Here is a 120,846-nt window from a genome sequence, read left to right on the forward strand (position 1 = left end):
TTACTTTTCTATGAGCCTTTACATTGTTTTTAAGGAAAATCCTGCAAAATATTGCATGTTAATATGCAATCCATACACATGGTGCTTTGAGTGTCACTAAAATAAATATCTACAACTTGATGAGTAAAATTTCTAAAAGCTCAGAGTTTAGTGCTCAAGCAAGTAAACTTTTTTGTTTTTTGAAACAGATTTTTGTTAAAAAAAAAAAAAAACTGCTGCGTGATGAACAAGGTGATGTAATTTTTTAATAAATTTTTTTCAGTTGGTTTGCAAAATGTTTTCATGACGCATGCTAAACTAAGGACTGACATACCACGTCGTAGATAATATCTTGAGTTCCATATGAAGTAGGGCTGTAATGGTTTGTGCATTCATATCAATCCATCATGATACAGGGGGACGGGGTTTGGTGCACGCAGCTTCGCACAAAATACATCGTATGTAGACTGATCCGAATGAACATATTAGCATTTTAGACAGCTAATAAGTTAAAGATTTAAATGTCATGCTAGTATTCAAGAGTTAACATGCATGTATTGAAACTCAAAGTACACTTCAAATAATTTTTTACCACAGATTGTTTCTGTCCTTATTAGTGGTGTAAATCACCAGTTTCATCACGATACGATATTATATCAGTTCTTTGGGCAACAATACGATATCTGCTGATATCACAAAGATTTGATGCGATTTAGGGGTCTGGGATCGATATGAAACGATAGTTGGGTTGGAATGATGTTTGAACATGTTTGACTCAGCACTGCAGAAGTCGTTTTGGTCATTTTGCTAACAAGGGGGATGGCATCCCCTCTCACCCCCCTTAGACTGTCTACTGTTAACATCGGAACTGTAAGTATGTTTACATGCAAATATTAATAAGTATCAGCTCAAAGCATAGCTGAGCCTGAAAGAGTTTTTCTCCGCCACCAGTGGTCATGATCTAAAGAAAACAAAGTTGTCTGTCTTTCTTTCATCCATCCAGCAAATGTGTTTTCTGAAGTTTGCAAGTTTGCAAGCGTGGCCGCAGACTTTCAGTGTTTTCTGTCCTTTGGCATCTCAAACATGTGACCATTGGACTGTTGAAGGACATTATAATGTCACATATTTCCTGTGCAGGTATGGCGAGCAGAGGGCATTTGTAAAAATGTTAAACGACACTGCCATCTGAGTCAGAGGAGGGACTGGTGATGGATGGCTCAGAGCACAGCAGGAGTGCTGGAGATCCTGGACGTGACGCTTTGATCAATGTGTCTCTCCACAAAGCCTGTCAGGAGATGTAGTGCCTGCCATGTTCAGACCCCATTGTTTAATCCAACACATCATTTGCACGCAGGCGAAGGTTAACGAGACAGAGATAACCCATTAAATGATCAATTTATCATCCTCAATTTTATCTCCAATTTTGTCCTTTTCTCACATCCACTCCAACACAGACAAACACGGAGGTGCAGTCACCTACAAGCACATCCACAAACACAAAACTTCTGATAAAACCCTTTAGGAGCTGTTCTTTTTTTTTTATTCCTTGTACTTTCCTCCTTGTGTAATTTGTCTGCTTTATCTCAGATGAGGGATTGAGCTGGCTTTTGGGTGCATGTTTAGATAGCCCCGACATCCATTACCAGTCCGAGGCAAACCCGATTTAGAACCTCGGTAAAAGAATTACTCAGGGGGAGAGGAGAGCGCCGTGATTCTGTCACCTTCTCTTCCAGCCTCGGCCCCCGTCGCTGCTCTTTAATTGGGCTGCTAATCAATTAAGGCCTGTGTGCGAAAAGATCATCTCAGCCAAGTGCATAAATGAGGCTGACAGTCGGAGCTGTGAGACACACAGAGGTGACTAAACAGGACACGCTTTGCCTCACTGTTTCCTGCTCGTCAGAAGTTACGCTAAACAAACAAATGCACAGACTTGAGTCTTTTCTAAATGACTGCAGAAGTTTATCTTGAACTTGTGTCACTGAGACCTTGGAGGTTTATACATGGAGGCCCAGGTTAATGATCTTGGATCACCACTGGGTCTACATACTGACACTAATGTGTTGTGGAAAATGAAGCGTGAAAAGATGTTTGGTCTGTCTGTAGTGCACAATTTAGGTTAGTGACCTTGCCAGACTACATCTTGTAAGCTCAGTGATCTCGTTAGAAGCTACTCATGACCTTCTCAAACTTCTTAACTTTGTTAAAATAAGCTGTAATGAAGCATTACAAATATAAAATGTAGCATGAAGGTAGGATGTTCTCACAAGTAGTTTTGCAGCGTGACATCCAGGCATGTTGGAAAGCACAAATGTTTACAGCTGATCAGGATGGCCACACCAGAGATTCAGACCGAAAAATGAAAAGCAATGCATGGGGTGTTTTCTAAGGTACTGATGAGATGATGACGCACAATCCAGGAAGTTCAGTCTGAGTAACATAATGTGTTTAATCCAGGCCCCCAGGAAGTGCACTAGGCTTTGAAGCCAGTTTCTTGTAGTGGCCAAAGAGTGAAATTACAACCTCTGAGTCTGTCACCTTGGGGACCCAAAAAAAGCCTTTTCCCCCTAGACTTACACGGCAAAAGTGACATCAGATCAGTGGATACACTTCTTTGAGTGTCACACCCCCATAAAATGACTCCTGTCACTATCGGGACTTGATCAATTGACATTGACATTGGAAAGTCTACAAGAGCCACACAACTGAATACTTTTATCCCTATTCAAGCTAGCAGAGGCTAAGCCAGAAGTAGTTCAGCCTGCGGAAGTATCTAGTGCACCTGCTCTATGGGCCCAATGTTGCAGCTGGGTAATTCTATACGGGGTAGTTTTTTGGCATTTTTGGCTTCATGCACCACTGAGCAACTTTCATAGGAATGAATGGGATCCCACCTCCAACGCTGTATCCAGGTCTCTTTGTACAACTATAGTTTCAACCTGCAGTAATAGATATTTTATTGTCTATTGGCTCAACTAGAGCTTTTCTCTGAATCAACGCTTTGAGAGTAAACCAAAACAGTGAAGTTGTGGCCAGAAAGCTAAACAGTGTGCTGCAGCTCAAGTCAGTCTGAACACAATCTTGAGGTAAGTGAAAAGGGGGTTGTCATAGCCATTCAAATGGGGATAGCAGCGGACAGTCTCTCCTCATAGACTTAGCAAATGTAGCAAAGTGAAACCCTGCATACTTTCTTCCCTCTGATACAGCTGTAAACACTGGGCCAGGGATGTAAATTCTAACCCATCACTCACATCATAGCACAAAAATATAAAATCTACTTACATTAAGTGGATCACATCACATGCGCAGGGATGTTAACAGGCTTTCAATGCGGTCAGTCCACAGGACCCACAGGTGGTTATTTAAATGTGTGTTTTTTGACAAATGGTAGTGTTTAACTTGTGTTTGATGTTGTATGGTAAGAAGTAGGGTTATATTGATAATGTATCATTAAATTAAACATAGAAAATCCCAAATCTGAAAACTTTATCTACAATACATTATACAAATGTCACATCTTGAGTATAGAGAGCAGTATCAAGCAAATCAAATATAAGTGATAACAGAATTTATTCAAATTATAGGAAACATATAAGACTTGATTAAGACAGTAGTAATAAGCTGTCCTCTAAAAGTCTGTTGATGAAATACAATAAAACAAATTATTTCTGTGATGCATTATGAGCGAGTCAGTGCTAACATTTAGCAGGAAGTCACTGTCCTATAGAGAATTATAAAACTATGAAGAGAAAAGTCTGAGTCATCCACCACAAAAATTATTCTTGTGTTTGAAGTTCTATGTTTATTTCAGTAGTTTTTAGGGGGTCACTTTCCCCTCTAGTCTCTCACATGTTTTTACCAGATCAGAATATTAATAATTTTTTCAAACAATAACTTTTTCTTATGTTCAAATCAACAATTTGTATTGTAGATTGTTTTTTTTCTCTTCAGAATCTAAATAGAACATTTTACACAATCCATAAAAATGTAAATAAGCTCCTGTACACATTTAATAGTTCAACACTTGAAATATGCTGATTGTCTTTCTTTATAGAAAAGGTTTTTACGTTTTCCTTTAACTCAGTGAGAGTGTGACCATAATGGGATCTTGTCTTTGGTGAGATATATGCACCAACAATAAGAAAATATTTTTCACCTCTAAATAGTAAAGCATTATCGGGTCATGGATATGGGTCCATGGGTCTCTACAGCATCAATCAACATGGATGCATCCCATGGACACACTGATAGTGAGTTTACTGCATCTTTTCAGATTACAAGTCTGGAAATACGTGTTTTTTAACCTCATCTTAACAGAGAACAAGCTACATCATGAACACATTTGTCCACATTCTTGCCTATGTATAACGTGTTACTGGAGGATTCCACTAGAGGGCACACCAGAGATTTCAGACTGTAATGAACTTCCAGATTTGCATGTAGCCTGTAGCCTAATCAGTAAACATGGCGACATTCAATAAGGTATTGTTAATTGTGAGATCATGGCAGCAGCAACAGTGACAGCACCATCGCCATCACAGATGGTACACACAGGCATATTTGTCACTGTGCAGCAGCAATGACACCTTGTACATAATTGCAGCCTTGGTCTATTAGCTTGTCTTCAAAACTTTCTACTACTGTTGTCACTCGGACATGCCTTCTGACCCCTGATCCCATCATATCACCATAATGCCCCTACACTGCCCCTACTGTTCATGTGAGTATTGCAGCTTTTAGACACACAGCGTTAATTTCTGAAGACATGCACACTCCAAATGGACACAGGATAAGTGAGGCAGCTTTATGTACTAGAGAAGCAGGACACATACCTCACAACATCACTGTGTACATTTTTTAAAAAGGTTCATTGTAATTCTTGGTGCTCCTGCCTACCTGGACTGCTGTTAATATGACTGCACAGCATGTGAGCTCACACACAGTGACCATAATTTTACAGAAGCAGCAGATGGACCTTTGAGGATTCTTCTGTCAGCAAACTGCCTCTCTCCTCACAGCAGCAAACATCCCACAGCTGTTTTGTTGCTGCTCGTTTGATCATTAAGATCTAGACTCTGTGTTTGACTTTCACACTTCAGCCGCAGCAGGACATTTAAGCAGGTCTATGACGTGGAGGGACTGACAATGCCATGAAGAATGAGCGGCCATTTCCACAGTTATTAAGACCGTTTAATAACTTAATTCTTGCAAATCAAAGGGAGAGAGGCTGAGCTCCAGTGGCTGTGCCTGGCAGTGTGCCAGCATCGGGCTAAAGCCGTACAGCGGTCCACCTCCTGCTTTATTCTATGAAAAGATTAGAGGGCTGCAGAACTTATTGACTCAGATTTCTCCTCCAGGTATAGAGTAATTAATGTAATTAGGCCCTCTATCTCTGCTCAGGCCTCTTATCAAAGCTGTTTCCTTATCGCTTCTGGAAATTTAATTAGAAAAATCTTTCCAATTAATGATTTTGCAAAATTAAAGTTAACTTCAACCAGTTGATTCCCTTGTTAATCATTGGCTAGAGGCATATGAAGAGAAGAGTTGGACAGCTGGACAGAGCTAGAAAGGAACAACAGTATGTACATTACATAAGCTCCACTAATCAATATATTCTGCCCTGGTGGCCAGAAATGTATTAATGCAGCTTCACGTACAGCATTAAAGTTATAGTACTATTACTTGAGACCTTCCACCTTTGAAACAGAAATTGTTTACGTTTTACTAGAGGCCCAGAGTTTTGACCCAGGTCCAAAGGGGACACAGGAAAAAGCAACCTGAAACTGAGACCCTGAGTCCACTTAGTTACAGCTACAAAGAACTGTGTAAACAGTTAAAGACCTCCACTGTTAACTCCTCTACATGTATTTGATGCCTGACGTTTTGAGTGACTTTCAGATTTTACATTCAGCATGAGATGGGCTCATGAATTATGGCTGTTGCCCAGTAAAAATCTATATTTTTAGCCATACTCTGCAGCATGGCCCTGTGGATGGCAATGTCGATTTGTCTGTCAGTGCACCGCTCTAGTCTTTTGAAATATATCAGCTACTGGATGGACTGCCATGCACTGGGACAAAATATCAACATTCAGTGACCGGCGCTATGGTGGATGTCACAGTACATGGCATTTCGCAGGATGGAATTTATGATTTTTGGAGATATAGCGATCAAATTTTGGTGCATCAAAGTGCCACTGAAGTTAAAGGGAAATTTCGGTTTATTTCAACCTGTCTCCTATCGTCCTAAATTTGTTTCAAGTGACTAGTGACATAAAAATAATAGTTAGCATGTTAGCCGTTAGCCTAGATTCAGCTGGGGCGCATAGTAGCGTCAGACCGTTAAAACGTAAGTGAACGGGCATACTTCAAGTGCAAAGTTAGTCCACTAAACAAGCTTTTTTCCACAAAGACCGCCTCATATTGTTAGGATAAATGTCAGAGAACATATAGAAAATGACATGTAAACGTGTTGTCTTACCTTACTGGTGTGCTGCCATGTTGGTTTACATTTAACTCTGCTTTCCAAAGCATGGCCAAAATATGGCGAGCTCTAGATAAAGCCAGAGATATTGGATGAAGGGAGATACCCAACTGTAGGCTTATCCAATGTTATTCTTCCTGTCTCCTAAGTGGGCATGGTTAGCTCTCCCTCCAATCAGAGCCTGTTCTCCCTCACCCCCCCTCCCCACCACCGTGTTGAACAGAGGATCTGTGGATGTCTGTTTATGCGGATCGAGAAGCAGGTGTAATGAAAATACATTCTTCCTATTATTGCAGCCTATTGCTGCACAAAGCTTGGGCATTTTTTATGTATTACTAGCGGTAAATAACTGTTTGTAAGCTAACTGTGATTTTACCGCCTGTTTATCAAGATCACGAGATCTTGCGAGAACTTGTTTTCTGAGAGGGACAGGGCTCAAACAAAGTTAATTTTCTCTTGATCTGTGCGGATGAAATATGCAGCTTTAGTGTCAGAATATTGGGAAGATGTGTGGCTTGTGGAAAATGAACCCAATATTTACTTTAGTGACTACAGGGCGAAAGAATTGACCATAAATTGTGATCACGTTCATTTTCCTCATTGACGACAATACATTCAGAGCTGCCGCAAGTCTCCTACGGGGGCGTGGCGCTGACGTCACTGAATCAGGAAGTGAGCTGAGTTGGGTATCTCGCTTCATCCAGTATCTCTGATAAAGCCCAGCTGGATACTACTCCAGGTGGAGGTGTCTCGTCCTCGGTCACATCCAGACCTTGAAAATAAGGCTGCAACCGCTCCCATTCCTTGCAACAGAGGCATTCCTCTTTTGTGGGCACTGGGGCACAGCATTCACAGGTACACCACCAATCTCCAGAGCTACGCAGCCTTGCAGCAGCCATTCCTCCTCTCTCGTCCTCTACCTGTTGCGCCTCTCTCTCTCTCCTCCTCCGTTCTTCAATTTCACGAAGCTCTTCGTCATTGCCATTTAGCTCTGCTTTCCAAAGCGTGGCCGAAATCTCGTGAGAACAAGCAGTAACAGCTGGAAGGCAGAACCGGACAGTAGCCTGAAAAGTTCATTCATTTATTTTATGAAAGATTTGTAGAATAATGGCTGACTTTTTGCCAGACTTCGACTTTGTGGAGGAGGAATTTGATTTTGCAGAGTTTGATGGCCGCCCTTATTTATTTGAGCCAGAATACACTGTACAATGATGTACGATCACCAAAGTACAAAACTAGAATAAAATAGGCTAAGGAACTCCCAGCAAACAAGGTGACATGATGAACAACGCAGCTAGGAGCTAACGTTTGGCTAACTTTAGCTAACGTCAGCTAGAGATGTTGCCTCAAACACAATGTTGACTTACCTTAGAACAGATGTAGACATCCTTGTTAATCTTATTCACATTGAGTTGATGTTGTGGTTACCACACAACTTTATCCAGAGGAGAGACTTTTCTCGGTTGAGATGTGGTTTAAGAAAGGGTAAAAAAACACACCTCGTCACCCAGCCTCTCAGGATACCTTGTGTCAGAGTTGCATGTACCCCATGCACACCGTTTGACCATTTTTAAACTTCAAATCTCAGAAAAGCTCATAAAACCAAACAAAACTGACTTTCTGTAATGCATTTCAATGAACGCCCAGGCAGAGAATGTCCAAGTGTATGGGAATGGCTATACGCACTGTGATTGGCTCATCGCGTTTGAGGGCAGGGCTTAGCCATAGGTCAATTGGCAAATGTAAGCATGCTAACATGCTAAACTAAGATAATGAGCATGGTAAACATTTTATCTGCAAAACATCAACATGCTAGCATTGTCATTGTTAGCAGGTAAGCAGAATGTAACTAAGTACATTATTCAAGTACTGTACTTACGTAGGCCTACAATTCTGACATATTTGTACTTTACTTGAGTATTTACATGACATGCTACTTCTTACTTCTACTCCATTATATCCCAGAGGCTACTTTTTATATCCACTATTTGGCACTTTCAGTTACTAGTGACTTTTTAAATAGAAACACATGATCTTCTTATGTGAAATGATGCAGTATTATACTGCTAATCTACCCTGTAGTATACAAAAAATAAAAAATAAAACTGGCTGCACATCATGAACTAAGTACTCTTATAGCCTATAATAACAGAATCATATAAATTTCTATAATAACCTAAGGAGCTCATGTTACGATACCTTGAAAGGAGCCATTCTACATAATGAGTACTTTTGGAGCTTATGGCAAATTTTGCAGATAATACTTTGTTCTTTTACTTAAAGGTCCAGTGTAGGATTTAGGGGGATATTTTGTTAGAAATTGAATATAAGATGATAAGCATGTTTCTTTGGTGTATAATGACCTGGAAACCCTGTGTGTTTTGTTGCCTTATAATCAGCTGTTTATATCTACACAGGGAGCAGATTCTCATCTGTGGAGGTCCCCATGTTGCACAGCCATGTTTCTACAGTAGCCCAGAATGGACAATCCAAACACAGGCTCCAGATAGGAACTTCTACATTTTGCATCGGCCACTGTAGTAAGAAGCACCTGTAGTGATGAATGTGTCAAAAAGATTTTTAATGCAAAACTGTTTTATTAAGCGTTTTACAGATTTTAATCACCAGGTTCCTTTGTTTTGGAGAGAACAAGACCAATATGGATAATTCGGTTCCTGGTAAAAACCTCCTGAATATCTGGATTTTGAGTTATCAGAGAAAAAAGGTGAGCACACATTAGCATGTGCTGAGCTAGCATCTCATCTCCATGCCAAACAGCATCAGAAAACACTGATTTGTAACATAAAACTGCTTTCATTCATGTTTTTATGTTTATGTAAAGAGCCAAGTGTGACTGTAATCTGCGTGTTGATGTGAGACGCCGGTACTTTTTTTCGTATGCCTAAGATGAATTTCTCTTGAGAGACAATAAAGGTCAATCTTATCTTATCCATTTTTATCACCTGAGCCATTAAAGGCCCAGTGTGTAAAATGGGTTGAAAACAGTGACATCAGTGGTCAAATTCTAGATTGCAGGGCTCACTCGCTCACCCCTCCCGTCGGGTAAATGACGGTGGCCTCATAGGGACAAAAAGCCTTGCGCACGACTTTTTCAGGAGTAGGTCTATCTAGCGAAGAGGTGAATGTTTATTTAGAAATCTAAGCCATGTTACGATATTGTAATGAATCCCTCACGAGCAGGAGACCAGAGGAGCGTTCGGGAAAAAGGCCCATTTATTTGAGCACTCCAGAAACTCCGGTAACACTCCACTCCGTCCCAAACTCTGACTCTTCTAGTGTAACAGACACACTTCATAACTTTACACACATACTCGTTTACCATTCTAAGTGGGGACCCCCTTCCCCTCTCTGCTCCACCAATCTCCAGCCCACACACTGACTGACAGCGTGGCCGGTAACAGAGCTCAGCAGTTTATTTAGCCTAGCAATATCTCCGGACTATAGTAGCTGCAATGGATGACTTTGAACGCGATTTTGAAGAGTTTCTTGTAGCGGACACAGACCCAGAGTCCATACCTGTTTGAGCCGGAGCATACAGATGAGGAACTCTATGTGTTTGATACTGAGCGGGCGAGAAGAGAGGCTGAATGCACAGAATGGGATTCGGTGCTACTGCTACCATCGCTGGGGAGATATATCACCAGGAGGAAAAGCACCGCAGAGAGTGCATCACAAGGAGTGAAGTTGCGTCTTCTTTTCCTCGCAGATGACGGTTCGGGTTCATTCTCTCCTGTTGCGTGGTAAGTGTGGTCCATTCGCAAACTTTATAACTAAAAAAACTTTTCACTATTCTCTGTTGACGAACTACTAACACTCTGCTGTTTCTTCCTCCTTCTTCCTTCCTTCCGCTGTCTATTTGTTTATACACGCGGAATGCATTCTCTGGCTGGCTGGATTGTCCGCTTGGTCTGCCGTATATATATGGTGGCGCAAGATGGCGACCTCTCTAAAGCAAGGCCCTTGCTATATATATATATAAAAGCATAATTATAAGGCTACGAAAACCAAACGAATTTTATTTTATAGCGATCATACACTTGTATAAACATATTAATGGGTAGAATATTCAGATTCAGATTCAGATTGACAATAAACCATGCCAAATATTACACACTGGCCCTTTAATTTTTTGAGAGGAGGGCCCTCTGCAGATAATTCTGCCCTCGGTAAAAACCTCCTGAACATCTGGTTCACAAATAAGAAACTTTAATTTGTAATGTGATACTGCTTTGTTCAGTGCTTTATAACCAGTTTTAATCTGGGTCCATTTGTTTTGGAGAGGAAGAGACCTCTGCAGATAATTGGGCTCTGGGTAAAAACTTCCTGGACAATGAACACTGAAGGGATTCTTACCAGGAGAAGTTACAGCTGGTTGCAATCTGCAATCCTTACTGCCACTAAATCCTCCTAAATCTTACACACGGTTCCTTTAATGTAACATTTTGAGTTTAGGACTTCTACTTGTAATAGAGTATTTTTAAACTCTGGCATTTCTACTTTTAGTCAAGTAAACTAGTACTAGTACTTCTTTCACCTCTGCATATTAGCATGCTGACGTTAGCATTTTAGCATTTAGATTAAAGCACTGCTGTACCACAAGTGCAGCCTCAAATAGCTGTTAGCACGGCTGTAGTCTCGTTAAAATGTCAGCTGTTTAAAGTTTCTGTAAATCAGCCTTGTAATTTTTAACAGACATTTATGTGAGGAGGTTTAGGAGTCTCTGCTCTGCTGGGGAGCATAAAGTCCTTCTGAATCCATTAAATCTAGGGTAGGAAACCCATTTACTCCTGTGTCAGGGATTTTCATTCTTGATGCTTTAAGGTGATAATTTAGCACTGAAAGGGACCACTCTTCAAAATGAGTAGCTGCTACTTGGGTAGACTTACATTTTACTTTTGATATACTTAATAAATTAATACATTTTAATGCAGGATTCCCTTTTTCTGTTATGATAAAACTATGAGTACCATTACTTTAGATCAGTGGTTCCCAAATGGTCCAGCCACGGGTTCCAGATTTCTCCTTCGTCATTAGTTCAAGGTCCATGCAGTTAAATACATTTAGCGTCATACTTGTATTGGGCCATGTCACTGAGCTAGTTCGCCGTCTCCGTCAAGTGTCTGTTAGCCACTCAATCTACAGTAGAAATCGGCACTTCAAAATAAAAGCTCTGTGCTGGAAATTCACTCTATTTTAAAATAATAATAATAATAATAGTGTTTTTTGAAAAACTTTAATTGTTTGCGAGTCACCTGTGGTCCATTCAGAATGGACCTGTGATCCACTTTTGGACCGCGACCCACCAGTTGGGAACCACTGCTTTAGATGATGGATTTTAAGTACCTCTCCTATCACTGCAGCCTGATAAATTCACACCAGACATAAACACATATGTACAACAGAGATAAAAAAGAAAAAGAGATAGCAATTGGTCATAAACTGAATGTCATATTTCTCCATCTGGCATTTTGTTTCACCTTTACCTGCTGGCCACTTCTCTGCATTTACAACATTTTTTATAATGCCAGCTGACTCCAATGCAAAACACACACTCATAAATCACAAGTGTGTGTGCAAAAGTGACTCCCAGTCCTCTGCAGAGCTGTAAGGTGTTGGGCATGGCATCTCAAGTGGGAACAGAGTGGTAGCCATGGTGCAGAAAAAAGCAAACAGGAAGCCTGACACCTCAGGAAACTGGTTGTCAGACGAAAGAAACAAGATCCACTCGGCCATGGAGAAGTAAACTGGAAATGAGTAGAAACTGCAAAACGAAAATTGAATAATTTTACATGTAAGTAAAGGATCTTTGTCGCAAATTAAAGAGAATCTTTTTTTCATGCTATGCCTCTCTGTAATGGCTTCATGTGAAAAATAAAGGCCATCACTTTGGTAAACGTTCAAGCCCTCCATCAGCTGTGTGATTGATGCCTCTCCTCTGTGGTGTTCTCCAGGGAATCCCGATCACATCACCTGCATCATGTCTCAGAAAAAGCTGTCTGGAGCAAATTCAGCCCCCAGGCTTGTTGTCAAGATTATAGGCAGCAAACAAGTCAAGCAGTTTATTGAGGAGCCCAAAGAGTGAGTATAATTACAAGACTGGCTGTTTATTTAGCGTCTTTCAAAATGCTTAAGCTGCTGAACAAACATTGCCCAAATTATGATGCTTGCTTACAGTAGTTTTATTTTTGACCTTTTCTTCCTATTTTACCTTGTGTTTTCTATCATCTCCTATATGTCCATATTCTGCTCTGCTTGTTTGCTCTGTAAGGCTTTAGAACTGTTGTTTTAAAGTTTCTTCTTCCTCCTCCTATTTTTCTGCTCTCTATTATTGTTATGACCTGTAGGCATTTAAATTCAAGATACTCAGTCTGATTGTTGACTGATGACTGCAGGGGGAGTTGACAGTCTTTTAAAGTGCAAAAAGGATGCAAAAAGGTACTTGAGTATTTCTATTTCATGCTACTCTCTGCTTTCTTCACTTCACCTCAGAGACAACAACTGTACTTTGTACTACACTAAATTTATCTGATAGCTATAGTTACTTTCAGATCGTTTACATACAAAATATATGCTTAGTTTATAAAATATTATATCATTATAAATTAATTATAGATCCAATGTTACAGATTAAACTACCCAACTGTATTTAAAAGTAGTTTAAATTTGCTTACTTTTGACCAGCTACAACATGCTGCTTACACAATAATGCAGACATAGCATGAAGCAATAATATAATGTCAGACTGAAAAGGGTCTGCTGCCTAGTGAGTAATTTTACATTTTGCTGCTAGTACTTCTTAACTAGTACTTAAGTAAGATTTTGAGTGCATTACTTTCACTTAAACTGGAGTTAATTTACTTTGAGGTACTGCTACTTTTACGATACATAAACGATATGAATATTTCTACCAGCACTATATAATCTCGTGAATTGTTAACCTTTAAGTATATACTGTTAACTGCCATCACTAATTAAAACTTTATTTTTTAAATATTGTATTTTGGAACAATCCCACTTTTTTTAACAGATTGCATTCCGCTGAGTTCTATATGATTTTTTCCCTCTTTATCACATAATTATTATTATTTACTGTGTAGTTTTGTTGATTGTGTTATTGTGAAGCCCTTTGATGCTTTATCTGTGATTGCTGGATGCGCAGATGGAGTTGACTTGATTTAATATGACTTGCACTTCAGGATCATTTGTGTTTTTGTGAGTGCTTTACATGTTTTGTCCCAAACAGAAGTTCTGGGGAGATGGCACAGAAAGAAGCAAATCCTCCAGCTGAAGCTGCACTTGGTGATTTCAAGAAAACTCCAGAAAACCAAGATGTGACGGTGTCCAGGTCTCACAGGCAGGTGCAGCACCGAGTGGACTCCGCACTATGGGCTGTGATCAACCAGGTAGATGTGTGATAGTTCACTGATATCCACAGGAAGTAGAAATAACTTAATTATATAGCACCATTCAAAACCCACAAAATAACAGTCATGAATTAATCATCTTGGGTTGAGCCCTGAGTGTTCATACATCCAAGTAATCTAGAGATGTGCATGCATATACCTGACCTGCGCGGAGCTACTGTGACTGGCTGCACAGGGCTACTGCAACTAGCCTCTAGCGTCATGTCAGTAGATTTGAGTTATTAAACATGATAACACAAAAAAGTAGAAGTAGTCATGTTTACTTATACTTTTAGACTGTCGTAGACCATGGGAATGGCAGAATTTTGTAGATGGGTGTAGTTCCCATTTGATGGCAAATCCAGCTGTTGAGATTTTTTACTCACAACTACAACTATGAACCTCATCGTGGAATGAGAGGAAAAGTCATACGATCAACAAAGTCAGTAGGATTCATCTACAGGAGAACATGAATATCTGTACCAAATTTCATGACAATCCATCTTGGAATTGTTGAGATACAGTAAGTCATTTTGTACCACAGTGGTAGATATTGCCATCCTACAACTCATGCTACTAACATGGCTTTATAGAATGTAAATGGGTGAGTAATGTAAAAATTCACCCCTTGTGCAGTTGTCAATAATGTTGAAAGTAGCTGTGTGTGCTTTGTACCAGGGTGTAAACATGTTTATTTCTGCTTTCAAGTTGGGCATTTTAACATGGGGGTCTATGGAGATTGATTCGCTTCTAGAGCCAGCCTCAAGTGGACATTAGAGGAACTTCAGTTTTCGGCACTTCCGTGTTGGCCTTATTTTTCAGCTTTTAGGTTGCTGCTTGATAAAAATGTAGCAACCAGGTTACACCTGTCCGACGTGCCACTTCGTCAGTCACCTTTTACAGTACGTGCGTCTGCTGTTAACATTCCAGGATGCCGCCACCAATGCCAGATTGTCAGTAACAGCACATGGTTACGTTCAGGCAACAAAAGTCCGTGGTTCATTTTAGGCAATAAAAGCATGTGGTTAGGTTGAGAAAAAAACATCATGGTTTGGCTCTTCATCATAACACTGGGAAGCAAACACTGGGCTCCTGGGTGAAAGGCCTATCCACCACCCCTCCGGCTTGCCCTACTGCAACTTTCCAGCTCCTTATATTACATTTTAACCTGACAAACCACCATGACAGGTGCCGTCCGGCTGTCTCATAAACTGACGCTGCCTGTCTGCATATCATACTGTCGCAACAGGTGCCATCTGGCTGACCAGGGCCGTATCATAACCTTGCAAAAGGTTACTGCTGACCACCTTACAAACTGATTCTGTGCGGCCGCGTATCATACAAAGATGGCTTTTGGCATCAGGAGTCTGAAACTAAAATCACCAACAAACTGGCAGTTTTTGATGATTCAGGAATGAGAACAGGCTGCTCTGTCTCACCTCTGCTCTTTAGATGCAAGCTGCAGGTCTGTGTGTCTGTTCGATCAAGGGTGAGGTTGAGCCACACACACACAGAACAGAGAAGCCAAGTGGACAGGATGAAGCATGCACTTCAGCTGAATTCACACAAAATCTGGCGATGCAGTACCTTCCTGCAGGGTTGTGCGGAGATGTGGGTGTGCTCAGTTGTGCTATACAACATAACGGCCATGAAACAATCAGACAATAACTTTGTATTTCTCTGACATACTGTTTTGTTCTTGTAAAGGGCGCTCCCTCACTCTTAAGCTCACTTGACTACCGCTGCATGCAATATTTCTGAGCTGAGGAGGAGGCACCGAGTTTGAATGTCGTGTTTACAAACAGTAAACAACAAATTCTATGTTGTAGGCCTTTAAATGGAGAACCCAGATGAAGCATCATATCGGACTGCCACCGCAAAAAGTATGAAAGCAGTGTGTTTGCCTAGAGCACCTATTTACTTTCTACCATTATTTTTGAGTGTCTTGTGCTTTATACAGTGCCTTCAAAAACCAGAGCCACCCCAAGAAATCTTTCATAGTGGTGGCCAGATGAGGTCACTGAAAATCTTGGGGTTGCACACCAAAACCAAAAGACATAACTTTTTTTTGATTTCCACAACAATCGTTTATTAATGTGTTAATGTATCTGTTTATACATGTGTTAGGTTATTCATTGTGATTCAGGCTAGTTTTCCTTTTTCTGAAGAAGACAAATGTACACTTTTAATTTGAAGGAATACATTGATTGTAAGAGACAAAACATTTACTGGTGAAAGCCTTCTTAACTTTAGGGGAGACACGTGGGTACCCATCGAACCCATTTTCACTCAGATATCTTGAGGTGAGAGTTCAAGGGATCCCTCGTGGCTTTCAACAAGAAATCGAAATTTGGGTTACAAAAAAGAAAAGCAAGTAGGAAAGAAAGGAAAAGAAAGCAAACTGACTTTGAAACAATACAATTTAAACAGTGTGTGAGAGAGACATGGATCAAGAGAGGACTGACAGGGGGCCCAAAGAAAGCCTTAGCTTATGCATAATAATGGCCAGAAGTTGGTGCTACACCCCTGCCTCAAGTAAATCCCTAGAATGCAGTGAAGAAAAAGTAGACAGTGTCACAAACTGAAATCCTTCACTAAAGCAGCAGAACTTCAAACACTCAATTAAAACACATTTTATCTGTTAATGGTGTAAATGTGGAACCTGGAGAGTAAGCAGTAGGCTAACTCTAGCTGCCAGATGTAGTCTAGATCAAAGAAGTAATAGTAAGGAAGAGCTTCTGAACTGTATGTACAGAGTAACGGCACTTAATCTTGCCTGTGATGTTTTTAGGTCACTTCCAGGAGAGTAAACACAGCAGACATGTTCATGGAGGCTTTACTTCACTGGTGGTATCGTTTTTTTCTCCTCAGGTTCCTGACAGGCTGTGTGTAACAGCGCCCTCTGGTGATCGCTCCAGGTCCTACATTCACCCAAAGACTCCTCACAGCTCTGATCCCAGTGCAGCTGAAGGGCCGCAGACAACAGAACAGGTTCTCCTGTAAAATATAACCTTAAATACAGCTTTTAATAACACTTTCTTACAGTAAAATTGTCATGTATGACTCATGACTCATAACATGTAGAAATAAGCAGCCAGAAAGGCTCCTGTGTATATTTAAAACAAAGCACTGTTTTGCTGTTTTAATTAAAAAAGGGAGAATGTAAAAATATTTAAAAGGGATGGATGTGGAGTCTCTGCCAAAATGATAAAACAGAAAAAATGCAATCACATTGTCAGAAAAAATATTGGTTTCGTACGTTTCTGCAAATCACAGATATGCATGTTATTATGTAGCGGGTAAGTTTCGCTGTGATAAAAGAGCAGTGTGTGAGGATTGCACACAAACTAAAACTTCTCATATTTAGAATTTCTTCAGTGTTAATTGTTCAAGAGGATTTTACCAGGAGCCAAATCATCCACAGAGGTCTCCTCTTCTTCAAATCAAATCAACCTGGTGGATTAAAACCAATGGAAAAAACTTAATAAAGCTGTTTCACATTACAAATCAGTGTTTCTCCTATAATAGCCCAGCACTTGCTAATGTGTGCTCACCTTTTTTTCTGATTGAGACAAAAGGAGGATTTTACCATGAACCGATTTCACATTAAAAGAATCTGCATTTATATAACACTCTTGTCATGGAGGATCTGCGAACTATGGTGGCCAACATGAAAAATGGAATGGCCCTATCTAGATCCAGTGTTTGGTTTGTCCGTTCCATGGTGGAGCAAAATTGCTCCAAAATGCCTATGTAGATGTAAATGGATCATTCTGTGGTAAGGAAAACAGAACAATCCTTATTTTCAGATGACTATACACTAAAGAAAACATACTTATTATATTTTGTTACTTTTCTCCCAGTTTATTCCCCCAAATCCTACATTTGGACACTGGACCTTTAATGTGTAGTTGCATTTATGCACAAAAACCACTTGGTTAGGAAAAGATCATGTTTTGGTATAAAAGACAGTTTTAGGGGACAATCCCCACCACAAACACAGCAATGTCTCAGTAAAAAACAATTGCTTTTCTTGACACTAAAACAGCCATGGGTCAAAGCTGCAGGAAACACAGCAATGGGTACTAAAATACACCCATCATAAAAAAAGACAATCAGTTTTGTTGTTGGTTGTTCTTTAACAATGGTCTGCAGCTTGGCAGGCGTATTATTGTCCAGGTGTCACGCCATCCACTATCCCCTCCATCTCCAGATGACAAAGTCAGCCCATGCACTGTCACTTTAGAAACGTTGATGATACATATGATACATATGAAACATGCAAATGTAATGTATTTGTGGTCTGCAGAAATGCACAACGTCACCATTTTCTGGGCTGAAAAAATGGCGTACAGTGATAAAAAAGGATCTATGGGGGTATTAAATACATGCCAGAAACAATCACTTGCAGAGAGGTTTTCATATAAAATACTCAAAAATAGATTCCCTCCCTTAATATAAACCCATGCTTCCCTGAATCTTTTAATTTAATCCTTCATGTTGGCTTTGATTGACAAGATTAGGGGCAGGCTGCTTAAATAAACTATAAATTAAGTTCTTAAAACTCTTTATGTAGAAGCTGATTGAGGAACACAGCCTCACTTTGGTGTGTTAGGGATTCATTGCAATTAAAGTTTATAATTCCAAGCACATCCCATCTTAATGAAAACTTTAAGAGGCTTTTAAGATATGAAATTAAGTGGTTGTTTCCTGATGAATGCTTCATCGGGTCTTCTGTGCTGCAGCGTTCAGCTCTGTGATCCACATCACAGATTCATAGTGTAGCGCTGCTGTTTAACTGGACCGTTGGCACCATGACTGAAGATAAACTCTCATATTTTTCTCCCAGACAGCCGCGTCTGAGGACAGAGATAAGGCTGAGCTCTCCTCGGCTGTCAGAGAGGAGCTGTCTGATTGGCGGCTCTTCTGTCTGAGATCAACAGAGGACGAAGTGGCAGCTCTTGATCTCACCTGCAGTGGGACGCTGAATCGATCTGAGATCACTCACCTGTTTCTGAGAAATGACGTTCCACTGAAATTACCAACGTTTTCTCTGCTTCTGCAAATGTTCTCTGATAAAAATGATCCAGTCCAGGTAAGGCAGCACTAGCAGTTAGACATGCATACAAAACTGTTCTTACAGTTGCTTTTTTGTTTTTAATTACTGACCCTATAAATGTTATATATTACGGGGTGGCTGTTGCAAATATGAACTCAGTGGATGGGAGAAAATCTTCTTTGCAACTGTTAAGATAGAAAAACAAAAAAAAATGCTGACTAACAAAAATGTCAACAGAAGGAGGAGTCCTCTGTGAATGTCATACAAACCATGGATGTATAAAAAGCTCAGGACAAAGCGTTGGTGGTGGTACCCCATTCATTCCTATGAAAGTTGCTCAGTGATGGGTGAGGCCAACAAAGTTTGACTTTCTGTGTATAATATTGCATAGACATAGTTGTAGTTACACAGTTTGGCCACCATGTCACATCGGCTTCAAAGTCTAGCAACGTTCTGGGGGGCTGACACAAACACATGTAAGATCAAAGATGGCATAGTTTTTCTTCCTTGCCGACTGACTGCAGCACTCCTCAGCAGCAGTGAGATCTGTGCTGCCACCAGTGTAAATTCATTATGGAAACGCATTGCATTCGAAAAAGAGAAAACAATTTTTAGACATCTTCCTGCTTAATATTAAGTTACTATATCGCATAGGCGTTTCTAGCCCATTTTTGGGGGTGCTGAAGCACCCCTAAATTGAATCCCAGCACCCCCAAAATTTGAGAGATTTCACAAAAATACAGCAGCAGTTAATATTAACCCTATGGGCCCGAACAACGCATAGTGCGTCCAAATTCACACCTGTTCTTCTCTATAGTTTTTCTCCGCGACTGTGCGTCATAGCGAGAAGCCACGCATATCACGCGAAACAGCAGAACTGTAGCTTTCTGACAAGACCAAGCACTTGTCGGTAGTCTAGTGTTTTCATAGCGAAAAAAAAAGATAAATTTACACTAAAATGATGTATAACAGAGCTTTCATACAGCTTTGCACACACATTACTCTTGGATGGATTGCTCGCGAATGCAGGCTCGCACAGAAATGCCACGCATATCACATGAAAGCGCAGGAGCAGAGCTTTCCAGTGATACCACACACATTATTGTACTGTCATCCCATCATGCTATAAATACAGATTGATTGTCTACAAAATAAAAACCTGACGAATTTCTTTACAATCCATTATACAGATCTTGTTATCAGTCACTTCATATAGTGAGGAATATCATATCTTACCATGTCTTAGGCTTGCGTGTGTTTCTCCCTGTCTGTCCACATTTGTAGTCCAGCTTTCAAGATGCAAATATCTCCATATTGTCCAGTTGACACTCCATCAAACTTTGTATGACAAGACCAGCCACTTCACCTTTGCGCACACAGACAACTGAGGCCTAATTATGCATGCATGACAGGGCAGTAGTCACCATATACATTGAGGGGGACACATATGAGCTCAAAAGTAAAGGTAGGAAAAATACCCCCCAAAAAGGCCTAGGGCCCATAGTGTGTGTGTGTGTGTGTGTGTACAGACAGACGGACAGCCTCATCATGGATATAAGATTGTTTTTTTGAAAAAAAGAGCCAGGTTCAGGTAAGAGTGTAAGATCAAATGGTCTATCTATCTAGAATGATGTTGTAAGTTGGATCAATGTATCAGTTTATTAGATATAAAACGCATTGTTTGGTTATTTGCCTTTTTTGCCCCAAAAAGTGTTGTGCTTTTCTTTCACAAATGTGGGAATGAAATTGCTTAAAATGTACAAAACAGTGAAATTTATCTTGCCTGGCCGGGCAGCTCTCTGGGTGCTCAGCACCCCTAAACCTCTGATCCTAGAATCGCCCCTGCTATATCGTAATTACAATAAAAGATGTAATTACGAGATCAGCGTCCTGTAATTATGAGAGAAAGTTCAGGTCAATCGTTGCTAACCCAGGAAAGCCCAGTCTGACCTGCTGGAAGCTGCTCGCTTCCTGAAGGAGTAGTTATACCAATACGGGATGCTTTAGAGATATAAATTGAAGCATTTTCTTTTTTTGTCATGATTATGAGATCAGGATCTTGTGATTATATGGTGTTTTCTCATCATTAGAGGATCCTGATCTCGTAGTTACTGTGACTTTTCTTGTCTTTTCTTTTTTTTTTTTTTTTTTGAATACAATGCTCTTTTGTAACACATTGCATTACAGATTAAAATGGTTAACTGTATTCATGCTAATATGCTAACATGCTAATCAAGTGCTAATGGTAAAAAACTGGGCCTTTAACTGTCAACAAACTAATGTTAGCATTTTAAATTCTAAAGAGTACATTATTGTTAAAGTCATGTGAGCTTGTGAACATACCAACCTTCAGCTTTAAAGGGATAGTGCACCCAAAAATGACAATTCAGCCATTATCTACTCACCCATATGCCGATGGAGGCTCAGATGAAGTTTTAGCATCCTCACATCACTTGTGGAGATCCCAGGGGAGAGTGGGTAGCAGCACAACTCCACCTAATGCAGGCTGACTCCGCCCCAGATTCAAACGTCCAAAAACACATAATTGAAACCACAAAATATCTCCATACTGCTCGTCCGTAGTGATCCAAGTGTGCTGCAGCCCCGACATAAAAAGTTGTTTGAAAAAACGTCATTTGAACTCTTGTTTTTAGCCTCACTGTAGCCTGCAGCTCTATCTGCTTCTGTGTATACAGAGCTCACGTGTGTGTGCTTGTGCGAGACCGTGAGACAGGGGCACTGCATTCATGTGTGTTCACATGCTTTTGCTGGTGTCACGCACAAGCGCGCACATGTGAACGCGGTGTGAAAACAGTTCAAATGATGTTTTTCCAAACAACATTTTATGTCAGGGCTTCTGGACACTTGGATCACTACGGACGAGCAGTATGGAGATATTTTGTGGTTTCAATTATGTGTTTTTGGACGTTTGAATCTGGGGCGCCGTCAGCCTCCATTAGGTGGAGTTGTGTTGCTAACCCCTCTCCCCTGGGATCTCCGCAAGTGTTGTTAGGACTCTAAAACTTCACCTGAGCCTCGGCATCGGCATATGGGTGAGTAGATAATGGCTCAATTTTCATTTTTGGGTGCACTATCCCTTTAAGCATAAAAAATTCATTCTGCACAACTCCGCTCCACCTACTAGCTTTTCCCGGAGCTTTCAACCAAGTCTCAACATCTTTCTCAGCAGATAGAATTTGCCTTTGACCTTTGTAACTTGGGGCATGTGATTACAGATGGTTGTAAAGTGCCAGCATGTTAACGTCTTGTATTTAAGTTGGATTTTAACAGCCTTGAGCAGCTGGTGGATTGTAGGACTCCAAAGGCTTTATGTGATTGATTTTCAGAGTAACTGAACCTCAACCCTTGTATGGGATGTGTCAGAAACCTACTCCCATAAACTGAAATAGTAACATCAAGCAATATCTCATTACATTTTGTTTTTAACTGTTGTATATGGCATTAATCTCAGTGTTTCTCTTTGTGTGTCGTTAAAGATTCATTACAGAGATCTCCTGCAGTTCATAATAAGTTCTGCTTTCCCTGAGGAACTCCACAATGACAGTGAGGTAGTAGGCCGTTTCCGGGTGCAAAATAAACATATCAGATTCTGTATCTGCTCTTTGCAAACAAACTGAAGATGCAACATGTTCTCCTTTCACCTCTCTGCAGCTTCAGTGAAGCTGAACCAGAGGGGCAAAGCTTCCTCACAACGCTGACATCACGAATCTGAGGCAACACACAGCGAGAAACCATCTGACCACGGCTCTGCAACACCTCAAAGGACTACAATTCAGTATATGTTGTGACAGAATTTATCATGTATGATTGAGATTGTGCTACTAATTTAATATACATGATAGTTACAGTAAACTTATTGGCACACATTTTGTATAGAGTAACCTGCTATTGTTTTTCCTTGCACTGGCCTGCTTATCAGGGCACTCAAGGACACTTCAGCATCTGGACAAACTGGTCATCAGCTGTTTAATGACCCAAGAGCCTTAGTTCACCTAATTTACAATGTTATATTCAATTACCTACTCATTGTGTTTTAGCGCCATGTCAAACATACATAAAGTAGTTATGTTAGTTGAGGGTGAAATGTTAACTGCAATTGACACCCAGCATGTTGCAAAGCATTGCGCTATTTCATGTGCAATAACTGACAACCATAGGGCACACTAGATGTATCATACAGACTGAAGCACTTAGTTCTGATCTGGGGAGCCAATGTAGTAAATGGGATTGGGATTGGGATTGTAAGAAGGACAACCGTGGCCTGATTCAAGACCATCCACATCTCCGATTTGTTCGGCCACTCAAATAATGTTGTTAAACTAATTGCTGATCACACAATCAAAGCTTCACTTCATCGTCTTCCTATGAAGCTAGCTAGCTACCTCCCTACTTACATACATGCAAAATGGTGACAGGAAAATGCCATGCCGAGCATGAATGAGTTTGTTTAAGATGCACAGGTTGTGTAAAGCGGACATAACTCTCAAATCGGCACATATCTTCAGTCATCATGAAACATAAAAAGTTCTATCTGTGGATGTATAATCAGACCTCAAGTAAGTGTCTATTTTAGCAGAATGAAAATTGCTAGACACACACACACACACACACACACACACACACACACACAAAACTGAAGAGATGAACCCACACGACACATGAAGTTGTTTGCTTTTTTCTTTATTTTTTTGTAGCTTTTTTTTTATGTTTAAGATTTTTTCCCTTTTTTCTTGCTATCCCTGCTTTTGGCACTACTTACTTAGGGTGACATGTTAGATTGTTTTTAAAACAAACGCCTATTCAAAGCCTTCATCTTGTGGCAAGCAAAGTATGAATACAGCTAATAAAAATAAAGGTTTATATTTTTCCTCCTTACTTTACACATAAAATAAAAACACTTTTTTGGACCCCCTCAAAAATGGGGGTATTAAAATATTTGACATTTGTATCACAAATCAATGTAATGAGACAGAAAATAAAACATAAAAACTGTACAAAAATGAGAAAAAATTCTTTTTAAAAATTCTCGTGATCAAATGATGCAAAGAGTACATAAATTTGCTTTGTTATGTTACTGACCATAAATCTAATTAAAAGGAGATGCAAGTTCACTTCTTCTGTTGGATGAAATTCAGATTGACTTGATGTCGGACATGAGGGACCAGTGGGAAGTTCGGATTTGGATGCACCACAGACCCTGATGAAAGAAGAATGAATTTAAAAGAAATAGAAATAAAGTCAGTACAAATGGAGATCTTGTGATCATATATTTTTATCAGAAGCATATAAGAAATGTTAATAATGTCTGACCTTGGGCCACGAAGGGTTTGCCAGGCTGGTAGCCTCCGTTGCCCTGCTGGATGAAGTTCTGGGGCATCCGGTAGGGCCAGGATGGAGACAGTGTGTACTGCGGAGTTTTATTGTGCTCCCATAACCGAGAGCCTTGGCTCACGTTTACAAACTGGGCTGGGTGGCCTGACTCTGTAGAGACAAGATCAGAACACACATCAATAAAATCTAATAATAAAAGGTCAGTAATATCCCAGTCTGTGTACACCCAACAGTGACACTTCACCAGTGATGTAATCAACCATTATCCACATCCTAACCAACTACATTTAACCCCATTTAACCCTTTACTGTGCAAAATGATCGAGAAAATGAGCAACTTGACACCTGTTTTAGCTCGATAATGCACCTTTCACATATTCCAAATACGCATCAGAGCTGTCATTTTTTAGGAGACAGTCAAACTACTGTTTGAATGTGTACTATGTAAAAGTGAAACAGACTGGGGGCCTAGAGCTTCGGCACTGTATTTTCATTAAATGACTTAAAGTTCAAGTGTGCCTTGTAACGTTTAAGTCACTGCAAATGAACTGAGTCCAAAATCTTATCCAACATTGTTAGCTAAAATTGAGTCACAAAAAGCAAGTCAAGACAAAAGAGCTGAACAAGCTGAAAAAAATACCACATCTTAAAGAAATGAATAGGGATTTTTAGAATAAGAGAAAACCCAACTCAGCATTCAAGCCTGAGACGCAAGCCCCTTCCCAGCTCTATATTCGTTACCCCACAACCTCTGACAATCCTGAACCCCTCACAGCTCTGACAGAGAGTTATCCCTCTTTCTTATCACTTGCTACACTTGATGCATTTCAGCCTCGTATTTGTCAGTTTCAGTTTTCAGCTATCTACACTGATGCAAATGGCTCAGGTTTCACTCACGTGTTACTGTGACCTACCCTCTGTCTGTCTAACGCTCAATCTCTTTCTCCAAATCTAACATGTGTAACTACAACTGATAAAACACCTATCACTACAAGATCCATTTAGTAGCTGCTCTGAAGCTTTTGGTTGTATGTAGTTCACACAGTTGTCACGGAATTGTAAATGTTCAAATATCCATTTTTGGAGCACTTTAAAACTTGAGATTGAGCGTAGATTCATCTTGAAAGCAGCAGCTGCCAAATACAATTCTATAACTTCTGGATGACTGCGGGAGATGTATGTAATACTTTATATGTTAAGAAAAAAGAACCCTAACTCTCTCTCTCTCTCTCTCTCTCTCTCTCTCTCTCTGAACCGCTGAAATGTAATTTCTGTGTGTCTTGATAGGGGGCGTAGCCCTGACCAGAGGAAAGGTGGTGTTACCTTGTGTTTCAGGGGACCTTGTAGAGTTTGAGCCAACTTCACAGACATACTTTCTGAATTGTTACAGTTTTTTTTTTCTCTTAAGAAAACGGCAAATAAGTACTGTTACAACTAATACCATACACTGGGACCAAAATCATTCGACAGTTAAAAGAGTAAGTAAAAGAGAAAGTAAAAGAGACTGTACATGTAACTTATAGGGATGCATCCGTTTATCTGCTGAACATCGGAATCAGCCAATATTGGCCTTATAGACTGCTCTCGGCCTGTCAGCAAAAAAAAAAAAAAAAAAAAAAAAAAAAAAAAAAAAAAAAGACATTCACTGACGGCAATGGTCGATGTTTTTCTGCTGTGTTGTATCAATTCGGCACAGGCTAAAAAAAGGGGCTCGAGACTAACAGCGACCCGTTGCCCCTGGACAAAACATGTTTGGGATAGACACAGATCTTCCCTGGGATTCCTTCCAGACGAAGGGAGGAAGTAAAACTCACTATCAGCACATCAGGGGACGTATCCTATCATTTCTCTGATAATGTTGTAAACAACAAGTCTGTGTTGAAATCTGCTGGAGAGCTAGTTGACGTTAGCGGTTAACAGCCGGTAGCTGTTGCAGTGAGTTACATTATGATGCATTCAAACTCTTCAGTTAATTCAGTTAAAGAGTATTGGGCAAATTAAAATGTTATCGTGGTGTGTTCAAATGTAATCTTGTAAAATGTAATTTTTGACAAGAAACTTTAATAAATGCAGTTGTCTGAAGTCTGTCTTTTTTTTTAACAGCATTATAAGATATAGATTAGTGAGGGAACTGTGATATTTTTAGTACAGTTAAAAGGCTTTTTAAAAAACAAACATGTTTTGCAAGTGAAAGATGGCAATAAAAGGTTGTTTCATAAATTTCTGTGATTGAATATGTATCCATTCGGAGATGTGTGTAGGGACTGAATAGTTTAGTTGTTTTTTTAATGATGAGAATTTCTTTGTTTCTCTAACACAAAAGAGAGAATAAATACAACAATAACCAAAAAAAAAAAAAAAAATTAAAAATGACAACATTGGCATTAACTATCGGCCAAATTGTTATTTCAAACATCAGTACTTGCCTTAAAATTCACACTAAATTTGTATTCAAAGATACAGGAGGAGGAAGACACAAAGACAGAATCACACACAGTCAGTGCCACCAAAGTTCACCCAGTGAATACCTGACTTGACCACAGTGCCATTTCCCATGAGTGACCCAGGTTGTGCCAAGTGGTTGTGCCAGTGTCCTTCCCGTCCTGGCCCGCCCATGCCCAGCTGTCTCCCCGCCGGCTGGGCGAAGATGATGCTGGGGTCGTTCAGGTTCATGGGGTTGGGGTTGCCCCCTGACCCTGTGGGACTCCCGTTCCCTGACGCTGAACGCAGGGCAAATTTCAGGCCGGGCGGGGAGGGGGCACTGGGGGAGGACGTAGTGAGGACTGGTCCGTGTATGGGCCAGGAGGTGGAAGGGATGTGGACTGGGTGATGAGGCTGCCCCTGGGACTGGTGTGACTGGTGCTGGTGAGAAGGAAGAAGCCCCAATGCGGTGAGCGCCCCTGGGTGGTACTGGCCTGGATGGGCGGTAGGGAAGCTGAACAGAGACAAGGGGACCTGGGGGTGAACAGGCTGCTTCTGGGGACCTGTAGAACTGGTCTTAATATGGGAGGGCTGAGGGGAACTGGAGGACTGGGAGGAACTCTGAGGGACAGCTGTAGGCTGCGGGGAGTAGGGCGGAGTCTGCCGACTATCTGACTGTTGAGAAGAGGAAAGAAACAACGTATCAGATATCAGATAAAAGTCACACTTTCATCTACATAATCACAAATGTATTCTTTCAGCTGGGAATTATGAGCACTTTTGCAGCATACAAAGAGATTTAAAGGTTGAGTTCACCTCAATTAGCTTTGATTTAAACAGCGCAAAGTTCAAGACTACTAAGGGACTATTAATTATGAAAAAGTAGGGTAAGTAAAATTTTAAAAAAGGAAGAAAACAAAAAAACTCAGTGCCAAGCACTTGTACTCACAATATCAGTAACAAATAATTGTCTGTGGACTGAAAGATAATAAATGAGGTGAGTAGAATGTGAATGACAGACTCTTCATAGACTGCATAATATGCAAAAAAATAAATAAATAAATAAATCACATTGCGATAATTTTGAAAGATACTGCAATCGCAAATTATGGTTAAACAAGTGTGTTCCCGTACATCTGTACATCTGATCTGAAGGCTGTGGCATTTCTGTAGCACCACAATGCTTCATTTCTAACAGCCTGTTGTGGCATATTTTACCTTCATCAAAACACTGCGACTCCTGCAATTTGGATATTGCACTTGGCCGTATTGCGATTTCAATAATAATTTGATTAAGTGTGCAGCCCTAAAAAAAAAAAAAAACTTCGAGTAACTCTCTTACTTTTTTAATGTTTTTTTCTATTTTAATGGGCCTAACAAATTAAATGCCATTTACTTCCTCTGTATTTGGGCGGAGGCAGAAATTTCACAGGTGAAAAAATATTTTCATTCATTTTTTGTAATGTGGGTGAACTGACCTCAGAGTCTTCACTGTTGTACTTACACATTCAGAGGCCTGTCTGGTCCTTCCTGGACCGTCTGCAGCTGTCTGAGGAATGGGGATGGACTGGGAGCTCACTACAGTTCGTACCATGTGAGCAGCTGTGGAAGAATAAGATGCCATATAAGCAGCTGTATTTTTATCCCCTACTGGTTTGATTATTAGCTGTGTCATACTTTATCTGACAGTTAATCTTAGTTTAACAAGCCCCTCTAAAATAGGGCCCTTACAGATCTACCTCATTTTGTCCCGACTTTTAGACTTTTCAGTTTGATCTGAACCAAAATTACAGGTGTGAAATCTTCCCTGGACAATGGTCCTGACCAAACAGCCAAACCTTGGTCTCCATCCGGATCCAACTGAACCATGCTTCAGTTAGTTTCTGGTGTGAAAACACTTTTTGGATGGTTCTGACTTTCAGACCAATTACAGGAAGTTTTGGCTGGCCATCACTGAGTTATAAAAGCAATGCAGTGCCTCAGTGTGTAGTTTGTGTGTGTGGTTTAGCGACAAGAGAGTGATGGTGGCTGTGCTCAGAGCAGACAAGTGTTAGCGATCGTGCAGAGGAGACATTAGCAGTTAAGTTGTCAGGTGGTAGTAAATGTACAGTGTATGTTTCAGTTTGTCCGTGAACAACGCAGCATAACAAAATGAGCACTGGTAGCAAATGGGGAGAGGAGATGACTTTATAAAGAGACTGTTGGAAAAACTCACAAATGCTGCAACACTTTTAATTATTTTCTGAGAGGATGAGAGAGGGAATGAGAGCATGGGAGAGCTTGTCTGCAAACCAATTAATGTCAAGTACAGGGAGACAGCTTATGTAGGTGATGAGGTATGTCATGTATAGTTCTTTAGTGCGCTCGCATAATTACAATATGAATATCGTAAAGAAATATATTTTGTGTGGTTGTTGTCACTCTTGAGGTTAAGACTTTGTGGATACCTGGTGCTCCGGTGGTCCTCTGTTTGAGGTGGCGGTACTCAGGACAGTCTCTCCGTACGTGACCCATGTCTCCGCACTGGAAACAACGTCTGTCCTTGGGCTCTCGCTCCTCCTCTTTTATGTCCTCGTCTTTGTCGTTTTCCTTCTTCTTCATCCTGGCAGAGAAAGAAGTTCACACACAAGACGGGATGAATAAATCTCACACATTCATTACAAACACACATACATACATGTGCAGACATACACACACACACAAACAAAATACAATTGTACAGCCTCTCCTAAAAACCAGTTAGACTTCCAATTCTACAATAATTACAAAATTCTTCCAACAAAAAAGATAATACGATTTTAACTAAAATGGAAATGGTTCCAACAAAATGTTTATACAACCAAGGATTTTCTTTAAGCACCCAACAGTTATATATTCACGGTCTTGGCAAACCTTGGGCTAGACTCAGTCAGTATTATCCTCTCCAGAAAGTTTAAAACAACACTTGAAGAAGAAAGTGTACTTTAACAAACACCACCTACTAAACAGCTTCACCTTACTGTATTAGCCTAACTTAACCTACCATTGTGTCACTCAGCTGGAGCATCTGGAAAAAGTCATTCCCTTGCTGTTGCTGCTCTGAAGTCTTTTCTCCTCCATTGCTTCTTTGTCTCTCCGATTAACTCTCCGCTGCCACCTGCTCTTCATTCTCACTGATTGCTATGAGATTATTTAAGTAGCTATACATATTGCTTTTTCCATATCTCATGTATCTTTCTCAAGGTGTTGCTGATACTGAACAGCCTCTTTTATGCGAATCTCTATTTTTGGGTTGTTGTGTGGGTGTCTATCAGTAAGTAATAATGTTGTAAAATAAAAATCACCTGCTGATGTTCGAGGATGCTACTCTGGAAGATTGTATGTGCTTATTCAAAATAACACATTCTCTATTATGCCTAAGAGTGAAAGCCTAATTATGATTTTAAGGAAGAAGGGGAAATTAACTAAAGAGTAGTTTTCACCATCACTAACTGTGTTTCACTTGACAGCTACTGCATGATGGATATCAAAACACTTCATTGTCTCTTAGACCTGAAAAAATGACTGGAAATCTACCATGGTGCAGTATACTTTAAATAGAGATTATTAAATGGAAACTGTCTATTTCTTAAGTACCGCAGTGGTGATTGGTGATGACACTTAATCTCCTCTTCACTCATAAAGCATCTATCTTAACATGACTTATATTTCTAGACATCAAAATGTCACTGTTGCCATAGCAGCCACACTTTTACCCTCTCATTTCTATGGCAAGATCGAAACTCTATTGCTGTGTATATGTTTGATGAATAAAACAGCAGTACTTTGGACAGTGATGCTTAAAACATGTTTCATTTTAACTATACTTTTTTTAAAATTGTGAGAAAACATGAACTAGAAGTTAAATGACTTCATAACATGTTTATTACTTCTTGTAGTTTCTTTTAGTTTATCTTGGAAATATACTGCGAGGGAAACATTGCCATGAACAATGGCAGGGGGACAACCTGCGTCTCTTTGGACAGTCCTTCATGTAATGTCCGATCTTCCCGCAGATCCTGCAGCACCTGTCATTAGGCGCCAACTCGCCGTCTGTCAGGACCTTTGAGTCAAAGAAGTAATCCTGCAGCAGAACACAACGGTAACAACAGATATTTTAGACAGATTCCTTAGGTTCACAGCAGACTGCACTCAAATTCTTATTTCCAATTTAGCAGTCATGAGTGACGTACCACTTCAGAGCCAGGGACGGGGTAGAATGGAGTCCCGAACAACTTTCTCCCGTTTATGAAGGCCTTCATGATGAAGTTTGTCACTAGAGGAAGCAAGTTTCAAACAGTCATGAACTGGCAGAAAGGCTGAACTAACAGAGATCTGATGTCCGTGACAAGAGAACATATCAACAGTCCTAAACCTTTTTATGTTCTTTTGCAAAACATAACAAATTCGAATTTAATACCAGAAATATCTGAATCATCACTTACTTTTGCGAGAAACTCCAGCACCAAGATTATGATTCAAATCAAAGGGATCTGAGGAGAAGAATAGTAGAGTGAGTAGAAAAGAAGATCCTGGCTGTGATGTTAAGAAGAAGGTGAATACAGAGGGATATGCAGATCTGTGTGAGCACCTTCAATAGCGATGCATTTACTGGTCCACTGTTTTTCAAAGGTGGTGAGGCGTTTCCTTTGACGGATGCTGATAACGTGCTCTTTGAAGTCAAATTCTTCAGTGTAGAAGCGCAGGAGTCCCAACCACAGCTCTCCCACTGACTCTGTGTTCGGCTGCAGCTCGGACAGAAGCCGACGCTGTGCAGAAAGAAGAAACACATGAGATGAGATATGTGATGGGCAAAAGCAGATTTGGACTACATTTAGATAATGTCAAATAATGAAATACCATCCCAAGTTTAAGAAGTTGAACTCACCAGATCCTCAAGGTCATCACAAAAGAAAGCATTCCAGCCATCTACCATCCGCTGGGGAACAGTCTTCCCATCAAAGATCTAAAAAGACATCAAAGAGATATTTATCTTTTATTCAAAGCTAAGCCCTTTATGTTTTAGGTATAGCTCATTTCTTCTGAGCTTTCAGAGTATGGTCATTAATTAGTGACTAGTACCTCCTGCAGGACGGGAATGACTGGCGGCTGCCTTTGCTGCAGGAAGTAAAGCACCATCAAGATGTAAGCATAAGATGAGAGGCTTCCTCTGGACGCATCCCCAATGTCACAGCGCTGTGAAAAAAAAGGGACGTTAGTTACACAGCAAGAGCTGACATAGTAACACTTTAAGTGCTCCTCAGAAATATCCTTTCTGGCGGTTAGTAAATGAGATATCTGCACATCATCAATTTTTATTAGAAAAAAGACTGCTGTTTGCATAAGTTGTTCTGAAAGGGAAAATGCAGATTTTCAACCAGCTCCGTGTCACTGCAGTGTGGGCGGTGTTTGGCTCCCCCCCTGTGCTGTGAGACTTTGATGATGCATTTTGTGTCAACCAGTGGACTTTTGTCGGCAGAGAAACAGGGAGCCTGGTGCACACGTCACAGGAGAAATCCAAACACTGTTCATCTGCACACATTGCCCCGACTGCAATGACACAAAGCTGGTTGGAAATCTGCAAGTTTCCCTTTAAAGAGCAACTTAACACTTTGTTGCAGCTGTTACCAAACCCAACAGTGATGTGATGGTGTTCTGGAGTATGCCTGTACACCACTGCAGCAAGGTGATAAGTTAAACCACTGGGGGTCAGCAAAGACCAGATTTTGGGGGTGTTAAGTTACTCTTCAAAGCTCAAACTCAGTCAAATTAGTGTTGATACCAGTCAGTGTTTGCAAACTGAAGATCAAACATCAAAATGCTTTATACCACACAAATACGTTCCTACATATCAAACATTATGTGCTACTAGACAACTATTCATATACTATTCACTATAACTACTCATGAGGGAGACAGATAGTGCAAACTGAACTGTCTAAAAGCAATCAGTTCACAGCTACTGTATCAGTTTAACTTTGACATACCTTTGCAAAAACCTTCATTGTATATCCCAGGTATTGGACACGTGGATCCAGGGCTGCATACGTCGCTAGCATCCTGGTGTTGTGTTGAGCCTACAGGGATGACCCGTCCAAATTGATTCATACAGCACTTTCAATACATAAAGCCATGAATAAGCAGTTTATATACCAGTGAAAGATAGTTCTGGTTCACTCACCAGGGTGTTATAAAGGCTAATATCTCCCTCCAAACCACTCTGTCTGTGTTCGAACTTCACAATAGGCACTTTAGCTGTTGTGATAGGCAAAATGTTCCTCAAACCTGTGATGTCAGAAAAATGAGTAAGATTCAGTGCTTGACAAATACAAATATCACAGACTTATAAAGAGATAATTAGGAAAATTCACCTGTATGCTTCTTTAGCACCTTTGCAAGGCCTTCAATGATCTCCTTGCAATTCAGCCTCTGTTGGGACAGATCAGAATTCAAATGTAACAGTGAGAGAATATAAGGGTCACAACTGTAATCCCACTGAGGAAGCGTGAGCTGCATCAAATGGCTGTGTGTGTGTGTGTGTGTGTGTGTGTGTGTGTGTGTGTGGTGTGTGTGGGTGTGTGTGGGTGTGTGTGGGTGTGTGTGTGTGTCCGCCTACCTCTGCAGTCTCATGGCCCTCTAGAGTCATGCAGATGTCAAGGTCACTGTCGCGGAAGCCAAAGCCGTTCTTAGAGGAGCCGAACAAGCAGAGCTGAGCTTTATCTGTGGATTCACACACAGGAAGAGATGCTAGTTTCTATCCAAATGTAAAAGACATACTATGTATCATTATCAGAAATTCTCATATAAAAACAGGTTTCTCAAATTATAGCCAGTCTGATTAAAATCTCTTTTCACAGATATACGATTCTCACCATCTGATGTATTAATTCAGATTGATTCTATTCTATTGATTTACTAAACTCTTACAGTGTTAAGCTGTTGTTACTGAACCTCTCACCTAATTTACATTTTTTCCAATTTCCTACCTCAAGACCTAGTAACACTTAAGGGAAAATGCCCTAATGGCTGTGTTGTGACTGACAGCAGTACAAGAACACCAGCACAGGACAAAAATCAGCTCCTTGCTGCCATGTTACCTAAAGTATTAGAGGACATCTTCCCCCACATACAAGTACACCCAACTATGCCCCATCTTCTCCCTCTGTTGAGTTTTATGGCTGTTGGCATCCATAAGTGTTGCGTTACCGCCATCTGCTGGACTGTGCCTTGCCCCATCTATTCTGACATTGCCATGGCATGTGTGAAAAGGTGCAAGATGGAAATGTTCCTCAATTTTGTGCATGTGTGAGTAGTGAAAATCACTAGGCGTGCCTAAAAGTTATCTCAGTAATTTAACAGGAACTATGAGTGAAATAGGCTTTAGTCTCATCAACAGCTGAAAGGCCTTTTAACTTGAAATGTACAGAGGAAGCATCAAGTTTGCAGTTACAAGCAACAAAAGCAAACTAAAATGGCAAGAAGAGAGGAAACAGTAAAGCTTACCAATAAAATATGTAAAAAAAAAACCCCAAACAAACAAACAAAAAACAAATACATAAACTGTGGACATTAGAGAAAAGGCCTGCTGTTCTCTTCACTGGAAAAATATACATAAAGACTTGAGAATTTGTTACTTGTGGTGGTTTACACTCACCATTGTACTCCTTCCTTATAAACCTCTCCAAGCTGCCGAGGATTTGCTCCCTCTTCTGCTGTTCAGCATGTGTGGGTGAAAGTTCATCTACAAAGCAGCAGAAATTTAATCACACCAAGCTGCAACAACAAATTGATATAGCTGCTCAAAATAAAATGAATCTGCAACTTTTTAAGATGGATTCATTGTTTAAATCATTTTTCAAGCAAAAATGCCAAAAATGGTTCCAGGTTCAAAAATGTTTGAGTTTGCTGCTTTTGTTGGTCTTTCCTCTTCTCAACTATAGCAAATTGAATATTCAGGGGTTTTGGAAAGTTGGTCACACAAAAACATTTTTAATGTCAGTAAGAAAAACAATAACTAGTAAGCCATACACTCATATAATAGTGATTATGCAATACTGATCCACTGATGTAGAACAGGTTTACTAGTGGTGGGTAAGATTACACCTATTAAATCCTATTTCCCATCATATTATGGTTGGGGGTAAATGTAATGGAGTTTCTTTCTTTAAAGGGTTCAACTCTTCACTATCTGTGATACCTTCATGTAACTACCCTAAACAAAAGACTTAAGTGAAAGAAAAGTTGGCAGTACACCATTGCCTACATACAGTAGCACAATTTGCAGAGCCCATCGAGGATATCTCTGAAGCGGTCGTTCATGGGAGGCAGAGGCTTCAGCTCAATCTTCTTAAAGTCTTCAGGACACTCGTCCTTCAGGTGACCATCTCGCTTGCAGATGCTGCACACAACTGTTGGAGGCTGGAACAAAAAAAGTTTAAAGACCATAAATGAAATGGCTTGTTACACACGATGGCCTTTAACGACACAAAGTGAATGCAAGATAATGGCATGAATTCCAAAATGTGTAACCATCCTGCACTTGTTACATATAATCATTGTAACTGTGAGGGGCGATGTCCCATGTTGCAGAGCTTGAAATTAAAATGTCTTAAGCGTTGCATAATGCTCTAAAACAACCTCTGGAACTAGCGTACGGACTGTGTCACACATACAATCAGTATTTATGGGAACGCCAAAAAAAACATCAAATCCTTTCATGCCAAGACGGAACAAAGCATTCACTACCATGCTGAAGAGTTGCTGTGTTGCTTTCTGCACTTCAAATAAACTTAAGAGTTAAAGGGTATTTTTCAACCAGGACCCTATTTTTCTATTTTCAAGGCCAAGTGTCCAAGTGAGTAATGAAGACAACACTTTTTGAAAGTGGTCCAGTATTGATCGAGAGCAGCAGCCAGGCTGCAATATAAACACACTCAAGGCATGTTCACACTGTCAATTTAAGTCCACCTGTTTGTGTTTGCCACTGACAGGATCAGCTTGTTATTATGTGTCAGACAAAATTATTAAAAAGGATCCCAACAGAGATAGACCGTTTTGTTAAAGAGTAAGATCCCATTTGTTTAACCAGAAACAGCCCCAAAATCGCTATCGTCAAACCCACAAGACTCAACAGTAATTTTGTCACTGTCAAACTCACTTCATTCAAAGTCGACAGAAACAAAGTAAAATGCACAGAAAATATCTTGGTTTGTCTTTCCACTGTTTTAACAATCTCTAACTCTGGTCTGATTGAAATAAATCCTTAATTTACCCAGTTAGATGTGAAAATATGGCGGCCTTATTCACGCTAAAATGAAGTCTAGTGGGTTGGTGATGGTGATTACAGGGCTGTTTCTAGCTGAACACTTTATCCAAAAAGTGTTTGAAAGTGATTGTTTGGCCACTGGAAGAAAGTTGTGAGCCTCCAAGGACCTGAGGTTCTTGAGGCTGCTAATCCCTGCGTGATAACGTTAAAGCACATCATCAAAACGAAAGCTAATGGTGTCTCTTTTTTCAAATTAGCTCTATCACAAAGAGTTCAGGAGCAATATAGAATAGGATCACATGTAGTATTTAGTGTTTTGTCAGCACAAAGTTAAGATATTTTACCATTGTAAAAGTAAAAATACAATATATATCCATATATATCTCATTCACATTGACTCTTGATTGTATGCTATGAGCTTTATAAGAAAACGTGTACAAAGTGAGTGGTGTTCATCATAAATACCTTCCCACCAGTGAAAATCATCTTATCAAACACATAGTGAAGGTCCTCTGGTGTAACAGGTCCATCTTTATCTGAAGCACTGCTTTCTTCCTCCTCTTCCTCCTCCTCCTCCTCCCCGTCCTTGTCACTGTCCAGCAGGCCATTAGGGGAGAAGGGGGTTTTGTTCCCCTCATTAAGAACCATGTCCATGAGGCTGGCATCTATAGTCTTCTCATCTTTCTTTTGGGACGGATCTGATCCATCTTCATCATCGCTGTCAGGCTCTTCGTCGTCCTTAAACCCCTGGTGCCCCCTCTGAGCACTCAGACTTTTTTCGCCTTTCCCGTCGTCTTCTTCCTTCTTCTCAACCTTCTCACCTTGCTTGCCTGCCTTCTTACTTCTCTGGCGCCCCCCTGTGCCCCTTCTCTGAGGGCAAGCAAAGTATTTGTACGCCGTACGGAAGCGCTCCTGGATGTACTCAAACACCATTTGACTGTTCAAGCTTCGTGCAACATTCCTCTTCAAGGCAAAAGGATCTATAAAATAAAAAGAATAAAAAAAACACACAGTGAACTTCTGTTGTTTCTCCAGACCTGTAAGATGAGTTTTTCAACAGAGTGGTCTCTCACCTTCAATAGCAAGCCTGCGTCGAGGCCAGTTCTTTACTTCCCTGGAGAGGAGCTCCTTTAGGCGAATGCTTATGATGTACTCTTCAAGAGCAAACTCCAGTGTGTAGAAATGTAAGAGCTCCAACCACAACTGGCCCAGCGACACGCTTTTACCCTGGTCCAAGGTTAGGCGGACCTTTAAGGGACATCAATAGAGGGATAAGCAAGGTGACAAAGCAACAACATCAACACTGCCCTCCATAAAAGCACGGTTTGAAGTCTGAATCAAATTCAGTCTCTCTTATAATATGAATGTGTGCTGTAGTGAGACTCACTATGCCTTCTGAGTAATGAGCATCATCAGGTTTTTTCTGCTCTGGTTTGGGTCTGCTTTCTCCTCTGGTCTCGTTTCGGTTGTCCGTGGAGCTCGGAGGTCTGCGCTCCCACCGGACAAACATGTCCAACGTGATTCCAGTTAGATGATACTCGTCCACACGTTTCACATCAAAGCCTTCAATCTGAAAGAGGACAATAAGGTCAAACACAGAAGAAAACTAGCATTAAGAAAAAATGTGACTTTTTAAAAAGCTCCTCTGTGGCAGAGAAGTTTTTATGCTGTATCATCATTTTATTGGTGATGACTTGGGGGACGTGCGACACCACCCTCCTTGTAGTCATCTCACAGCATGTATCAGCATTTTACTTGATAAGTATATGATTTCATAGCCAACTTTATTACAGTTAGTTCCAGGTACACTGAACAAAAATATGAATGTTGTGAAGTAAGATAAATCATTTATAACGCCCTTACATGAAGAATATTTGCCTCAGTATATACTTAAACTACTTCTGATAGTGTATAACGGCTGCAGAAAATGAAGCCATCAATGTGAAAAAAATCTGAATTCCACACGAATTTCCAAACTTATTACATTTACAAATGTGCAGTCCAAGGACAACATCAATCACAGCAGAATCTAGACTACAAATTCCCGTGTTTGTTCTCATCTTAACACAGTGGTGGACAGTAATGAAGTACATTTACTTAAGTACTGTACTTATGTACAGTTTTTGAGTATCTGTACTTTACTTGAGTAGTATTGTTCTTTTTGGAAACGTATTTGACTCCACTACATTTGAAAGACAAATATTGTACTTTTGACTGGACTACATTTTTATGAAGGCTCTATTACTTGTTACATTTGCTTTAAAGTCAGCAGATGAGCTTTCTGTCTTTTCTAAAATGTGAAAGTCCATAAACTGTGTTCATGCCATTCTGCATGTGGTTTGTGTATCAAAAACCCCTTTTCCGCCAATGCAGTTCCAGTGCTGGTGCTGAGCTGGTGCTGGTTCTCAGTTGGTTCAACTTGCGAACCAGCTGAGAACCAATCTACTTTGCCACGGCTCGAGGTGGTTAGGGTGCCACGTCATTGCGTCACTGTATACGTCAGTTACGTTGTTGCTTTCCCACTGGCGCCAAGCTCGAAGGAACAACAACAACAACGATGGCAGACCACGTATTTGTGCAGCTGACACATGCCGACGACCATAAGGCAACAAGACAGCTTGTTTCCTCAATGGACCACTGTTGCTTCGATGTGTCCATGGCTTCACTCTTCGCTGTTTTTTTAAAAATGGCGTTTCCCACGGTCTCATTTATTGTTGTTGGTCTCAATAACCCCACCCCCTTCCCCGTGATGTATGTGGTTCGTTCTTCTAGTCCAGCAAAGAACTGGTGCCACTCTGGAACTGTTTTTTTTTTTTTTTGTCTGTCGAAAGAGGAAAACCGGTTCCAAATTAAGCACTGGCCCCGATCCAGCACTGGAACTGCTTAGGTGGAAAAGGGGTAAAAGTGGTGTTCCTGTACCTCTACCTCGCACATTTTGGTTGGTTGTATTTGGTTATGCGGTATTACTATGGCTACTGAAACTTTAAAAGTTTAAGAGATGAAGAATGAATGTATCGGTTCAAACGTTTACTTTGTTAACTGCACACAAACGTCATTACGGCCTACAAGAATTCAGAAAGCATGTCGAGGTATCTTAACATTTGTTTAAAATATTCATCTGGAATTAAGCAAAGTTGTCTTTGCTGTAGTAGTTGTAGTAGTTGCAGTTGTTGTGCAGTGTTTGGTGAACTGACTATTTATGGATTTGCTGGCGAAGTTGCTGTACACTGAAATATTTTCACTCAGTGCTTTCACTTTAGCCGTGGATTAAGAAAGGACTCAGTCTTGTGTGTGTGTATTTGCATTGATATTAAAAAAAGCACCAGTACTTTAACTCAAGTAATTTGGGAAAGCAGTGCAGCTCTGTGCCTTTAGCTGTGACTTCTGGGGCTCTGGTTTATACTTTGTCAATTGTTTTAAAGCTTATGATTCAAACTAACTATCACAGTATAGGTGTGGGAATTTTTTTTTATCTGAACTTGTGGATGTCACAGTTGGGTGTGGTTACAGGTGCAAGAGCACATACCACACACAGGGTGTGGAATGTACTGAATGAAGGCTTGAAACTTTCAAATAGGTGGAGCAGCAAAACACCTTTTTCAGCCTGGTGTTAAAGTTACTCTTAAACTTGCAGCTTCAGAAAACCTTTGTTAATTCTAATGACATTTTTAAGCATCACACAATCATGATCATCCCTCTGTGAGCACCTCATGGCACAAATAGATTGATGATCTGCAGACAAAGCATGCTCACCCCAAGGAGAACTAAAAGAAGAAAAGGTTTCCACCTACACTTATTTTAATATTACAGAGGAGTTCTTCCTGGAGATAAATGGTGAAAATAAAACTTGTACTTCATCTGACAACAACAGAGATGCAAGAAATGATAAATGCAACCATAGTTCAATGGGTCGTTTTATATTTTTAACATAATAATAATTTTACATGTTGAAGAAATTAATGATTTTTAACAGCATCAAATTGGTTTTCCTCAATTTTAATGTGTTATGACAGCTGTCTTCAATCAAAGAATATGTTTAAAACTGATCTCGGTTGTTTGTGTATTTAGAAAAGCACTAACAAGGAGGCACTCTTGGTGGTGTTGTGGTTAAGGCCCCTTAAATTGATTTGCATCCAGCGGGGACCTTTGCTACATGTTATTCCCCATCTCTCTCTGTCTCCCCTCATTTCCTGCAACATCTCTACTGTCAGCTACCCAACAAAAGGCACAGAATGCCCCCAAAAATAATTTTAAAAAAAAAGGAATAAAAAAACAATTTTGTTCAAGGGAGAGCGGACATTGAGCAACACTTTTCCAGTGACAGTGGAAACACTTCACCTACCCAGCGGCCCAGGTATACGGGAAGGATGGGCTCTTTCCTCTGCTGCAGGAAGAAGATGACCATGAGGGCGAAGGAGTACGAGGGGATGCCACCTTCAGCCTGGCAGTCAATGTGACACAGCTGCCGAGATAAACACACAGGGAAAGGATTGCTTTCAGTTAGTCTGCAGGCAAAAAAAATATCAGTATGTGAAGGAATATGCATGGAAATAAAAACAACTTAACACACTGAAACTCAGTAGAGGCTATGTATCCTTTCTTCTTTGAGCTGAGGAGTCAGTGTCATTTGCAGCCTTACCCTTGCCCAGTAGCGGAAGGCCAGCACCAGGGGAATCAATCTGGGTTCCAGTTTAGACAGAGCTGCCAGGTGATTGGTGGTGAGACAAGCAACGTCATTCCCTGCACTCACTTTACACATCAGGCCGCTGCAAAGGAACAGAAGTGAGGGAAGACAACAATAATCAAGTTCTTGAATTGACTCAATCAGTCTTAGTCTAACTGTTGTGTTGCTGCAATGAAGGATACCATGTTAAATATGTTGTTGAAAAACAGAACTGTGAAACACTGAAGGCTATACGTGTGATGTACTGCACTTTCTTTTTAGAAGAGATTTTTTTGGAGGCACCAAAGTTGGTGCCAGACTGTAAATTAGTGTTGGAACTGCGGACCTCAAAGGTCAGGCAAGTGGGAGTTGATATCTACTGTAACAATGTGCAGTTACATAAGTACACTGAAATTAGACCATCGAACACAGTAGGCTGCAGTCACATAAAGATTTCCTTCTTCTAGTCATCAATATAACATCCTGTAAACTATTACTAAAGTCACCTTAAACTCCCTTTCTAGACATTTATGACAAATAACTTAAACATCAATAGGAGTTAACTGACATAAATACACACACAAAGATATTACAAAAGGCCAAAAAACCTGTCATCAACCGGTTAAAGCAACACTCACCTGCTAACATCCCGACAAAACACGGCAGGAACTTTGGCATGAAAATCTGACTCAACCTCAGAAAATTCAGCTACAGAAGAGAGACAGAGAAAAAAAACACTGAAAGATCTTGTAGAGATTTGCACAATTACAAATTCATTGCAGGACTTTTACATAAAAGCGGGACTACACAAAGTAGCATTAACCATCCAAACCACTTGGACGAGGTCCTTAGGAAGGAACATTTCATCCAAATTCAAGAGCAAAGCAGATAAGAACTTTCCAAACAATGTACTCCTTGATAATGTTCTGCTAAGTCTAATTTGCAAAAGCTATGAGACATACGAGCCAACAAGACAAAGCAAATAATTTCAGAAAACCAGAACAGTAGGTTAATACAGTTTAGTAACAATCCATTAAGCATGTACTGAGCGAAACTTACAGCTGTTCTTAAGGATTTCCAGCACTTGAATCAAGACCTCAGGTTGTGTCATCTGAACAGACAAAAGCAAAGAGAGAAAGTGAGACCATCAACTATGACACCACATGTCACTGCTGATCTATAACGTCCTCTTTTTGTTATTACAGAAAATGCGTCACTATTTTGGGAGACAGCAGAAACACACTTACTGAGGAGGGGTGGGTGACATCAATGTTGATATCACTCGTCTTGAAGGCAAATCGGGTAAGACATGAACCATAGAGACGGAGAGCACAAGCTGGAAAACCAAAGAAAGGAAATTGGAAAATATATACGGTGTAATAAACACAGGAAAAAAGTACACAGTGAGGACCAGCAAGGTTGAATTTCACTAAGAACTGAAATCTAAATGTTTCTCAAAGCATTTCCTCCTTTTACACAACTTGCTGCAGGAAATACAGAGCATTGCAAAGTGACATCCCAGCATACAACCTGTGAGGTGCTTCTTTATGATCTCTTCCATCCTGATGACCACTGCCTTCCGAACCTCAAAGTCCTCTTCTGAGATCCCATGCCGCCTGGCTGTTTCTTGGACCGCTGCGTCCACAGCCCTCAGTTGGGCAGCGGTGGCTGGTGGCAGGGCACGCAGCTCATTCTCCTCCTGTTTTTCCTGATACACCAGAACCAGAGCATGTAAAACAAAACCTTTATTCTAATCCCGTACATTATGTCCATTCAGATGAGCACTAATAAAGTCCTGGGATGAGTGACAATACAAACTTGAGTTTCCATACCATTATGTTCTTCTTGTGTCTCTTTTCCTTGATGTGTTTGTGTGCTCCTTGAATGTTCTCGATGTGCACAGAACAGAGCTTGCATAAGTATTGATAGTTTGGGTACTCAGGGGACTGCTGTGAAAACAAACAGAGGCAAAGGCAATCACTTTATCCATGGTCTCTCACTGTTTTTCAGTTAGAAACTTGGGGATTTGTCACTTTGTCATAATCATAATCATTAATTCCATCTGATCATGCTAGGTGGAGATAAAAACAAATCCCTAGTACAGGAAAAAAATACAGTCTGGTCATGACTATATAAGACAAAGCGAAAGAGAAAGAGTGGACAGACTGGTTTCCACTGATATACTTTCTTATCAAACAGGCTTTTCGCACAGCATTTTCTTAGCCCAGGGCTTTCTTTAGCCCCATGTCACACACACACACACACACACACACGGTTAACCCCGGGTTAACCTTGGCTCAGGGCTTTAGAATTTACACTGCATTTCTATTAGCCCTGGGTTTAACGTCAGTTGAAACATTATGTTAACATTCTAAAATTCTATTGTTTACTTATCCCCGTTTCTCAATGGCAACTTTTGGCACTGGTTTCGGCCCATTTTCAGGGGCTAACCTGGCAAACTTGGGGCTAACATTGCTCTGAGGCAGGGATAGCATGCCCTAGGCTAAAGTTGGAGGTAGCTCACTTAGAATGTGTCAGGATTGTGCTAGTGTGAACACTTTCTTAGCCCCAGGCTAACAGCTCCCATAGGCCCTGATCACACAGAAAGCGTTTCAGCTGCTAGAGGGGGCTTTTTGTATTGTTTTTACTGAGAATGAAGCATTTGCTCTGTGTTTTTGCATTGCCACATGTCACGCATTTCTGCCCTCTAGGTTACAGAGTGTTTTGGCTGGAACACTCTGAAATCCTCGAGTTCGAAAAACTTAACTTAAGAGTGGAATAGTCATGTGTGCTTTTTTTTCCATTGTCCAATTGGATGATTTGAGAGGTGGGACTTCTGTGGTGGTCACAACAACAAGTTTAGAATTGGTAAACAATGAGAAATTGGTGGTGCACAGTTGCTCAGCAGGACCACTGGACTCCCTGTAGTTAGTATTCATTTTTGTTATGCTAGGCCCAATGACAGTCATTATATGCTTATAATGTCTATAATGCCTACAATGGCCATCTTGGAGGTGAAGCTCCTGGACCAACTGGTGGTACGCCCTGTGATCTTCCCTCTTTTTTAGAGCCTCATTTACCAACACAGATCTCCGATTCCCTGTGCCCAACACAGTATTTGCTGACAGCCTCTAACCCTAAACCAGAGCTACAGCAGGCACCCTCCTCCTGAACATTTTAGTAACCTGCTACTGATTATTGTGAAATAAATAAAACAAAATAAAAAACAAGTAAACGATAGATTGATTACACAGGAAGGTTAAGGTAAGGAGGCAACCTGCAAAATGCTGGAGCACTATGCAGTGTGAAAGCCAAAAATAAGCTAAACTTTTCCAGTGCATAAGCCTTTTATTTTGTCATACCATAAACCATTTCTGCTCTTCACTCAGCACCCAGTCCTACATAGTGGAGTGCTGTCAGTATTTTAAACGTAATTTGTTAGTCTCAACTAAATACCAAAAACATAAGTAGCTGTTAGCTATTGTGTGCAGCAATTTTTTTCCTTAATCATGTTAGAGCTCAGGTCTGGGCTAAGCTTTTTAGCAAATTCCATTTTTCCCACTGGAAAACAAGAATGTACTGTTAATCAGTAACTGATATAATTAACTAACTAAATAAGATGCCCTCCAGACATGTTTTTAGGCCATATAAAAATAGTCCGCTGGAAATAACAATTCATGTCTGATGTGGTTTTTCCACAAGTTCAATCATCTCTTAAAATATTCTGAAAATTACATGTACTCCTTCTCCCTCATAAAAAAACCCAGAACATGTCTATGATCAAGAAAACTGATGATGTTTGATCAGAGAGTTTGAAATTTTCATTTAATTCCATCAATCTATTTATCAATCTGTCAAAAATATCGAGCTATTGTACATGTACACTGGCTGGACCCAAAATGTACTATCTGAAAAGAGCTGAGTGATACATTCACTGTATATCAGGCCTGACTTGATTGTTTCCTTACTTTCAACAGTCGGTGAATGTAGTCTCTATAGAGGCGCTCCTCTGCCTGTCGGAGGCCCAGCTGTTGCTCTGTCAGGGGCCCTTCCTCCACAGTGGGCCTCACCTCTTCAATAGACTGATGCATCAATGCAGCAGTTTTCACCCCTGCAAACAACAAAGACAAAACAGTTTACCAGAGATACATTTGGTGAAGGAGACATAATCATCTCAGGAAAAACACTGTGCAAACCCACCATGGGACTTCTCCTTTGCTGGAGCTACAGTGGAGCTCTTGGCCTGCACTTTGAGGCCTTTCTCAGGTGTACCAGGCACTACAGGAGAGCTGGTCTCTCTGTTTGCTGACGGGCTGCTGTCTGCAGAAAAAGACACCCTAGAGTCAGGAGCCTGTGCCACCAGCTGCTGTTGTGAGCCTGCCACTTTTCCTTTCCCCCTCTCCCCAGAACTCGTTCTTCCAGTCAGTCTAGTCAGCCTGGGGGTCCTTCCTCTTCTCTTGTCCTGGGGTATGTCTGTGAAAGTCTTGCCTGGCCCACGGCTTCCCTGACCGCCTATATTATGTTCATCCTTAGCAGCAGTGAGGTGTTCTTTGCTGCGGGTTGCAGACTTGGTACCCTCTTTCAGCACAGGAGCCTCTTTATTTGACTTCTCACTGGACAAAGCTTTGGGTCCTCTGGGTTGAGACTGTTTGACTGGTTTTACTGGACTTATGGACTCATCCATCCCTCCTGCCCTGCTGCTCTTGTCCCTGGTGGAGTCAACACCACGCTGAGGATGACCAGGGAGGCAGGCCGCCTAAACTCTAGGGGGAAAAAAGAGAAGAAATCACAGCTTTAAGTATAACTAGCAAGACCACACCACATTGTGATGGCCTGTTGAGTCTTGTTTTACCAATTCAGATGAAGCAAACAGACCTTATACATGTGTAAACTTACTTTGCATGTGACTTAATGGGGCTTATATACATTTATTTACCACAGAATTGTGCAGAAATTAATCTACAAAGCGGTCACTCAAGAAGAAAATTGAGACATGGGCCTCGCAATGCAAATACTATGGTCAACTGACATGTCATCAGTTCTGATTGCCACTGTACTAGCAAATTTACAAAGGTTACAGTATTGCTGCAACTTCTAAATTATTATTCAAATGAGGAAAATAGCTTGGAATTCAACTATTTTGCATTGAGAACATCATCATGTCAAATAAACTCAAGAATTACAGGTAATTTTTTTTTTATCACACGGTGCGCTAAAAAATAAAACATAGCAGAGATGACAAGAGGTGTTGGTGTTGTCTTTACCTATGAAGCCACTGTAGTAAAGGCTTTAACTTTTGTTTTACAACAAAGTGAAGCACCTAACAAGTGTATCTGCCAAAAAAGTTAATCGCTCAAAAGTATCTTGCTTTGGACACACTGAAAGAAGCGAGGATGGTTTCCTTGATCATTCCTTAAAAAAAAAAAGGTAAAATCACAAATGTAATCTTTATCTATTTAAAATCTTTTAAGTGCACCTCTTACAGAATAAATTCTATGCAGTATAAGGCTGGGAATAGGGATTCATTTCATTCAATTTGGTTATTTTCTCCATTATAACTCAATAGAATTTAACAGTGCTTATCACAAATTTCACAGAGCTTAAATGCCACTGAATGTCATTGAAAAGAGGGTCTTTTATCGGACCCTCCCTAAACACAAACACATCTTTCATGCAGTGGTGGAATGTAACCAAGTACATTTACTCAAGTACTGCACATAAGTGATAGTTTCCATTTTATGTTACTTTCTACTTTGTGGCAAATATTGTACTTTTTACTCCAATACATTTATTTGATAATCACACTTGCTCATTATTTTGCAGAACAAGATTATTAGTGCAAAATACAAATCAACTGATATATGGTGCTGTAATGTTATAGATGACGCCACCCAGCAGTTTACAGAGTAGTGAAACTTTGCTGCAAATTTACTGGCTGCAACGTTTAAGTATTATACAATAATGAGTATTTTAATATTGCTAATACTTTTGTACTTTTTGGACTTTTACTTGTAAGAGTATTTTTACACTGTGGTATTGCTACTTTTAAAACAAGTAAAAGATGTGAGTGCCTCTTCCACCACTGCTCATATGAAGAGAGCCAGAGCAGACCGAGCAGTGATGCGGCCGATGCTGTGTCAAAGTCTGTTTCCCTTTCTGTATATTCCATACCGCCACTTCACACAGTCAGTGTTAACAATTAATTTGTGCTGATGTTGGGTTATGGTTTGGCACCGCATGCATTACTGTTTAGAATGTGGGCTGACGTTTGTTTCAGGTAGGAGAGAAACGAAACTGATGGGTTAACAGACTTCCACACAACACTGGGACTTAACGTTAGCTCAACTTCCACAACAGAAACGAAAGAAAGAGGTCATCACACACGCAGATATTACCGACTGAACGAAATGCTCACCATTAAAACCAAAATGTGTTTCCTGTGCTGTAGGAACGATTCACGTTGTCTTCCTCAGGACTCTTTGCTCAGCCGACTCCTAGCTGTCTTCGTAAGCTAACTAACGTTAGCTGCTGTGCCCCCGGTCGTCCGGCTGAGCTAGCTAACGGGAAATAAATAATACTGGCACCCAGTTGCCACACAGCATCAAGTCATTAAAAACAGCTAAACAGGACCTCGACCTGGACAACACAGAAGAGCGCGTAATAACTTACTTTTGAGCTCTAAAGTTGATTTCGGATTATTGTTTAGCTGTCTCCATGGTTGTGTTCTACATAATGTTTTTCAAATCCCACGGCCCTGGTCAAAACAGCAGCCATTGACGCCATGTTAATATATTAGCTACCCCGCTGCATTGTGGGAGTGCCAGTGATGACGAAGAGGGGCGTGAAATGTGTTGCGTTCAAAGGCCGCTCGGAAACTATTGATGGTAACTACAGTTTCTTTTCTTTTCTTTTCTTTGAAAAACAAAAATTACAACAGCAAATTAACACAAAACACAGACTAGAACAGAACAGAATTCAAACCCTTTCTTGTCATTGTACAACGAAATGAGGAGTGCTACTCACAATAAACTGCACCATGGACACTTTAGGGACACTATGGACACTTTATAAACACCACTATAAGCATTGCTATCCCCCTTGATGTTGTTTATTTGCGCTTACAATATTCTCTTTTCACTAAATATGCTCACTTTAATCCACTGCTCATTATTATTATTATTATTAGTAGTAGTAGTAGTAGTAGTAGTAGGCTATTTATTGCTGTTTCTTGAATTTTTTGTACTTTTTGCATGCCTAGTTTTTTTTTAAGTTTTTAAATATTGAAATCTTTAATCTAGGGCGGCACGGTGGTGTGGTGGTTAGCACTGTCGCCTCACAGCAAGAGGAGTGTGGGAGCCTTTCTGGGGGGGGGGGGGGGGGTTCTCTCCGGGCTCTCCGGCTTCCTCCCACAGTCCAAAGACATGCAGATTGGGGACTAGGTTAACTGATAACTCTAAATTGTCCGTAGGTGTGAATGTGAGCGTGAATGGTTGTCTGTCTCTATGTGTCAGCCCTGTGATAGTCTGGCGACCTGTCCAGGGTGTACCCTGCTTCTCGCCTAATGTCAGCTGGGATAGGCTCCTTCAATAAAGGTCAATAAAGGTGTATCTTATCTCTTATCTTACTCCTGGTCGGTGCAATTAATGCAAGTAATAAGACAAATTGCAGACATACAACGAGCACTAATTCAATAAGATTCAAAAGGATGGATATGCATTAAAAAGGATGGATTTTGCACATACAACATGGGAATTGCTCTTAAAATATAGTAGCCTATATTGCATTTAAGTATTGAAAGTTAAAGTCTCTATGACTCTATGTGTGTTTTGTTGGAGTTCTGGTGGCCCAAGGAAAGAAACTGTTCTTGAGCTCAAGGAATTAAAAAAAATGTTATTTACGAGGGGGGAGGTGTTGGTGAGACAGAAAAAAGGAGGGGGGGGGGTTGGCGTAGAAGAGGGATGTCCTACTTAAAATGGTTGTCTTTCCATTCATTTTACTGCCTTTTTTTTTTTTTTTTTTAAATGCGATTGGAAGGCTTGTTTTCTTCAAAAATCACCAGCATTACACCATTTATCATCGTCAGAAATTGCAGAAATTATGGTTGGACTTTAAATTTCCGACGGTCCTTGGACACATCATGTGCGACGAACCTTTCATCAGAAAAAAAACAAATCTGATCTTAAAATAGTTATATTTCATCAAAATGACTTTATTCTACATCTCATTTAAAAATAAACCATTTGTATAAATCAACCAGCATGCACGACAAGAGCAAAAAACCGAGGTTTTTTTCATCTCCAGGATTTTGTCTTCAACCTTTAACTTTTAACTGTAAAAAATTAAAGGGTACGTTTTAAATGGTGGAAAGAGATTCATGCTTTTTCCGCCAGTCACACAGAGAGGCTTGAGGAAAAATATTTGTTGCTTCGTGGAGGGTCACACACACACACACACACAAAAAAAAACTGAAGTCACACACCAGCCACCCCCCTTTATCTATCCCCTCAGATAAAGAATGGTATCATGAATTAATGAATAGAGGTACATAATGTAAAATTAAGAATGCTATCAAATAAAAACAGTACAAGAGCAAAATTACAAAAAATACCAAAATAACAATGCAAGCAGTACAAACAATATAAGATACACATACATAGAAAAATGGATACAAAATAAAATAGTATGATGTCGTTACAGTTGTGTAACAAACAAGCTGGCCTGTACACATTTTAAGAAATAAAACATTTTTTGTGCATATAATATTAGCCAAAACTAGAAAATTTCCAAAAGCAGAACAAAAGGATTTTCCAGACTCGCTGGGAATTTTCTTTGTCCCATGATAACTTTATTCCTTAATATATTGTGAAATTCACTCCCAAAGGTTGTGAAAAACAAGGCAGTTACAAATGCCTGTACAGAGGCTGATAGGGAGCTGTCGTCTAGACACATCACATTTTATATCTTTCATTCCTTGATGATGTTGATCTTGATGTTTCTGTCAAAAAAGCGTCCCTCCCCTTCACTCACCTGTAGGTAATGATTAACACAGCTGGTTGATAAAAAGATTCCCCTGTTTAGATATTGCATTTTGATGTAGTGTTTTTTTTTGTTTTGTTTTTTTTGAAAAAATAATCTGGATGCTGTAGTGCAATGCAATTGAATGCAAAAAAGACAATCTTTGAGCCACTTCCTAATGTTATTGATTTATTTATTTTGGCACAGTATTTAGGCCATTCTCTCAAACTAAGCTCAAACTTCAGACCACAGGATATAACCAAAATATCCCTCAGTCCCACATTATGTGTAATTATCCCCTGGTTAGGAATGTGACATAGCCTGAATTCCCCCACAAATGAGACCTAGTTTGTAAAAACTTCTCTGACACATGAACAAGCTTGTAATTAATATGCAGAGAGGTAAGGTTTTGTTCTGTGTGTGTGTTTTTTTAAGTAGGCCATGGTGTGCATGCTTTCATTTGCCTAATGAGCTGAGAGTGAGAGGCGGAAAGTTTTTGTTCCAGAGCTTCATTACGCCTTCAAAATAAAAGCTTTGAGGCTCCACCATGATAGAATACATGGTAAGTCCAGCAAAATTAATGTCCCTCTCTGGTTGTGATGAAAATGGCTTTCACAGACTTGTACAGGCTTTTGAATTATAGCTTTCTGTTAGCTTTCAAGTTAGATATAAAGTCAGTTTTGACTGACATTCAAAGTTAAACAGCAGTCACCGTCCCACAAATGAAAAGCCATGGCCTTTTAAAACAACTGGATTATCATTATCCTTGACAAACAAACCACAAAAATAAACTATTTTTTACTAAAAAACAAAAAGAATTCATCTTGATGGAAAGTCTGAATCATAAAAATACTCATAGTCGGTCAAAATTTTGAAACAATTGGTTGAAAATGTAATTTTCAGAGACACAACATGGTAGCCTAATTCATAATTTTGATAAAAAGAAACTGTTAACATCTAGACAAAACCTAAATGTGTGGAAACACTTCAAAAATCTAAATAACTATGACAATTTACAAAAATAAATAAATAAATATAAAAAATAGGTAAGTAAATATAAAATATGTATAGTATTTGGATTCTAACAATAAAAATAATAAAAATAATAATAATTTGTAATGTTTAACCTACTTTATTTACAAATCTTGAGGTGGCCGAAATTAAAATTTTGCCTTCCTAGTTCATGATTTTCGTCTGTAGGTCTATAGGTCAAATTTTGGAATTGTTAAGTTGTAGATTTTACTTTGAAAGTCACTTTATCATTTACTATCACTATTTCAGAGTAAAATACTATATATTAATTATCTCATAATTTTGACATAAGTTACCGAAGTTACCTTTTTATATTTATTTTGGCGTTCTGACTGCAACTCGTGGCTGCAACACAGCTTTATCAACACGGCTTTTATTTTGTAAATGACGGCCGGTGCCGGAAGTGCTGTCCTCCGGGCCGGAGGAGATCCGCAGGAGTTTGAACAAGTTTCTTCTCTGTTGCGTTGGCAGTTTGACTGTGAAGATGCTTCCCGGAGCGCTGGCCGTGTTGCTGACTTTATTCAGCCTCACTGAGAGCAAAGAGAAAGACTTTTATACTTTCAAAGTAGTGAACAGCAGGGGGAAGTTAGTGTCCCTGGAAAAGTACCGGGGCTCGGTAAGTCTGGGTCTGAACAGATGAATATTACAGTAGGCTATAGTGGTGATGCTGGAGTCTTCACAGTAACCGGTCTCTCTGCATGTCGGCCGGCTGCATGACTGAATGTTGCATGGGAATGTTTATTTATTTCTTCTCTCACTTAGCATGTTGTTAGTAGATGTGACTAACACAGCTCTGCAGAGGATCAGTGTGACTGTAGCCTGCTCGGGATGTCCCATCATGTACCCCCGCTAGCCTACGTGGCAACAGGCCTGCAGAGCCGCTGTAGCTGCAGCAGAGATTTCATTCAAATCAGGTACCGATAAGTAGACAGGATTAGCCTCAGTCTGCATTTAATGGACTGATTTAGTACCCTACATGATACTTCTGCAGATTCTATTTAAGTTTACCAGAGTCATTAAATGAGTTTTAACATACGGGATTTTGTTTGCAGGTAAATTTCCAGTTATGGTGTTTGGTTTTTTTTGTTTGTTTTTTGCTATTAGCTAGTCAGGTTTTGTTTAACACTGTTCATATCAAAAGATAACAAATGTAAGCAAAGTGGAGCTGAATGAAGGAAGTTTGAGATGCATTCATGTGTTGGCAGCACAGTATTAATGTTGTAGGAAAATGTACTTTATATGATAAAGCCTACATATTTACACCTGACCTCTTTTTTCAGTTAATGTGAAGATCTTTTTCAAAAAGAAGTAAATATGCATGAATAAAAATAAACATGAGACCATGTGTAATTTATAGGGCTGACTCAAAAGCTTCAAAGCTGCAATCATTGCCATGGTAATCTATATCCAAATCCATTTTCTATAGCAGTGGTTCCCAACTGGTGGGTTGCAGTCTAAAGGTGGGTCACGGGTCCATTCTGAGTGGACTGCAAGTGACTCACAAACATGTTAAGTTTGTAAAATAACACATTTTATTTTGGAGCGCAGTGAATTTCCAGCACAGAGCTTTTATTTTGAAGTGCTGTTTCCTACTGTAGAGTGTGTGACTAATGGACAGCTTCTTGACAGAGATGGCAAACTAGCTCAATTACATGCAAATGCAAGTATGATGCTGAATATATTAAACTGCATTGACCTTGAACTAATGACTACGGAGAAGTCTGGATGCCATGGCTGGACCATTTGGGAACCACTGTTCTATACCATCCCAGCTGGCCGCCAACGTTCTTAGACGCTCTGTATGATTACATGCACAGTTACCGCTCATCTAGGCCATTTACTTGTACTACTGTCCTTGTCCCAGTATACAAGCACGGGAGAGGAATTGATTTATTGACCGAAGTATGTCCAGCTCTGCTATGATGAGTGGCGACATGCCTCCAGCTTGTTAGTATTGGACCTTTTTCCAGTTGACCTATTACATCACTGACCAAACAATCAACAAACAAGTTAGCTATGGTTAACTAGTGGCAAACTGGTCCCGTGATGGACAACTTTACAGCTCTGTGCATTTCATACTTCCAAAAATGCATGGCTCTGGATGTAGATTCCGCCATGTGGGTTACGGGCCTCTTCTTCTGTTACACATTTAATGCTTTCGACTTCCAGATCAAAGCCCAGGGCGGACACTGTGGAGCATGCTCAGAGCACCCAGGCCAGTTTGGGTTTCAGTGACTGAAAACACGTAGGAGTAATTCGACTCCCGATAGCATTATCTGGGTGTGTTAGTCCAGCTTTGAGAAATTAGATTTAGTGCCATTTCAGTCAGACTAACATTTTTACTTGTATTTTAAAAGCCCAATTTCAGTCAGACTAACACTATAAATCTATTTTTACTAATGTCATATAGACGTACTGATTGATATCAGGTTGAATTTAGGTTGTGATGTTGGGTGACCAAAATCAATGGCAGGACATCTACTGCTAAAGTCAATTTGACATAGAACTCTGATGACAGATGATGTTGATATTTTGTAGGTTTTAAGTTGTGTTGTTAAGTAACAAAAATCCAATGTCATCTTGACGTAGAATAATGACATTTTGTTGTCAGGTATAGAGAACAAAACCCAACATCTGCAAAACGTCACAATGTTAATGTCCACACAGTGTGAAATTCTAACATTGATAGACATTTAAAATATTGTTAATGTGATTTTCATTCCGAGCAATATTTGACGTCTGTCTAACGTAAAGAGTCCATTGTCTTTCTGACGTCATGTTGATGTCAGATGCCAGCTGGGGTTATCCCAAATAGCCCATAAATTAAGAAATGGTAATCCAACATAATTCATTATACATCAACATTAGCTGTTAGTTATTCTCAGACAAGGACATTTAAACTTAGTGAGCGGCCTAGCTTTGTGACTCAGATAGTTTGACCACCCGTGACAGGCTTGCAGATTAGTAGGCAAGATGTTGTAAAAGTCAAGCATTTGGAATAGTTTTTAAAAAAATAAATAGACAAAAACATTAACAAAGATCACCCCCCAAAATATAAAATATGTATCCTGCCCAATGTCTCGGGTTAAAAGGTGTCTTTCACAGATGCTTCCAAATTCTTATAGTTATCATAGCTAGTTACTCATAATATTTGAAACATTTTAGTGTACTGTTGTTTTAAGTAAGTTGCCATGTTATGAAGGATTTGGTTCATGGGGTTTTCAGATACAACACACGTGGAATTGCTTCATTGTGACACTAGATGTCAGCACTAGATGATGGGATCATCACACTGTCAGTCTGTCCTCCAAATTAAAGAATGCATGTGCTCACTTTCCCAGCGATGAGCTGCTCTCCCATCCTCTGCAGAAACTCCTCCTTACTGACTGTGAGCTGAGGCATGAAGCTGTAACATGTATTAACCTGCACTAACATGCTCAACTGTTTCTGTGCCGTGTATCTGCACAGGTCCATCCATGAAAACCTCACTAACACTTAATGTGAAAAGGTAAACAGCAAAGGCATTGATTTGATCAAACATGTTGTTTGACTTTCTGTCTGAATCACAGTGTACACAGTTACATGCGATCTATTGCTGAATTGATGAACATAGTTTTTAGCCACTAATGTCAATTCATATATTGTAAAACAGTCTTGCAATGTATTTCATAGCTGTAGACATATTACATACCTGTCTGTGAGGAGTTTTGAGTTCTCTCCATCTTTGGAATCACTGTTGGTTCATGTTTTTTTTCCTCTGTCAATTCTTTTCTTTTTCTCTTTGCTGATCCTGCCCTAGTATCAGCCAAGCCACAAAATATAAAATGTCAAAAATAAAATTCTCCAAAGAAAAAATCTTATCCTGCTTACTTTTAACTGGCTACCATACTACTCACGGCCAAATTTCACCTTGGAAAATGTAAACATAAGTGCTTTCGGTCTGCTCACGTAAATCATTTGGCATGATTTCACAGGGTATTGGATCTGGTGACAGGCACTAAGAATAACTGTATACAAATAAGCAATCTTATCGCTGATGGTCTTGTTTGTATATGTAGGTCATATAGAGGGATCAGCTTTAAGCTGAGATTTTGACCCTTTTCTGTCAAAATTAGTGTGTACGCACGTTTTTAAATGTGCGAAAACTCGTCTAAAATAGGCATTAGACTGATTTCCCATTACCAGTACGCCAGAGTCACATGGCTCTACAGTAGATGAGTATTCCTCTCTGGGTTTTTTTTTCATTCTTTTTTTTTAACCAGTGTGTCACGTTCAACGTCAGGGACAGGCCAGAAAACAGGTTAGTAAACAATAGAAAGCAGCATGGAGGCCAGTGAAAATGTTACAAAGTGTTACCATTTTTTTAATATATCTCTTAGTTATTCAGTCTCTCTCTCAAACTTGGTGCCAACTAAATTTTGAACGATATTTAAGCGCTGCTTTTATAGAGACAGTACCGGTGACTACTGCAGAGTCATTTGTCCCGGGGCTGAATGCCGATTGTAACATTTTCCATGTTAGCCAGATGTTAACGAGTGGTAGTGTTTATTTGTTTTTGTTTTTTGTTTTTTGTTTTTTTTTTTGTTTAGTGGGAAAGGGGCTTTGCATAACCTGTTAAGAATACCTTGTAGTTGCTTGAAGTTGCTCTTAAATAGAATTGATAAAATAGATTATAGTGTTTCATGTAGTAAAAAAAATCATCACAGAAAAAAATTAGGCTGAGGCTTTGAGGCTCCATCAATTGTGTACTGTTACACTTAGATTAATCTCTCAAGACAGATTCTGCAATCTACATTGTAGAAAGGAAGAATTTTTTTTTTTTTACCGATGGATTTCCAGATTGCACTTAGATTGACCCTGATATGAAACTAAAGATATATTCTGTCTCTTCTCTCACATGCCGACACATCTGAGATAAACACAAGCTAACAAAACTAACAGATGATGTGCACAGAGCATGTCCTGTCCATCTGCTCTCATTCAGGTATATGAACAGCTGTTTATAGTCTCTCAGCTGCTGCTGACGGTTGTTTAGTGACAGTCAGGACTGTTAATCAGAGTTTTTACCGAGTGTTCCTGTGGCTTTAGGTGTCCCTGGTGGTGAATGTAGCCAGTGAATGTGGCTTCACTGAGGAACACTACAAAGACCTGCAGCAGCTCCAGCGGGACTTTGGGCCGTATCACTTCAATGTGCTGGCGTTCCCCTGCAACCAGTTTGGGCAGCAAGAGCCCGGCAGCGACAAGGAGATTGACAGCTTTGTGCGCAGAGTCTATGGAGTCTCCTTCCCCCTGTTCAGTAAAATTGCGGTCGTCGGAACTGGAGCAAACAATGTCTACAAGTACCTTGCTGGTGAGTGAGATGTGATGGTGTTGGTGTGAGTTTTGTTCTTGCATCACATTAAGATGTTTTCTTTATTCAGTAACTGAGCCTGAAGATGACCAGGTTTCTAATTAACACAACGGAACATGGTGGATCATGTCATTATAAAGAAAATGTTTGATATTCAGAAATGACAAATACAACATGGATGGTACACGCAGTATTCCTGTTAGAAATCTGATGGCCTGTCTGCGGGCCCTTCTAAGGTATTCTTAGATGATTATGATATGTAAACAACCGCTGTATTTTATTTTTTTTGTTATTTAAGTGGTTTACTCGTATGTTTAATGCGGACCAATGCAAGATACATCCACCACAGCAGGTTCAATCAATGCTTTTGTCAGACAAAAAGAAACAGTTATTACTCACTTATGAAGCATAATTTTATTCCACAGATTGATATTATCCAGACAAAAATGCTGCTTACACAGTTCACAATGCCATTAGTCCAGATAATCTAAAACCAGCGTTTAGTCCAAACACATTATTACATCCATAGATATCCATGAACTGCCTTCGCATCATTTCAAATGTTCATATTTCTCCACATATCATCCATAATTTCTCCCATTTTGCATGTAAAGAAAATGACAGACCAGATGCCAAAATGGAGGCGAACTCCTGTCCTTTTCATTGACACCTCACTTGAGCCAATAGGAGCTTCCAATGCTGTTGCTATGGCCTTGATAGGCATCGAGAGCCTGTGTTGAAGGAACATACTTCATTCATATTTCTAGGGATCTAGCCAATCAAAGAGCAAATAATTGGCCCCATGGCTTATGGGTCTTGTAGTCAGTGACACTCCGGAGCTCCAAAGGAGATATGAACACTTTACAAGCCCCACAGGCTGTTAAAAATGTACAGAAATGATAAACAAATGGCTCATATGTTGTGTTAGGGGAAATAACAGTCTCTCTTACCAATTTAGGCTTTTTAGAGGTGCTCCTAAATAGATGCCTGTGTCTGTGCTGATTTGTTTTTCACTCACAATCACATTTGTTTCACAATCATTTTTTGGGGGGGAAGTGCCTGAACAAAAAAGAAAACCATGTGTAAAATGTTTCTTTTCTGTGATATTGTTATCTCCTTTGAATTTGACATGATTTGGTCCCATTGTGTTTTCCAGCAAATACCTCCCAGTTCTAGTCATCTGCAGCATCTTTTTTCAAAAAAAATATTCAGGGGAAGATATAAAACCTTTTATTTGAGTGTGTTGAAACTTATAAAACTCAATGAGAAGCACTTAAAGTAATTCTGACTGTTGGGGAAAAAACTCACATCATTACCTTTCAAATGAGACCATGTACATCAGGGGCGATTGCTCTGAGACAACAAGGGAGACTGAACTTCCCCTAATATACACTATTGAATTTACATTAAAATAAGAATTTACATTGCATTAAACGTGCGCTAGGATGCGTTTAATATCATGACTATGATGTTCAAACGTCAGCTGTTTATCACTAGTATTCAAATGTGACCTCCCTGTCATACATTCTCGTATCAGCACGGTGGACACGGAGCCTCCATGCATTCCTATGAGACAGCCCTAAGCAGGTTTTTTTCATGCAGCAAAGCGAGACGCTCATTGGATAAATGCGACAAAATCGTCACTTCCAGGGAGGCTCAGCTTCCCTGGGACCTAATGGAGTGGTAGGTGGGAGAGGACGCCTGGTGTATGCATGATGACTGGAGGAATTGTCTAAAAGGCTGAACCCCTTTGTGATCGACAGCGCTTTAGAAATGCTCACCGGCATCATCGCATTTCGAGCTCAGTCCCATGCAGATATTTGCAAGTGGAGACAGAGTGCCGTCCAGAGTTCCTTATTTCCATAAGCGATATAGCTCATTTTCAAACCCATCTGAAAATCTTTGAGGTGTGTTTTGCTGTGGTTCTATGGCATGAGTGTGGTTGAAAAACATCTTCAATTAAATGTTCCTTTAATAAGTTACTGCCTCGCTACAATATGACAAATTTTATGATGTGAATTTAAAGTGAGCTTCCTGTTTGAAAGACCTTCAGCCACCACTGATGTACATGTACTAAAAATGGAACAAGAACAGTTTCCACTTTACTTTGGGTATGCCTTGGATGGGCGTTGTAGGTAGCGAATTTTGCAGGATGCTTAAAATATTTGACACTGAAATCCCATATACAGATAAATTACAGTGTTAATTAATTACATGATGATTTTATTTGTGCTGGTCAACTTAGTGGGGTCAGGCGAAACTGAACATTTGTCCACTGTTGTTTGACATAATGTTTTTAAATTGTGCAGGCTTTCACTTCTTTTTCTTCTCTCATTGTCTGCAGAGTCTTCTGGAAGTGAGCCTGACTGGAATTTCTGGAAGTATCTCATCGATGTAAATGGCAAAGTGGTTGGTGCATGGGGACCAAAAGTTTCTGTCAAAGAAATCCGACCCAAAATAGCTGAAATGGTGCGGCAGATAATCCTAAAGAAGAAAGAAGAGCTATAACCTCCTGTTAAAAGACCCCGTAGTGTTTGGGTTAGATTTAAATTCATTGCTACATGGACCAAAGAGATAAACTGAACACATTTATTTTGCTTGTACAATCAGACATTGTTCAGTAAACCATTCAATTCAAGTCACATAGCGAAAGCAAGTGTTACTAGCTTTCTGAAAGCACTGATGAAACGCCACTATGTTTTTAAATTTAATGTTAAGTTTTATACCAGGTGAATGACATTTGAAGCTGCAGCTTGAAGCCAAAGAGCTCTTGTTCTCCTATTTGTTAGTCTTGTGGATTATGTGTTTGGTTTTGTATTCACTCTGATTTGTGGAATAAACATTTACTACAAGGGAGATGCCTTGCTGCTGAGTTTGTTACACAGTCCTATTTCAAAACATTTTAACATTTCTTTGTTCATGATATCACCACATTGGGTTGTAAGCTGTAAGCACATATTAAGTCTTTTGTAGTGTCTACAGTAGTAGTTGTCAGTAACTTCAAACTTGATGTTGGTAAAACAGAATGAATAACAGCTGAAACAATGTACAGTACAGTGCATCTTCACAGGAGAAGTTAGAATTGTTGATTTTCGTTGTGCACCATTAACTTAATGTCAACGCTTAAAGCGACACTTACCTTTCCGGGAATTCTACGCTTTTCTTTGTGTAGGTTAAAATGCTATTAATAAGCTTATGGCACACTAAAATGTAAGTGAATTCCACCAGAGATAAAAACTCATAATTACACTATTCTCATATGGTTCTAAGAAAACTCTGACCAATCATTGCATTCGGACTGAATGCAAAGATTGGCCAAGCGTCCTGTCTGTCTTCCCCACGTGGAGGTCTCCGACTGACGTAACCACTCGCGTATCAAAATCATTATTTTTACAAGTTAGACAGTGTGCGAGAGTTTTTCTATATGAAAGGGCTGATTAGACCTTAAACTCTGAGACCTCCTTCTTTCTCTGTTGCTTTAATAGCACGTGGACTGATTTCTGTGTAAAGCAGGTGTATTCAAATTACCCTATGCTAAGCCCCGCCCCTTTGTGATGGTTAGTCAAGCTGTCACAGTTAGCATGGATCCCACAAGAAACCCCGTTTCCACTGTGCAGTCTGGTACACTACAGTTGTTTGCTAAGCATTTTTTACGTTTCCACTGTAAAAAGTTGTGGATGGTACCAGTGGATGGTACCTTACCGCTACCATTTTTGGTACCCCCTCTGCTGCAATGTGAATACATTAGCACACCTTAATTGTCTCTCTTGGTTGACATACATACACTTATAGTAATGAGTGGATCTTCAAGCATTTAAACATTTTGACCTGATTATGTGAACTGCATATATTCTTATCCTCACTTGGAGAACAAAAGCATTGCAGAGCCTCATTCCTGTGGATTATGGCAACATTTGACAACACACCCCTGCACTTGCTGAAGATGGACTAAATGCTCAGACCTGCTATTTTTAAATATCCCATTTCCACTCTTGCTGGTCTATATTTTTCTGAAATGTTGGCGTGCAGCCTAGTTCTGTGGATGATAAATGAGGTGCACTCTTACCTCTGTGTTACTGGTGATGAGGAAATGCAGCGATCGCTGGATGGAGCAAAGTGATAGCAACCCTGCCACATGTAAGAGTGCTGTTTGTGGTGGAAATGCTAGGGTCTAGGTACCATGTCTGAAGGGTTACTTTTGGTTCCAAAGGTACTATACTGAAAGCGTTTGGGGAAACGGGGCTTAACTAACTGCACTCCCTGAAGCGATATCAAATTTTTCGAAAAACAAAGAAGCAGACAGAAGGGTCTACAAAATGTGTTTTAAAGACATATCCAGAATGTAAAACTCACACAGCAGCAAGAACAAGTTAAAAAGATAGTTGAAAGATGAAGGCTGTAGTTGAAAGATAATTGAAAGCTAAAGGCTATAGATCACAGTGCAAAAGTGAATCACCACATCACTGGTGATCGGGAAAGAAGATAATAAATATAAAGGGAAATTTTGATGATATTCAACCAGCTGTGCATCAGCGTGTGCAGAGGAATGGTGTGCGGCCTTCCCCTGTGCTGCCAGCTGCAGGACCTCCACCAGCAGGCAGTCGGGAAGCTGCAGGAGAGGCCAAACACTGTCCACCTGCACACACTGCAATGACTCACAGCTGGTTCAATATCGACAGTTTCCCTGCTTCCCTGTAGAACAGGTTGGGCCTTTATTCACTGTTATCATCATTAATATGCAAAAGAAGCATGTGTTTACATTCAATAGGCTATATCTTCAGAAGCTAGCTAGCTAACCCTACACTTTTCAGGTTCTTTTCGGTTTTGGAATGGTGAAGAAACCTATATCTCCTTCCAACCTCATGAGTATCATTATTACATTTTCCCCAGGCACAAAGTTTAGCTCAAAATCCACAAAACCAGCCTGAAAATAAAGGACAACTGAAACGATCGCATAAGAGTCTATGAAGCACAACTGTGTTGCTGTCAGACCCTTGTTGGAGCTGGCCGATACTACACTATGATCAGTCTGCGTACGAGGAATGAGACTTAGAAAAGGTTCAGTTAGCAGCCCACAGGCCACATCCAGCCCAGAAGCCATCTCTTAGTCATCTCTTAGGGATGAGTACCAAACTAAAGAGTCCCGGGGCAAAATTATTAAAGACTGTAGTATCACTAAGCTCAGACGTTATCAGTACTTGAAAAAAAAAAAATTTGGTTTCATTTATTGTAATGGTGCAGCCTCTCTCTTGTTGTTTGCATGTTGTGGCTGACTACATAAAACACACACACACACACACACACACACACACACACACACACACAATGAAACTCGAAGATAACTCAAGTTGATGACAACTCAGCTTGTTTATGTAAGTGCAATTATACCTTTGCCAATACTTTATCAATACACACACATACAAAAGTTTACACAAGATGAAAATAATACCAGTCATTGCAACCTTGTCATGTCTGGTAACTATTTGTAGGCAGACTATCCAAATGAAATGTTTTCATTCCATTCCAATTTTTGTGTGGACTTGCCATCATACAGTAAATGGTTTCTACCAGGAGAGGGCACTTCTGTGCCTTGTTAAAAGTTCCTGTCACTGGTTAAAGCAGCACTGTCACTGTATAGCAACTAGTTTTGAATTTTGGCTGTCAAAGTATTGGGTCCACTTGATGTGTGAAACAAAATCTTTTTCTTTTTTTTTTTGTTATTATTATTATTATTATTTCCTAAAATGAAGTATTGCATTTGTATAATTTGCAGCAAAAGTTCAACTAAAAAACAATGTGAAGCATTTTTACAGCTTCTGTCATAAGTAATGATGAACTGCCATAAGCAGGAGGCATCCTGTACCATAATGTTTGTGTTTGTAAGAGTGGGATTGTTGTGTATGTGGAGTGGAAGGAAAACATTTGCATGTGCATCACTTGTATCTTTGAGTGAAGTCCTTCATCCTTATATTGAAGGGGAATCAACAGTGATCTCCAGCAGGTGTTTTGAAAAAGGTAACATAAACCTGGACACTGCACTTTTGTGACAAGTGAAGACTGTGTTTGGACTCATTTTTGCATTTTAGTGTGATAAAGATATTTTGTGGGAAATTTATTTTGTGGGTTGTGTGGACATTTTACCTAAATACTATACTACTATACCGAATAAGTTGTCCTAGTTAAAGCAAGTTCAGAAGACATACTGGGTCATTGTTTCTGGAGAGACACATCACCGTTAAATTTTACAAATGTCATTTTACAGTGTTTTGTGTAGCACATACAGAATACAATTTACTCCCATTTTACTGGAGTAGTGACAGAGAGAAGGGAAAAGGGGGCATAATTCAAAGCTGTGGCACATAAAATTACTCTCAATGCAAGACACCAATAGATGAAAGACAGAGTTTTGTTTTTCTTTCACTTTGTCCACAAGTGCCTGCTCAAAAGTCTCTTCAGTCCCTTTCTCTTTGATTTCTGGCTCTTTTTCCCACCACTTCGACCCATTCTTTCCTCCATCTCCTTCAAATATAAAGTGATAATGCAGTTAATTAGCTATTGCCCACAGAGACAGGTCTGCCAGAGCATTTGGACCTCTTTCCGCCCCATCTTCCTCCTGAGGTGAATTAGGCATCAGACCTATCAGTAGTTATCAAAAATATCTGTAAACATGTAGACAGGCGCTGGGTGAGGTCTGTCTGTTCTCTGGACATAAACCAGCAGGTGACATTATTATTTGGAATTAGGCAAAGTAAGTGTCACGAACATTCAAATGCAGGGCTAAGTTTAGTTTCTGTGGTACGGGAGATATGATCATTTTGCATCATGTTATAGGTCATTTGGCCACCTTAACAAAACACACATTTCTGCACACAGATATGTAGATTTGAAATTGTGTGCAGTAGAAGTACATTATGAGCTTTTTGGAGATTCGTAATCATTTGAGGAACACAAAAAGAAAATAGCTCCGTTATTTATTATTATTATTTATTTTATTATTATTGTGAAATTGACGCTCTATTTTTAGAACTGCATTTTGCAGTTGTGTGGGCAAAAATACTATTGTTATAACTGTACTGTCTGTATCTTGTTGTAAAGGTAAATAGTGCCGGTGTTCCATATAAAAAAAAGGGAAGGGATGTAAAAGCGGAACATGTATTGAATAAGAGTTCCTCTCTGAGAGAAACAGAGAAGGTTTAGTATCATTCAGAGCAGAGAAGATGTCAAACCAGTTTTTTGTTTAGATTAACGGCACAGAATGAGCTGTGGAAACATTTTACAACAAACTGGTAAAAAATATTGTACATGAATGTGCTGAATTCTTGAGACACATAAAGTTTTTGATACCATAAAATTTACCAACAGGTGCATATAGGACAGAAAAAAAGTTTCTAGCTTACTGATTTTACGTCATTAAAATATTAGCTCCTCAGTCATGTTATTCTTTATATGAGTAACAGGACTGAAAGTAACAGGACTGCGTTTTTAGCATAGAATTAGCAAATACACAAAATATAGCCCCATAGCATCTGTGCTAACAGCATGCAGTCACAGAGCACAATGTTGTGATTAACCAAAAAATAGTACTTCTAAAATACAAAAATAGCAATTAAAAAAGAATTCAGGTAACAGGACTGTACGCCATTAATGACCCATTCACTCAGAGCAAGAATATAATCAAATATACAGAAAAGTAAATGAGAGAACTTACTTTTGGTCTTCCCATGGCCTTAAGAAGATTCAAATAAAGCAACTTCCTGTTGAACATGTGACTTAAGTAATGTTCCATTTTTTCCAGAAGGGACAAGGTGTTAGGATAACAGGACTGAGTGAAAACTGGGGGACACGACTAGGTATAATTTAACTAAAATATTATGGACTTTTTATAAATAAAATGTATGCAAAACAGAGTTGGATATAGAGTAATAATAATGAAAAAAATTTTTTTTGAAGGATTTTAATGATTATATTTCATAGTGAAGTGTAATTTATTTTAAAGTTTTAAATTATATTTCCAAAATTTGCATTTGGGGCAATGTGCAGGACATTTTGTTTAATAATAACATGTATTTCACAGTTAATTTTCATGCATATTTATACATGTAATGTCCTGGGGATGGAAATGGCACTCATTTGGACAGTGTGCACTATTTGTAATTTCAATCATACAATTTACTGACTGAACATTTCTCTGTGTTCTTTGTTTTGTTGACTGCAGCATGTGTTATAGAGTGATTACGGCAGTGAGCAATCATTTATGAGAATCAGGATGTGGTTAACTGGTTACCTCCAAGAGCTATTCTCTCTTAAAGACAGCATGAGAGTTCCTCTTTTTACACTTTTAAGTTGGAGTTAACTGCCGCCACAGTTTTACCACTTGATGCCTGAAACACCTTCAATAGAGCCAAACTAGTCTTTAGAATACAAATTTGGCTGTGGAGATATTGTAAAAAAGACATCATGGGCCCTATTAAAACAATCTATAGTGCATGGTCTAAAGTGTATGGTGCATTTAGGTTGTGTCCAGCTCCACTTTTGTTAAACAGTGCATCATCTGGGTGCAAAAGTAAGGCACAAGGGGCTTTTCTGTCGAGAGTAATGTAGTCAGTGCAGTAATTTCACTGCAGCAAATATCGTGGGATATGATTATGATGATTATGATGATTATTATGATGCTCCTCCTGCGTAAATGTGCACAGCATCTCTCCTCATGGGGAGTCAGACAACTGCTCTGCTCTGCTCTCTGCTATGTGATACGTTTGAGTGAATGTTGAGGATACAAGATTCATTTACAATGTAACTGATATTTTCCTCAATAGTTATGTATTATTTCCCCCACCCACAACCCATCCGCGTGTCCCTGTTTGTGTAACAAGCATAGTGTACTCACATGATGAACTTGCCTACGCAGTTGCATCTTACTATCTGAATAATGCATCCTTTAAAGGTGCAGTGTGCAGGAGCTGTTTAGAATCTACATAAGGAGCAGGTCCTCAGCTACGGAGATTGTCATGTTGCACTACCATGTTTCTACAGTAGCCCAAAACAGACAAGCAAAACACTGGCTCTAAACAGGGCCATTAGGGTTTTCACATTGGCCATCGTAGTTAGCAGCCCCTCCATGATGAGAGCACTGGAAAAACAGTGATTTTTTTAACATGAAACTTCTTTACTCAGTGTTTTCACCAGTTTAAATCACCTGATCCATTTGTTTGTGGGAGGAAAAGACCTCTGCAGTTAATGTGGCTCCTGGTAATAACCTCCTGAACATCTAGATCTTAAGTTATCAGAGAAATAAGGTGAGCACAGATTAGCTGGTGCTGCTAGCAGCCTGTCTCCTAAATGCCAAACAGCGTCAGACAAACACTGATTTGTAACTAGTTTATTCAGTGATTTTACTGGTTTTAATCACTTAGTCCATTTATTTGGAGAGGGAGAGACCTCTGTGGATAATCTGGCTCCCAGTAAAAATCTCCTGAACAAAGAACACTGATGGAATTCTAACAAGGAGAAGGTTCAGCTGGTTGCAATCTGCAATCATCACTGCTAGGCACCGCTTAATCTCCTAAATCTTACACTCTGCACCTTCTTAAATAGCAGAAAAATACTGTGTCATTGACTTCAGACCAGGTTTTTGTAGCTCAATGGCACAATTGCTTCCTGCTGCTTCAAAATAGCAATAGATTAACAAAGCACCCGACCAAACCTCATTTTAAGACCAACAAGCCCATGGGCGCACAGATGGATGAAAGTACATTTACTACTTACGCAGCATGGGTGCTGGCCATGAAAATAAAAACTGCTTTTGTGTGAAACTAGCATCGCAGTTGCACTGCCCTGTGAGACATATCACCTATGGCCACCATCAAATCCCCTACCAGCACAGTTCCACAGTACAGAGGGGCCTGAAAGAAGGATGAACCTTCTCTCTCCCTATTTTCCATATTCACTGAATTGAGAAGTGCTTGCATTTATTGGGAGCCAGACAACCAGCAGAAAATACAGGATGAGAATACATTCTACTGCTGAAAACCACTGATTTTCCATGTGTTCCCCCATGAGATAAACATGTACGCACATCAGTATAGGATACCATTCTATAAAGTAGACCTTAAAGTCCTTGATAGGTTCTGTCCTTACAGGAGGATATTTATTTCTTCACTGCAGTATGAAAATCAACAGGATTGATGGGAGGCCTGTTGACCACACTGCCTTGTTACTGCAGTGCACAGTGGCTCTATTGTGTAAACATCAGTAGTCTGAATTTATGCAAGAGGAACTTGAAATAGCCATGGTGAAATACGTTATGAGGAACTCAGTTGATATTCGTGCTCAGATATTCAGCTTTGTCAAGAGGTTTTTTATAAATGACTTGTAGTGTCACAGAAAAAGTGGAGGAAGTGACTGTAGGACAATCACTGTGGTGTCACCTGTGGCCTGAATGAATAAACATTCTACTGAACTCAACTGACAACTGAAAATGCAATAGCAATGCATAAGTGTTGCCTACACACTGGGCAGCTTGACACTTGGCTCCTGCAGCTCAATGATCTGTAGTCACAGGCACCTTAATGTAAAGGCTTACCAGGGCTAAATTCCTCTAACTGAGTACCAGGGGCCTTAAAAGAGATGAGTTTAAAATTGTTTAAATGTATATACTATAAATTATATTATTATGTTGTAGCATTGTGGAGTAGCTAGGTGAATGGAGAAGGAACGATGAGGGGACAATGTGTGTCTGCTAGCCCAACAGACCTCAGGTTTATTCCCTTACCACAGCAAAGCTAACCCGACATTAAAGTGTCCTTCAAAGGTAGGGTGGGTAACCTGGTGCTTCTCTCAACTTATATTTCTCATTAGCTCATTCTCCACTAACAAGTGTCCCCTTAATACAGAAAAACAGACGCTCTGGCACGAAATGTAGAATATACACACTTAACCTCCTTTTCCCTCCTTGGAACTACTTCTCAGCCAATCACCCACTACGGTGGACACCCTCCTCAATAAAACAAGTGCTAAATAACACATAGACAGAAACTTAAACCTTGCTTGATAATATATTTGCACTGCTGCTTTGAACAATATTTGGCCAGGGAAGTCACAGAGGTTTCCTGTGAAAGCTGTGATCATGAACTTACTGTAATGTAGAACAAAATATATATTCACATTTCGAAATTCCTGGAGACTGACAAATCTGGTAGTTGTAGCATTGAGCAGCAACACTGGCATCAGTGGCATGTGTGCAAAGTGGAGCACAGGGACCTGGTGGGGGCCTTCAGTGACTGGAGCGATAAGAACTGCCTCCTCCTGAACTCCACCAAGTCAGTAACAAACATACTCATTTTGAACCAAACCATAATGCTTTTTTTTTTAAAAAAAACATAACCACATATTTTGTTGCCTAAACCTAAGGAAGTAAACCTAAAACAGAAGTTTATTTTAGAAAGAGACTGTATGTATTTAATTATTATTATTAAGTGCACACTGTACATTTCCTGTAAAAACAAAACTTGATTTTGTGAAGAGACAATGCATGTATGGAGGATAAATTGACATGCTGTCCCTGAGTGTCCAAAACTGAGAGTAAGAGTGTCATAATTTGACTGGAGTACCACTGACCAAACATTGGTATTTGAGAGAATGTGTTGATAAAACACTTACAGATTCTCTTCATTGGATGTTGTAAACATGTCATAGTCTAGCTCTTGACTATAACAAGACCCCCACTTTTTCAAATGTCATTCAGGCCAGTATTAGTAAAGACCTCACCCATGGCTTGGAAGAAGATCATTGGACACTTTGCCAAATATAACCTACATGTCTCACCTGTGAAAGTCCTTTACTTTTTAACCTTTAACAGGAGTAGGTAACTCAACGTCTTTTAGCACTATCTGGACTAATGACTGTCAGTCACACATAAAAGAAGACACTCAGGTGAGCATGTGTCCTATTTGTACCAATTTTAGTCTGTGACCAAACAGAGCCAAACTGTTTTATGGGTTTTCTGTACCTATAAAGACTTAGAAAAGAGTATACAAGGAGTAGAGCATGTTTAGCAGATCAGTGCAAATTGTTGCAGAAAATGTCATGTCATGTCATGCAGAGGGTCCCTGCTTTGAATGTCAAAGTGCTGTGTACAGTTCCTGTGTTTTTTTTTTTCCATCTATGTATGGTGTATTCCTCTTTTTAACCACAGGTTGTCTATAGTATATAAGGTGAGGTTCCACAGATAGACCAGTAGTCTGCACACTTACTCATAATGATGAAGCTGATTCTGTCTCTCACTCTACTCTGGATGCTCTGCAGCACAGGTAACTCTACACACTCCTAAACTGTATTCATACAGGCATTAGAATCTAATATAAACGTTTTAAGAGGTTACCTGGAATGTAATTTCAAAGTGAATCAAAGTGGTTTAGAGTAAGCTTTTTATTTTAAATAAACATGAGCGTGAAATGCCTAGAAAACATGTTATAACATAAAGTGACTACAGAAATAGGCAGGGCCCGGTAAGTTTGTAGAATAAACATTTAGATGAGGAGGTGAAGGGAGAGCTAAATGGTGTATTTGTCACAAGAAGGACACCTGAAGACAAAAACTGCAGCCATTTAAACTGATGCCTCAGCCTGTTAACTTCTTTTGCTGGACAATATATTATTCAAGAAATAATTGTGATGAATGACATTATTGTCATTTTAAGACCTTTTTTTGGCCACTGATATAATGATAACATAACAGTGTAACAACTGAAGGACAAAAAGCAATGAGCAATAAACTTTAAATTCCTAAGAATATTAAGACATTGGAATTTGAATGGCAGGTTCATATTAACGGGTTGTCCTCTGTCATTCTGCTTTAAAGATCAGGACAACTCTGCTGTTTATTCTGCCATCATGTTGGCTAAAATGTTGGTGATATTCTTATGTAAACAAACACACGTAAACACAACAAGCCATATCGTGGTAAGCAAATATGATCAAGGTCATGTCCATATATCTTACGTTAAGTCGATAATGTCATTACTGTGACAGACCTAGAGTTGCCCCTTAAATGCCAGTAAGTAAGCTGAGGTAGTATTTTATTGTGAAATTGTGTATCTGTGGTTTTGTGGTTAAATCATTTATCAGTTTAACAATTAAATATGTTTGTTGGTGCAGTTGGAGCTTTTACGTGTAAGGATAGTCAAAAAAACACCACCCATAGCTGTGCACCCAATGAATACTGTGCAGCAGCTGCCTCACAAGGTAAGTGTAAAAATCAATCTGTTGTTTCCTCATGTCATTTACCTTTTTTAATCAAGATTTCTGCATTACAGTGTTTGCTCTGCACATGTTTTTCATTAACATTTACAAACTGTACTTTGATTTCACAGGCAGCCCAGGAAATCAGCAGTCCATATCATGTGTGTCGTCCTCCATCTGCGATCCAATCAATCAGATGTTTTCGTTCAACTTTGGCTCCTATAACCTCACTGCCTCGGTTAAGTGCTGCAAAACAAACAGCTGCAACAGTGAGGATGTGACCTGTAAGTGAAGTAAAAAGAATCTGTGTTGCTGCTGTCAAATGTCAGACTGCTGCGATGAGGAAAATGGGAAGTGTTTTTGGCGTGTCTTTTGTTCTGTTTCAGACCCCGCTAAACAAAAAGAAAATGACCTAAAGTGTTCCACCTGTGACAACTGTAACGAGACTGTACAGTGTGTGGGAGACCAGGACCGCTGCCTCAGTGGGAGTGGTGAGCTCCAATGCTGCAAATCAAAGATAGTCTGTCAACATGTGTCACTTACTGCTGCCTTCCTTGTTATTTCTTCTTTGTGAGATTTGTAAAAGCTGTGATTTAATATAACAGTGATTTTGTCATCCACAGTGGCGACAAACAACACCGCCAAAAAAGTCTTTGGCTGTGCCTCGAAAAACCTGTGTGACGCTTCCTCCAAGCTGAATTTCCTGTCTGACTATCTCAACTTCACCAGTGGACCAAAGTGTTGTGTTTCCAGTCTTTGTAATTCTGCCTCGACTGTCAAACTGAGTGTTGCTCCTTTCCTGCTTGGACTCATAATGCTTGCTGCCTGTTAAAACAAAGAGCAGAGCCTAATGTAGCTGTAAAGTGAACTGGAAAAAAATGATCAGAACATTAGGAGTTACCTATTATCACTACTTTTTGTGATATGTTTGTTATGATTTAAAATTTGAATCTTAACACAATTGAATTAATATTAATAACTGCATATCCCCTCTTAGTCCAACATTTACTATTCTTTTAGCTCTGCTTTGGTCTCCACCACCTCCATATGAAAATATCTATCAGTAATATTTTTGTTTATTTGCCACTTACATTTACGTACATATAGACTGAGTGTTATGTCATGTAACCAACCATACTGCTAATCAAATCTTTAAAATCAAAATTATTTAATTGGCTCTCTTGTTTTGTTTCTGTTGTAATATTTGAAATATAAATGAATGACTACTGTAATACGTACTTACCACCTAATAAAACTTCTGATATGTTAAATGGTTCCTGGTTTATTTGTGTTGTGCAGAGCATTGAACTAAAAAGAATAATTAATGTGTTTAGAAAATCATGTTAGACTGGATGTGGAAATGGTTTATTAATATTTATACAACAGCTAGTTCTGACCAAGTAATTTGATTGAACAAGAGGCCTTTCATGAGTGCTAATATAGAGTTCAACATCACTGGGACTTTTGAATATGCATGTTTCACTCTGCTTTATAGGTGTTCCAAACCGTTCATTACATTTACTGTTAATTTGCCTTCATTAATGGTCGTGGTGATGAAGTTTGCATTGCAAAGATGAACATATTTCCACAAATAACATTTGAATTAAATTATGAATGGTCATCAGAAGAAGACAAATTTAAGGGAAGAAGCCTGGATACTTCACTGCAATCCTCCAGGTTTGCTCATAGAAGTCACAATGGTGTTGTCTTATCAAGCTGTTAACTCATCAAATCCACACATGCCACCAAAGCAACTGCCAACAGACTTTAATTTCACTGACTGCACAATAAGTGGAAACATACATATACATGTACATAACACTTGTGTAGACTTACACAAAGTAGCAAACTAGTGTGCAGGAACGTCTAGTTGTGTGTTGCTTGGAGACAGTCCAGCCCCGGTCCAGTCAAATAAATGATTAAATAAACAAACAAATCGTAATCAGTTGTCACTTATTACTGTAAACTAAGAAATGGAGCTTGTACAACTATTGTATAAACACAGTATCACATGAAAGAGAATGCTGTTATACTGAATATCTGAAGTGTAGACTTGAGTTAGACGAGTCAAAAATTTCATGACTTTAGTCACGACTTGACAAGATCAAAAAAGGCTTGCAACTTGACTGGAACTTTAACAACAATGACTCATGAGTTCACTTGGACTTGAACCTTTTGACTTGAATATAGTTGAAAACTTCCCCCACACCCAGACACTAAAAAGTGTCTTATTTTAAAAATTGGCCACAATTCTATTCACTTTCCCCTAATTTCCTGAACCAACTAACGTTAGTGCTATTTAGTCCCAGCAAGGTGACACCTAATTCCCCCACGTCCACTTAGTTTGAATCAGTCCAACGGCATCCAGGAAAGTTGCAGGATAGAACAATGAAGGATTAATGTTACATGTCTGAGCATTAAATGGAAAAAAATGATACCAAAGATAATTTCGTTCACATACAAAAAAATAAGTCTCAAGTCAAGGCAGGCAAGTCGGAAGTCTTAAACGTTGAGTTTCAATTCCTAAACAAGTCATAATATGCTCTTCACCAAATGTAATGTCATTTTAACAACAGAGTAATCAACTATTACATTTACAAAAATTATGAATGCTTTATAAATTTAAACTTATTTGTTAAAACAAGTTTTTAGTTGCAACTCCATCTGTAATTTTCAACAGGCATGCTGCTATTACAGTAAATGTAATAGTTGATTACTCTTGTTAAAATGACATTACATTTGGTGAAGAGCATATTATGACTTGTTTAGGAATTGAAACTCATCGTTTAAGACTTCGGACTTGCCTGGCTTGATTTGAGACTTACTTGTGACTGGCAAAACAATGACTTGGTCCCACCTCTGCTAAATATCAGTACGGTTGTGGTTATCAGCAGCTTTGTGCCTACAACCGAATCAAAGCTGCATGCACTGATATTCAGTACAGCAGTGCTCCCTGTAGTGCGATATAGGCCTTTTTCACAGCAGACATTTTGACATGTCATAGTAGGAAAAGCACTGGTGAAATTGATAACATTAATGCTCGCTCAGTTCCATTAGGTGTCCCAGTAAACTATTCCAGTGATCCAGCATGCACAATGCCAGGACCTTCACTAAGTGGATGCAGCCATCATTAATGTTAATAAATACACCCAGGCCTTTTGTATTATAACGTGTTAAAATGTCTGCCATGAAAAAGGTCTATTGCCTGAATCCAGGCCAATTATTTCATCCAATAGGATGAAAATCAACAGGTTCAGTCAACAGAAGTTTTTTGATGTCAGTTGTTGAACCACTAAGTCCTCTGCATTTTTTCTGATACGTCAGTAGCTCACAAACAATGCAGGAGTTTATGTGTTCAGTCCACAACCTAGCCAGTTCCGTTAATGCTGACAGGAGCAGGTCTCTACTCAAAACTTCAGATATGAGGACAAACAAATAGCAGCTACAAGCTCCATTTATGTTAAGTGCATTTTCACTTTATTACACGTTTTTAATTGAAATTTGATTTTACTGAAGAAGAGGTGGAAGTGGAAGATAGAAAATTATTATGCTTTGACTGCCCTCTGCACACTACCTGCTCACTATCAACAGTAGACAAGGAGTTCATTTGAAGTTATATTTTAACCAACTGAAAAATGCAGACCCAATAGTCACCCTACCTTAAGCTCTCCTGCAACTCCTGGGAAAATATACATCATTCTGTGCTAAATTTCATGTAGAAACAGATCGATCATATGGTGCAATAGAAAGAAAAACATGTTTTAAAGTACATTTGTGATTGTTATACATTATTTTGTAGAAGCCAAGTTGCTCTCACAAACACCAGTAAGAGTTAATGTAAAGTTGAGATGTATTACATTTTTCCATTCCTATTTATTTTGCTTGAGTAAAGGCACTTTAGTACATTCAGTACTCTGACACAATATCAACTTCACCTGTATGGGTTAATTGCAGACGTAAATACCTTCAAATAAGTGCATCATTTTTTGTGTTTGTCTAGAATACAAAAAGCTGAAGATAGTGTGTATTTACTAGATGTGCAGCTAGGTTGTGCTGGTTGTAGCACTTGTGATAACGTGAGAGGAGTTTTCTCTCTCGTAAAGCTGATCCAACAGAGAAGGTATCAATTATTGATCTTCTGGATTTAGACTCCACTGGACAGTATAGTAGTTTATTTCAGTCTCAGCTTATTCAGAAACTCCTCTATTTCTCCACACATTCGGTTCCTGTTTCTTTCTCTAATCCTCTCCAGAGTTCGAATGCTGTTCTTACGATAGGAAGATTGTTGCGGTATAGCTGCTGCCCTCATGTGATACTCTATCGACTTGTAGCTCTCCTTTCGAATGAAGTGTACGTATTTTGCATAGTAGTTGTAAAGCATCTGTTCCCCTTCAGGATCCAGATCACTTTCCAGCAGTTCCTCATATATCTGGTCAGCATTAACTTGCTGATGGGACTCTGCATATATGTTTGCAAGAGATATTTTTCTTTTCAGTGAAGAAAGAGGGTAAAGAGTAATCACTTCCCTATAGAGACTGATAGCTCTGTTGATCATGCTGTGCTCCAGGGGATTGTCCCTGTGTAAAAAGATCCTCTTTTTGTAGCAGATTGCAGCACACCTCTTCAGATAACGCTCATCTGGATGTCTTTCCAGAGCCTCCTCTGCCAAATCAATGGCCTCATCCATAGATACATAGATTCTGTATAGCCTTAGTAATGGCTTTAGACCACTGTAGCTGCTGATGGGCTTTCTTAAAACCCTTCTGGTTAACTCACGTGCTTCACTTTCAATTTTTTTCCCTTTCTTAGCACATTGCTCAAGGTACAAAGCAGCAAGGTACAAGTTCTCTGGGTCATGTTCCTTGGCGATCTTCATTTTCTCCAAGATGTCAGCCCCCAGCTCTTTGTTGCTGTGACTAAGAGCATTCTCTAACCCTATGACATGGCTGGTGTGCCACTCCACCATGTCTGGCTGCATCCTAATGGCTCTCTGGAAGTAATCTGTAGCCAACTGCTTTTGTTCTGAGCTGAACTTCATCAGGGTCCAGGCTTTTTCAGCACAGATCTCTGGATGGAGCTCATCCTGAGATGGAGATGGATATTCATTCATCAGGGCATCGACCTTTGACAGGTAAGCCTGACTCTCTGCTTGTTCTCCCAGGTGGTGGTGCAGCCAAGCCAGGTTCCCATAGTTCACAACTAACCAGGGACCTTCATCTGAGACGGTGTTTCTCATCTGGCGGAAGGCCTCTGCAGCCCTGCCAAAGAAACGCTGAGCGTCATCGGTGAACCCCAGCTGGTAGTGGATGTACCCTTGCAGGTTGTAAATATGACCCAGCCAGCTGTATCCCTCCTCAGTGCCAATGTCCTCCAGCTTGTCCCTGAGGCGGAAAAGTTTGGACCTGCTAGGGTCCAGATCCCAGGTGAAGTGGCACTGCAGGGCCTCCAGTTTGGACTCCAGTGTTCTTTGACTCTGAGCAGCACTGGCAGAGATTAGAAATGACAAATGCCAAATTACATATGCAGTATGGTCATATAATGTGCCCTGTGGTGTGCTATGTCACTGATGATCACTGTAATAACCCTTGTGTAGAGGAAATAAGGAAGGAACAATGAATGGACATGAAGGAAGATGTGTGTCAGAGATTAAGGAAGGATTAAGACAAAACAAGAAAAAGAAGAGAATAAAGATAAAAAAAAGTCATGAATTAATGAGTGGAAAGGACATAAGGAAGGCGTTAATAGGGGAGGAAGCAGATGAAGAAAGGAGGAGAAAGCAATACAAAGCAGTGAAAACGCAGTGAGGACTAAAATGTAGGTAGGAAAGAAGAAACAGACTAAGCGACAATTAATGGATGAAAGAGAAATAAGGAGTGAATGAAGCACAAATGTATCAGAAAGGGCAAAACGGGGGAAGAACTGAAGAGAATCAGGAAATAAAGAAGGAAGAAAAGAAGGAAAGGAGGAAGAGAACAAAAGACGGAAACAGTGAGTCACAATGAATGGACAAATTAATAGGAAATAAAGGAGAGTATGAGAAGAATCAGACAGAAGACAGAAAAAAGCAAGAAGGAAAAGAGGAAGGAAGGGAATAAATGGGAATGAGGGGGAAACTGGAGAAACAGCTGAAAGGGACGAAAGACAGTAGAAAGGAAAGAAGAGAAACAAAATAGGCAATAAACTAAAGAAAATAAAGGAATAAAAGGCACGAGGAAAAATAAAGATAGAAAAGCAGAGAAGAATAACATGCAAAAGCAGATACTCACTTCATCATCCAGCTGTAGTTTGCTAAATATGAGTCTCTGGTTTCTGATCTTTACACTAAGTACGCCGCTGCTTTGGGTGCAGCACCATAAAATCAGTAATGGTTAACTTGTTTTATGCTGTAAATGATGTAATGTTGAACACTATGGACTCTGTGGACTTCCTTTTCCCAGGAATAGAAACCTAGGCTAATTAGCTGGACAAATCAGTCAAATTACTTGGTCTAACATCAGAATGAACAACGTGTCTATACAACGAAGCTGAGGGACTCATGCACATTATATTTCACTGTGTGTCACCATATGATGTTCATTTACAACACAACAATTATCAAGAATAACAGAGAGAGCATTTGGTAACGTGACTCACCAGCTAGCAGTTCTCAATAGAGCTCGTAAGTTGCGTGTTTCCGTTTCCGGTACTTGGGACTTTAAACATCGATTTCTCATAATGTATTTCAATGGCTAGGTGAAAATTATTTTCTGGTCCCGTTTGAATTGTGCCATGAATTTCACATACGTTGTTTGTGAATTTTTAATATATTTTTTCATGCAAAGAAGGCTACAATTTAGCGGGAAGAAGTTTGATACTGTTAGGTTTTGTGGAGTACAGCTCTTCGCTGCTCTCAACGCGTATGATATATAACACCACTCGCACTCAGAACATGGCTGTAGCCGTTTCTCAATATGCGTTCTTGTGCGGACTTTTGTTCTTGCGGACTTGTGACACGTCATCAGTCACAGCCCAAGTACTGCTCCAATTCAAAGTTCACATCCAGCCAAGTTCTGTCCAAATGCCCGGATGTGTTCTCGCCACGCCCCTTTTACCGGGATGCATGGGAGCAGTGTGGACTTCAGACAGCCAGGTATCCCAGCATGCATTTCACATCAATCATCGGAAATGGTGAGTGAGGGAAAGGCGCACAATTGTAAGCCATAATTACCGATATGTTACTGTTGTTTTGTCACGGAACGTAGTGTTTTCATGCGTAGTTTAAACTTCAGACCCGTGGTCGATGTTTTAATATAGAGCCCAGCTGAATGTGACTGCGGTCCGCTAGATGACAGCGGTGTCAGCGCTCATAGATAATAAACGTGTGTATGAGCGCTCAGGCTGCCCCAGAGAGCAGCCTCTCTCGGGTAGTCCATTTGAAATTCGTGGCTGATATCTCTGTAGTGGTTAAATATGAAATGTAATTCCTCTGGGGTATGTCTAATGGGCAACATTCAGTCTCAGTATATAAGATATATTATTATATTGTTAATGTTGTAACATTGTAAATGTTATTGTTTTTTGTATGTATTCTTATTTATGTGTTTTACCATTCAATAATGATTTTAAGAATTTATTGTAATTAATTTATTGTATTTAAAGATTAATTGTATTTATTGTAGTATTTATTCAACAGCATTTTAAATATTGATTATCTGATATGAATTGTATACCTGCATGATGTCTGAAGTGTGGCTGAATAAAATTTTCCTCTTCACATCTGACCTGTTTGATCCCATTTATATTGGTGAGGACAGACTAAATGACAAACTGCTGTCAGTATAATCCAGTACAGTTCAACAGCACCACAATCTACAACTCTACAACAAATCTACAACACTTAATGTCAGACTGAATATTAAACTGCTGTTGTTTGTTCTAGGTGTATCAAGTAAACTGTCAAGTCTCCATAAAAATGTAGACAGAAAGCATAATGATGAGACAAAACTAACAGTAACTAAGTATATTTACTCAAGTAGCTACTGTAGCCTACTTAAGTACAAATTTGATGTACTTTGGGTATTTCCATTTACTGAGAGGGAAATACTGTACATTCTATTTATTTGATAGTTATAGTTACTTTTCAGATAGTTTGTTTTATACCTTGTAAGTTTCATATTTACAAGTTGCTGTGCGTTGTTATAGATTAGACTAGTATCCTAGTGAAAGGTGTTAAAATTAGGCCTATATGTCTATGGAAGGAACGGGCAGAGCAAGTTCACATCCGGGCATTTGGACTGTACTTGGCTGGATGCGGACTTTGAATTGGAATAGCGCTTGGGCTGCGACTAATTTCACAAGTCCGCAAGAACACAAGTACAAGCAAGAACACAGAAGCGTGAGCCCCGCTGAGTAACGCAAATTACGTCCCCCGGAAAACAAAGGATATGCCATTCACCACAGTTCACCACAATAAATAAAAAAAATATGTATATAAATGAATGCCAAAATTATATTGGTTACATTTCCATAAACATTTTCCTCCGAACAAACGAGTTAATTGCTACAAAACATAATTTTACAAACAAGACACAATAATAACGCAGTTATAATGTGATCCTGAAAGTGTGCAGGAACATACTATTTAACAGAGGAAAATGATACAACCCTGTTTTGCTAATTAAACTCATTTATTGGAGACAGCTGTGCATTGTGCCAAGACAATATGTGCACAATAGCGTGCACTAGGGCCCTTCGCAATAGTGTGCACTGGGGCCCGTCATCCTTATGCCACCACTGAAGTTAAAAGTATAATCAAATCAGAAATGATTAAGAAATGGCAGGAGGAATGGAACAGGGAAACTGAAGGTAGGCTCTACTTTACTACAGTATCCAAAAGAAAGTAAGAGAAATGAGAGAAACCAGCACAACTGAACAAGAAGATATAATTTGGAGGATAACATTTGGACACACTGGTCTTAATAATAACCTTGGGTTTATTGGTAAACAGGAAACTGGGAAAAGAGAAATATTACATTTTCACATTTTGGGAAAAGACAGGCATTAGCAGAAGGATACAAGCATAAGGCCGCTCCGATCCACACAGTCCAGACGGTGGCGGTAGTGCGCATAAAAGCTGTTTGCCAACCGCCATTAAACATCAGAGGGAAATAATGGTGACGTCATTTATTCTGCGACACAAGTACCGTGCAGGTAGCATGTAGCAGCTGCAGATTCAAGCGACTTTTCTGGATCTTGCTGCCTGCTACGAGATTAAAACGATAATGCGAGGTTCACTGACGACCCTGTGAGTAGTAACGGTAATATCCCAGCAGAAAAGAGGCGTCTGGAGTGTAAAAAACGAGCCAAGGGGCCAGAAACACCTAGTAACTTCGCTTGTGTTAAAGATAGTCAGCATGCTATCGTTAGCTGGAATTTGTGATTGTTTAACTTTATTTCTGACCCGTGTCGTGCTTTACTCGTGTTTCTTTTCAGATGACGATGTGACAGCCAGCCGTGTCTCGGTGGTGTTGTTGCGGAGCAGTGCATGTCCCGTCCGCAGGAGGTGGAGGAGGGCAGGCGGAGGGTCTGAGCTCTGTGTCGGTGTCCGGGATGGAGACCTGGACCCCCAATCCCCGAGCTAAGCCTTTTATCCCCCGCCAGCAAAGAAGCCTGTACCTCACCTGGAAGTACAAATTAACCAACAAGAGGACGATTCGTCGGTTCTGTCAGGTCAGTAAGAAAAACAACTACTTGTCTTATGAAGATGAAGTGGTTGTGGATGTGTGGTGCAGCAGCAGCAGCGTAGAAAAGTCCCATTGACTTATGCACACCCTGCTCTTCAAACTAAATTTAAAACTCTTTATCTAAAGTTTACACAATTTTTTACCCATGTCTTGTATTCACCAAACAGTTGTAGCTCACATTACTAAGGTTTCAATTGCACAAAATGGAAACTCTCCTTAGGAAATGTTGCCTTGTCTGTTCAAAGTAAAAGTTGCAAGACACATTGCTTCTTCCAACTGTTTATTATTTATGAGGATGGAGGGAGATGGTGCAAAAAAGAGGGAGGCATGTCACATCATTTACTAAGCACCGGGGAAGGACGTACATTTTTTTTTAATTTTGGCTTTGGGAAGGGACACACAACTTTAAATAGGTCTGTCTTGTATTGATTAGGCCTAGATGTTAATTTTTAAAGAAAACATGCATGTTTGGAAGGCATGTATTCTTTAAATTATTGCCAAAATTACACAATTTATCATAAATATCAAAATAAGAAATTACCATTGGTTTTTCAAATATCATCATGTGAACACATCATGTGCAACAAATGCTTCCGTCAGAAAAAAAAACAACACCAAAGCTGAGCTCAAAATAGTGATGGCCCCTTTCACCAAAATCACTTTATTCTACGTCTCGTGTAAAATTTGGCCAAAACCATTTACACAAACTCTCCAGCATGAACAACAAGAGTGATAAGCTGAGAGGTTTTTAAACTCCAGGATTTTGTCTTCAGCTTGTAACTTTATTCCACAGGCTGGCGCTGTGTTGTTTCTGCTGATAACAGTCATAGTCAACATTAAACTCATCTTGGACACAAGAAGAGTAGCGAATGAGGATGCAGCAGCTCAAGAATATGGTGAGAAACATGTCCAGTGCTCTTTCTGTTCACATTGTTTCTTTTACATTTAGACTAGCACAACCACTGTAAGCTGGGCAAAATATTCAGGATGTTTAACAGGATGTAATAGAGGCTAACACTAGGCTAAAATATGACTATGACATTCTATAATGATCACATAACACAAGTGTTGTGAAAATAGTGACTGATGGTGACCTTAAATTGCTGAATAATTAAAGGTCCAGTGTGTAGGATTTGCTGGGGATATATTGGCAGAAATTGATATATTGTAATAAGTATGTTGTCATCAGCGTATAATCACCTGAAAATAAGAAGTTGTGTTTGTTACCCCAGAAGGAGCTGTTTATACCTACATAGGGAGCGTGTCATTGTCCACAGAGATTGCCATGTTGCACTGTGATGTTTCTACAGTAGCCCAGAACAGACAAACAAATTACTGGCTCTAGATAGGGCCACTCATGTTTTCATGTCGGCTACTGCAGTTAGCAGTCCCTCCGTGACAAGCATCCTCAGATTTTTTTTTTTTTTTAAAAACTGCTTTATTCATTGTTTTTACTGGTTTAAATCACTGGGCCCAGGGTCACCAGGTTCGTTTTGGAGAGGAAGAGACCTCTGTTATCAACAAAAAAAGATGAGCACACATTAGCGGGCGCTGGGCTAGCAGACTGTCTGCAATGTGGCAAACAGCTCAAGAGAAGCACTGATTTTTAATGTGAAAGTGCTTTATTCAGTGTTTTTGCCAGTTTATAATCACCGGGTGTGTTTGTTTTGGAGAGGAAGAGACCTCTGTGGATAATTATGCTTCTGGTAAAAATCTCTTGAATAATGAACTCTGTAGGAATTCTAACCAGGAGAAGTTTCAGCTGGTTGCAATCTGCAATCCTCACCACTAAATGCCACTAACTTTCCCTAAATCTTACACACTGTTCCTTTAAATAGGGTGACATTGTGTTTTGATAGCAGACATTGGTGGCACATAGTTTATAGGCATCTTTCAGAATTGACTTTTCACGAGGCTTTTGTCCATGGTTGACCTTTCAGGTTTACAGAATTTGATTGGCCGTAGAAATCAGAGCAGCAGTTGGTATACTGATAAGATCTGTAGGGAAAAATACAGCCTGTCACAGGTTACAGCGTGATGATTAGAGGAGAAATGGCAGAGCATAAAGGTCCAGGTGGAAAAAAAAAATCAATTGTTTAGGATTTTGCTAAAAGAGAGAAATCACCTGTTGATGTATATATGTAGATCTCAGGGAACATTTTTGTATTTGAGAAACTTTTTACATGTGTAATTATGGTAGATTTTATTTTGTTGAACTATTAATATTGTGTACAGAATCTGAATCTCACATTTCTCCTTTTTAGAGGACACGATACCCAACATGGAGACACCACGCAGGCCGGCTAATGGACGCAAGGTCCTGGACATTGAAGTGTACTCCAGCCGCTCCAAGGTCTACGTGGCAGTGGACGGCACCACTGTGAGTTAAGATGAAATAATGTTTCTTTAGGCATAACAAAATGTCCAACAGATCATATCTTTATTTTGTTTATCTCCTGCAGGTGTTGGAGGACGATATGCGGGAGCAGGGCAGAGGCATTCATGTGATTGTTCTCAACCAGGCAACTGTAAGAATTGACTGTATATTCTTTATCAAGTTAACAAATAACTTTTCTTTGATTTCTGTTTTATAGCTTTTATTTTTTTGTACCTGTAGTCGATACTTCTTAACCCATTCCTCCCACTGATGGGCTGTGCTCATAATATTCCTGATGGTGCTGCAAAATCCAACAAACAGCAGGCACTGAATTAATGACGTGTGTTTCTGTCTTGTGCAACTGAAGGGAATTTTTTTCTTTAATGAGAGAAAATTATAAACACAGAGCCAACAGAAATCTCTTTTTAAATGAAATGAGGTCAGATCACTCAGATAAATCCCTTACTGTGTGTTTGTCTCAGGGTCATGTCATGGCCAAGAGGATATTTGACACCTACTCTCCCCACGAGGACGAAGCCATGATCCTCTTCCTCAACATGGTGACCCGGGGCCGAGTCCTCATCTTCACCATAAAGGTTAGCCACTGCCGCTGTCTCAATGCTGGATCAGATATCAGTTATTCATATGATATTCATGCATTATTCAGACAGGCAACAAAGTAAAAGACGATGTGTTTGTGTCCTGCAGGATGAGGGCACGTTCCACCTGAAGGATGCTGCTAAGAACCTGCTGAAGAGTCTGGGCAGCCAGGTGTCCCTCAACCTCAGCTGGAGGGACATGTGGACTCTGGTGGTGAAGAAAGGAGGTAGAGGAGCAAACTTTCATCCAATATTATTTATTATGCAGTAACAATTATTATTATTATTATTAGTTCTAGGGATACACCGATTTATCGGCTGGCTGACTGTCATCCGCCCATCAGCAAATTAGACAACATTCAGCGATAGCAGTGGCTAATGTTTTTCATTGTGTCACATCAATTTTGTATATGTTTAAAAGCAGGGCTTCCGACTCACAGCCTAAAACTCAAATTAATGAGCAGATACAAGAGGAATACAATCACTGTTTTGGCAAAGGGCTCTGTGATCTCACTGTTGTGTGACAAGATGGCCTCCGGGAGACAATGGAAAATGTATTTGGGATGAACAGAGGTCTTCCCCGGGGCGCCTTCGAAACAAAAGGACGCAGTAAACTCACTAATGTCACGTCAGAGGACGCACCGCATTTCTTCCCTGATAATGCTACATTGTGAACAACAAATCTGTGCTAAAATCAGCAGAGGGGAGAGCTAATTTATGTTAGCTGTTAGCAGCTGGTGGCCGCAAATAACAGCTCATGGCAGTTGCATTGAGTTACATTATGATGCATTCAACCTCTATTCAGTAAAATTGAGTATTTGGTGAAGGTAAATTCTAACATTTTTATGTGTTTTGGGGGGCATCGTTTGGGTCTTTTCCGATACTGGTGCTGAAACAGTACCTTTTATGTGGAGCAGGTGTGAAAACAGTGCTTCAACCGATCATTTAAACAACAGTGAGCAATGTGAATAGTTAACAGTGATTATTCACACTTTTTTATCACAGGTTTAAAATTGCATTATTTTGCATTTCAAAACAGCTAATGATAGAGAGAGCAGGTCAACAGTATATGCCACATAGAAGTGGTATACATCATCTGAAAGCTGGAAATCTGAAGATTAATTTGAGATGCAGCTCAGCACTGTGTGTCAAGGTTTTCTAGTCATAAATCTGTATTAAAGCAACTCTTACCTTTTTTGCATTTCACACAGCACTTAGAAAAAATTTGAACATCCACAACTCCCCCCTCCTCCATTACATCCTCATTACGTCTATGATAGACGTAGGCGTTGGCAAGGTAACGTTAGATATACAGAAGAGGAGAGCAAGTGTACGTAACTTCACAAACGCAACCCCGGAGGTTGATACCAATAGAGCCCATTTTCATACAGTTATCTTGAGGTGAGAGGTTAAGGGACCTCTTTGAAAGTGCCTAACAACACCAACTGCTGTTTCCAGCTGGGGAAATAAACACTTTAGTGGACACACAGCCTTATTAAAGAAAAGTGAAGTAGCAAATCACCTGAATACTGTGACTAACTGCGTAGCCGTCTTGCAAATAATTCCTTTTTTTTCTAGCTATTATGGATAATGTGTCACCTGCATGCTAACAAAGAGCCTAATTGTCTCTGCACTGAAACTTCAATGCCCAAAAAGTAGTATTCTGGACAGCCCTTATGTCTGTTCAGAAACTCCACAGACACCAGTGAAGAGCTTTCTTAATCCACACAGATGATTTAAAACCAGACTGAGTTTGTTCTAAGTGCCCTGCATGCTTAGTTTTTTCTAATTTATGGTTTTCAGAAAAGCCTGTAATCTTCAGGCTATTATGTTTAATTTTAAAATTTAGTGTCTGAAAACCTAACGCAGCAAGAACAGGATTTATTTTTTTTAAGATATTTTTATGGGCATTTTTGCCTTTTAATTGATAGGATAGTGAAGTGTGAAGGGGGGAGAGAGAGAGGGAGAGACATGCAGCAAAGGGCCACAGGCTGGAGTTGAACCCGGGCCGCTGCGGCAACAGCCTTGTACATGGGGCGCCTGCTCTACCACTAAGCCACCGACGCCCCAAGAGCAGGAATTTTGAGGGACAGTATATGTCATATAATACAAGTCATATTTACTTGTGGTTCAGATATGTCTCACTGCAGTTGTGTTTCAGTAAAGCTTCTCATGTTAGTTATTGATAATTAACTTGAAAATGATGAAGCTCATGATGCTATTACTCAGACGAAAGTGTCTGGATTGTATTTCATTATCTTGCTGGTGCTAGTAGCAACAAACCCACACCATCGCAGACACTGTATTCATTTATTTATTTATTTACATGCTGTGCTGTTGTCAGCCGAAAAGCCCATTTTGGCCACAGGACAAGACACGCTCTCCCCTCCAGTTTACCAGTACACTTTACATTGGAGTCTGTTTGCATTGTTCACATGTAGTCAGCGAGAAAAAGGGAGGAATAAGAGCTCAGTTAAGGGAGTCAGGTGAGGATTAAGAGAGATTTTACAATAAGTTTAATCAACTAATGATGCTTGCTTTATGTCAATACCTGTTTTGACCTGCTGGCTGTGTGTGTGTGTGTGTGTGTGTGTGTGTGTGTGTGTGTGTGTGTGTGTGTGTGTGTGTGTGTGCGCGTGCGTGTCGTTCCAGGTCAGGTGTATGGAGAGAAGCACTCAAAGTCTCCAGCTCTGTCCACCTGGGGAGACCCGGTGTTGCTGAAGACTGAGGTGCAGCTCACTGCCTCTGAAGGTAACAAACAGTCCCAGCATGCTTGTAAAAGTGTCTAATTGCTCATATTGTGATGCACCTTGATGGCCAAAAGCTAACATAACCTTAAATCTAAAGCACTTAAGATGTCTAACAAACTGAATGTGATCCTGTATCCTGCAGAGGCAGAGTGCCACTGGGCAGACACCGAGCTCAACAGGAGGAGAAAGCTCTTCTGCAGCAAAGTGGAAGGATACGGCAGCATCTGCAGCTGCAAAGACCCGGCGCCCATCGAGTTCAACCCTGACCCTGTAAGACACACAGCAGGACTCTTTACTTAACTGTTAGATGTTTTTTTTTCATTGAGCTGCACATGATAGAGAGGGGAGCCAAGCTGGACTTAGTTTCGATTTTTGAGTTTTACACAACCACATGAAAAGCATTTTTGGTAGAACCCTTTCAAATTAATTTACTCTTTGCAGGGTATTTCATAGCTGCTCAAAAAACTGTTAAAGTTTTAGCTCAGAATTTTTTGGAAATGTGCCTATTTGCTTCCTAATGGAGTGCTAGCAGACAGTATTTTTGAACAGAGCAAACACTGTGGATTTTATCCACAAAGAGTTGTACCCCTTTTCCACCAAAATTAGCACGCACTAAAAATAAGCAAGAGACTCCTCTCCCATTGCCAGCAGACAAGTGTGCCTTTTTCTTTTTCTGGTGTCTCATGTTTGGCGTCATGAACACAGTGACTGACAGTGACTCAACATTTTTTTCTCTCCAGCTGCCCAACAATAACGTTATTAATGTCCCAGTGGCTGTCATAGCAGGGAACAGACCCAACTATCTCTACAGGTAAGATCTGAAAACTAATGATGTAACTGATCAAGATGATTATTAAGTTTTTTTTGTTTTGTTTTTTCTAAGAAAGAAAGCAGCAACAATGGCAGAAATTGTTCCAAAGAGTCAAGATGTTTTTAAATTTATCATGCAGTACTCTGTTTCCTACACACACAGTAAAGTGGAGGTTACACAGATAAACTGCATTTCAACATCTCTGCCTTTTATCCATGAAGAAATTAGGCTTACGGACAGGAAATACTTCCATACATAAAATACATAGCACCACCTATTGTTAAATTAGAAAAAGTAAATTGCACTCATTCCTCTCTTTACGCCTGCTTTTCATGTGTTTCCAGGATGCTGAGGTCGCTTCTTTCAGCTCACGGCGTCAACCCGCAGATGATCACTGTCTTCATCGATGGATATTATGAGGTACCAGAATTTTGTTTCCTCTCTCTCACATCATAACTGTCCATGGTGCCCCTGAGTACACAATATAAGTACAAACACCATGGCACTATGGTTGTAAATCCTCCGTTCTTTATTGAAGATGGTCAGAAGTGTTCAGAAGAGCTTTTGTTGCCCTGAATACTTCAAGAGGCCTACTATGCTCCTTTTTGGGTTCATAGTTGTATTTAAGGTTTCTGCTGGAACATGTTTACATGCTTTAATGTTCAAAAACACTTTATTTTCCTCATACTGTCTGTGCTGGAACACTTGTATTTATCTCTTTCAGAGAAGGCTCCATTTTACTGCATATGCCTTTAAGCCAAGTGATTGCAAACATGAAATGGCTGTAATGGCAACTGCGGCACTTTCTATCATGAAAAATTCTCAGTGAAAGTTTCTGAACAAAACCAGACATGTTTCAGCAGGAATATAATCTGAAATCAAGGAGAAATCTACATAATCAGCAACCAAGATTACATGTTTCCCTGAAGTTAGCATGTAACTACATATACACTAGAAGTGTCCATGCAGTAGGGGAATGACTATGACAGAATAGCAGCACTTTGTACCATAATAAAATCACCAATACAAGCTTCAGAACAGCCGGACATGTTCCAGGAATTTGATATGATGGGATTTACAACATTGACAACCAAGTTTCCAATGTTATCCTAGTGTTATCTTGTAGCTTCCTGTAACAGTGCAGGCTATGTAATGTAAACACTTGCAGTTGCGTGCCAAGATGACTATATCAAGAAATCGGGCATACTGTTGCCAGCGTAGAAAAATTGTTGGAAATGGAATGTTCAGAATCATAGAAAATGTGAGATTTTTGCTCACAGAGATTACTACTACACACATTTACCTCATTATTTGAAACATGGGCCATATTTAATATGAACATCCTTCATTGTTACACAATTTAAAAGACATAAAGTGTCTGATTTAATTCTGTAGACAATGTTAAACATCAACACTTTTGAAATAATTGATCTAATCTATATAGCAAAAAGTGTGTAAATGCCTTTGTCCATATACGTTTGTGTATTTTGTTACTATGTTCTGGGGCTGTTTGGATGACTGCACCTGTGGACCTAAGAAGACATTACTTGACCTGTATGAATCTAGTTCACCTTAAGGGGAGAAAGAGGGGGGTTGTTATTTCACATGCCAAAAGCCATTAGGGTGAGTTTCAGAACAGATAAAAAAAAATTGTGCTTTATTTGATACTTTACTTCAAGAAATAAAACCTCTTTTTTGTTGTTTGTTTTTACTTGTCCGTACTCGTACTCGTCGTCCTCCGTTTATCCGGGTCCGGGTCGCAGGGGCAGCAGCCTCAGCAAAGAAGCCCAGACAGTCCTCTCCCCAGCCACTTCCGTCAGCTCTTCCGCGGGAACCCCGAGGCGTTCCCAGGCCAGCCGGGTGATGTAATCCCTCCAGCGTGTTCTGGGGCGGTCCCGAGGTCTCCTCCCGGTTGGACATGCCCGAAACACCTCCCAAGGGAGGCGTCCGGAAGGCATCCTTACCAGATGCCCGAACCACCTCAACTGGCTCCTTACCCTATCCCTAAGGCTGACCCCAGCCACCCTGCGGAGGAAACTCATTTCGGCCGCTTGTGCTCGCAATCTCATTCTTTCGGTCACTACCCAGAGCTCGTGACCATAGGTGAGGGTTGGAACGTAGATCGACCGGTAAATCGAGAGCTTCGCTTTCTGGCTCAGCTCCCTCTTCACCACAACGGACCAGTTAAGCGCCTGCATCACTGCTGACGCCGCCCCAATCCACCTGTCAATCTCCCGCTCCATCCTACCCTCACTCGTGAACAAGATCCTGAGATACTTAAACTCCTCCACCTGATGAAGGACCCCCCCCCCCCCCCCCCCGACCTGGAGTGGGCAATCCACCCTTTTCCGGCTGAGGACCATGGCCTCAGACTTGGAGGTGCTGATTCTCATCCCAGCCGCTTCATACTCGGCTGCGAACCGCCCCAGCGAGAGCTGGAGGTCACTGATCGATGGAGCTAGGAGGACCACGTCATCCGCAAAAAGCAGGGACGAGATCCTCCCATCACTGAACCTGTTTGTTTTTTCAATTAAAAATAAATGTCTCAACTGTTAAATGTCTGAAATACAAGCAGACATACAGGAATGTCAAATCAAGTCAAGAAGTGGCAGAATTTTGATTTACATCAGGACAGTCAATGCTAAATTTAGTAGTTGACTATTTTTTACAGTTGCCACCAAACAGAGGTTCAGTAGTTAGCAATAGCCATGTGAGGCTATGTTGCTATATGAGGCTATGTCAGTGTGACCCCACTGATCAGAAGAGATGAGATGATTTCAGGCTCTGATAACACTCTAATCAGTTTATTATCATTATCTAGTACTATTTTGTTGTTTGCCTTCCTGTGACACTATATCCCCGAGTGGCTCTACCTACCACTCATACATTTTTGTGTGTTTTCAATCCAGGAGCCTATGGATGTCGTAGAGCTGTTTGGACTGAAGGGAGTTCAGCACACACCAATCAGCATCAAGAATGCCAGAGTGTCCCAGGTAAACAGCTGTTAGCTCCTCATTTAAGGGTCAGAATTCACCTCACTTAAAGAAAAACTGCTTTATAAAAGTAGACAAATCACAAGCCATTGTCACCTGGATTTTATGTTTCCACTGTGTGCATCACTCAGTCATATCCATCCAACTGTCATATCCATGAAAATGTTTGGAGGTTCAGCCCTATTCAAGTCATTGAAGGGATACTTTGCCAATTTTCAACCAGCTTTGTATTAAAACAGTGTGTGTAGTATATGTAAATGAACGTGGTCAACTTCCCTCCATCTAACCAGTGCCCAGATATCCCACCTCACCGGGGATGACGTAAATTATGACATCCGGCAGAGTTTCGCTGGCTCTTGGGCTGTTGCTTGAACTACAGGCTGTACTTACGCACGCCACCCATGCCTCCACTGTGGACACAGAGAGTATAGAAGCAGGTTGAGAGACAGACCTGCCACCCTCCCTCTCTCTCAAACTCGGACTGAAATCCGATCAAATGGTAGAACGAGGCAGTGCTGATCGAATATATATCAAGATTATGTTACTACACTGCCTATTTGTTGCTTAAAATGTTTCTAGAAACATATTTTAGTGTTGTGTTTCGCTGTAATAGTGAGATTTTGTAAACAGGAAGTAGGTGCCATATTGTTTCCTGCACAGTGAGAACAGAGGCTGGAAAAAACTGAGATCAAATGGTAGAACTAGGCAGCGGTGATCAAATATAAACCCAAGATTCTGTCACTGAGTTGCATAGTTCTAGCCTTAAAGGGATAGTGCACCCAAAAATGAAAATTCAGCCATTATCTACTCACCCATATGCCGAGGGAGGCTTAGGTGAAGTTTCAGAGTCCTCACATCCCCTGCGGAGATCCCAGGGGAGAGTGGGTAGCAGCACAACTCTACCTAATGCAGGCTGACGGCCCAATTTTATTTAAAGGCCATCTTTCCAGCAGTGAAGTACCTCTTTAAAGGAACTAGTACCTCTAGCCGTTTTGCTTTTTTACATTTTTTTTTTCTATTGAAAAAAGTCTTTGTTCTCTGTCGTAGCACTACAAGGCGAGTCTGACTGCAACCTTCAACCTTCATCCAGTGAGTACTTCAGTTTCCTTTTGTCAAGACAAACAACAAAAGTTATTATTTTATGTAGCTGATGAATGAGCAGAGATGTGTGGAGTTCAAGTGATACTCAAACCTAAAATATGTTCAGTGTCAAGCACTCAGACTCTAAAGGAGGCTGTAAAACGAGGGTGTCATTTTTTAATTTGTCTTTTTTAATGAAGAATAACAGATTATTGACTTTATATATTGTATTATCATTAGTCAGTTTTTGCATTGATTGTAACTCTCAGATAACACTCAACTTAGTCACAATGGCACTGACCCAGCATGCATTATTTTCAGGAGGCCAATTTTGCCATCGTCCTTGAAGAAGACCTGGATATCTCCATTGACTTCTTCAGGTACGTCTTAACAGCATGCACAAACACTCCTAAAGGTAACTAAGTAATTATTATATATGTTATTAGAGTTGAAATAAGTCAACTTATAAGTGAGTTGATGCGCAACATTAATTAGCGGCTATTTTAATGATTTGTTTATTGTTTCAGTCATCAAGCAAAAATGCCAAATATTTGCAAATGTGATTATTTAAGTTTTTACTCTTCTGACTTTTTATAGAAAAAAAATCACATTGGAAAAAAAATCAGTTGTCAATGGATAATAAAAATAATTAGTTGCAGCCTGATATGAGTTCTCTATGTGTTACATTGCAAAGATTTTTGTCACTTTGTAAAAACTGAAATAAATGCCAAGACTATTTGTGAATATACCTTAGCAGATGTGTCATTTAATTGTTCACTGAAAACAGATCTTGTTTTCAGTGTTGACGTGTAGACAGAGAAACGAGTTTTTTGGACGTATATTAGAGACGTCAGAGTGCGCCATTATCTCCTTAGTGAGGCGTGACAAATGAGGCAACATTATGTGCAATAACGGACGTGACCAAAATAGTGCTGGCTCTAACCTTCAGGACTGTATACATGTTTTACACATGTGCAGTTCCTTTTCCACTAATGAGGAACAGAGATGTCAGGATGTGTGACGGAGGCCATTGTTACAGGTTGCCTTCTGGTAATAGTTTTTTTTCTCAGGCGTCTGATTGGCCAACATCTTGTTCCTTTTCTTTGAGTGGTTTTAGAGTTAAGGTTGGTGTGGCATGCACCTGACAGCTCTTCAGTTGTGTTTTGCATTTTCATTTGGACAGAGATTTTTTATGAAATTGTCACTGTGGACAGGAAGGTTTTTTTTTTTTTTTGAGAACGAAGGAGGGGAAAACCTGTTCTCAAAAATCCCATGTGTGCGTGGCCGAGGTCTATGTAACTTAAATAAAGGCATTTATTCTCATATTTTGTTCTATACCTGCACCATCGCCAAATTAAATGGGAAACTGAAATAAAAAAATTGGTCACAAGCCAAGTTATCAATGATCCAATCTGAACATTAAAGTAATGATCAAAGCAAAATTAACTGACTGTACAGAATCAAGCAGCTGTTCACTGCAACTCTTTAAAATGATTTTATTAGAGACATTAGAGGACATTTATACATTTTTTATTATCATTTATGGGGACATAAGCTATAATAAAAAGTTTATGTTGTGTTATATCGAGCCCAGTGCTGCCATGTTAAAGAACATGTTCTGGACTTCACAACCTCAGATTTAAGCATCAGAAGGGGTACAAACTTGTCATAATTTGGCATAAAGTGACCCCTCAGGATGGCTCAGGATTTCATTTCAATATTGCAGCATCACCCAAAAAGAGTGGTCAGGGGATGACGTTCTTCGCTAGGCCGATGTGGAAGTTAGCATCACACAGGTTCCCACGTCAAAAAGCCTAAGGGATTTCTCCTGTGGATTTTGGATTATTGTTGAAAATGAGCTCTGTAGCAAACAAATGTTTATGATACTTAAACATTTTCTATCTTCACAATGAACACTGCTTTTATGATGACTGAAGCCTAAATGTAAAAAGCTAACATTAAGATCACCACCATAACATGACTGTAAAGCTGTGTTCAGCGCGACTCAGCGTGTCCTGTAGTCCCATTAGCCACTTGTTTGCAACCACCTTTTTTAAGACACAAACAAGCTTCAAAGTTCACAAGTGGGGTATTTACTGACATATTTTATGTCGTAGAACAAAACGTGAAAGTCTCTTAAGCTTGTGTTAAACACAAACCTTGTTTCAAGGCGTTAAACCGAAAACCCATTTAAAAGATCCATTTACTTTGAGACGAGGGAACCGTGAGTGGTAAAATGCTAACTCTTTTCTCGGTCTTAGGACTCATTCCTGGGGCACTCTATATATCGGTTAGCGGAGCGAGACAAAAACACACTGGAAGATGAGTCCTTCTGATGAGTGTTATTTATTTTTATTAATTATTGACAATATGGCAGTATTTGAGTGCCTAAACTGTTACATTAAGAAATATGGCTCATAAGCCACTGTAGACAACAAGCCAAAATGGACATGCCTTATAATGATGTAGTGAAATGGAGCGCTTGATACAGTAGCCTGATTATGTCACCTGAGATGGAGGCAGATGCCAAGTTCACTGAAAATGGCAGAAGTTGAATTAATGTTACCTTGTGACAGTTTTTCTTTTAGTTGTAGTGCTTGTGAAATCAGTAAATAACATCATGTCTAAGCCCTGTCTTTTAATTGTAGTGGTAGGATTACATTAATTCGAGGTTGAGTTTTTCCCTGTAACTTAATACTGAAATCGCCTGGAAATCCACATTTAAAAAAAAAATCTTCCCAGTGGAGCATAAAGCTGAACCCCTAGGGATTCACATCATTGTCACCCTTTTCACACCTGATGAGTTTGCACCCCTGATCAGAAGGTCCATGATCCCTGTCAGCTGCAGAATCTCCACTAGGTGGCAGTAGATCCACAGTAATAAAACTGCCATCAGCTCTGTTAGAAACTCCAGTTTTTCCTTTGTTGGACAGACTCAGCTTTGAACTGTGCGTTTGCAGCTGTAAAAGCTCCAGCTTCCCTCCTGGGCTGACCGGCCCGTTTGAAGCGTCAACATCAAATAGTTCAGAAGCACTCACAGCCACCAGCTCACTCAGCTTTAGTGCCTGTTTGCTCCCTGAGAGAGCTGCAGGCTCTCAGTTTGAGAGCGGTGAAAACCAGAACCTGCCCTCCTGTCAACAGAGACAAGCCTGTTATCATTTGATGTTTACTCCTATAAACTCAGCTCTTCCAGGGTGTTTGGGAGTCTTTACAAAGTCCTGAATTCAATTTTACAAATATCAGACTGTAGGAATACTTTCAGACACTTGAATTCATGACTGATTCATGATTTCTTTCTCTTTTTTTGTCAGAATTGGTAGATTTCTTCAGCCAGTGTAATGCTTCTCTCTATTACAAAAAATAAATGCACAGACTTTATACTGACCTACTGCACATACTGTATCTGCAGGGTCCAGGTTAACCTGACTTCTAATGAGAACAGAGGAAACCTGTTCCCAATATAAGTAAATCTTAAAGCTACACTAACAGTGATATTGCCTCTGTGCACAAAGCAAGCTCCCAGTTTGCTGTTGAAGAACTTGACTGGTCTGAACAAAGCCCTGACCTCGAACCCATCCAACACCTATGGGAGGAAAACTAACTGAGAGACAGACTTGATCACCCAACGTCAGTGTGGGACCTCACTAATGCTCTTGTATCTGAACAGGAGCAAGTCCATTTATTTCAGGCCACATAGTTTAGGTATACATGTGTGATTCTAAGTTTGCCCCTCTCAGCAAATTGTAACTTTTCTGTGCTTTAGGTGTAAAACATGTCTCTTTGCCAGCTGTTCACAGGAACCTTCTGGCTTGATTGGTCCAGAAACTTAAATTTGTCTTGTTGTCTTAAAAAGGTCTCTATAAAATATTAAATAATCCTCCCTGATGTTTACTGTCACTGACTACACTTAGATACATGAAATATTTCAGGTTATACTCTTATTCTGAAAAAGATATAAAAGAATATTCCCACCAAGCTGTTTACAAGGCTAATGGAAATGAATGTTCCACTAATAGTCCCATGTACATGCAGCAATGCGTACTCCCATGAACATAAAACGCCTGTCAAAATATGGAAGTGGAACGAATGTAGCCACTTGTGACATTTTGCTTCTTCGTGTCAAAATAGGAATTTCTCCACTGGTGCTGGACTTGTCAGACCACACGAACACACCCTCCCTATTTCATTCCTTCAACCACCTTCTTGAAAAAATCAGTGTTGCAATTTTTGTGCATATCCAAAACCTTTTGATTTTTCACTTTCTTAATGTGCTGTATACATGTACAAAGAATGCTCCCGAATAAAAACCTGAAAAATATGGGTATACCCCGACGTCTTCATCGGAAAATGCTACATTTGGAATAAGGTCTAATGCAGAATATCCAAACATAATATGCTGTTTATAAGACCCCTATCAAATTTGGAATATTGTCATATTTGGGATAATAGTGCAGTATCAGTGTACATGTAAGTATAGTCACTGTCAGTTCACTGTCGCCCAGTGCAACATGGCAGTTTTTATAACTCCATAATACTAATGTACAGCTTGTGTATGTACTAATGTTGCTGTTGCTTCTCTTCTCCTGCAGTTTTCTGAGTCAGACCATCCACCTGTTGGATGAGGATGACAGCCTGTACTGTATCTCAGCCTGGAATGACCAGGTGAGTGCCGACTTCTTCATCTGCTCACACTGTACCTGCCCTTTGTTATAAAGATCCCACTCTCCTTCTGTCCTCCTCTTCTTCTTCTCTCTCTGTGAGATCTATATTTGGCTTATCTGTTTAAAAGTCTAAAAGGGCTTTTTTATCAGCATTTATCTGCTTATGTCCACTCTTTACTTGTTATACTCCTCCTCTTTTCATCCTACAGTCCTCTCTTTTACAGACAGCAACATGCATGACGTCCTACAGGAAATGATTATCCCCGACCCCTTGCAGTGTAGATGCAGGAGTGTGTGTCTTTCAGCAGTTAACGGTTGCATAACTGACGTCTGTCTGTCTTGGCATATCTGGAGGGTTTTAGGATTGTTTGACCTCAACAATAGAACATGTTATGAGGTGATCTATCAATTTTCTTTTAACCTGAGGGTGTAACTCAACAACATCCGCAGAGCGAGACACCAGAGGATCTCTTGTTTTGTTCCATGCTCCTAAACATAGAACAGCTGAAATAGTCCCCCAGTCTTTGTTTTTTCTCCTCATTTTATTTCCCCCCTGCCCTGATGTGGCCTTATTCTTTCTCTACTCACTGATTGACCTACAGGAACACTTGAGGCACACAAAAAAGTTGTGCATGTGTCACTGACAGCTGTTGTTGTCGTACAGGGCTATGAGCACACAGCAGAAGACCCAGCTTTGCTGTACAGGGTAGAGAGTATGCCCGGCCTGGGCTGGGTGCTAAAGAAGAGCCTCTACAAGGACGAGCTGGAGCCAAAGTGGCCGACACCTGAGAAGGTGCAGGATTTAAGAACCCTAACCAGTGCTTTGGATGTTTTTCTACACCTGTTACCAGTTGTTCATTTTTATACATCCCTGCTGATTATTTTACTAATCAAAACATATTAAGTCCAACTTGATATTCCACCACTTAACTGGTTTCACTTCATTTCTTTATATGACTAGGTAGTTCATCACCCTCATTTAATCAGCTTTATATGATTTATTTATATTTTGACGTTTACAGATAAAGTTAGAGACTAGCTGGTGAAGAAAGTGGAACATCTAGCAGCTTAAAGAGACATGATATATTTCTATGGAGTTAGTGAAGACCAAACTAGAGTGAAAATGTGCAGTAATTTGTACAGAGAGTATGCATAAAAGGTGTGTGTGTTGAAGATGTTACAAACTGTGGATGAACTCTGTGTGTGTTTACCTTGTAGCTGTGGGACTGGGACATGTGGATGCGAATGCCGGAGCAGAGGAAAGGCAGAGAGTGCATCATCCCCGACGTGTCCCGCTCGTACCACTTCGGCATCATCGGCCTCAACATGAACGGATACTTTCATGTGAGAGCTGAACTTTTTTTTAACAAAAGTCATTCTTAAAAAGGATCTACTGTACGAGTTACAACTGTAGCCCGAAGTGACACAATTCAGCAACAAAGCTTTCTATCAAGATCTTAAAAAACACTTACTTTGAAGCCCTAATAATTAAACATGATATGCTTTAAAACCATAAAATTGTGGTACAGTCTACAGCTAAATAAGTTTACCAACCTAAATCCAATTTAGTTAAATGTAACAAAGGAGCTTTGTGGTGTATGCTTCCTTTTAATCTTTAAGATGAAACACCATCTGATACACGATATAGTGTAAAGCTTATATGTGTAACTGAGCTCTTTTGTCTCATAGGAGGTATATTTCAAGAAACACAAGTTCAACACTGTTCCAAATGTGCAGCTGAAAAGCGTCGACAGGTGTGTAGACTCAGGCTATGTGCTTTCTGTTCACTGCTGTGCTGGTTTTCAAATCATGACTTCTTTAACTTTTTGTAAAAATAATATGGCATCACAGTGACAGTCTTGGTGTTCTTCACAGTTTAAAGAAAGACGCTTATGAAGTGGAGATCCAGAACCTACTGAAGTGAGTGAGATACAAAAACCGTGCTGAGCCTGGAGATGATTTATATTACATTAGAAGGTTGAAATAGATTTACATTATTTATGGTGTGTTTTTGATCTCAGGGAAGCAGAGGTGCTGGACCACACTAAGAACCCATGTGAGGACTCGTTCCTGCCAGACTCTGAGGGGAAGACCTATGTCATGTTCATTAAGATGGAGACAGAGACGGACACATCCACCTGGACAGAGCTCGCCAAGGTATTTAGTCAGTGCAGGAACACTGGTTGGTAGTGTTGCACGGTATACAGACAATAAGAAGGGTATTGCCATACCCTGCTGTTAAGAACAGTAAAATACCCAATCTTTAAGAATGACAGTGTTTTAATAAGAGCAGTATTTTCCTATGAGTTGCGTCGATGTGCGACAGCAGGACAGTGTGCATGTGTGCCTCATTCACAGGGCTCCACATTAACTAGCATTCGGGCAGGTGGGTTGTCAATACAGTTTTCCAATTGGGCAAGTGAAATAATAATACTAATAAGTGAATAAATGCGATGTCTAATATAATGTTATCTGAAAATAAAGTGCGTACTCTGTCACCAAATCTGAGCTTTTTCAGTGGAGCTGCGTGCACGAGTCTGTCTCACTGCCAAGTGTTGAAAAGGACTGATGAGAAAAATCTGACATACTGGACACAATACACGTTAACTGTTGGGTCAATGATGTCGAACAGACACAACATTACTAACATTAAATGTCTCTGGAACGCTGCATATGTGAGGCTTTTTTCCCAGAAGCCACCGCTAACCATCATACCGTTTTGAGGGCTACGGTGCGATCATTTCTCTTTTACAAGCTTTGTAATAAACTCCTGTGTTTTTTTTTTAACTTTTGTAAAATAATGCCATAATGATAAGTCCAAGACTGAACGTCTTCTGTGATTATTTATCAATTTTCAGTGTTGAAAACAGCTGTTTTTGTTGTTAGCCGTCTGCTAGGAGTCTATGATGCCTTGGACTGTCTGTCAACCAATCAGAGACTGTGTTTCTGACCATGTGGGTGGTGTTTGGCAGTTTCTTTCTGTTCCATGACTTTTCCTACTGTTTTTAGGTTTTTCAGTGTGGTATCATTTCAGTATCAAGATATTAAGGCAGGTATCTTATTGAAAATGTGATTTTGGTATTGTGACAACACCACTGGTTGGTGGACTTTGAAGAAGTCATTGACAGTGGCTGTGTATATACAGTATTAGCACATTAACTTCTCATGGAAAAGATTGCCAACTGTTTTCCAGATTATGCCATCAGTTTTTGGATTACCTCTCAAGTAGCCATTTAATTCACTTAATTTCAATGAGAGCATGCTGTTGATTGATAATCCTTCACTGTCAACATGTTGGTTTCATATTTTATCATAGTTACAGTGTGGTCGTGAAGTCTTGCAGTTTAATGTAGAGCTGTCTCATAAAATCCTTGTTGGTCCATTCATCACTGCATATTTATTATGACCTTACTGTCATGATGAGGAGTGCTTTAACTTTCATTTCTTTTTTGTTATTCAACGTCTCATCTTTGTCACAGACAAAATTAATCATTGAGATGGATGATTTATGTTTTTGGCTAATGAAATGAGCCCTGCTATAAGGATTCTTGTCTCTCTCTGTCCTCTGCTCAGTGCCTCCATGTTTGGGACCTGGATGTTCGGGGATACCACAGAGGCCTGTGGCGGCTCTTCAGAAAACGTAATCATGTCCTGGTGGTGGCTGTGCCAATCTCCCCATACTCGTAAGTGAAGCTCAAATTACAGTTTGTGCAGTTGTAAAGATGTCGAGGCCCTTGTGAAGTACATCTTCCCATGTTTGTGTGCAGCCCAAAAATTTGACTTGCAGGCTGCATCTTTATCAACACATACAGCTACGCAGACATCCAGTATACTATAAACAGAAGTATACATGCTTGCTGTTTGCCATCCACTTTGAAGTACATAACGGCTTTCACACTTCCACCTCTATATGCACACAGAGGTGGAATAGCTTTAAGACCTTTTCGTATGTTTCTAAGAGTATCTGTGGCTATCATTAGCTTTACAGATTGATCTACAGTTTTGAGTTATGAGGGGTTTTGATAGTACAGCTTCTGGCCTCCCAAGGCAATTTGGTTGCAAGCAAGGAGCCAGGTTTGCACCTTGTTTACACCCCCTCTGCATAATGAAAGCAGCCCTGCAGTGAAATTCTCCCAAAAATCTGAGTACTGAATACTGAGGAAGAGGCAAGTCTCATTTTCATGCTGCGCCAAAGTTTCTTCTAGGCACTTGCGTAACAGATGGCTATATTGATTAAATTTCAAGTGCATCTGCTCACTCAGACACTTGTAAAATGGAAAAATGAAAAAAGCATCAGCCCCAGAGGCATTCCATAAGAATAATAACAATAACTCTGTGCATCTGTGGTTTTGGGAGAGCACATCCCCGATTAAGGAATAGGGAAATCGTGGTTTTATCATTGGATGAGGGGTGTAGCTCACAGGTGGTAGTGTCTCCAGAATGACACCAAGTGATTGCAAGCCTTAAAGTCATACATGATTTTTTTATGTATGTGGAGGAGGACCAACACAAAAAGCAATGACCCAACATCAAACATAACCAACAATTTTCAACTTGGCCTTTACACTTGCATCGCTGTTATGACATACAGTATACAGTGCCCTCCAAAAGTATTGGAACAGTGAGGCCAATTCCTTTATTTTTGTTGTAGACTGAAAATATTTGGGTTTGACATCAAAAGATGAATCTGGGACAAGAGATCAACATTTCAGCTTTTATTTCCAGGTATTTACATCTGGATCTGATACACAACTTAGAAGATAGCACCTTTTGTTTGAATCCACCCATTTTTCATGAGAGCAAAAGTATTGGAACATGTGACGGACAGGTGTGTTTTGTTGCCCAGGTGTCTTCCAATTACATTGATTATTCAAACAATAAATAGCACTGAATGTCTGAGCTCAGTTTCAGATTGGGTACGATAGGTTTTGCCTGTGCAGACTGCATTTAGAGGTGGAACCAACATGAAAACCAGAGAGCTGTCTATGGGTGAAAAAGAAGCAGTTGTGAATCTGAGAGAAGATGGACAATCAATCAGAGCCATTGCACAAACATTGGCCATAGCCAGTATAACCATTTGGAATGTCCTGAAGAAGAAAGAAACCACTGGTGTACTAAGCAACAGACGTCGAACAGGTAGACCAAGGAAAACATCAGCAGTTGATGACAGAAACATTGTGAGAGCTGTAAAGAAAGACCCTAAAACAACTGTTAGTGACATCAGCAACAACCTCCAGAGGGCAGGAGTGAAGGTATCACAATCTACTGTTCGCAGAAGACTTCATGAACAAAAGTACAGAGGCTACACCAGAAGATGCAAACCACTCATTAGCAAGAAGAATAGGAAGGCCAGGCTGGAATTTGCCAAAAGGTACAGAGATGAGCCTCAAAAATTCTGGGAAAAAGTTTTATGGACTGATGAGACAAAGATGAACTTTTTCCAAAGTGATGGAAAGGCGAAAGTTTGGAGAAAGGAAGGATCTTCTCATGATCCCAAACATACAAGCTCATCTGTGAAATACGGTGGAGGTAATGTCATGGCTTGGGCTTGCATGGCTTCTTCTGGGACGGGCTCTTTCATCTTCATTGATGATGTAACACATGATGGCAGCAGCAAAATGAACTCAGAAGTCTACAGAAACATTTTGTCTGCTAATTTAAAGAAAGATGCAACCAAACTGATTGGGAGATCCTTCATCATGCAGCAAGATAACGACCCAGAACACACTGCCAAAACAACAAAGGAGTTCATCAGGGGCAAGAAGTGGAAGGTTTTAGACTGGCCAAGTCAGTCTCCAGACTTAAACCCAATAGAGCATGCATTTTACCTGCTGAAGAGGAGACTGAAGGGAGTAAACCCCCAAAACAAACAACAACTGAAAGAGGCTGCGGTGAAAGCCTGGAAAAGCATCACAAAAGAAGAATGCAAAAGTTTGGTGATGTCAATGGGTCACAGGCTTGATGCAGTTATTGAAAGCAAAGGATTTGCAACTAAATATTAAGTCTCATTCACTTTAATCTATTTTAAGTTTATATGTTCCAATACTTTTGCTCACCTAAAAATTTTGTGTTCCATTACAAATAATGCTATCTTCTAAGTTGTGTATCAGATCCAGATGTAAATACCTGGAAATAAAAGCTGAAATGTTGATCTCTTGTCTCATATTCATCTTTTGATGTCAAACCCAAATGTTTTCAGTCGACAGCAAAAGTAAACAAATTGGACTCACTGTTCCAATACTTTTGGAGGGCACTGTATATGATACTATTCAAAAACAGGAAAGTCACCTAATGTCGCTGTTATTTAGTACGCCACATCCTCATTTCATACAGACCTCACTGATGCAGGTTAAAGGAACAGTGTGTAAGATTTAGGAGGATTTAGTGGTATCTAGAGGTGAGGATTTCTACATCTACATTAAAGCAATGAATTTGAGGGTGCAAAAAAACACAACATGTGTACGCCCCCTAAATGTGTGCTCACCTTATTTCTGGTCCAGGCGTTAAGGAGGTTCTTACCGTTTCCTGAATTATTGGCAGAGGTCTGTTCCTCTCCAAAAAAACGGACCCGGTGATTTAAACTGGTAAAAATACTGAATAAAGCTGTTTCATGTTGAAAAAAATGTTTTTCTGAAGATGCTCGTCATGGAGCAGTTGCCGTGGCCGACATGAAAAAACACAATGGTCCTTTCTAGAGCTAGTGTTTGGTTTGTCCACTCTGGGCTACTGCAGAAACATGATTGTGCAACATGGCAGTTTCTGTAGAGGACCTATGTAGCTATAAACGGGCCATTCTAAGGTAACAAAAACACAACAATTCAAAAAAGTTCATGCTGTCCCTATTACATTACTTTTCTGCCAAGTAATCCTTCTAAATTCTACACACTGGACCTTTAAGTAGCCACTAGCATTTGCGCTCAGTTGACTGTTCACTTCAGTTTTAACAGGGCTGCTTGAAATATGCTCCTCCTTATTTGCACTTCTCTTGCTAATAGTTCCTTTTTGGAGCCATTGCAGTTCAGCTTGTAATTAATGATGGACGTATGCGTGTGCTACATTCATGAATGTGACTGCTGTGGTCATTTGATATTAACACAAAGACATGTAGACTGTAAATCCAGAAATTAGTTTAAATTACATTTCAGGGATCTCATAGGTAATGTATTTTCATTCAGAAGTTTGTAATATTTTGATATAACTCTTTCATGTACAGCTACACAGCTCATGTGCCACCAGTGGCACTCATACAACAGTTTGAGACAGTTTGAGAACTAGTGCTGCAGGTGAAAAATAACACATCTCAGAACATCCTTTATTTACAAAAAAAGAACAGAGATGACAATCCCCATACTCAGCAGCAAACACAACAAATGTGTCACTATCTGTCCCTTTCTGATCTCTTACCACTCTCTGTCTCTGTCCTCCTGTCTGTCCATGTCTTTGTTTCATTACCAGTGTGAAGAAACCAGCCAGTGTCACTCCCATTCACTTAGAGCCTCCACCCAAAGAAGAGGGAGCACCAGTGGAGCAGTTATAGACCTGATGTCACACGCACGCACACACGCACGCACACACACACACACACACACACACTTCAACCAGTCCAGGCCTTAACTCGTCTTCACCAACAACCACTAATAATCCAGCCTGGGACTCACAACTACAAAACTGACTTTTCTCAAAAGTTGAACTTGTGTACGAGAGGGTACCTGGGAAATGGAGTCAAATTTTTGTCTTTCTTACTTTTAAACAAAAGAGGGATTAACACTACAAACTGCACTACTAAAGCCGTCCAAAAGCTTGAGGAGGAACTGTGATGCTAAACCCTGTTTTGAACAATCAAAACAGTATATGACTGTCAACAGCTGTCTGTTTCTGTTTCCGTGACAACTGTGGGCTGAACCCACGGTCGGTTACATTTCAATTCAAGCTGAGACTTTTCGGCAAGAACGGTGCAAACACTACAAACGCACACTCACCTATTTCAGCCAGTTTTTCCCTTTAGTTTGTCGTGTTTTTTGACTACTGAGTGAGTTGTTCATTTTGTACATACGTTTTAACTTATCTCTATTTATTTTACATCTGTCAATCAAAAAGGACTTTGTTTGGGATCTGTTGCATTTTTTTTAGATCCACTTTTATCAAGATCAGTGCATTTTTTAAGAGCCTAACGTTTACAGATAATGAAATAATAATGTATATACATGCCTATATATTTTTTGATGAAAAATTTAAAGGGTCAGCATATTTTTCAGCGTTAAGTTTGAGTGAAAGAGTTGATAACAGCCCTGTGGGTTTTTGCTATTTTTGACTGCTTGGGTCAGTTGCTTCGGATCAGGTTTCATGAGAGGATCTCAGTGGTGGCTGAAAGAAACAAAAAATGAAAATATGAACAGGACTTCACAGCGCACACTGCATTTAGAAGCAATCTAATACAGTATTCCTATTTTGATTGTGCCACAGTGATGCTTACAAACAGAAACAGAAAAAAGACCTCTTTGTTTTCAGTTCTTAATTTTAAATTCTAAAAACAAAAATCCAGTTTTTGATGTGGCAAAGGCAAAATATCGTGTCAAAAAATGTACTAAAGTTGGTTACCATGGTAAGTATTGTGTTGGTGCTGGATTTAAAAGTTTGTGTTAGCACCAGCATAGAAAATGTTCAAACAATACCAAGCCCTTTACTCAGACATTTACACTACAAATTGAAAGTGGAAAATCTAAAAAAATCTAAACAAAAATGATGATAATAAAAAAAGTATATTAAATTCTGTTGATAATTTTAGTTCCCCGGTGAAATTTTAGTTACATTTTCTTGCTTCATTAATTGCCTTTTTGATTTAGAAATGCTTATTCTTATAAGAAACGATAACAAAATGTACTTGTCAGTCTCGCAAGATACTGTTCATTTTAATTGCGTGTCGAGCTTTCTGTTTTTTATTTGCATGATGTTCCTCAATGCAGTGTATGTTTCAAATCAATGAAAAATTAGCTTGTTGTCCTAGTGTGCAGAGTTTTGGCCTCTCTCAGCCACCATCACAGCTGGAGGCTCCAACGCTTGAACAGAAAGTAGCAACTTTAGTCAGTTCATACACTCTTCATCTAGACAGAAGACAGAAAGCCCATCTGCGTATTTAAAGGCTACAGGTAATGGGTTATAAATATTGAAATATGAAGGAGCAACATCACAGAGGAGACAGGCAGATATTTAAGGGGTCCAAATGTATTTACCTATTTTTTTTGTTGCGTCCTACAAATGGAGTGGAAATGTTGGGAGGTATGATCTAAAATATCATCAGCCATTTGTAAACAACCAAATCTATATTAGAGATGTGACTTTAAAACTATAAAAATCTTTAAACAGAAGATGAGGGAGATTGTATTTTTTTCCTCATTCCGACATCTGATTTTTATGAGATAAATTATGATTATGTAGCTCTCTTGAGATTTGGCTCTTGTATTATGAGACCCTAAGTCATAGTTGATTGACAACGCCTCCAGTGTTCTTTGATGAATGCAATATGTTCTGTACAATTAAGATCAACAACGCTAAAATTATGTTGTACAACTTGGACTAATAATTTCTCTCTGCAGTTTATCAAGAAAGGACTGAAAAGCAGAATCAGTATTATTATCAAAATACTAAGCCATTTATAAACACCTAATAAGCAGTTTATAACACTATAATGTAGCTATAAGCAAACAAAAATTAGTGTACCAGTGTGTCAGCAATTAAAACCCCCCCTTATGAAGCATCACTAACGGTCAGCGATACTGTGCAATTGTAGCCCAGGAGACTATGTGCAGAGGGTCTGAGTACCAAGCTGCGCACCTCAAGATTTTGTGACAGTACAGGCGGTGTCGCACAGACCGCGTCATTGGCTAGCTACAGGACTCAGACGTGGTTATACAGTGGTGCAGGAATGAGTCCTAAAACCCAGTAATGATTCAGCATTTTAGCACTCCCCGTTCCCCCGTCTTCAAGTCAGTCAGTCAGTTGGTTAGATGCATGAGAAAAAGGTCTTTGGTAAACAAAAGCTTAACAGACTTTCATGTTTTGTTCTACGACATAAAATACGTCAGTAAATATCCTCTATCTTGGATTTTGAAACTTCTTAAAAAAGGCAATTGCCAACAATTCATCACATGGAACATGGCTTTGTTGTAGTTGTTGTAGTTCGTTCATAGCCAAATAACATCTTTGTACTTCTGGCGATTGCATTTAAACCTAAAAAATCAAAAGTGCTGTTAATTTGTATAGATTATCTTGGTGAACAAAGCGTGTAGGTATCCCAAACTTTTGTTTGCCACAGAGTTTATTTTTTGCAGTAATCCAAAACCCAGTTGAAAAATCCCATAGGCTTTTTGGCGAGGGAACCAGAGTGATGCTAACTTCCATGTTGGCCTACAGAAAAATGTCAATCCTGTAGCATCATTGACTGTATATAAAGATGGACATGGACTTGGAATTTTGAGTTTGGCCCATGTCCTGTCCGCTAACATCGTGGGGGCGAAGTGTTTGACCTATACGGCAGCTTCCAGCTACTTGACAAATAAAAAACAAAATTAGCAGCATGGTGGTCTTCTTGACTAATGAATGTTCTAAAGGGGACAGAGCTCTGGAACTGCTAAGGTACATAATCAAGGTAATTTAAGCCAAGTAGGGAAAAAAACTATATCAATGTTTATAGGCTGCCCGAGGTTATGACAGTTTCAGCCTGTAACACACCACAGAAGCTGACATCTTTAAACTCTCACTGACACACTTATTTCTGCTTGTAACTACATAATAGTGTTATTTTCTTAATATACTATTTATGAATATTAATCTTTCAGTGCTCATCCCAATTGTGTTCTGACCAGTTTTTTTTTCTTTACTCTGGCTTTTAAGTGATTTTAAGCTGGTGTAACAATGTACCGACTAAACGAATGAGTGTATCACGTTTCAACGCATCGATCAGTATTTGCAGAGTGGTTTGATTTTAATGTGTGTATTGTGTGTTCAGAAAACCACATATTTACTATCTGCAGTAAGAGAATCCTGTTAGACAGAACCATTTATTCAGCAGTATTACAACCTGTGTCGTGACTGAATTAATGTCCATGTGTGTCCTGGAAATTTCATTTTGGTTTCAAGAAAATGAACAAGTAGAATCTGCCCACTTTCTAATATACTTTTTTCATTTTTGTCTTTTCATTTAACTCTGGTTTTTATAGTGGTGCGTATGCTTCCCTTTCATGAATGGAGAGGATCCAACTAAATCAGTCTCCTCAGCAATACTGTTGATTTTGTGTGATGCTGTGGGATGATTTGGGAAAACTGGAAGGTACTTTGTATGTGTGATGTTGAGGATCCATGGACGTACTGTAAGTTTCTGATGCATTTGACATATGTATGAGTTCCTTTATCTTTTATCATGGAAATAAATAAAGATGTTTTTTACCGAGGTTTCTTAGTGGTGCTCCTTTTTCTTCTTTTTGGGGTCACACCGTACTCTGTGTTGTTGAAATAATTCATACAGAAGAATGTATTATTAGTGTGTATTATTCATGTGATAAACTTGGAGCTATTGTTATTCTTAGCTCAGATTTTTGTACTTTTTGCGGCACCGTGCTGCCTGCAGATTTCCCCAGAGACCTCCAGGCAGAGCAACGGTGAGAGGAAATGCATGCGGCGAGGGAAATATATGCAAATCCTTGCAGCTTGGTGGAGTTCTGCAGCTGCTGCGGTCTACCAAGGACAAATGTGGCTTCCTGCTCTTTGAGCTCTGACTTTCCTAACCTGTGATGGTTTGACTCCTACCAGGAGCTACTTTACATCATCAAAGTCCAAGTATTGGGAAAAAAAAAAAACATTGGTTCTATTACATATTGAATCTCTTCAAAGTCTGACATTTGAGTTTTGCATTTTCAAGGTGATTATCCCACTTTCAAAGCAGCCTTTGTTTGACAACTTTGTAAAAATTCTGCACACTTGAAACTCAGTGGAATTTTGCAGTCCATCACACATCATCATATCAGCCTTTACCAAACTTATAGTATTGCTTCGCAGAGGTGTAGACTCAAGTCAGCTGACCTGGACTTGAGTCAGACTAGATTCACAAATTTGATGACTTTAGACTTGACAATTAAAAAAAGATTTTAACACCAATGACTCGTGACTTCACTTGGACTTGAGCCTTTTGACTTGAAAATACTTGATACCTTTCCCCAGGTCTAAATAAAAGATTAAGTGTTCTGTAAAATAGTGCCATGATATCAATTCATTTTCACCTAATTTCCTGAATCATATAACATTACCAATATTAATTGACATTAGCTTAAAAACTGAGGAAGTTTTTAACAAATGCATGCACATTTTGAAAAGCATTCATGGTTTTTGATGACTATTTTTAAAATGTATATTGGCATTACATTTGTGGAAGAGCGGATGGTCAGTCTTCACTTGGAACTTAACTTGGGACTTGAATGTAAAGACTTAGAACTTAATTGTGACTTGCAAAAAAAATGACTCCGCTCACCTCTGATGTCACCTCTGTTGGGCTGCAAAGGGCCCACCAGCCCCCCGGACGACCCGCTGGTGTGTCTCTTGTTCGGACAGTTAGAGCTTTTCTCTCAGGGAAAGCTGTTCTAAAGTCAAAGTCAAAATACAAATTACAAAATAGAAGTCCTTTACATACTGAGGTCTAATAATTAGATATTCAAGCTATACATGACCTGTCAGTCTCTAACTTCTTATTTTATTTTTTAGGGTTTATGGAGGCCAGAGAATGAAATGGTTTTGCTCTCAAGACCCAAGAATTTTAGGAGTCAAATCTTATGTAAGTTTTACAAGTTTTAACACAGGTTTCTTATTTCTCGTTGACATGTGAAAAATAGTTGCAATGTCCTCCACAGTTCTAACTGTCAAGCCTGAAACAATGACCCTGATATTGTCTCAGTGACAGAGATGGCTGGTATAAATGGGCTAGCAGGGCTATCTTTTACATTAAGGACGAGAAAATTATTAAATTACAGAAAATATTAAAATATTAGTTACTGAACCTTAGAACTGATTGTATTTGGTGGAACCTATAGCAGCAACAGCACTGAAATAATCACACAAACGCAGGATTTATCTAAATGGGCTGATTTTTTACTGCCCATACTCCTAGAATCAGCTTCCAGTCATTGTTGTCACATCGTGAGTGACAGGTGTCGTGACGGTAACTTACCGCAGTAAACATGAGCCGCGGTACTGCTTTTGTGGTTACCTTCATACCGCAGTACTCCGGCTACGGCGGCAGAACGGGGCCCGGCCGGCCTGTCTCACTCACCTCCCTCGCTAAGTGATGGAGGTGGCCTGGCCGACCGCATCAAACCCAGGCCAGGAGAAGGGGGCCCGGGTGCCGCCGGCCCTCCCTCTTCCCTCTAACCTTTATACATACTATATAACGTTTTATACACAATAATAGATGGATTAGCAACCGTTTTACTTCTGACGATAAATAGCTTCCATCTGAGACTTGTATGGCTTTTTAAATTGTTTTATTTAAGGTTTAAAAAAAGAGAGAAGACGATGCCGTGATATCATACTGTCACCGCATCCCCCCAAAATAATACTGTGATATTGATTTTAGGCCATACTGCCCAGCCCTAGGCCCAAGCCCTAACCTCTTATTAAAGGAGCATTACTCCTTTCCTTTCTTTACCTTTACTGTCTGTGTGTACAGCGGAAAATAGTCAGTGTGTGTGCGTGTGTGCGTGAGAGAGAGAGAGAGCTTTTGGCATCAGAACATTTTTGTAGTTAGCCTAATTCTGTAGTTTTGCTGTAGTGCATTGTTGCTGTAACCTGGTACTGTATCTCAGTGTGATGTTACTGTTACTGCAGCTGAACTATTGATCAGTATAGGCCATAGGCCTAATGCGTTAGCCCTCCCACCCAATTTCACCACGACCCGCTACTGCTTAGTGATGTATCCCAGCTTGGATTTGAAGACTCCAAATTTATATCAGAAAGTCTGCCTTACAAACTGGGAGTGTGAAGTTAAAAATGTGCGGGTGTTTACTAAGCATTGAGCATCTAACCGAGATTCACTCTGAAGTTGCATCAAAGGAAGTGATTCATGGTTTTTAGATCTCCATGTATACTAGGAACTAAAAGTAAGGATGTCATGCCTCTGCCAAATTGATTTGACCTTTTTTTTTCATATCTGTTTTTCGTGTTTCCGCCAAAGTAAACTCCAATGCTAAATCACTGTAGTTGTCTTTTAAGTCTGCCCCAAGACCACGATTCACGTCTACAGATCCAGGATGAGCTACCTGATATATTTTATTCCCTTGATGCGCCAAGGAGGCTCAGTAGCGCTCCCTAGAAAATGTCAATGAAGCAGCCCCCACAGTACATTTTGCTGAGAAGTATGTCAATTGGTAGGCATGTGTAACATCCCAAGATGTACAAAAATGCCTCTGGAGCCATGTCCCAAACCCAACAGGAAGTCAGCCATTTTGAATTTAATGTTTCAATTACATGCATTGTTTTTTGGCCATTTCCAGGGGAAGTACTTTAACAAACTCCTCCTACAGACTTGATCTGATTGACTTCAAATTTTGTCTGTACCATCTTAAGACCTTTGACATCAAAAGTTGCTAAAAGCTTGAGTTTTCATCAAACTGTGTGACTGTGGCGTGGTGTCAAATTTCCATATTTCGCCACCAAACAGGACATGGTTTGTAACTCTAACATAAATGGTCTAATCTGTCCCAAACTTAACATTTTTTATGGGGCTCCAGGCCTGAGGCCATCTACATGCACAGTAGGTGTCATGGTGATTGTACCACCTTCTGGTAACAGGCAGTACATTTTGTCAGACACTTTTTTGATTTACATGACATTTACATGGTGGGGTCTACAATTGTAGCACAGCAACATGACGTATGATTATTGTCCTCTCCAGCGCCACATAGTGGAAACAGGAAATAGTAAAAATTGTGAAATAGGTCATTTCAGCACCCACAATGCATGGAGAATAGGCCATCTCACTCCTGCATGCAATGTCTGACTTTCACAGACATGAACTTCCGCGTCAGTCAGCGTCCTTCCAGCACCCCCACATTGCGTAAAGGTGGGAGGGCCTGTTCATCGCTGCTTGCAGCTATAATTTCGTTTGTAACTGTTGTATAATCGTATTTTACACATGAGTGGATGCTTTACCATGACTGTTGGCACAACAGTGTGTCAGGGCTCAGGTGCTTGCACACACTCTAGTGTAATGTTTAGGTTTAAGGTTTTGTTTTTGTTTAAAGTAATGCGAAGCAAAGTGGCTGTAATGGATTAATGTCTGCTTGTGACACTAGCAGCACAAATGCAAACTAGATCAAACAAACTAACCTGTTCGTTATATAGATAGAAATGGCTCATTCTGTAGGATTTAGCGTCATCTATTGGCAGAAATGTAAAATATTCATAACTATGTTTTTATTATTGTATAATGACCTGGAAATAAGAAACTGTTGTTAAGGATTAGTTTACATGTGCGATGTGAGGTTGGTTGTGTGGTTTTCTTTGTATACTGAAATTGCTACATTGTGCTACAGTTCCTAATTGCAGCATTCAATCATATCAACCTTGAAGGCAGAAATCTGATGAGCAATGTATGACCATATCCACCACCTGGCTCTACATTTCAGACAAATGTAGTATTCTACTTCCAAAGAGTGGTTTAACTGCAGTATTAATGCTGGCGTCTACTTGAAAATGATATGGTGTGTAAATGTCTCCACCATTCAAATAACCCACAGGTTTAGACAAGATTCTGTCCACTTTTAGGCATTACGGCAGATTAACAAGCCCACCTCATATTTGAACATTGCAATATGTGTGCGATTTAATACAGGCTAGTTCATGCAGTGCTTAATAAAAGTCTTAAAACATACATTGTAAAGTTTTGATTGATTTTATTTTATTTTTTCCAATCAACCTAATCTTATATTATAATCTGTAGGAGAAACCGGGGCACCCGGGGAAAACCTCATATGGGAAGAACATGAAGTCCTCACAGAAAAGTCTGGTGTGAACCAGATCTTCCCAGAGACATCAGTGCTCACCACTGAAAATAAAAATAAACGACTCACTCACAAATCAAAAAGTCCGAATGGTAAAACTCAAATTTGTTATGTCAGAGGGTGTAAAGTCTGGAGCTGGCCTAGATAATAATTGGGAAAGATGTCCCAGTAACATTGAGAGCACCCAGGGAAACAAATACATTTTCTGTTTCAAATCAGATCAAGCTCAATTGGATTTAAAAAAAAAAAATCAGGCTCCATTCATTGTCTACAGAACAGCTCCAGACTTTACACCCTATGGCATCACAAATTTGAGACTTTCTTCTCTGGTTTCTGGTTTTTAGAGTGAGTAGCTCATGTTCACAAATACTGATTAGATTTTCCAATGCCATGGAAATAACATATTAGAATTCTTAATTTAGGTGGTGTTCCTCTTTAAGGCCAACTGAGCTGCAGTGGGTTGTGTTCTGTGTGCTGTTTTAGGGCCCTGGCTTGAGCATTGCCATACTTAGGCAATGATACCGCCGTCTCCACAGGGAAACAACATCGTCCTGCAGGTTCCTTCTTAGTGGAAATGGGGGGTAGATGGATTAGCTGATGATCAACCTCACTGTTGTCTTTGTCACCTAGCTGCAGTGGGTTGTGTTCTATGTGCTGTTTTAGGGCCCTGGCTTGAGCATTGCCATATTTAGTCAATGATACCTCCGTCTCCACAGGGAAACAACGTCGTCCTGCAGGTTCTGTCTTTGTGGAAATGGGGGGTAGACAGATTAGCTGAAGATCAAGCTCACGGTTGTCTTTGTCACGTAGCTGCAGTGGGTTGCGTTCAGTTTGCTTTTGGAGGGCCCTAGCTCGTGCATAGCCATATTTGGGTAATGATTCCTCTGTACCCATGGTCCCCACAGCCCCAGTGGGGAGTCGGAGTCGTCTTGCACACGTCTGTCCCCTTGAAGTCAAAGCCTGGGAATTTCTGGGAGGTGGTGGAATTGGTTTCAGCTCTCTTGCCTACTTAAAACAGTGGTCTGCATAATAATGATTGAGGATGAATGATGATCCATGACTTATACTGTAGCTGGAACAGATATTAGCTCAATGAAATAATAATGGATCTGACATCCACTAAAATCTCAAAAGCATAACATGTTTAATGACTGCTATTTCCCTGCTAAAACAGGCAGTTGGTGGTCACTGTGACATCACATCACATTTCATGCCTTTATGACTCAGAGACACAAAAGCCTACACACGATGACATCATGACATTCCCTATGGTATCACATGCCTTTATTGAAACACACACAAACATTCTAAAGGCATTTTGAAAAAAAAATAGGATCAAATAATCAATCAAAAAATGTATTTGTCAAATATAATAATAAAATATGATTTCAGTGAAATGCAGAAAACAGTTCCATTAAGTTGTATATTCAAAATAGTGTAATACTACCAAATAAATGTGTGTGTGTGTGTGTGTGCGCGCACGCGCGTGGCAGGGGCCACCGAAACCCACGCCTCAGTCCTGGTGCAAAATCAACCCCAGCCTTCCCTTGCCCTCAGATGGCATGGGAGGCTCTGGGGGCAGATCCCTTGGTTGTTTCAACAATGACCCAGGGGTATCATTTACAGTTCCATAGCACTTCTCCTCTGTCGAAGGTGGCTACATTTTCCATTATTGCAGACCACCAGCACAGGGAGGTCTTCACTCTCACGGCAAAGTCAGCTATCAGGGAAGTGAAGAAAGAAGATCAGCAGGCAGGGTTTTATTTCCGCTACTTTCTTGTTGGATCACATTCAGGGTCTGGGGCTGCACATCATTGAGAAAAAGTGCAGTCTGTCTCCAGCCTGCACAGGCCACCCAGTTTCTAGACATGTGGCTGGATGCCAGAGCTGGGTTGGTGATGCTGTCACAGGAGAGGCAGGTTTCAATCATCTCTCTCATTTTCAGCTTGGTCCCAGGGTCACGTGGCGGCTGTCTGCCATTTAGGTCTTATGGCAACCTCAGGACAAGTGGTGCCATTGGCTCTTCTACACATGCGTCCAGTCCAGAGGCATCTCTTCAGCCTGGGGCTCTGTCCATAGAGACAGCTGCAGTGCTCATCACCGTGCAGCTTCATGCGGACCTCAGGTGGTGGCAGGACACAGAAGTTGTGCGCACATCCAATCCTGCTTTAGGTCAGGTGCTGGATAATAGGGGTCCATGCAGAAAGAAGAAGAAAATCCGCACACCGAATTAGAGCTCCCAGTAAGTTTTTAATGACTAAAAAAGCAACGTTTGGACCCAAATGGTCTTCCTCAGGCAACTTCAAATGAAAGAATGAAAAGGCATGTGGCAGGTATACATATAGGCTAAGAGCCAGGTGTCATCCCACCCACGTCATCTGTCAATCAAACAATCAGACAGTCATTCAAGTGAGCCATATATAGGCATATGATGGCTACTTAGTATGCACAAAGGATTTGCATATCAATAAGTGTAAAGAATAGGCCTACAGATATACAAAATAAACAAATTGTTATTGGGGAAACACATAATACAAAAGAGACAACTTTACTATTAGACAAGAAACTTTTTAGAATATTTTAGTAAATATTTTAAGATTTTTTATAATTTTGTAGAAACAAACAAAACAAACAAACATGGGATTGCAGTTTTAAAAAAGAGTACAGTTTTAAACAGGAACACTGCTTGGAGAATAACAACACCAAATACCAGTTCACAAAAAGGGCCTAATGTCAAAATCTTCATTAAGGCCATTAGGTGACATGGTATTGAGAAAGAAGATCCAGTAGGTCTCCCTTTGAAGGAGTCTTCTTTCAATATCACCACCCCTACGTTGTTTTTTAACCCTCTCCACTCCTAGATAGCGCAGAGCACTGACATTGTGGCCTGCTTTTTTAAAATGGGCCGCAACAGGGCTGTGCTCGTCGCCTAATCTGATCTTGCTCCTGTGTTCACTGATTCTGGTACGTAATTCCCTGGAAGTTTTCCCAATATACGCAAGGCCGCATGGGCAACGGATCATGTAAATCACATGTGTGGTACTGCATGTGATGGTCCCACAAATAGAAATGTTGCGACCTGTGTGTGGATGGGTAAAAGTCTTGCACCTCTGCGTGTAGAAGCATTGGGAGCAGCCCCCACATTTGTAGTTACCATCTGGTAGACTGAGAGGTTTTGGTGTGTTTTGGGTGCTGATGTCAGATCTAACCAGGCTATCCCTGAGGTTGTTAGGACGTTTAAACACTAGTTTGGGTGGTTCAGTGAACACATGCTTGAGTTTAGGGTCTGAGTTTACAATGTACCAGTGTTTTTGGATTGTCTCCCTAAACTTAGCACCAAGGGGGGAGTATCTGACACAGCACAAAGCAGAGTTACGGGGGGGCGCCTTTTTTCTAGGTTGGAGGCACTCTTCTTGAGTCATCTGGTCATAGCGCCCCCTGGATGCAGCAACCCACTCCTGTCTATAACCCCTATTAAGGAACCTGTTGGAAAGGTCTGAAGCCTGTGCTGCATATGTGCTGTCATCACTGCATACTCTGCGAATTCTGTGAAACTGACTGATAGGCAGGCTTTTGATAAGTGGTTGAGGGTAAAAACTGTCTCCTCTCAGCATGGTGTTTCGATCTGTTGGTTTACGAAAGAGGTCTGTGTGTAAATGGTCACCACTTTTTCTTATCAGGACATCTAAAAAACTGATGCTTTCTTTGTCATATTCAAGTGTGAAACGCAAGTGATCATTACATGAGTTCAGGTACTGGTGAAACTCATTCAGCTCTTCTACAGTGCAGTCAACGATGATAAAGATGTCATCAATAAGCCTTCGGTATAATAAAATCTTTGACCAAAAAGGGTTTGCTGTGTTTAAAACATATTTGTTTTCAAAGTGACCCATATATAGGCAGGCATAGTTTGGTGCCATCTTGGTGCCCATAGCAGTACCCTTTGATTGTAAGTAGAAGTCATCTTCAAACCTGAAATAGTTGCTGCTGAGGACTATGTGAGCTAGATCTAAAATGCATTCAGTACTGGGTTTGGATGTAACTGGGCGTTGGCTCAAAAAATGCTCTAATGCCTCTATACCACCCCTTTCTGGAATACAAGTATACAGTGACTGGACATCAAAAGTAGCCAAAAGAAGAGAGTCAGTGACATTATCAAAAGATTTAAGTGAATTAATAAAATCATTAGAGTCCTTTATATAGGAGGGCAGAGTAATGACCTCGGGTTTAATAAAATGGTCCACGTAGGCTGAGATGTTTTCAGTGAGGCTGCCTATGCCGCTCACAATGGGTCTACCTTTTAGGGGAATGTCTAAGCCCTTGTGTATCTCAGGGAGTGTGTAGATAACTGGAATGACTGGATGTTCAACTGACAAAAAATCAAAAACAGTCTTATCAAACTCAGATTTGCTCAAATGAGCTTTAAGTCTGGACTGCACTTCAGCTTTAAGTCTACGGGTGGGGTCAGAGGACAGCTTCTGATAAAAGGTGGTGTCACTGAGTTGTCTTTTGATTTCACTGACATAATCAGATGCATTCTGTAGGACTATGGCTCCTCCCTTATCTGCAGGCCGTACTACAACCGTGTTAACTTTGCTCAAGTCTGATAATGCATCCCTTTCTGCTTTGGACAAATTATTGAACACTTTATGCTCTTTTTTCTTTTTTAATAAACTTTTCACATCATCTTCCACCAACCTACAATATGTGTCAAGTGATGCATTACAGTGTTTAGGTGGGATGAAGGTGGATCTTCTCTTGAAGGGAAGACGAGCGGTGCCCGTAGAAGTGGAGTTGTCAGGGATGATGGTGAGGGTGGGAGGGGGGGCAGAGCTGGGGGTGCTTAGGGTACAGTCTCTCGCGTTTGTGTGAAAAAACTCTCTGAGTCTCAAGTTGCGAAAGAACTTTTGAAAATCAATGAATGTTTCAAAGTCATTAGTCTGTGTGGTGGGCGCAAAACTCAGCCCCTTACTTAACGCTGAGATGCAGGGTTCAGATAATGTTTTGTCAGACAAATTTATTACCGTGTCATCTTGTTTCCGGTAATCCTCGGAGACATTCGTCTTCCTCCGCTGCCCTCTCCTACATCGCTTATGTCTGGAAGCGCTCGCCTCCACCGGGGAGGTCTTCTGTTGTGGGTGCGGCCTAAAAAAGACACTGCGCGTCCTGATTGCCTGCTCGTATCAGACCCAGATTCAAGTGAGGATGAGGAAGGCCAGGTTCTGTAATGCCAGCCGGGCTGTCGGCGTCCTCTGGATCCCTGTCTGGCGTAGTCCCGGTGTTGTTTCTCCCGTTGTTCCGGCTTGCCGTCTTTCCAGAAATAAACCTTGTTTTGTTTGTAGTCATCGATGTCCCGTGCAAACTTGGACTTCTTGCGAGTGCGGATCTCATTGGAGCACTTGGCCGCATAATGTTCAATATTTTTCTTGAGCTCATTTAATTTTTTTTTTTTTTCTAATTTCTAAAACACTGGTACATTGTAAACTCAGACCCTAAACTCAAGCATGTGTTCACTGAACCACCCAAACTAGTGTTTAAACGTCCTAACAACCTCAGGGATAGCCTGGTTAGATCTGACATCAGCACCCAAAACACACCAAAACCTCTCAGTCTACCAGATGGTAACTACAAATGTGGGGGCTGCTCCCAATGCTTCTACACGCAGAGGTGCAAGACTTTTACCCATCCACACACAGGTCGCAACATTTCTATTCGTGGGACCATCACATGCAGTACCACACATGTGATTTACATGATCCGTTGCCCATGCGGCCTTGCGTATATTGGGAAAACATCCAGGGAATTACGTACCAGAATCAGTGAACACAGGAGCAAGATCAGATTAGGCGACGAGCCCTGTTGCGGCCCATTTTAAAAAAGCAGGCCACAATGTCAGTGCTCTGCGCTATCTAGGAGTGGAGAGGGTTAAAAAACAACGTAGGGGTGGTGATATTGAAAGAAGACTCCTTCAAAGGGAGACCTACTGGATCTTCTTTCTCAATACCATGTCACCTAATGGCCTTAATGAGGATTTTGACATTAGGCCCTTTTTGTGAACTGGTATTTGGTGTTGTTATTCTCCAAGCAGTGTTCCTGTTTAAAACTGTACTCTTTTTTAAAACTGCAATCCCATGTTTGTTTGTTTTGTTTGTTTCTACAAAATTATAAAAAATCTTAAAATATTTACTAAAATATTCTAAGAAGTTTCTTGCCTAATAGTAAAGTTTATGTTTAGTAAAGTCTCTTTTGTATTATGTGTTTCCCCAATAACAATTTGTTTATTTTGTATATCTGTATTCTTTGCACTTATTGATAGGCAAATCCTTTGTGCATACTAAGTAGCCATCATATGCTTATATGTATACCTGCCACCTGCCTTTTCATTCTTTCATTTGTAGTTGCCTGAGGAAGACCGTTTGGGTCCAAACGTTGCTTTTTTAGTCATTAAAAACTTACTGGGAGCTCTAATTCAGTGTGCAGATTTCTTGGTGGCAGGACACAGCCAACATCTCGAGGGGGACTATGCTTGGTCCAGTACTGTGTCGGCAGGTACTCTCTACAGCTGCAACCCTGGAGGATTGGGGCGCACTCCATGAAGGCAGGGGCACCATTGGGGTCTGGCGCGCCCGCTTGAAGGGCCAGCATATCAATGCTCTAGAACTGAGAGCCATTCACCTGGCCCTACAACATTTTCTCCCAAGTCTGCAAGGCTGTCACGTTCTAGTAAGAAGCAACAGCACATTGGCAGCAGCATATGTCAACAGGCAAGGGGGCCTGGGCTCCCCAAACCTCTGCAGAATAGCACACAGGCTGTGGACCTGGGCATGGACACAGTTCCTGTCCGTCAGGGCTATGCACGTGCCCGGATTGGTGAACCAGAGGGCGGACCTACTCTCCAGGGGAGGCCCAAGTCCAAGGGACTGGAGGCTGCACTCGGAGGTGGTCAGAGAGATCTGACAGTGACAATGCCCTTTTCCCACTGGTATGTGTTTCCCCCATTCACTCTTCTCCCAAATCTGCTGCGGAGAGTTCGGAAGGAGGGAGTGCAGCTGATCCTGGTGGCCCCGAACTGGCCCCACATGACATGGTTTTCGGAGGTGGCGTCTCTCCTGGCCGGGAGGTCATGGGAGCTCCCTGTCTGGTGGGACCCTCCGAGTTATGCGCAGGGGGCCCTGCTCCATTCCTTTCCACAGGGGCTCAAACCTTGGACCTGGCCCCTTGGAGTGCCGGCCTGCTAGGCTTGGGACTTGCACAGTCAGCAGTTCAGACCATGCAGAGTGCTAGGGCACCGTCTACGAGGGTTGCATACTCTTACCACTGGGAGCTCTTTGCATCATGGTGCACAACTAACCGGATAGATGCACTGACATGTGCAGCCCCAGAGGTGCTCCGGTACCTGCAGGGGCTGCTTGAGGCGGGAAAATCACATTCAACCCGTAGAGGCATGATGGCAGCTATCAAGGCTGCTTGTACCGACATTACAGACTTTCAGATGGTGACTGCAGCCTCATCTCTCAGTTCCTGAAGGGTGCGCAGAGGTTTGCGCTGAGCACCAGGAAGCCAGCCATTCCACCGTGGGACCTGGGTCAGGTGTTGGCTGCCCTGCAGCAGGAACCTTTTGAGCCTCTGGAGTCAGTCAGTATTACTTGGCTGTCTCTTAAAGTGTTTTTCATTTGGCAGTGACATCAGCCAAGAGAGTGGGGGAACTGCACGCTCTGTCAGTGAATAAGAGCTGTTGTCGTTTCCTGCTGGATGATGCTAGTGTCATGTTGTGTCCAAACCCTGCATTCCTGCCAAAAGTAATCACAGACTTTCATTGGAATCAATCGAAGTTGCAACCCTACAACCCCTCCAAGGAGGGTAGTGAGGGTCAAAAAGACTCAAATCTCTGTCCTGTTAGAGCCCTGAAGGTCTATGTCCGGCGCACTGCAGTGTTTAGAAAGACAGACCAACTCTTTGTCTGCTTTAAGGCCCAGTGACAGGGCCAGCAGCTGTCAAAGGCTAGGCTGTCTCATTGGGTCATGGCGACAATTGTTGTAGCGATATTGCTGTTTTCCCAGATCTGATCAGTTAACAGTGAAACAATGGACAAAACAACAAACAGAATAACCAAGTCGTAATAAAGCAGAATCTTCCTTTAAACGTGGGTTTTACTAGGTGAAAGTCCATTCTGACTGAAAACAGCTGAGAGTGAATAAACACCAGCCTGGGTGGGGATCCGTCCTCTCTAGGTCCCCACTAGTGTTAATGCAGTCTGTCATGTGTGTTTCTGAGCTGATGTGACTGTTTGTGTTTATGAACCTGTCAGCTGGAAAACATTTGCATCAGGTCTAATTTAGATGGATTCTCTGACTGAATGTAAACTGATAGCAAGAGTTTGTTTTACTCTGTGTGTGTGTGTGTGTGTGTGTCTGTGTCTGTGTCTGTGTGTGGGTGTTATGCACAACAGACAGTGCCAACAGTGTCATGTAACATTTTTTTCCATTAGGCATTTGTTTCATGGTTTACACACACACACACACACACACACACACACACAGACACACACACACACTGTCTTCACCAGCTCCAAACTAGGCTATTTGTGCCTGTCAGTCAGAAGTTGCTGGTTCGTATCGGTGTGTGCGTTTATGTGTGTGTCTGTCTGTGTGCTTGCCACCTTTTAAATGTCATTTTTGACCTATTGAGCATTCTGATGAGCCGAGCTCAGAGGCTGTTGGCTGAGATGTAGATGGAATATTGATTTTGCGTGTGTGTGCATGTGTGTGTGTGAGCTGGGGGTTATTGCTAAACATGAAGCTCAGCAGCACTGAGATGATGACAGATTTAACTCTAAATACCTCGCAGGTGTATAATTGGATGGAAGACCGAACATGGTTTGTCTTCTTGCTCCCTTTCTCCATTTCAAATAGCCTTATTACCATTACACACACTGTGTAGCAGCAGCAGAATTTACAAAACAACAAAGATTATTTTGTATTATTGTTTAATTAAAAACAAATAAAGACAGAACAATAATTAAATAAGATAAAAGTAAATGAGATGAAACAAAGGAACTCATCTTGCATTCATTTCTCATTATTAGCATCATTTTATTACTTTTTTATGAACCTATATCATTATGTATCCTCTAAGAATACATTTTTCACATCCTTCTTTTCTGTAACATTTATTTTTCCCTTCATTGCATCATAAAATTTTAGTCATAAATCTGTTCAAATCCCTGTTAGTGAGCACTTTTCCTTTTTTCAAGATAACCCATCCACCTGAGCTTACTAAACAGTATCATCACCCATCGGTTTGCGGACTTTGGAATTTTGGCCTTCGCCAACTCGGATTTTTGGTGCCAGAAGTGACCATAGTTGGATGAGAGGATGGAGCTGTGGGGGACCGAGGAGTGGATTTGACTCATAAGCCCTGATTCCACCTAACACTTCTGATATGGTACCTTTTGAATCAAAAATAACCCTTCAAACATGGTACCTAGATCCATGACGCGTTTACCATTTCCACCGCAAACAGTACTCTTAAATGTGGCTGGGTTGTTGTCACTCACTGCTCCGTTTGCAGAACGAGGTTGCACACCAACATTTTCAGAACTAAAAAAGAACAGGCTGCAGTGAGAGTCTCTCTCGATGGGATATTTAAAGATATCAGGTTTATGCATTTAGTTCTTCTCAGGCAAGCTCCACTGGGCGCAGCCCACAGGAATGATGCCCTGTGATGCTTTTTTTTTTTTCTCCAAGTGAGGATTAGAATATATGCAGTTCACATAATCCAGTCAAAGCAACATACTGTTTATTTGTAGTGTTTGTATTCACCAGATGAATGTCCTTTTAGCTCTATTTTCCTCTCCAACAACTCCTGACAAAAATATCTGTTTGTTTTGCTTCTAGATGCTCCACTTTTGTCTAGTACCATGGGTTTAACAGAGTTTATTTGCTGAAAATGAAAACAGTGGGAATGAGAGAGGTGAGACCTGAAGCCAAAAGTAAAGCGTCAGCCTGTAAAACTAAAACAATAACCTGAAAGATGCTAAAAAAAAGGAGGAGGGGAACTAAGAACTTGGGTGATAATTCCCCGAGGGTTTGTCACCAAGAGTGACACCTTCATATTATACATTGACATTTCATCCACTGTTTATATAAAAATATTGATCAGCAGACAAAAGCATGACTTTTGCTGAGAATTTTAAGATTTTCCTTTATGAAACTTGGCTACTGAAATCATATCTTTACAATCAAGACTGAAAAGAAGCGATAGAGGAATTTAAACAATCACCAAGTATATCGTACATTTGGTATCAACCCGTTGTGTTATTTTTTCTTTCTCTTCCCACTGATGTCTTTCCCTTCCTTCTACCTCCTGTCATTCTGTTTCTCTCTCCTATTTCAAATTCAAAATAACTTTATTAGCATCTCTCTCTCTCTCTGGTTGAAGATGTGTGATGAAAAGACTAATTCAGGAGCGACAGATGACCTGCTGCACGGCTGAACAATGCACTGCCTCCTGTC

The 120,846-nt window shown here is 40.2% G+C and overlaps 5 protein-coding genes and 1 non-coding gene across 9 annotated transcripts; 4 read left to right on the forward strand and 2 right to left on the reverse strand.

The window, feature by feature from the left end:
* The first annotated feature begins 18,847 nt into the window (after positions 1–18,847).
* On the forward strand, positions 18,848–22,750 carry LOC117253751 (uncharacterized). Its single transcript, XR_013491729.1, has 3 exons — positions 18,848–18,978; positions 22,440–22,511; positions 22,615–22,750. It is a non-coding gene; the product is annotated as an uncharacterized LOC117253751 (transcript).
* Positions 22,751–23,627: 877 nt separating this feature from the next.
* Positions 23,628–47,459, reverse strand: tut4 (terminal uridylyl transferase 4). Of its 2 annotated transcripts, none has more exons than XM_033621750.2 (30): positions 47,331–47,459; positions 44,862–45,424; positions 44,630–44,772; positions 42,494–42,610; positions 42,192–42,369; positions 41,909–41,997; positions 41,721–41,772; positions 41,300–41,369; positions 40,638–40,764; positions 40,341–40,460; positions 37,386–37,568; positions 37,072–37,246; positions 36,464–36,978; positions 35,001–35,151; positions 34,388–34,474; positions 33,350–33,453; positions 33,105–33,162; positions 32,915–33,018; positions 32,721–32,810; positions 31,816–31,929; positions 31,622–31,699; positions 31,325–31,502; positions 31,179–31,226; positions 30,927–31,009; positions 30,702–30,817; positions 29,163–29,317; positions 28,220–28,317; positions 26,823–27,390; positions 24,274–24,444; positions 23,628–24,160 (listed from the first exon to the last, which is right to left on the reverse strand). In XM_033621750.2, the coding sequence occupies exons 2-30, from the start codon at positions 45,343–45,345 to the stop codon at positions 24,072–24,074; spliced, it is 4,545 nt and encodes a 1,514-aa protein (XP_033477641.2). In that variant the 5' UTR covers positions 45,346–45,424; positions 47,331–47,459; the 3' UTR covers positions 23,628–24,071. The 2 variants fall into 2 exon arrangements, with proteins under 2 accessions (XP_033477641.2, XP_033477639.2); XM_033621748.2 differs by having other exon boundaries at positions 47,077–47,425.
* Positions 47,460–51,116: 3,657 nt separating this feature from the next.
* gpx7 (glutathione peroxidase 7) lies at positions 51,117–58,912 on the forward strand. The gene is made up of 3 exons (XM_033621238.2): positions 51,117–51,324; positions 55,797–56,058; positions 58,403–58,912. Exons 1-3 carry the CDS (start codon positions 51,193–51,195, stop codon positions 58,564–58,566), a joined length of 558 nt encoding a protein of 185 aa, XP_033477129.1. The 5' UTR covers positions 51,117–51,192; the 3' UTR covers positions 58,567–58,912.
* A 9,353-nt stretch (positions 58,913–68,265) lies between these two features.
* On the forward strand, positions 68,266–70,567 carry LOC117254343 (uncharacterized). Its single transcript, XM_033622547.2, has 5 exons — positions 68,266–68,366; positions 69,213–69,299; positions 69,428–69,580; positions 69,683–69,787; positions 69,920–70,567. The coding sequence occupies exons 1-5, from the start codon at positions 68,315–68,317 to the stop codon at positions 70,126–70,128; spliced, it is 606 nt and encodes a 201-aa protein (XP_033478438.1). The 5' UTR covers positions 68,266–68,314; the 3' UTR covers positions 70,129–70,567.
* A 479-nt stretch (positions 70,568–71,046) lies between these two features.
* On the reverse strand, positions 71,047–76,066 carry LOC117253797 (interferon-induced protein with tetratricopeptide repeats 5-like). Of its 2 annotated transcripts, none has more exons than XM_078169044.1 (2): positions 75,930–76,066; positions 71,047–74,779 (listed from the first exon to the last, which is right to left on the reverse strand). In XM_078169044.1, the coding sequence occupies exons 1-2, from the start codon at positions 76,007–76,009 to the stop codon at positions 73,468–73,470; spliced, it is 1,392 nt and encodes a 463-aa protein (XP_078025170.1). In that variant the 5' UTR covers positions 76,010–76,066; the 3' UTR covers positions 71,047–73,467. The 2 variants fall into 2 exon arrangements, with proteins under 2 accessions (XP_078025170.1, XP_033477385.1); XM_033621494.2 differs by lacking the exon at positions 75,930–76,066 and adding an exon at positions 75,563–75,901.
* A 2,401-nt stretch (positions 76,067–78,467) lies between these two features.
* pomgnt1 (protein O-linked mannose N-acetylglucosaminyltransferase 1 (beta 1,2-)) lies at positions 78,468–105,736 on the forward strand. Of its 2 annotated transcripts, none has more exons than XM_033621492.2 (22): positions 78,468–78,579; positions 78,768–79,004; positions 79,812–79,914; positions 81,283–81,398; positions 81,481–81,546; positions 81,878–81,991; positions 82,104–82,221; positions 84,647–84,745; positions 84,887–85,014; positions 85,485–85,555; positions 85,900–85,975; positions 88,465–88,548; positions 89,596–89,637; positions 89,950–90,008; positions 94,218–94,290; positions 94,954–95,082; positions 95,508–95,633; positions 95,979–96,043; positions 96,165–96,209; positions 96,311–96,446; positions 97,863–97,972; positions 101,745–105,736. In XM_033621492.2, the coding sequence occupies exons 2-22, from the start codon at positions 78,885–78,887 to the stop codon at positions 101,824–101,826; spliced, it is 1,962 nt and encodes a 653-aa protein (XP_033477383.1). In that variant the 5' UTR covers positions 78,468–78,579; positions 78,768–78,884; the 3' UTR covers positions 101,827–105,736. The 2 variants fall into 2 exon arrangements, with proteins under 2 accessions (XP_033477383.1, XP_033477384.1); XM_033621493.2 differs by having other exon boundaries at positions 78,476–78,592.
* The last annotated feature ends 15,110 nt before the right edge of the window (positions 105,737–120,846 follow it).

This window comes from Epinephelus lanceolatus, chromosome 6, assembly GCF_041903045.1.
Source record: "Epinephelus lanceolatus isolate andai-2023 chromosome 6, ASM4190304v1, whole genome shotgun sequence".
NCBI classification, from domain to species: Eukaryota; Metazoa; Chordata; class Actinopteri; order Perciformes; family Serranidae; genus Epinephelus; species Epinephelus lanceolatus.

Bases quoted from the DNA above. Each gene is read 5' to 3' on its own strand.
- tut4 (XM_033621750.2), bottom strand. From the start codon at position 45,345: ATGGATGAGTCCATAAGTCCAGTAAAACCAGTCAAACAGTCTCAACCC. The intron at 41,998-42,191 runs GTTGTATGCTGG...TTGGTTTTCCAG, and splicing joins CATAAAGAAGCACCTCACAG to CTTGTGCTCTCCGTCTCTAT. The intron at 36,979-37,071 runs GTGAGAGACCAC...TTTATTTTATAG, and splicing joins ACGCAGGCTTGCTATTGAAG to ATCCTTTTGCCTTGAAGAGG.
- gpx7 (XM_033621238.2), top strand. From the start codon at position 51,193: ATGCTTCCCGGAGCGCTGGCCGTGTTGCTGACTTTATTCAGCCTCACT. The intron at 51,325-55,796 runs GTAAGTCTGGGT...CTGTGGCTTTAG, and splicing joins TGGAAAAGTACCGGGGCTCG to GTGTCCCTGGTGGTGAATGT. The intron at 56,059-58,402 runs GTGAGTGAGATG...CATTGTCTGCAG, and splicing joins TGTCTACAAGTACCTTGCTG to AGTCTTCTGGAAGTGAGCCT.
- LOC117254343 (XM_033622547.2), top strand. From the start codon at position 68,315: ATGATGAAGCTGATTCTGTCTCTCACTCTACTCTGGATGCTCTGCAGC. The intron at 69,581-69,682 runs GTAAGTGAAGTA...GTTCTGTTTCAG, and splicing joins CAACAGTGAGGATGTGACCT to ACCCCGCTAAACAAAAAGAA. The intron at 69,788-69,919 runs GTGAGCTCCAAT...TGTCATCCACAG, and splicing joins CCGCTGCCTCAGTGGGAGTG to TGGCGACAAACAACACCGCC.
- LOC117253797 (XM_078169044.1), bottom strand. From the start codon at position 76,009: ATGAGAAATCGATGTTTAAAGTCCCAAGTACCGGAAACGGAAACACGC. The intron at 74,780-75,929 runs GTGAGTCACGTT...AATCTCTGCCAG, and splicing joins CTATTGAGAACTGCTAGCTG to TGCTGCTCAGAGTCAAAGAA.
- pomgnt1 (XM_033621492.2), top strand. From the start codon at position 78,885: ATGGAGACCTGGACCCCCAATCCCCGAGCTAAGCCTTTTATCCCCCGC. The intron at 81,992-82,103 runs GTTAGCCACTGC...TGTGTCCTGCAG, and splicing joins TCCTCATCTTCACCATAAAG to GATGAGGGCACGTTCCACCT. The intron at 82,222-84,646 runs GTAGAGGAGCAA...GTGTCGTTCCAG, and splicing joins TCTGGTGGTGAAGAAAGGAG to GTCAGGTGTATGGAGAGAAG.